The sequence below is a fragment of the Solanum tuberosum genome, unplaced genomic scaffold (assembly GCF_000226075.1).
Source record: "Solanum tuberosum cultivar DM 1-3 516 R44 unplaced genomic scaffold, SolTub_3.0 scf00008, whole genome shotgun sequence".
NCBI lineage: Eukaryota > Viridiplantae > Streptophyta > Magnoliopsida > Solanales > Solanaceae > Solanum > Solanum tuberosum.
The window spans coordinates 1,890,578-2,012,871 of NW_006238934.1; the positions used below are offsets into that span (position 1 = coordinate 1,890,578).

Consider the following 122,294-nt stretch of genomic DNA (forward strand, 5'->3'; position numbering starts at 1 on the left):
TATATATGTTTCACTCATTTTCAAAGGTACAATTATATAGAAATTACAACATGATTGACGAAATAGGACACGACAAAATTCTTAAATTAAATAATTTCAATAAATAAATAAAAATAAATTGGAGACTAGTCATGTGAAAATTGTCACGTCCAGAAAAAAAAAGGAATTAAAAGATTGAAAATGTGCATTAAAATTAGTGTTTGCTTGAAATTTTGGGACAAGCTACATATATATGGGCCAATCATGCGAGTATATAACAAATAATAAAAGGAATAATTACGAGTCTTTATCATCAGTCATCTAATTTACAAAATATAATATATATATATATATAGGTAATATATATTGGTAAACTAATTGAACGAAGCGTATATATTTGTAACTTTCCCAATATAAAACACACCAACTATTTGATGTCACAATTATTTATTTCAAATCTGGTATAATTCTGCAGTAAGAAAATAGAAAAAATTGCCAACTAGCAAGCAGAAAAAGTGAGTGATGACAAATTTAAAAGAAGAAGTTATTTTCAAAAGGGCTATCATATATAAAAATGAAAAAAAAATAGTATTTTGAAAATGATAGCTAACAAATTTGATTCTTTTTATTATTACTATTATTATTATTTTCTTGTAAAACATGTGTTATGTATATGAATTTAAGATTTCTTCACATGCACCTCGCTCTCGTGTGTTCCAACTTTATGTAGTACTCCAGCTATGTCTTTGAATGGTCGTAATCGTCGATGACCCAACCCATGTCCACTATAAGCTTGGCGAGTTGTCCTTTGAAAATATTATACAGAGTTATCGTATATAGACTTTTCTTTTTTTTCTCAAGATTGGAAAATAATCGAACTAAGAAAAGTATAAAATAGCTATTATTAGTTTATCCATCTAGTGTCGAAGTTCATGGTTAACTAATTTAAATTCATGTTATATATGATTTCATCATAAAGAATTAACACTCTCTATTAAAAATTTATTTCATAATTTACAAAGTTCATGCGTAAAAGCATATGATTCTTCAAACATGCACCTATGTATCAACAATTAAAATTTCCTCTTACGTTTTGTTTTATAGTTATATATATAGTTAAATACTATTGTATAATAATTGTTCGATTTGTTGAGTCCTTATATCGGTAGGTGATATTTTTGGCCTCTTATATTATGTTAAATAATTCTTATCTCATGTTATGCTAACTTTCAATGTTGAGTTAGGCTTACAAATATCTAATATTTCTTATCATTTCAATTTATGATTTTCTAGATATTGGATCCGAATTCCGATTATATTTTCTCAATAGACTTATAAATCATAAAAATTATATTCATCAAGTTATCCTCTCCTTTTCTAAAATTATCCTTATTATAGTTCAGACCTTTTAGATTATGGAGCAAGAGAAAACAAAAAAATATTTATTCTCTTGATTTCTAAAATCACATTTATATTTATTATTATAGTAACACACATTTTAAACAGCAGAGAATATATAAAACAAAGAACAAAATTACACAAGAACTACATATATCACCAATCAAGTCCTATAATATATCTTTAATTAAAAAAATTTAATTTAAATTTTATATATAATTTTTTTTTAACTTCATAATATTAATACGAAAAATTTAAATTAGTTAAAACTCAAAACAAATATCGAATAAAAGTGGGAGGAACCCCACACGCTGAGTGTACAGTGACACACGTGACGAGAAGAGGATCAGAGATTCACGGACTAGCCCTTGGGAATTACAAAACAACAGAACTGGTCCCCTAATTTTTTTGAATCAGACACATGTGGGTCCAAATTGAATTAATTATTTTGTAATCATTTTATTCTTCATGTCTCAAAATTATATTGGAACAAGTAACGAAAAGGTCTCAAACTTTTCTACTTTCACTTTCTCACTTTCAATTTCCAATTCCAAGAGTAATTTCTTCTTAGTTTGTAAAAAAAAGTTGTATTACTCTTTCGGTCCACCTTTAATTATTGTGGTTTCCTTTTTTAGAGTTAAATTATAAAAAATTTGACTAACATTTTATGAGCATTTTTTCATCATATTGATATGCAAAAAATTGCAATTTATAGTAGTTTTTGAATAGTTTTTGAATATTTATTTTTTTATTTAAAATATCGAATTAATGTAATTTCATTTAACTTTGAAAATTAGTCAAATTGACTTTCAAAAAGCGTAACATGACAAATAAAAGTGGATGGAGGGAGTAGTAAATTAAATCCCATCAATTTACATCTTTCCCTCCACTTTTTTGGTTATGGTTGAAAGATTTCATTTTTTATGTTCTTTTTCCTTATATGATGTCTGATATCCGACTTCATTATCAGGGAAATTTAAATTCAAGACTTCTAATTAAGAATGAAAGAGTACTCACCATACTCTCACAATCCTAGTTGGTTATTTTTTATGTTTTTCATATAAGTTGTTATTTAAATTTACCATGGTTTTATTTGCATCGTTATCTTCAAAGTTTAGTTTTTAAATAATCATTTTTTGATACATCAAGAACTATTTCAATTACGTAAGATATATGTAAAAGATTAAAATTATCATTTTTTCTATATACTAAAAAATATTTTAACTACATAATATGTATGAACTTAAACAATCATTTTTGCATACACAAATCATATCGATTACATATATATGAAGGAGTAAAATATTCCAAACATAATTTTCTCCACATTTCACATTAAACAACAATGAAATTAAATAAATTGTGGTTGGTCGTGACTTTGATAATAGGAATATTTTAGCTCGGAAGACTACAAAATGACACACAGCTCTACACATTCTAGTTACAAGCAGCATACAGCCAATATATATATATATATATATATATACACACAACATGGTAAGATATGTAGTTAGGTCAAAACATATATTATTTTTATGTGATTGATAAATACATAAATTTGAACTTAAAGCTTCTATGTTCAAATTCACACGATCAAAGTTAAGAAGTTTGAATTTCAAATTTTTTTCTATACAATATAAATTGAGATATAAGAAGTAATAAATTTATAATAATAAGTTAAACTACATCATCAATATAAATAATTTTACATTTTCGATGTATAAAATAAAATTTACATTCCCTCCGTTTTAATTTGTTTATTTTATTTTTCATTTTGGTCTGTTTACAAAATAATCTCTTTTTCTTCTTGACAATTCTTTAATTTGAATTTTTCCACCAGATATGTTTAAGGTCATAAAATGAAAGAGCATTTTAGTACATTCTTCCTATCTTTAACTTAAAATCACAAGATTTAAAAATTTCCTATTACTCGTGTAAACTTGGTGTAAAATAAAAACTGGACAAACAGATTGAAACGGAGTGCGTAATATAGGTGGCCCCAGCTGCTAAATCTATGGCTGACCGACTTTGAAAAAATAAAAGGTAGAGATAAAGTTGAAAGGAGAGTTGTATAGAAAAAGAGAGGAAAATATTCTCTTTAGCTTTCAAGTTGGTCATTCTTTTTTGGTGTTATCTTTTGAAATCAAACAAAAAAAAATCCCAAGAAAATATTGTATTTCTCTTCATGTGTTTTTAAGATTTACACAACTTTGTGTTTTTCTTTGTGTTGTTATTGTGTGCTACTACTACTACTACTACTTATGTTTGTGTTCTTTTGGCACAATCTAAACAAAAAAAAACTTGTGAGATTTGAATACTACCAAGGTTTTCTTAACTGTTTGTATTTGGAAAAAAACACACACTTTGTTTTGTAGCTTAGACACAAAACCAAAACATTAACAAAAATGATGTCTGGAGATGTGTTTTCATTTCCTTCTTCTGTTAAAGCAGTACTTCCTCATCATCATCAAGAACTTCAAACAACAAACCCTAACCCTAAACCTAATACTTCTTCAAAGAAAAGAAGAAATCTTCCAGGAACACCAGGTATATTTATAAAGTTTCAATCTTTTGTTTAGTTTATTGTTATAGTGTTATACATAACTTTGATTTGCATGTTGTGTATAGTAAGCAAAATCATACGAAAAGAAAAAAGGGATATGAGATAACCATAACAGATACGTCAGATGATGTCAAGGGGTTAATTTAGACCATGTTTTTTTTGAGTTTTAGGAATCTTGAACTCATGATAAAGGTTAAATCTTGCATTTATATAAAAGACTTGCTTTTTTAGATTTTGTTGTTTGGTTTTTTGAGTTTTATTTAAGTTAAATTTTTATGAGATAACCATAACAGATGCGTCTAATACTATGTTTTGAATCTTGAATACATAAAGATCAAATCTTGGATCTGTCTCTGAACTGTGCATGTTTATTTGTTGAATCACAGATCCAGATGCTGAAGTTATTGCACTTTCACCAAAGTCACTCATGGCAACAAACAGATTCATATGTGAGATTTGCAACAAAGGTTTTCAAAGGGACCAGAATTTGCAACTTCATAGAAGAGGACACAATCTTCCATGGAAGCTAAAGCAAAGAAACAAGCTAGAACAAGTGAAGAAGAAAGTGTATATTTGTCCAGAAAAGACATGTATTCACCACGATCCATCGCGTGCACTTGGAGACCTAACTGGAATTAAGAAACATTTTAGTAGAAAACATGGAGAAAAGAAGTGGAAATGTGAAAAATGTTCAAAGAAATATGCAGTTCAATCAGATTGGAAAGCTCATAGTAAAACTTGTGGAACTAGAGAGTACAAATGTGACTGTGGCACACTCTTTTCAAGGTATTTTTTTAGTTTCTATTTACATGTTTTTTTGTTGGAGAATATATGTTTCAAGTACAATAAATGCTCATCCATTCATTGAAGTAAAATAAATACTCATCAAATAATAGTTTGGCCATCGTATCAATTCTAGTTTTGAAAGATCTTTCCTTGAACTCCACTTCTCACTCAAGAAACTGGTGAAAGTCATTCATTATTTGAAATATCGATGAAATTCATGAACAAACACAACTTCAAATCGATCCAACTACTCTTTTTCGATTTCAACTTCAAATTGATATATGTTTTATTTTTTTTCAATTTCAACCATTTTACTATTGGGATTTAAATGTATTCTTCTATTGCAGAAAAGACAGTTTTATCACACACAGAGCTTTCTGTGATGCTTTAGCTGAGGAGAGTTCAAGAATCACATCAGTTGGGGCTACCAATTTGATCAACTTCCCAAATAATGTCACATTGTTGAACCAACAACAATCAAATTTACATGGCGGATTCGCAGGATTTAGATCAGATTTTGGTAGTTACACAACTGGTAATAATAATAATTCTCTTCATCAGCATCAGCATCAGCAGCAACAGCAAAAACCAAGATTATCACTTTGGTTAGATCAACAAGCAGCTCAAATATCGTCAAGTTCAAATCTTTTTGACAATTCAAGCACAGGGGGTTTTCAAGAAATGATCCAAATGCAATCCCAAAATGTATTTGGATCATCTAATTCAACATCTGCAAACTTTTCAATGGCTGAAGCATACAATTCTCTGTATTCCGATAGTCAAAACAGCCAATTAACCAAACAAAATTCGACCACGCCAATGTCTGCTACTGCACTTCTACAGAAAGCAGCACAAATGGGTTCTACAAAAAGCAATCAGTCAACTTTCTTTAGCAACAATTTCAGCAAACTGAACTCTTCTTCTTCATCCTCCCCAAATACACCAACTTTTACCAGTTTACAGAGTTGTGAAACAACAGATCAAATTTTCGCCAAGAAATCTGAAGATTACACAACGTCGTTGTTACACAGCAACAACGGGCTAATTGGGTGTCCGAATTTTACTTCTTCAGGGATTAATAAAGCGATTAATTTGGATGAGGCAATTATGCAAACAGTTGGTATGCATAGTACTCAAGCAGTTTCAATGAACGGTATGGATAATTGTTTGACGAGAGATTTTTTGGGAATTAAACACGAAGGGAATTGTCAGTTTTTGCCACAAGAGATTATTAAGTTTGCATCGATGAATAGTTCAGCTATGGGGTTAAGCCATTTACAGTAAACAGTTAGTCACTTAGCAATGGCGTCTGTCTTTTCATATATATTTTTGTATTTCGCAGTACAATAATGTAAAATGCTAAATTATCTTACAACTGTTGTAGCCCCAGCTAAGCCTATTGTTAACTAACTTTATCGATCTAACAGTATAACTCTTGAGTTGTTCCCTTTAAAATATAATAATCGGACAACGTTATACAAAGTTTCCACCGAGCGAACAAGTTCCTTCTATGTAAGAAAAAAAAAATTTAATCTCTCTTTAACTACCATCTACTACTACAATATACTCAGTAAAATTTGGAAAAGATATGTATATGCAAACCTCATCACATATCATGAAGATAGAGAGATCATTTTTTAAAAACTCTTTGATTAAGAATTTAGTGGTTATTTCCTTGAATTTTAATATGTTGACTAAGAATAAAACAAGAAAAAATGCAATATTGGTATTAAGTTATTCATAATTCTAATTTCAGATCTTGTAATATTCCGATACGGTGTTGGTCTCTCCAATATTTATATTATATCATGAATCTTAACATATTTTAACTAATCACATCATTTATTTAATCCTTATTATTTTTTTAAGTTAAGATCTGTTAAATTAAATTTGCCAGCTAAGGAGGGTCACAAGTACATAATTACGTACAATAATTTATAGTTAAACGTGGTTAATCACACATCAGAAGGATCAAATGTAAATGTCCCACTAATAATTAAGGGACCATAAACTTTATAATAATCCTCTAAAATAAACATAATTTTTTGGCTAATTTCAAGATTTGTAGGGTCTTAAAAATTCTAGTACGACCATTTGTGTTGGGAAGATACAAATACTAAAACGATGCCATGCATATTTGTGTTTATTTCTGGTGGAGAGTCAGAAATTTTATTAACAATTTTAAAATATGAAGAATTAAACATATTAATAGAATTTAAATGAATCCTTATTTCCACATGGCTCCGCCACGGTAATTTTGGAATTAATTTTTTTAATTATATGATAAAGACTATTGAGCTTCTATTTTTTATATATATATTTAATTTATCTTTTCTACCGTTTGTATTAATCCAAATTTGTTTTACTCCAACTATGTAACATCACACTCCTTTTTGTAACATTCTATTTGGCATTTTGTGTAGGATAAAAGTTGGCACGGAAAATTACGAGAAAGTGTATAGACTATTGTCAAACCAATCAGCCTATTTTAGTCAATCTTGGTTGGCTTTGAAGAATCTTTTGAGATTTTGGTTTGGTTTAACTTTTTGTTTTTAATTCACTTTTTATATATTGACAAGATTTTTTTTAATTGTTATTTTTCATTCAGTGTCTAATATATATCTATATTAAAATTTAATTAATTTAAATTTGCGTCACATAAACTATTTTCAGGAGTAATTCATGTTAAGTAAGTTATATTTAAGAGCAATGATCCAGGGCTCGAACACAAACCTGAAGCCAACTTCATCTATTATGCCTGATTAATGAGAAGATTTAGAAGGTGAGGGATGTACTGTGTACATTAAGGGGAAGTTTGGTGTGACGATGAACAAGAGGATTTAATCCAGGGACAATTTTTAAGTGGTCTTTAATCTGTTGTTTGGTTGTCAAGGGTGGGATAACTTATCCCATGATTAACAATTAGTTCTGGGATAAGTTATCCCTCCCTGTGGGTGGAATAATAATCACAGGTTAACTTATCTTGGGATTAGGTAGGTAAAATAACAAAATACCCTCCTTAAACCCCACTTTTATACATCACTTTACGTTCATGTATATTAACATAATTTTTAACAACATTTATAATAGCATTCAACACCTTAATTATTCATTGTTCTTATGATAATATATTTTTCTATTAAAAAAATACATTTTATAAATACAATTTTTATTTATGAATATAATATAAGTTGAATTTATCTGTATAATTCTTATGCTTATTTATATTTTGATTTCTCTCAAAACGTTCACTCCACTATTAAAATGCATATTTTTAATTAAATAGTTTATTACTCACTTAAAAATTATATTTTATATATCAATTAAAATGTAGATAACTTTAATAATAAAATTTCTTTAACTTTTAATAAACTTAAATGGAAGCTTTATTTTTAAGCTAAATAAGATGAAGGTTTTATTTTTAAACTAAATAATATGAATGTTTTATTTTTAAGTTAAATAAGATGAAAGTTTAATTTTAAAAGCACACGGCACAATCACGGAAATGCACACCAAAAATATTTAAGCTAAATAAGATGGAAAGTTTTATTTTTAAGGATGAATAATTAAAACTTGAAAAAAATAAAAACTAAATAAGGTGGAGGATATTATTGTAAACAAACAACTTATTCTTAAAAATTATGCAATGAATATAAGTTGAATAAGATAAACCAAACAAACAACAAAAATTAATCCCAGCATAACTTATTCAAATATAACTAATTCTATCATAACTTATCACAGTATAATTTATTCTAACATAACTAATCCCAACAACCCTTAAAAGGAGAGTATTGATAATGGTGAGATTATTTTGGTATGTGAAACTAGACTAGTAGTACTATTTTAGACCCACTTTTCTCTATGGAACAGTTTTTTACTTTTCAGAAGTAGGCCTTGCCGCTATAGGCTTGGGAAGCTCTGCTGATGAATATTGTAATTATTGAACAATAATTAGCCACTAATTATTAATTTATTTAATAATATGCAAAAGGGGTTACATCAAGCTGGTCATCATCGTCTTGTTTGCCTCTTGAGAGGTTAATTTAATAATATGGATATTCATGTAGTGGTTAAGCCTAACCACTCCTCTACTAGCCAAGTATTACATCATCTTCACTTAATTCAATCTATTTCCACTCTCCAAGGTCTAACGACATTAAAAGCATGTATAATACGCCCATATATCTACTACTACACACTGCTTTTCTTTATATTCCATCTTTGATCCTTTATATTTATTTCATGTATATTACACATTATTATTGATCCCGCACGAACACCGCCTATCTAGTTTTTATATAGAGTTTGTATAAAAATTTGTATTTGGAGAACTTTGGGGGTCAAACAATATTTATAACATGTCACGTAGAATTTTATTTATTCAACTTTAAATAAGTTTAAATTTAAGTATTTTAGTTATGTACACTCAAAATTAGTGATTGTTCAATCTCTCAATCTCCTCCAAGATAGTTTCAAAGTGATTACAACCTACAAAGTGTCAATTGTTGTTTGGTTCTTCTAGAGCATCCATTCTCTATTTCCCTTGGAGGTTTGAATTGAATTTTGTATTTAAAATTTGAATAGAAAAGTAAGATTAACTACTCCCTCTCCCTCCATTTCAAATTGTTTATTTTACTTTTATTTTTTAGTCCATTTAAAAAATATATTTCTTTCGATAACTCGTTAATTCTAACTTCTAGATATATTTAGTTCAAAATCACAAAATTTTCTTTTTCTATTTAAAGTCTTTGCCAAACCAAAACCAAAACCAAAGAGTACATTATTAACAAGTTATAACTACAAACTGCAGTCAAAATACTGTTTATTCTCATTTTTCTCCAACAACTCTGCTTTTTCAAAGCTCCTCTACACGGATAAAAGAAGTAAACATACTAAGAAACCGCAGAAAGTTACATATAGTATATACATATAAAATAATTTTAAACAAATTTAAACAAGATTATTTTCCACGAAAGGGGGTTATGGCTCCGCCCAATGGAGCTACATGTTGTTCGCCCTCTAATCGGTGTTTCTCATCATTTTTCGTATTCTGCACCCACTCTTGCTCTACGAGATAAGAGTAAGATCTACGCACACTCTATTCGCAATTTAATTAGCTGCGGGGAACAATGGAGTCAACTTTTTCTTGCAAGGATATTGCCTTCTTAATCACACCCTTTCTGCACTCCCTAACACCAGAATCAATTCCACTAATGGAGTCCAACTTGAAAAGCAGAGACATCAGCGTTTCATTCACCCGCAACCTTTCCCTTTCGTCTCTCCGAATCAACTCCGCCGTTTCGCCGCATAAAAGCTTCCGCTCAATTTCATCCACCTCTTTTCGTATTGACATAATTCTCTTCACGTTTTTCCTCACCATATAACCTCGAAATACCTTCTGGATCCTTAACGCTGAAGCGGATCTTCTATCAGGCGCCTGCGCCACCTCATCAGATTTCTGTGTCGGGGAGGACCGATCTGGATCCGAACTGACGGAGTGGACCGGAATCTGAACAACCTTCGTCGCCGGCTTGATTCCGGCAGATTTCTGATGGACCGATTGTACTGGTTTTCCTCTCGAGGAATAGCGAGGGCGATCTTGCTGAGACCAATTGAAAAGATTTTCCATTGTTAACTTTGATCGGTTTGTTGAGATATTATTTGAATATTTGATAGCTAACGATTTTGTATTGTAAAATTCAATGAGACAAGCGGTTAGATTTTCTGCTATTTGAGGTAGAAGCTGAATTTTCCAGAATGAGATTTGAATATTCCAGAAGTTTCGAAACATCTTCTGGAAGGCATCTTAGCTTTTGCTAGAATGTTCTTAAAATTCGCGGCAATAATTAAATATTGAAAAGAGTATTATAGGATGTTTAATTATAGTCAAATTCTTTGATCGAAAAATATCTCCAACCAAATGCAGGATACAAGAAAATGACTACATCTATAATAAAACACAAGCTAATACAAGTCGATAAAAGAAGTATTTCTTTTATAGTGACATCATTTGACTGAATTTCATGGTGATATATGTGTATAGAGAGCACAAAATAAATAAGGTAAAGAGATGCACACAAACAAATCAAATAATACAGAGAAAATTGTAAAAAGTTCATAAGCTTAAAGAGATGGAAGAAATCCAGTTGAAAACACTGATACAATTTGATCTTGCCTGCAATTCAGGAGGTAAAAATCAAATAAGTAAAACAAAAAAAAAAACTATCAGCCCTTCTAGTAAGACTCTTGGCTGCAGTTGCTGTTATGATATTCGACGTCGTACTAAGAGCCCCGGAGATAGCCTTCATTAACAATAAGGGAGATTCTTCTTTCTCCATACCCCTTCTCTCTTTGTCGCAGTCCTAAACGAAACAGCATAACCAAAAGCTATTAAACAATAGCTGCTCTTTTGACCTTCATGAAGCATAGGTCTCTGGTGTCGAAATAGTATTTGTATCTGTTTTCCAGTAGGGGGTGTTGCCCATAAATCTATCGAAGAGTTAAAAACCTTGTTTCCTCACAAGGTTGACGATGATTTTGTTCAAGGTGGAGATTTCTTCGTCTCTGTGGCTTAAATCTTTCTTTAGTTTCTCAATCTCCATCGAATGAGTTTCACACTGATTACAACCTGCACCAGCAGCCTCCTTGAGTTCTGTACATTGGTCTTCTGTCTTTGGTTTCTTTGACTCTACAACGGCCTCTTCATCTTGAAGTGACCTCTTCTTTGGCGTGACCTCTTTATCTTTAGAATAATTATTGGCATCCATCTTACGAACATAACAAGACCCTGATACACCAGAATCAAGATGAAATGAAACGAGCTTCTGTGGCCGTCCACCAATATCCTAACAAAGACGGATAAACAAAAGTTATGACAATGTCAGTTAAATTAGGACATATGCCTCTTTTGTGTGCACATTTGGCTTCTCTGATAGGACAATGAAAACACTTTTGTACAAACAAGTCCTGAAAGTATACCAACCTTCTCTAGGTCACCTTCAAGTTTATTGAATGCCTCATTTGCCTCATGCTGATTTTTGAAGTTGACAAAGGCAGAATACTTGTCTGCTTGCCCTTTTTTATTAGCCTGCCAGCAGATCATAGATGGACAAACTAAGTATTATCGATCGAAGTTTGAACTAGAAAGTGATGAACCGTACAGATTCATACTCAAACATCATTCGCGTGCAAAAATCTTGATTACTGTTACTGTTTCTAAAGAAAACAATAGTGACTCGTAATTCTTAAATTGTTGGTCCCTGCAGTATTCTAAGTATAAGAGAACTAAAATGTATAATTCTCTGTCACTAAGAGCATGATATATGAAAACAAGTCATCAATCTAACTTAAAACTTGAACACCTTAGCCTCTAAACAAGATCTGTAAACTAGTTCTTTTGGGATTAATTGACATAGTTTTCATAATATTCAATTTCATTGCAATTTTCATAATTATTTGATCCATATAATTTAATTTTGTGTGTGCATGCACATTTTTCTCCATTTGCCTCTTTTTACATTAAATCCCATGCTTTCATTGCGCTTAGCATTTCCAGTCTCAACTGACAGAATAAGTGTTGTCACGTTTTAGCCTTTAACAATATTGCCTTTCACTTGCATCAAGTAGCTGCTATGGCTTTTTAATAATGTTGGCAATGATTCATGTCAATGGACTTGTTTACAAGCACGTATCACGTGTGGGTAACTGTTAACATTTGACATGTACATGCGTAGCGTCTTGCAAATAATGATGTATTTTGAAGAATTAGCACAAAGCAAGAATACCCATGTCATACCAGCATGTGATTCTTCACTGATTGAATGTTGACATATGCTTTTATAAACTAGTTCAGACTACATAAAGATATCATTCATCATTGATATGAGATGAGAGAAAAAAGCATAAGATTCTCCTAACCTTAACTTCCACAGTAAAGTCTCCAGGAATAACTTTGTGCAACTCTTGGCTATGAACAGCTGCAGGTATTCTGTGGACAAGTAGCTTTGACGTCTCGGGCTCTTGCGCCTAAATTTAGGAGTAGATGACTGATGACCATCTTATCAATCAGGAAACAAGGAACTGAAATTTAAAATAAAAGGATCTAGCGTTACCTCATCACAAACCAATGGTATGATATTATCACCTCCACATTCAAGCTTGGCAAGAACAAGTTTCATTGCAGTAATCGCATCATCTAGACAATTATGTGGAGAGCCTATCTTTCGAAGGTCAAACCCTAACACAGACTATTTGGAAACAATAGTAAGTAACAATAGCATTGATCAAACAGAGCTTGTGATAAATAGTTTAATACTTGTTAAAAACTTAAAATCTTCCGCTTGTAAACTAATGATAGTTGGAAAAAGGATAACAGCGACAGGAACAAACAAAAGAATTTGTTGATAAAATGCAGCACGCTTGTTTTTACCAACATATAAAAGAATAGAGTTCTCTAGAGTGTTCAGATACAAGCATTTGAAGAAATGCCTGCACTTTGAAATTCCAAAATAGAATTGGAAATTTGGAATCTTAAGGAGGGTTGGTATGGACAACCATTCAACAGAGTGGACAGATTGCAGCATGGAAAGATGTACCTATTTTTTTTAAAAAATGCCTTACCTTACACAAGTTACTTAAGGAAGGTCTTCTATTAGAAGTTTGACCCTGATATTTGAATACATATGATGTGTCAATCACTCTTGCATGATCCATCTTCAAAGCTGTTAAAAATGGCATAACAGAGAAAAAAGCATGTCGTAATTCTCTAAAGAACAGGGAGAGAAAAGGGAAAAGGGAATAGAAATAAAATAAAAACCTGGGGTACTAAAAAGAGACATGATCATACAATCATGTTATTTCCAGTTACCAGAAGATATGCACCAAAGATTTAAATGTTAATAATTAAAAGAAGCGACACTTGTGATAGAAGATGTAGCTTACCACGAAGATCATTGTGTAAACTATGGCCAACCAATATGGTTCCATGTGATAATAGCTTCTTCAGGGATGTCTGGATCATAACACCCAAAAGTTCAGACAAATAAATTGTTAACAGCTACTGGACAACCTAAAGTGGACAACTTTATACCTGTACATCAGCCAATGAACAAGAAACTCCTTCTAAATCTCCAGCAGTTATGCCAGTAATGTCAGTTCTGTAATCTGCAACTGGTTTGTTGGGATTCACAAATTCATTGAGTTTAACCTGCAATTTCAGAACCTCAAAATAACTTATGGTGACATTAAAAAGAGAGTTGTACCTCAAAATAACTTATGGTGACATTACAAACAGAGTTGTACTACATCATAGATAAAGAGGCCTCATTTTGCCATTTGTTATATATCATAAGGTATAAATCGTAAAAATACCTCTAAATTACGGTCCACAGCACAGATTCTGACTAAAGCTTCAGTACCATCTTGGCAAAGGACCATTTCACAATCAATTGCAACCATGTCCTTTGATTGAATGAAATTAGATTTTTTACTCCTTTTGGTGACTAACCAGTCCTGTTCCCATGGATGTTAGTTGGGTAAGAGAAGTTTCGTTTTACAATAGAACAGACAATTATACAAGGCACAGATTCCAGTGCCACAGAATTAATTCAAGAAACGACTATCACCAGTTGAATAAGCAATCTAAACTAAAATGCACCTATCATTACCTGCAGAGGATCAACATGAGCAAGTATACAAGGAAATCATGAAAAAAATTCTCAAAAACAATATGCTCTATTTCAACACAAATAAGCTGAAGCATGGGACACTATACCTCCTATAAACTGTCACAGAAAACATTTTTCATTTAGGACTTTTTCTAGAAATTGAACTTCTTAAGTAGACAATAAGAAAAGAAAACAAAAGGAAGTAACGAACCTCCTCGTGTGATGGAAATGAGTAGTCTATCGGATATTGAGGGTGCTCAAAAGTTAAGCGAACGAGTCTCTGCACTGCCACAATGTCAATTTATTAAGTACCAAAGTGGTTAGATGCAGTGATCATAAAGCTTCATAAGAATATACCAACTAGTCACTTCATGGAAAACGAGTAGTTGGGGATCCAAAAGAAAAGATTGCAACTTTCTTTTTTGACAAGGAAAGATCGCCACTTTTTTGCCATACAATTTATCTGAATATCACTTTCATTTGTTTTATATATTTTATACGGATATCAATGATGTTTGGGCTAGTTTGCGCATCTTGACTATAACCCCCTGAGCCAGTTGCTACACCCACCAAGGTGTTGTAGCTGGTATTCACACCTGAAATCTGTAGGTTGTTGCTTACTCCCACATCTCAACTACTAGACCAACCCGTTGGAGATCTCTATTTGAAAATTAATTTTGAAACTCAAGAGAAAGTAAGATTAACTATATTATTAACAAGTTAACGACAGTCTCCAGTTAAATACTAACAGAAAAAGTTATACCTAACAGTTAACTGGAGGTCAATTAACTATCTTCGATCCACTTAAGTAGATTTCCCAACTATCTAAAAGAAAAACTGCCCTAACGTTGCAGTTATGATTAATAACACCCAAAAGCCAAAATATATTGTTCACCTGTTCAGCGGATTCACTGTCCGGGGAACTTTTCTGGAGCTTCTCAACAGCGTCTCGGTTTGAATGACATTGAAACACCTTATCAAAAAACTGCACAAGAAAGGAACATTTTAGTATTCACATTAACAGAATGCTTTTACGCTAATTAAACAAACGAAATCTGGAAGTCCATCTATAACCACCTTTAAGTCATCTTCGCTAAACGTCTTTAAAAATGTCAGCAGCACATCAATGGACCTCTTGGATGGGTCACTCAAGCTAACCCCAAGCTTCTTGTCGTAGGATCTCAAAAAATCTTTCCACCCTCCTTTACTTCCCTTCATCTCCCGCTTTTGAGCCAACTTTACAATTTCCGCAAGAACCTTTTATAACATTCAAAATAAAAAGGCACAACATCATTTCTTCTGAACCAAAGTGTTACAATCCAATCTATTACACACACCTATTTGCACACTTAGAAAGCCCTAATTACTATCTAATTTTAGAAAAACTAAACGCAAAACCAGCTCCAAAATATAGATGGCATAAGGCCTATAATAATTGTCAATTCTACAGATTTGCGCTCCTTTCATATAAGTAAACAAACCATTTAAAACGATTTTGGCTTCTTGACCATCTACCATCCAACAACAACTACATATACAGTGTAATTTCGATAGACCCTCGGCTCGAAAGAGCTGAAAATGTACTATACTACCAATTTACCATTCAACTAAAAGAAAAAAATTGACACTATATTACCAAACAACAACATACCCACTTGTAGAGTATACACAGACCTTTCCCCTACCTTGGAGGTAGAGAGGCTGTTTCCAATAGACCTTCGGCTCAAGGAAACTGTATAACCAATTAAAAAAAAAAATTGCTACTGTATTCTGCCGAAGAGCTTACCTCTTTCTTGGCTGATTCAAGTTTCGATTCCATTAGAAATTGAATAAAGTTGAGATCTTGCAGGGAAAAATTGATAAACTTCTGAGTAACAAGGAAGGAGCAGGTGGAATGGAAGTAATTCTAGGGTTTATGGATTGAGGGTTTTAGGATTACCATGGTGGAGACCTAAAAAGGTTGATTTAGTACCCCTAACTTTTGTTTTTTATACATTTGGTGTTATAAGTTTCCTTTATTGCAAAATCTTCACAAAATTCTTTTCTTTTATGGTTTTCCACTCGCATTGGAGCTACGACTAAATTCGAATTGCACACTACAAAACTTGTTTGGGGTGGGCGCTCCCAAAAGCATTATCAGCCAAAATATAATCTCATTTATTTTCTACTTCGCAACAATTTGCGATTTAATCCCATGAAGAAGATAAATCTTTAACTTGTAAATTTAATGAATGATATTGAATTATCAAATCAATTTGTTGAGAATTAACAATGAAAGACTATGGTTCATGAGTTATTTTTGTAAGGACAAAAGATGGAATACATGTGTTTTTGTGCTTACAATATTTTTATGCTTTCGATGCATCACACACTATTTAGATGAAAAATATACATTACTACTAAATCACCTTATAAATTTCGCATTTTTTTTCAACACGTACTTAAGTTGTTTGTAGTCCTAAGCAGTTGGTTATGTGATAATCTTTATCACAAGATGATGACATGAAAAATACATGAATACATCCCTTTTTAAACGCATGAAAGTGAAGAAAATAGAAAAAAATAATTTTTCGAATCGTTAATTGTCGCATTGTCATATATTTCATCGATTACATTATTTCAATTGTGCATTTCTTCTTAATGGGCAAATTACAGAAATCACATACTTTTAAAACAAAATTACAATTTATCCCTTAAAAGTTTATAATTACAGAAATCTATCAAACGGATACAATAATATAAGCGCTGATACATTAATCTGATGCGCAAGATATATTAATCGTTAAGTAAGATACATTCCATTTTATACATGATACACTAATCTGATGTACATTTTATACATGATGCACTAATTTGATGTTTTCCATATAAAAGAATGCTAGTTCAATTAGAATGGGCCTTCGTTCGGCCCAAATCTAATTTTACCACAGTTGACAGTAAACCCAACTATGTTATCAAGATATTAGGACAACTCTAACACCACTTAACGGAAAATATGGTGTAAAATTTGGTATCATTAAGTTTTAGTACACTTGTATGTGATTTCTTATACTTCATATGCGTACTTGATAAATATGCAATGGAAATAGAAGGGTAAATGTTTATTTCACATCTGATATTTACATCTAATCGTGTAGATTTACTATAATTAAGTGAATTAATAAGTTGATGATGCATATTAAGCGTTGCAGGCCTATGTCAGAACACATATATCATGTTTCTATTTAACTTGATGTAAAAATCGGGTCTAAATAAGATTTTGTCAAGAAAAAAATATATCATGTACATATTGGTTTGATGTAAACATTGGGTGTAAATACGTTTTTGTCCAAAAAAAATTGTCTTTTTTGTCGCAATTCATATGAAAAGATTCTAAATACGAGGATTAAAACGCATATTTTTTTACAATGAACAATGAGCATGTGCTACTAGCTAGAACATATGCTCAATTAACTTAATTGGGAGCTAGGCCATGACAATCCCAAGGAGTAGTTCATATACTTCTTATATTTCCTTAATAACTACATGTCTAAAATATGTTACTTCCGTGTTATTTTTATTTGTTCATTATATTAGAAATATATATTCATAATTTATTTGTTTCGTTGGAAATCAAGAGATAATTTACCATTTTATACCTATTTTATCCTTATTATTAAGTATTATATAATATTCATTTCCCAACAGTTCGATAACTTAATAACTAGGAGTGATTCAATAGGTGTGTCAAATTCAACATTAATGGAGGAAGTATATTTTGGATAGCCAGAAGTGTGTAATGACTCAAGTCCAAATATCTAGGTATTTTCTAATTAGATTCATGATCTCACAATTTTATTCTTTTAAACTTTAATATAAAAGGTACCTCGAACATAGAATTCATAGGTTGCCTTTATTTAATCTCTAGTTTTTCTCCATCTCATTCATACGTGAGATTCTATCAAACAAGCATCATGATAGACTATGACTACGAGTCCATGACCGGGATCATAGTCTCCGGCCTATTATCCAAGCCTCATATAAGCAGAATGTTGGTGTTATCTAACCGTTACCAAAATAATAATTATTAGGAGTAGAATATGGACTAGATAGGGAAAACTCTGTGTTGAAGTAAAGAGATCAACATGTTTTTCAAGAAAATTGGTGAAGTGTCAAAATAGTAGTACCTTTTTCTTCCTTTGTCTCGAAGAAATTAAAAGTGTATACATACATACAAAACATTAATGTAAAACACTTAATTCTGTCTTGTTATTAACTTTAATAATACATTTCTCTTTAGGGGCGCAGCCAATACAGGGTTAGAGGTTCATTCAAATCTCTTTCGATGAAAATTTATAAAGTATTTTATACTTGGTACAAATTATTTTGAAAAAATTACATAATTTCACAAATATCTCTATCATATTTATTAATTTTTCCTATAATTTGAAATAATTACATATTGTCTCACTAATTAATAACTTCATATTAGATACACCAGTTACATGTATTTTTGCTATTAGATACACTCAAATAGGGAGAAAGGCGAGTGACAGAAAGAGAGAGGCGAGTGAGATAGTTTATGAATCTCAGATACATGCAAATCAAACTAGATACAAGGAGAGATGCGAGAGAAAGGAGAGTAGCGAACAAGATAGGAGAGAGGCGAGCAAGATACTCAGATACATGTGAATCTACTTAGATACAATATATATAGAGAGAGAATAAATTACACTTAATTTTGACCTCATTTATCCAAGAAATATGTATCTAGACGTGCCAAAGGTATATATCTAAATCCAAAAATCTAAGAAGTTTTGTAAAAATGGAAAGTAAAGAAAAGGGAGGTTATTAGGCACTAAACTAGTGGGATTTCTATAAGTTATCAATTATTTTTTATGTATATAAAGTAGGTGTTGACCTCCCTTTGACTAAATCGTATATTTACTTCTTCGTATTTAGAACCTCTGAGTAAAAATTCTAACTCCGATACTATTCTCTTACTTATATAATCATTGAATCTACTGATTAGATTGTTGATATTTATGCTTTATCCAATTTCATAATTAAGATTAGTAAAAAATTTGAATCCTATTAGCGGTGAAGAGAAAAGTTGACTGGACTATAAATTAACTTGTCCCCATAACTTCTGGAGAAAACTATTTAAGTAAAAAAAACAAAAAAGTATTCAGATTTGACCCTAGAAGATTCTAATTAAAGAAAAAAAAGCCTATAATTTAGAGTGATTCATTACCTAATAATTATTATGTTAATTTGTTATGGAGTCTTTGGCTTCTCAAGTGTTTGAATCATTTTTAACAAAGTCTTTTAAGTTGTGACATTAATCATTTCTAAAATAGAATAGACAACTAATTAATGATGGTCTTTAATTTCACGTAGGATAAAAATGGAAGATCCTCAAAGTTTGGTTTTAGACCTTTAACTTAAGTATGTTCTCTAATATCAAACAAGTAGGATCAATAGTTTAATATTTACGCTATATTCAGTAATAAAAAAAAAATTTAACCCAACAAGCTAAGTATCGTAATTCGAGCTAACCAATGCCCAACCTATAGTCTCATTAGCATCAAGTGAATTTACACAAGCAAACATAAAGACTTTATGATAAATTATATGGCTCGATAGATAGAGATACGACTAATTAAATTAGTACCTAAAGAAGTGGAGAGTACTATCAGATTGTTGCCCATAATAAATATGTTGTTATTCGTGTAGTCACTTTCATGTCTTTGACTAACTTGATTTGATTTTTTTGTTCAAGAAATGGGCGGTTACTTGGTTCAGTTAATATGTTACCGACAGACAAATTATAAAGATGGATTTGAGTGATTTGTTTTTTTTTTAACAATGACCATTTTAATTTCATCACACACATTTTTAGGCTTTATGGTTTACATAAATCACGGCTTCAATGTTTCTTCTGAAAATGGCTAATATAAAACACTAAATAACATCATTTGTCACTTTCATGATTTCATTTTACTAGAATATATTCAGAAAGTCTTGTAGGTCAAAATATATAACAAGAACTTTGGAACATGGAGCATGAAATTGTTTGTCTTTGATAGAGATTGATGAATGAACTTTGTTATGGAGGTTGTACACATTGTCTTTGACTCACTTATATAACATACTAATAAAGTAGATAATAATGAGTTTAAATTGTATATTCGGAGAATCTTAGTTGGTCGACTACATGATGGTTTGATTTTCCGTCTTATAATCAGTTCCTTTTTATATATTGCAGGTCTTATTTTCAGAATCACAAATCTCACATATTGTAAGAAGGTCTATTGTAGATATCCTTTAAATGACTTTAACATATAAAAAATCATTACAATTACCGGTATATATAACATAGACGTGCTTTATACACACTCATTGTTACGAGAGGATAATCATATAAATAATACTCCCTCTATTTCATTAATATGACATTATTTTTTTAAATTTTTTTAAAAAAGAACAGCTATTTAAATTTAAATATAATTTTAAAATATAAAATTTAAGATCATAAGTTTCAAAAAAAATCTTATTTTTCTTTTAAATTTTAACTCGACTAAAACACCCTTACCTAAATTAAAGTAATAAAAAGAGTAATATGCATGCACCTACTGATTTAATATCTAAATATGGCTCTCACAAGTGGTGGGAGATGATTAGTAGCTTAGCTTTCAACTTTATGCATGCTTTAATTGGTCCAAATTAAATGGGATGTGAATTGCCAACTTACCATATTCATCATGATGAATAAAAAAAAGGAATGGGCCTAGAAAATCGCGGAGTTAAAATTAAAATTGTGTAAAAATTTAAAACTATCAATACGTAGTATATATACATACAAAAAAATATTACTATTTAGTCATACTACATAATTTTCAACGAAAAGATATCCACCAACACCTCTCAAGTATATGTGGCTCCACTAATGGGTGGGGTGGGGGTTGCAAAAAGTACCATGAAAAAGAAGGTGGACTTTGTAGAAAGAGCCAATTAGGGTAAAGGAAAGAAGTGGATAGGGTCAAATAGAGATGCTAAGTGGACACTAGACAATCTCATGAGCTTCAAACATAACATAGCTTCATAAAGAGAAACATACTAATATCACTAAAGTAGGAAACTACTATATACTATACTACTTCTTCATCATTTTCGTCAGAATTTGTGGCCAAAATTTTACTCCCTCCGTTTCACAAATAATGACCTAGTTTGACTTGACACAAAATTTAAAAAAATAAAGAAGACTTTTGAATCTTGTGGTCCTAAATTAAAATTATGTCAAAAGTACAAAATTGTCATTTAATCTTGTGGCCTTAAATATGACACGTGGAAAGCTGAAATTAAAATGTTACCAAAAAAAGAAAAGACCATTCTTTTTTAAACAGACTAAAAAGGAAAAGAGGTCATTATTTTTAAAACGGAGTGAGTAATAATTATCGTAAATAGATGTTTATCGTAATTTTTATGATTAAAATCTTGATAATTCATCAAAATTTACTATCAAAATCGTTATAATTACCATAACTTAATATCAAGGCAAATCTTGATCAATAAAATATTAATTCTATCAACCCCTCAAGATTCTGATGCAAATATATGGTTATTTTAGCACCATTTGCAAATTATCCTTTGATAACGAGGATTATCCCAATATAAAATTTTGAAATTGAATTTGACCGGCATTTGATTAAGAATATTAGCTAAAATCGAGATAAAATTTATACAAAAATTCTAAAATTATGTATCATATTATATAAAGTCTGAATATTTATTTCATATAAAAGATGAAATTACTCATTCTAATTATAATTTTGAAAAAACCTTATATTAAACTCATCAAATTTTTTATTTTATTTTTTTGTCTTTTAAGTGATGAGTTTCTTGTCATATATTTACTCAGAAACTCCTTTCGGTGGTTAAGCTTTTCCATATCAGTCAGCTGAAAAAGCCCCACTTTGACTAATATGCTTTTTGTTTTGAATTTTTGTAAAAAAATTATAAATTAAAATAAACAAAATAATGTTATTTAATTATTTATAGCAATAAAATTTATCGATATTAGAGAATTTTCCCCTTATTGTACCACTTAACATATATATGTGCACAGTCAGGGACGGACCCACAACATACTGTTTTCGGGTGCTCGAGCACTCATTAACCTCGTCTCGGAATATATATGTGTAGAAATAAGAAATTAAGAGGAATTTGTATAAAATTAACGTATAGCACCCAATGAACAAATGACTTGACTGGTTCAATGGCTCTTGGATGGGTGCTTAAGGCTCTTTTGGTGTTGCTAAACCCGAGTTTGAATCTAACTTTTAACATGTCTTTTCACTGTGCACAATGACCAATGCAAATGTACAAAATTCGAAAGAAACAATTCAAAATTTAAAATTGATAGATTTTAAATATAAGCATTTTTTATACGTCAACTTATAAATTATAAGAATAACTTGTTATAAGTATTAACTATCGGTACATTATTAGTTAAATCCTTTCCAAATTTAATTACAGAATTTTGATTTATACCGACTTCTACTTTTAACAACGATAAGATTAAAAAAGCACCTTTCATTTGATATTAAAATAATTAAGAAGAAAAAGCAATTAGGTGTACCTTTATTTTATAGAAGACTCTAGTTCAGTAGTCACATGTGAGAATGTTTTTGTTTGACTTGTTCGCCAACTATATTAACTGTCAAAATATATTCCATTCAAAAATTCAAATTTTAAGTCGAGAATTTGTCGAAAATAGTTTTTCAGTTATCTTCACAAAGTAAGAATAAGACTAATAAACACTATCCTTTCAAATTGTATTTATAAATTACACTAAATAAATAATCGTCGTTGTTTTTCGCTTGCTTTTAGTCTTCCTTAAACCAAACATATTTTCTCAATAAAGGTTAAAAAAGGAGATGATTTAATATACTTGAAATATTTATATTATGCCTCATTATTATTGGAACCAAAAAATATTTGTTGTTTCAAAATGTGTGCCTCATCATGAGATATTCCTTCTAAGTTGGGCCTTTACAAAAGTATTGTGAAGACTGAAGTAGAGAGTCAAAAGCATTGGATGTTTTTTCCCCAACCAATGCAATTCAATCACTTGGAATTAGGCTTTTACAACTTTTTAATGCTTATTGACAATTTTTTTTAACATTACGAGGTAGGATTCATGACAAATCAATAAATTTATTAAGGCAACTTAATATATACATATATAACGAATTTAATGGATGTTAAATTTATATACTATGAAATTTTTTGGTGCACTACCTAGCGCCGCTTTGCATGTCTGAATAGAAAATGTAGTTCTAAGTACGTGTTTTTTACCATAGATTTTAAATATTTTACATTTTTTTAAAATTTATGGAGTTGGAGTTGAAGTTGATTATACTTTTTGCAAAGAATATTTGTAATAATGTTTATGCTTAAATTGAATGCAATTAAATACAACTTCAAACATGAAAAGTGAGTTGAAAATCATATTATAATAAGTTGTTATCCAAATTTGAAAAACTACTTAATGTTGGATTTGAAATACAACTTCAACTTGATTTTGAAATACAACTTCAAGTTGAATTTGAAATTTTTCAGGTCGCCAAACACTGAATTTTCAAATAATTAAGTGAAAATTATTCAGACAAAAATTAAATAATTTTTATGACCAAACGGATCCTTTGTGAAGAAGAAAAGATTTGAAAAGTGAAAAACAAATCACATAAAATTTGGTTATTGCTTGTAACTTGCTTCATTTTATTAGTTTTTTTTTTTTTCACCAAGAAAACAAATTTTGCAAATTAGTTACTCCACATACCAAAAGGATTCTTCAAATTCAAAAGTGGACAAAAGTGTCACTCAATTTTAGTTAGGAAAAAGGGAAGAAAATTGAAGAGTCGTAATCAAGGACTTTAGTAAAATAACAACACAATCTTCTTGAATAGTTGTGGAAACATTGTAACGTTATTGATTCTTGATGTTGTCTAATTATTCATGCATTAGACAAAATAAATTAATGGCTGGAAAGTGAAAATTAAATATGATTAGATTTTATACAATTTGATATGTTGTCAAGGTTCAGTTAATAGTCATATAATGTTATAATATAGTATATGTCTTTGTTTTTAATTCTAAAATTTAAAACAAACTAGCTAAGCTAGGTGTTTGGTTCGTGAGAAAAAGTGGGATATAATAATTTATTTGTGATAATTTTATATCACTAATTTAGTGTTATTTTATTCGACTTGAGAAATGAAATAAGATTGGCTAGGATAACTTTATCCGTGAATCGAACAACCACGATTGAGCAAACATTTCACAATGTCAATAGTCCCTTGCTTTTTGCACCTCTAATTTATGCTCTATTTGAGCCAAAAATCTTTCGAAACAACCTCACTATCTTCACGGGGTAGTTGTAAGATATGCATACATTCTACCCTCCTCAGACCCTACTTTGTGTGATTTCACTAAATATATTATTGTTATTGTTAATCCCCCCACCCCCACCATCACCACGAGGAAATGATCTCTTTTGTCTATAATATACCTAGAATTTCAGTGGAAAAAAATATTATATTTTGTTTATAGATATATCGTGTTATTTTTCACGTATCGATGAAAGAGTCATTATATAATTAAATAACATTTGTAATGAATTATACAAAACAAAATCTTTCAAAAGCCTGTGATTTTTCTTTTTGTTCTGTAAGTGAGATTATCGGTTAAATGTTTAAGCAAGAATAATCATGCTTATATTTTTCTTGATCCGCGACATTATTGTTAAACCTCCGATGATTATAAGTGGCTATCGATCTATGAGAGATAACTTGTTCTGTTGATGATAATGATAGCTAATTATTTTCGTTTGTGTGAATTGAATCTCTCGATCACTTCACATACTTGAATTTTAGGATCCATTTGGCCATCGATTTTCCAAGTAAAATTTGTGGGGGGGAGGAGGGGGGTTTGGCAAATAGTGTTCGTCCATACAATTTGTCATTATTTGGTAAATATTTAGGCAAATAACCCAAATTCTCAAATAGTAGAAAAAGCTAGCATTTGGGTCAAATCTCATTATTTGGTAGCTTTTAAAAAACATTATCTATAGTAGTTGTTTGCATTGTATTACATAATTTTTTATGTGAACGGTTGTTGATGAAAATGATGAACAATCGGTTCAGGATAACAAAGTATGTGCTTTGTCTACGTCATGATATATGGAATGATGTTTGTTGCATTTACTCTGAACTATTACATTGCCTCATTGTCATGGACACTACTTGTTATTTGTTGCAATGAAGATCCAATATATTTGTTGTGGAAGTAATGATAGTTTTTAAAACTTATAGGTATAAATCATATTTCTTTAAAAAGTGAAATATGTTTCCCAAATAGTATGATCAAACGCATTGTGAAATTTTCAATCAAATAATATTTGTCAAAAATATTTGAAAATATATGGCCAAACGTTAGCTTAATATCAACTTGAAGTGGCTATCAATATATGAGAGATAACTTGCTCTTGTTATTTGAATTTTGTTAATTAGAAGCTTTACTTACCATTTTCCTCTTCCTCTATAGACATTCATTTTTTATTCGAGATGATAAGCTCTAATAGATTGAAGTTTTTCTACCTCTCTAAGTCTCAATAATAATGGACCGTTCACTCATTCACGCAAATCTAGATATTTTCTCTTTAAAATATTTTGAAGTTTAATTTTTGTATATTAATGACATGTTTAGATAGTATGATGAAAGAAGACAGAAAGGGACCAATAAATAAAGTCACCTCAATATTGGGGACAAGACAAGATAGCATGCAATTGAAATGGGATTGGTGCAGAAAGTAATGAGTGTCTGTCTTTCAACCACACTCCACAAAGATAAGCCAATGGGTCCAAGTGTCTCAACAGGGAAGTACCTCTCCTTTTTCCACTCACCATCCATTCCACAAACTCACTCTTTTTGTTTCATCTTTAATTCGGTATTCAGTATTTGTATTAAGCTAGCGTTTGACTATAAATTTTCAAATATTCTTAACAATATTATTTGGGTGAAATTTCACCATGTGTTTGGCCATAGTATTTGGAAAACATATTTCACTTTTTTAGAAAAATATGATTTATACCCATAAGTTTTAAGATTATCAAAACTAACCATAAGTTTGTATGACAAGTCAATTGGATCTTCGTTGCAATAAATAACAAATAGTGTCCATGACACTGGATCAATGTGGTAGTTTGGAGTGAGTGCAACAAGATACATCGTGAAGTAGACAAAATACGCTAAGTCGATTGTTCATCATTTTCATCAATAATCATATCATCACTTTCATATTCACCAAATATTTCATCACTATTTTGGTTTTCACGTAAAAAATTATGTAATACAACGCAAACAACTACTATAAATGATGTTTTTGTAAAAGATAAAAATATGATGTAAAATTTCAATTTTTAAAAGAACCCAAATAATGAGATTTGGCCCAAATACTAGAAAAAAAACTAATATTTGGGAAATTTGCCAAAAATATTTGCCATATAATGACAAATTGTATGGACAAGCACTATTTGTCAAATTTTTCCCCAAATATTACTTGGGAAATCTATGGCCAAACGGGTCCTAAGATTCGATTTCACGACAAATAATCTTGTATGGATGAAGTGTTCTTTAACAAAGATGAGTGCATACTCATTATTTTAAAATTGAGATATTTGATTAAAAATAAATGAATACTTACTGCTCATGACTATACTACAATACTTAGGGGTCATTCAGTAGCTGGTTAAAATTATACAAATATTAGTATGGTAGGAATTAGTTACGAGGGAATTTACGTACATATATTAGTTATGCAGATATTAATTATTCATGTATTAGTTATTGTATGTATTAGTTATTCCACTTTTTATGATGCATAAACTATTTATATAGATTCTCTCGTAATGTATACATGTATTAGTTATGTGGATTTCTAAATTGCAAATCAAATTTCGTATTTATTTTATATATTAATAATTTACCTCATAACTAATTATCAAATATGATTCAACTTATGAAGGATATCTTATCCCCCAAACCAACTACCAAACAACCCCTACAAGTATTAGTAATGAAGATATTATGCGAGTATTAGTTAGGCGGGTATTAACTATTTCATCTTAACTAAATATATAAATAACATACTTCTTAACTAACAACCAAACGTTGGAACTATTACGAAGTCCTAAAAAAAATTCTAAGCCTTTCACTATTTGACGGAAAAAATTCTTTTGATTTTAAATTTTATAAATTCAATAAATTTGATTTCACGTTAAGTATGCTACGAGAGTTTAAAAAAACATTTTGTCTAACTCTTTATTTAATGTTCGATATCTATATTAAAGTGCGACTAATTTCAGATTTACGCATTTTAGCTATGGTTCATTTCTAGGATCCTACGATCTCAACAATTTTTCTTTTCATTTCTAGGATCCTACGAATAAATTACGATCCCAACAATTTTTCTTTTCATTTATAGTAACTCAATGCGAGACCTTTTTATTCTAAAAATTGGCGAATTTCAACTATTCTATCACAATCCACACGTTAGTAGAGTAGTAAAAGTTTTCTACTAAAAGATTTTAATTCTCAAAATTCAAACATTAATCTCTCATTAATCATTATATCCTTGTAGAAATCCATTCATCTATTTATACTAGATACATGATCCGTGCCAGCACGGGGCTCAATATATATTAATTTTTTATCTCAATTTATGCGATATGATATAACTTGAGAAGTTATCAAAAAATTTATATGATTTTAAAAATACTTTAAGTTGCTAATTATGATAATTTATACTTTTTACTTAATTTTAAAAATAATATATATTACTCTCTTTGTTTCAATTTAAGTGGCATATATAGGATTTCAAAATTTGACCATTTTTTTATGTCTTTTAAATATATTAAAATGTTAATTATTGTAATTTATATAATACATGTCACTTTCCATGTCCCAAATTATGTGGCATTTGATAAATTTTTTGGAGTCAAGTGATTTTTTTTATATGTATTTTAATTTGTTTAAAATTATTAATTATTGTGATTTGTAGTACTTTTTACGTCAATTTCAAATAATATATGTTTATCATCTAACCCATTTTATGTGGTGCCAATAGAATGTCAAGAGTTAATCGATTTTTTTTATATAACTTTTAAATATTCAGGTCAATTTCAAATAATATATGTTTATCATCTAATCCATTTTATGTTGTACCAATAGAATGTCAAGAGTCAATCAAATTTTTTATATAACTTTTAAATATTTATATTGTTAAGTATTGTGATTTATATAATTTTTAAATTTATAACCAACAAAAAGAATAAGAGAAATAAATTTAATACAAAAAAATACTAAATAGTAAGGAAAAATATTATTATTACAACTCTACTACATCTACAAATGTTTAAATTAAAAAAAGGAATGAGGCAACCGACATAGAAAAGTGAGCCCATGAGTTGGGCCCACACAGTTCAACAAAACAGTAGTAATTTTTTATGGGACATATGAGTCATTATGTAAATGTCAATTGGTTTTTTGGTCTAATAAAGAAAAGGTACACCTTTAAAGCAAGAGATTACAAAGGCTTAATGAAGAAAAAAGTAGAAAATTCCAAAAATACCCTTGTCATACAAGTAGACATATTGACGAAGACATGCCTTTGCTGGTAGACTCTTCTATTATGTAGTAATCATAATAACACAATAGTAAAGTTTATATTTTTCTTGGGTACGTGTACCAATCATTAGCTGCCACATATACACAAAAATGGAGACTATATGGCCATTGCCTACTCTCAATTTGGAATTTCTGTAAGATATTTTTCGAAAGGTTACTGTTGTTTAAATCGTGGGAAAGTTTACTCCTGGTATATGTTTTCTTTTACGCCAATACATATTCAGTATAATTTACATGTGAATTTTGGATAGAATATGTATGCAGATTTTATTTTTATCTTTATGATGTAAAGATGAAGGTTTTTTCGATATATCTTTAGCTCAAAAATGTATAACCAATGCAATATAAAAAGGAAATTAATAACGACGACAAAATTATAACATGAACAAACCAAATTAAGTAACAAGTTATAGTAAGAATAAAAAAAATAAGATACTACGCACTCACATAAAAGTGAGATGAGGAGATTAACCCTTCACCAGCGGCGGACCCATCCTTGGGCCAAGGAATGTCAAGCGACATCTCTTTGTTGAAAAAATTATATTGTATATAAAGTTAAATTTTGATTTAATAAATATATATGTAAGTATTGACATTTATTGAAACAAATTGCATGTATAGAGATTGTTTGATATTGCTGCTAAAGATAACTTATTTTTTGGAAGTACTTTTTTAAAATGATTTTTCTGAAAAGTGTTTTTGATTAAAAAAAACAGTTTATGTTTGACTATTCATTTGAGAAGTACTTTTCATAAGCAAATTGTGTTTGACTAATTTTTTTTTTTAAAAAAATGTTTTTGAGAGTCAAATTACAAAAAAACGACATCTATTAATGTACCTTTTTTTTTTTACTTTTATTAAATTAAATTGAAAATATTTAAATTCAATCAACATTATACCTTTTTGGGAGGATCAAATCTTTAATTGTTATTTTTTCTTTTTCTAATCTTGCAAAAATATTGTTGTTACCTTTTTTTCTAATTCGGTAAAGTAATACGTAAAATAATATATAATATATAAAATAATAATATATAAACGTAAAATAAATTATAAAATTTATTATATAAAAATAAAAAATAAAATTCTTAAATAAAATTTAACTAAATTTATGACATATGCTAATTTATTAATAAGAGATATATTGGTAATATATATATATTTGAAAAGGATATATTAGTCTACATAAAAATAATTTTACGCCTTATTTTTCAACAAAAATGTTTTTTCCTCAAAATAAGTGATTATAGCCTCCAAACAGTAATGCCAAAAAGGCTCTTTTACAACCATTGACACATCTTAATGAAAATCCTAGTTCCAACACTATCTACTAGCTTCGTTATAATTACAACTATTAACACCCCTTAATGAAAATTCTGGTTCTGCCACTATCCCATCACATTAAAGTATGATAATACTCGGCTACTTACTATTCTTCTACCCTAATTTTCAACTTACATACTTTCTATCTAGTGTTATCTTGTGAAAAATGGATTTAGCTGGATTCAAACTCTAGTCTCAAGGATGAGTCCTCTAACTTATACCAAATTCATTAGTTTCTATTAATTTTTCAAGATAAATATTTATATATATACGTGACTTATTTTCGAAGTTGAGCATCTCATTTATAGGTTTGGGTCCGCCTTGATTAGTAGAACATAGTAATATAAAAAGATGTGTACGTGCCTCCATCTATCTTTCTATATTTAGCTAAAGAAATAAAGTTCAAAATTAAAGAGATATTAGAATGTTTGGACAATTGTAGTTTTCCTATAATTGTGAGAATAATGAAGCTATTCCTGCATTTGTCTCTCTTCTAAGTTCACTATTTTGTCCTTTTTTGATCATATTTTTAAAAATTCATCATACATGCATGTACCTAATTATTTAATTTGAGTATGTGACTTGAACAGAACATATACGGGTCACATTATTTTATTTTTCTCTCTTTTTGGCACTTAATATGTGATGGAAAATAGAAAGTCACACCAAAATTTGAAATAAGTGAGACTTTTAAATATATAAAAAGGGAGAAAAAGTATTAAATATACTCTTGTACGGTCCAAAATTGAGTAACTTTGCCATTTGTTAAAATTTTGGTCTTATATTGTCCCCATTGTTAATTACGTCGGAATAAATCTTTCTTTTACGAAGAATTTGGACATACGTGGAGTCCATTCATTTCATACTAGAGATTTATTAGTAAAAGAACAAATACGAAATGATTTGCTAACAACAAAAGTATAAACGAGTCAAGAAAATAATGGAGAGCAAAATTAAATAATTTCGAATAATACAAGAATAAATCTAAACCTTTTTTCGTGATGGAATAAAGTCGTTTCTACAACCTACATTGTTATTTCTCTGCTCTAAGTTTGAGTTGTAGTCATTACTCCGAAACAAATATGATCCCTCCAATCCTTCCGTCATAATCAAATGTTTTAGATTTGAGTTCTATGAATGTAAAACCCCTTCTGCAACTTGTGACAGTGCCAATTTTTATAAATTTACGCCCATCCGTTAGAATTTGACATGTATAATTTCAATGAGCATGATCTGTTTCGTATTTTCTTTTCTCGTTTTCCTCTCTTTCCACCTTGAGCTACTATTTATTTTAGAGGTCTAATAATTATTGGTTCTCTTTAAAAAAGTAATCATGTTTATTTTTGAGTGTCAATTTAATTAGTTTTTTAAATTAATTAATTTGATATTTTTAAAGTTAAAATTTAGATACTTAAAAACTATTAGCAAAGTACTAAAAATTAAACTTTTTTTCATATCAATATGATAAAAAATTATATCTAAAAGTGCTGGTCAATATGATCATATCATTTGACCCTCGCCTATGTTATGGGAGAAAAATCTTTGATTTACAAATTGTTTTATGCTAATTCAAATCTTATCAAACACACCGTACTTAAGCCATCAAAATTCGATCCTCAAAACTTAATACACGATTTGATTATCTTCTTGCTTTTATATTACATCTTGTTATTATTGTAATTTATTTCATTCATAAAATTTATTAAACTCACGTACCTTTAAACTATTTTGAGAAATTCAATTACACTATTTTTGCGAGGTACAAACAAATTGTTACATCATTACAATCATCATCATCATCATCATATATATATATATATATATATATATATATATATAAAAAACAACTATATATATATATATATATATATATATATATATATGTTAAAGGGGAGAATGGAGCTAGTATATGGATCTTGATGAGAAACTAAAGAAAAAGGAGACTAAGGGCCTGTTTGTATTGGCTTCCATAAAGTTAAGATTTCTAACTTTATGACTTTTGGCTTTAAAATAAGTGCTTATAAGCACTTTTTAACTTTTACCCCAAATACTTCAAAAACTGCTTAAAAATTATTTTGGCTTAAAAATGCCTAAAATAAGTCAATCCAAACGGGCACTAACCAGGATTATATTCGATGATGCCACAAACGAGGAATCTAATTCCAAACGTCAGAGCTTTCCCCAAGATTTCCCAAGGATGATGCCCTTCTTCCTCAATTTAATTTGAGAAAAAAGGACTGAAATTTGAAGAAAAAAAAATGAAAAGTTGGGGATGAATAAAAAGTCACTAAAATAATGAGATAATCCCATTAAAAGAAACTTAACAATATGATATGAACAAGTACACATTTGTAATTTAAAAGTTCATTGGATCTTAAAATTTATTTTTTTTAGCAATAAAATTTGTGGAGCTGCATTTATTTGAAAAAATTTAAGTTACACAAGTTCACTAAAGCTATACCATAGAAGGATTGAACAATATTTAAGTAAAAGAGATAGGAGAAAATTTCGGGTATATGGTAGAAGATTAAGGGGTGTGTGCTACTGTGCTTGTTTCTCCAACGTCGGAGAAGACGATGGGGTGGGGTGGGGTAGGGAGGGAGATGCTTCTCCTAAAGATTTTTAAAGGTGGTTTAATCCTTTTTTTGTTATTATTTAGGGAAAATGCCACGTGTCATCTATCCATTGGCCATCTTTCTTTTATTTATAATTGATAGTTTATTATTTAAGAATTATTTTGAACAAAATGACAAGTGTCCTCATTTAATTTGATACTTTACACATCATCCGCGAGTGGAACACATTCACCATCATATTTTTGTTGAATGTAAAAAAAGTGTCAAAATGACATATCAGGGTCTTACATGAGGTGTCTAAAATGAACAGAATCTAGTTAAAATATCTAAGTGAAAATTGATGCCAACTTTAGGATGTCACCGATGAGTTAGCCCAATTATTTAATTTGAGTATGTGACTTGAACATATACTGGTCACTTTATTTTATTTTTCTCTCTTTTTGGCACTTAATATGTGATGGAAATTAGAAAGTCACACCAAAAATTGAAATAAGTGAGACTTTTAAATATATAAAAAAAAAGAGAAAAAGTATTAAATATACTCTTGTACGGTCCAAAATTGAGTAACTTTGCCATTATTTAAAATTTTGGTCTTATATTGTCCCCTTTGTTAATTACATCAGAATAGATCTTTCTTTTACGAAGAATTTGGACATACGTGGAGTCCATTCATTTCATACTAGAGATCTGTTAGTAAAAGAATAAATACGAAACGATTTGCCAACAATAAAAATATAAACGAGTCAAAAATATAATGGAGAGCAAAATTAAATAATTTCAAATAATACAAGAACAAATCTAAACCTTTTTTCGTGATGGAATAAAGTCGTTTCTACAACCTACATTGTTATTTCTGCGCTCTAAGTTTGAGTTGTAGTCATTACTCCGGAACAAATATGATCCCTCCAATCCTTCCCTCATAATCAAATGTTTTAGATTCAAGTTCTATGAATGTAAAGATCTTTGTATAGAGTGTTTTCCTCTTAAATAATAAATCTTACGCGGAGCGAATAATTAACACCAAATGAAAAACTAAAAAAAACTATGAATCCCCCCTCCCCCACCCCCCTTCTGCAACTTGTGACAGTGCCAACTTTTATAAATTTCCACCTTGAGATACTATTTATTTTAGAGGTCTAATAATTATTTGGTTCTCTTTAAAAAGTAGTCATGTTTATTTTCGAGTGTCAATTTAATTAGTTTTTAAAATTAATTAATTCAATATTTTTAAAGTTAAAATTTAGATACTTAAAATTAGCAAAGTACTAAAAAATAAACTTTTTCTCATATCAATATGATAAAAAAATATATCTAAAAGTACTGATCAATATGATCATATCATTTGACCTTCACCTATGTTATGGGAGAAAAATCTTTGATTTACAAATTGTTTTATGCTAATTTAAATCTCATCAAACACACCGTACTTAAGCCATCAAAATTCGATCCTCAAGATTTAATACACGATTTGATTATCTTCTTGCTTTTATATTACATCTTGTTATTATTGTAATTTATTTCATTCATAAAATTTATTAAACTCAAGTACCTTTAAATTATTTTGAGAAATTCAATTACACTATTTTTGCGAGGTATAAACAAATTGTTACATCATTACAATCATCCTTATATATATATATATATTCTATATATAATATGCCACAATGCAACTATAATTGTAACTATCTTGTTAGCTTTTGGTTGAAAGCTGTTACAATTAACTAAAAATCTTGTTAGCTTTTGGTTGAAAGCTAACAAGATAGTTACAATGATAGTTTCATTGACAATGACATATTTATTATTTAACTAAATAATAAATATGTAACTATATCTAGTTAAATAATAAATATGTCATTGTATGAGCTATTTATTACTCATTCATTTTCAATTTGTTAATCTGATTTTGATCTGACACATAGTTTGCGAAAGTAAATTAGATTTTGAGAAAAAACATTAAGTGATACTTGAAGTTGTCCCAGATTTTCAAAAAAACACCTTAACTTTGTGTGCGTCCTAAACATTCAAAATCACAATAAATACACATTTTGTACACAATATTTCTACTTTGGACAAAAATATCCTTCGAATGTACAATTTCTTAAAAACAAAAAAGTCGCACCCATTATTGATGTATTGAAGGATGCTTTGGTAATTTCCTATGATGAATTTGTTTTGTTTGTTTCTTTTAAATTTATTTTACTATACTACATAATTGTATAAAATATTATGAATCACGATAATTAATTACTTAAATATTTAAAAGATATAAAAATATATAAAAGATCTGATTGACTCTTCAAAATTTTACCGGTGACACATAAAATTGGGACAAATGAAATACTATATATTATTTGAAAATTTCTTAGAAAGTACTATAAATTACAGTAATTAACAGCTAGAAACATTTCAAAGACAATACAAAATTAATTGAATCTCAAATTTTTTTTAGTACTACATAAATTGAGAAAGAAGAAATGACCTCTATTATTTGAAAATGGCGTAAAAGTATTACAAATCATACGATAAGAATTAACAATTTAAAATTTTAAAAGACTTTAATGCTTTATACTTATTCTATTTCCACTTTGGACATAAATATCCTCCCAATATGCATTTTTTAAAAATAAAAAGTGGGACCCATTATTGATGTATTCAAGGATGCTTTGGTAATTTTCCTATGATGAATTCGTTTTGTTTGTTGTTAATTCTTTTATATGATGAATTCGTTTTGTTTGTTGTTTAATTTTTTTTAAATAATTGTATAAAATATTATAAATCACAATAATTATTTACTTAAATATTCAAAAGATATAAAAATATGTAAAAGATTTGATTAACTCTTCAAATTTTACCAGTGATGCATAAATTGGACAAATGAAATAATATATATTATTTGAAAATTACTTAGAAAGTACAATAATTTACAGTAATTAACAATAGAATATTTTAAAGACAAAAAAAATTGATTGAATCTCTAAATTTTATTAGTACCACATAAATTGAGAAAGAAGAAATAACCTTTATTATTTCAAAATTGCGTAAAAGATATTACAAATCATACAACAATAATTAGCAATTTAGAATGTTAAAAGACATAAAAATTTTTTTACCATAGTTAACAATAATTAAAAATTTAAACTATTTTAAGTTAATATTAAAGTTTGATGAACTCTTTAATTTTGTCTTTGTCACATAAATTGAAACAAAAAATAATACATATTGGGCCCGTGCTAGCACGGGCTCCGATGTCTAGTATATATATATATATGAAATTCTGTAATCTTTTTTGAGATATGAGTTTGGAGTTCAATTCCATTTTTTGAAATAATCATTCCTAAGAATTCTATTTCATTTTTATTTATTTCTGCCTTTTTCTGGCTTAGAATAATTTCATTTTTTAAATATATTTCTGAAAATTCTTTCAGATGTGTTAGGTGTTCTTAATATGTCTTAGAACATATTAGTATGTCATCTATATAGACTATTAAAAATTCCTTTTCGGAAAATATTTTATCCATTTTTCTTTGAAAAATCTATGGGGCATTTTTTAATTCAAATGGCATGACTATGTTAAAGGGGAGAATGGAGCTAGTGTATGGATCTTGATGAGAAACTAAAGAAAAAGGAGACTAAGGGCTGTTTGTATTGTCTTTTGGCTTATGACTTATAAGCCAAAAGTCATAAGTTAAGATTTTTAACTTATGGGTTTTGATTTATTTTTCTAATTTTGGCTTTAAAATAAGTGTTTATAAGCACTTTTTAACTTTGCTCAAACACTTTAAAACTGCTTAAAAACTATTTTGACTTAAAAACACCAAAATAAGTCAATCCAAATGGGCACTAACCAGGATTAAGACTATAGATCCTACCCATTAAAATTATAATAGGACACGTGTTAAAATCTGAAAGCCCTATTGATATATACCGGAGGTAAATTTACTGGACTGAATCCCAATCCCGTTAAAGTCATTTTATAACAATAAATTGATAGCTGGGTTTATTAGAAATTTTTTTATCTTTTTATTTATGTTGCCATTATCTTGCCATCCTTTTCTGGTCACCCCCTACTATCCAACATGTAGTCTGTAACCTATATATACCTGTATTCAAGGTCAATTTGTCCTGCTACACACAGTCCACTAAACATATTAATCATATTTCAATTTAAATTATATATACTATGATATATATTATTAATTTTATTTAAATTTATAATCAGTACTAAAGTATATGTGCAACCTTCTAAAACAAAAAACTTAAGTTGTTAGAGAGAGTTTTCATTTTTATATGCTTAATTATGTTTTTTATATGTTTTCTCATGTGTGAGTCTGATTCTTTTCATATTGGCGTTGCATGCCTACTTGTCCATTAATAGGATGTTCCATGCTCACATAAAACATGTGGAAATTGAAATTATTTTTGTGGGTTACAAAGTAGCTCGCAAAGACCTCTCAGTACAATTCTTTATCTACCACAGAAAAACTTGTGGATGTGTTCACCAAGCCTTTTGTCTCATCTAGATTTGAATTTCTCTGCTCCAAATAGAATGTCGTATCGTCACCTTCAGCTTGCAAGGGGGTGTTATTATAAGACCATGTCTTATCAATGCTAAGACTCAAAACATGATTGATTCATTGGGTATTATATATGTGTATCAACATAACAATATCAATAACATATTCGATAAAATTTCATGAATAAAGTTTGAATAGAAAGCATATATAGGCCAACCTAGGGATTTGTGAATGCTCTTTATATAACACATTAGTTTAAATGGCATGGGCTAACTTACTCTCAGTATTAAAGCGTGCAACTTTCTAAATCAAAAGTTTAAGTCGTTAGAAAGAGTTTACTTTTATATACTTAATTATGTTTCAACATGTCCTATATATCACGTGTGAATCTGATTCTTATAGGATGATTCTTTTCATATTGGCATTGCATATCTACTTGTCCATTAATAGGATGTTCCATGTCCATTGATTTTAATTTTGTGGGTTACAAAGTAGCTCGCAAAGACCTCTCAGTGCAATTCTTATATACCACATAACAACTTGTGGATGTGTTCATCAAGCCTCTCGCCTCATCTAGATTTGAATTTCTCTGCTTCAAAATGAATGTCGCATCGCCAACTTCAACTTGCAAGGGATTTTATAAGATCATGTCCTACTCAAAATAACAACAACAATAACATATTTCGTAAAATTTCATAAATAAAGTCTAAAGATGATAATGTATACGTAATCTTAATTGAAAGACAGATATATATAGGCCAACCTAGCGATTTGTTAATGCTTTTTATATAACACATTAGTTTAAACGGCATGGGCTAACTTACTCTCAATTCCAATTTTTTTTGGTAACAGCAGGAATAACAAAATTAATTTTTCATTAGTATATAGAGTATATGATAAAAATAATACAGGCCCATAACACAGTCACTAGAATTATTAGATAATGCACCATAATTTGATATGCCCCAAAAAGTTGTACCAGTGGTACTGTACAACAATAACTTACTTTAAAATAAAAATACATACTCTGTTATCCAAAATTTAACTCGACTAATCGAGATTTGTGATATATAAGGTCCATTAAAATGGGAAAGAAACTCTATTGAATTTTTTTATTACTACTATGGTTTAAACTCGAAATTTTTAATGATCAAGGAATTCCATTAATCGTACTACATTCCATGGTAAAGTTCAAGTACAGATATTTTTAGACTTTATCTATACATGTTTAATTCATGCTGAAAGTAATGGTGCAGTATTGACCCACCACTTGAATGTGTATATACCACAATACGATTTAAAAAATACAACACTAAAAATATCTTTTTTGTTTTATTTTTATGTGTGTTGTTTGCTTTCACGATATGAGATTTTAAAAAGTACAAGATTTTTTTAAATCCTGTATTAGTTTATAATTAAAAGGAATGAATTTGTCAGATTAAAAGGGGTTGAGACTCGAGTAATATAAAACGGATGGGGTAGTAATATACATAGGGAATGGGGAATAGGGACAACATGGTAAGTGAGGTGGTATGGGGATTTATGAAATACGTATAAAATGTTTCCTAAAAATACAACAAGTTTGTCTAGTGTATAAGGGTACAAGCCTGATACAGAAATACCCACATGTTTTTTCTTATTCAATCATCTTTGCACAGACCTCCATGGCTATTCCCACATGCCTCCATTGCATTTTCCCATCAACTTATTGCCCATATATACAATTTGATATTTATACGTTTAAAAAAAAGTTCGATGTACTAAGTTTTTACCATGTGAAAGGTTCAAAGATACGTTAGATCGGATCATAAGGATGTCTATTGTAACAGTTTTAATTTATATTTTTGTGAGTGATTTTTTTCACAGTTTAAATTCGTGACCTCTATTTTGATTACAAATTACTAAGTAGGAGTATATATATAACTCAAGACCTGATATCCAACCCTGACTTGGGACTAAAGATTAACCTGGTCTGATATTCGAGACTCAAATTTGACCTAGAACTTCAAACTTGACCCCAACTTTGATCTAATTGATCTTTTTTTTTAGTAAATATATTGTATGAATCGACCACAATCAACCTTATATTTTATTACTTATATTTTATTACTACTATTAATAATTGGCTAGAAGGAGATAGATGTTTGTCGACATACTTCTAGCCAAGGATATTATTTAGTTGACTCTTCAAATTCTGCATATATCACATTGTTTGCAGATTTTATAGTGACAGAAAATAAATTACAATTACAAATAAAATATGAAGAAATATAACTTTATTGACAAATATTGTGGGTACAATTTTGTTCCTCTCGCATAAGATATTTATCCATAATTTGAGGATCGTTTGTGGCGTATTTCTCGAACTAGAAAGATTTGGACTTGATCTCCATAATCTGAGGGTCATTAGTGGCGTATTTCCTGAACTTAGATGATTTGGACTTAGTTTCTATAATTCGAGGGCCATTAATGACTTATTTCTCGAACTAAGATGATTTGGAATTAATTTCTATAATTCGAGGGGCGTTAGTGACATATTTTATCAAACTAGGAATATTCATGAATTTGCGGAATATTTGAGATCTTGATTTTTTATGAATATTCCATAAATTTGTTTTGGAAATTTCGAGATTTTGATTTGATCTTTTTATGAAATTTTTGAGAATGTCTTTTCAAGGAATATAGTACCCTTTATATAGGTATGAATTAGAGTTTAGGGTTGAGTACCCTCCAAAAATCCTAGTTGGAATTTAGCATATTTTATAGAGTTTCAACTCAAATTGAACACGTCTGGTAGAGTCTCACAAAATTTTAATGTCTACCTATACATACAAATTGAAATAAATAAAGTACTCCTAATTTATTGAATTGTACCCGGTCTGTTGTAATAGGACATTAGTATTTTATTTTGCGTTTTACTATATATATCACACATTTGTACATGTACCCTACGAGAATATTCAAGATTGACATAACATTTGTTTCTTAAAAAAGCTTCATGTTCATTGTATATAATAAAATAAAGGAAAAGTTAAAAATATATTCTATACTGTATTATCAACCGTTCAATACACCATTTATGCATGTCTTAAATATCGTTTTATAAATTAGTTGATCGAAGTGTTTAGAACCGTAAAATTGGTCCAGTAGTGGTAGGGTTGAGTATAAAACAAATGTAATTATGTTTTGGTGACGTGGACTGTAGCTCGTACATAGAACCATTTGGGAGTGGCCAATGGTGTGGTCAAGCTAAAAAGGTAGACGCAATTTTCTTCTATATATGGTACGTATAACTCTACATATGTGTAAGGCCCTATATATATTGCTCTCTTTCAGAATAATAACATACCAAGTTTCTTATTTTATCATCTAATTTGCAGAAAAAGTTGGGAAGAAAAAATGGAGAGGGAGAGTGATGTTGTAGTAAAGGGTTCAAAATTCAAGAGGATTTGTGTGTTTTGTGGAAGTAGTCAAGGCAAGAAGAGTAGCTATCAAGATGCTGCTATTGAGCTTGGCAAAGAATTGGTAAACAACAATGGCTTTTTTTTAACCCTTTTCTTGATTTTCACTCATATTGTTTAAAGATTGTACCTTTTTGGGATTTTCATGTAAATAGGGTGTTTATTTTGAAGTAAATGACAAGTCTTGATGATGATATTCAGTTTTTTTGGTTTTCAAATTTTAGGTTTATTAACCCCTTTTGTTCAAAGTTTCTTGATAATATGTTGTGTTACATGCACTTCTATTTTTGCTCTCTGTTTCTTGTGTGTGTGTGTGAGTGTGTGTTTGTAACCATTCATGAAAGTTTCAATCTTTTTTTGCAAGTTGCTTTGATTATTGTTCACACATGGGAAATACAACAAAGTTTTCAGCTTCTAGTGCTAGTTTTGTTTTTACATTGTTGTGTATTCTATACTTACAGTTACTTTCATCTACAGGATTTTTATTCTTCTGGGACCCTTTTTCTCTGTTGTTATCTTTCTCTGTACAATCTTTGTATTTATGCTCTTTTATCATCTTCATATGTATAGGACTGCACTAGAAAGTGGAGTACATTTGTTTTATAATCCATTTATACCCTTTTGGCCTTTTTCTCTTTTTATAATATTATTAAACAGTCTAAATGTGCTTTTAGACTTAAAAGTGATTACTTTATGGTGTTGATCTGGTGTTTTGTCTTATGGAAGGTGTCAAGGAATATTGATTTGGTCTATGGAGGAGGTAGCATAGGCCTTATGGGTTTGGTTTCACAAGCTGTTCATGATGGTGGGCGCCATGTTATTGGGTGAGGAGAAAGATCAATCTATGCTAATTAAGCTCCTGTTTGCTCATAGATTTTGACGTTGAAACTTGAGTGTTTTAGTATCTACAGTTGTGATTTTTGGAATTTGAAGTTGTGTTTGGACGCAATTTTAGTTGGAAAAAAGTTTGAAAATATTTAAAGATCAAATTTTCAAATGCTAACCAAACTATCCCTAACATGATGAATGAAAGTGCGTCTCTCTTGTGTTAATTAGTGCAAATGTTCTTTTTTTATCAATAAAAATTGAATTTTTGTCATGTTATTGTCTGTCTGCAGGGTCATTCCCAAGACACTCATGCCTCGAGAGGTATGTCTGCTATGATCAAGAAAACTATTATACTACTCTTTAATCTTTTATAATCCATGTTTAAAGAGTTGATACTTTGAGTTTATTTCTAAATCTCTTTAAACTATTGGTTCTAATCTAATAGTGAATGTACCAAAGAGGCTATTTACAAAGTCCTATGCTGTGTTCTTTTCTCAAGTTCCTGGGCACTGTGAAGGAGTAAAGACACATTTTTTTTTCTTTCTTGTCCTTTGATTGCTTTATCCATATACCATGGTGTAACTTTGACATCTGCCTTTTTACTAGTATAATGTATTTTTAGGTATCAAATGTTTTCCTGACTTTTTTCCTTCTGTATGTAAAGCTTTATTCACTCTGTGTTTCAGAGACCAGTATTAGCTCTTGTGTTTCTGCAACTCATATATCACGAGTAAGACTGCGTATAATAGACCCTCGTTGTTTAGTCTTTTCTTGAACCTTGTGCGTAGCGGAAGTTTAGTGTACCTGATTACATTATATATGTCTTGAGCTGGTGGTTGAGTATGGTAATGATAAGGCTACTTTCTACTGCAATTGCTGACCCTATAGACTATTTTCAGGATTAAGTCTTCTTTTTCTGAAATAATACTCATCATTGCTTCACTGCAGCAACATTTACTACACTACAAGAAATTCTTTGTCTTTCCCTCATATTTTATCTTCTTTTTTTTCTACTGATGTATGGTACTATTTTTTCATAGTTAACTGGTGAAACAGTAGGAGAAGTGAAGGCTGTTGCAGGTATGCATCAAAGAAAAGCAGAGATGGCTAGGCATTCTGATGCTTTTATTGCCTTGCCAGGTTAGTATTATGCCTTACAGTCAAAGTTTAACTTTTACACACAAATTCCTATGTAAAAAACAATTGGGATAAATGAAAAGAAAGAAGACAATCAGTGGTTTAATATTTGCTATTTAAGGCAATAGATTCATTATATGTTTCCTGTCTTTTTGTTTTTCTGATAGTTCAAGTTGTCATTTTCTTGGCCTAGTATGTATTTCCTTTTAAACGACACAAATAATAGAAATTTGGAGTTTTTTCATGATTTGTAATAGCCTTGATATTCTTACTCTTGGATACAAGTGATAACCATAAAGAATAGTTATGCTCAAATTATGTATATCTCTAGTTGAAGGCTAGGGGTATGTGGATTTTGAATAAATGCCAAATAAATTGGTTGTCAGGTTCTCCAAAAATTCTTTACTTTTGAGGATCCGAGCAATGTTGGTCAGAGATTGCTTTTGTTGTGTTTATTAGACTTGTTAAAGAAAATGTAGATTTAAGGAGCAACAGTTCAAACCTTAGTTGTCGACCTATCAACATCTAGCACTGAAATTGGGATTATTCACTGTGAGAGAAACTACTACTGTGATTTGTTCTTTTCCTTTAATGTACTTAAAAGCCATTGGGGGGTGAAAACTGTCACACTTTCACTAATTTGGTAATGCCAACTGGCTGCTGGACCTAACAAGTTATCATGCTCACTCCACTTTAGGATTCCAGTTGGTTCAGAAATTCAAACTAGTCAATATTATTCCTTTTGGTTGCATCTTAATTAGTCACAAAACTTCAGAATAGATTAAAATTCTGTTATTGATTAAACAGTAAACACCTTGTCAACTGTACTACTGATTAGTACTTGTTTAGTATATTCTACTTGGTCCATTCTTTTGAGCCGAGGGTCTATTGGAAACAACCTCTCTACCCCACAAAGGTAGCGGTAAGGTTTGCGCCCTCTCTAGACCCCACTCGTTGAGTTATACCTGGTGTGTTTGTAATATAGCCTGAGAACCATGCAGAGGATCATTGTACTTGTGAGATTCATATCCTGTATCATTCTTCTGTTGTTCTTGTTTTATGTTTTCATGGACTTCATGATACATTATCATTAAATCCTCATTCATAGTTAAGCATGACATTTGACAGTTTCGGAAGAATTAAGCACTAACGCTATCGTCTCCATTCATATCTAGGTGGTTATGGAACTCTTGAGGAGCTGCTTGAAGTGATAACCTGGGCGCAACTAGGCATCCATGATAAGCCGGTATATCATTTATTGTCAATGTACTTTTGGATCATCAACGTTATGTAGTTCTTGTACTTGAGTTTTTAGCTTAACATTCACAATTTTGAGAACCACAAGTAACATGCATTTTGCAGGTAGGATTGCTGAATGTGGATGGATACTACAATTCATTATTGTCATTTATCGACAAAGCTGTTGAGGAAGGTTTCATCAGCCCAAATGCACGCCACATCATTATATCAGCACCATCGCCAAAGGAGCTAGTGAAGAAACTGGAGGTAAGAGAAAAAGGCGTCAATTCTTGTTCTTCGTTAGAGTACTTCTTGAAATCGTACTGTGTTGAAAAAAGAGCACATTTTGTTTGCGACTGCAGGAATATGTTCCTTGCCATGAAGGAGTTGCTTCTAAGTTGATCTGGGAGACGGAACAACTTGGTTACCCTCAAGCACATGAAATTTCAAGATGAAGGCTGGATTTGCAGCATACTATTACGCGTTAGGACATGATAATATCGTATTACTGGAACAAGCTAACCTGAAATTCTTAATTTTTGTCATGGGGAATTAAGGGTGCTCTTTTTTTTGTTTTTCACCCTGTAAATTACTCCAAACATATCTCAACTCCCCTCCTTGTTCCCTTCAAGTAGAAATTTCCTTATTTACTGTAAGATGTAACTATTTAAGTTATGCATATGGTCTTCTTCTCTAATGTTTACAAAGTCTGCAGTGTAGTTCTGTATTTCTTGTCCTTTTGTATTACCTCCTTTGTTTCAATTTGTTAGTCTGGTTTTGACTTGACAGGGTGTTTAAGAAAATAAAAAAGACCTTTGAATCTTGTGGTGTTACACTTGAGATACATGGAATGTACAAAAATGTTATTTACTCTTAAACATGTCATGTGAAAAGTTAGAATTAAATGATGCATCTTTAAGTTAATTTGCAGCAGCAACAACTGATGCCAATGAAGCCATTTCAATTTTTCTTTCATCTTGTAAATGTACAGTGCATTGAAAAAACAGTCACATTTTCCACAATGATGCTAGATCAGGACCATCTAGTATTAGACAATTGAATCATTACGAAGGATTTAAGTTATGTACACCGACTATACCAAGTGAGTAATTATTATTATCAAATTACTAATAAAATGTTTATCGTAGAATCTTCTCACCAATAATTACTTGATAAATAACATGATTCCATAAACATGTTTTACAACGTTAGTGCATAAAACTTAAAACTTCTCCAAAAAGCAAAGCATCAACCGTTTTCATGAATGAGGAGTGGGAAATAGGGACTCTATTATGTAAGTGATCAAGGTAGATCTAGAGCAAGTTCTATGAATTCACTTAAACACTCATAGTTTTCGACTCATACTATACATATACAAAAGAATTTTTTTTTTAAAAAATTGTACACATAATATTTTGAACCTAGTGACTTCAGATATTGAATTAGTCTCCGGTAACATATTATTCCTTCATTTCAATTTGTTTTTTTTACTTTTCTTTTTAGTCCATTTTAGAAAGAATTATTCATTCCTTTATAGACAAATTTTTAATTCTAACTTTTCACATGACATTTTTAATAGGAGAGTTGGTTTGTTACCTAAACTTTCACTTTATTAGTGAGAGTTCAATTCCTACCTTGTAATTCCCTCCCTATTTCCCCTACCCTTAATTTAAGAAGAAGGGAAAAAAATAGAAGATATGTTTAAGACCATAAAATTCTAAAGTTTTTTAAACTTCGTGTTAAGTGAAACCAGACAGACAAATTGAAACCAGAGAGGGAGTAGCACATGTTTCCACTGATTTTTTTTAGCTATGTGTTTGGTGTTAAGGTTTTAGTTAAGGGACAACTATACAGTGGTATGGTCCTTGAACAAGACATATAACAGAATGGGGCAAATAAAAATAGGGCCCCTCTGCTGGGGAATTGTAGAATTGGTGCCTCTAGTCAAACAAAATGAAATATTGATACTGATATATCATGGATAGGGGTGATAATTAAGGTTAGTTGCAATAGCAAGTAACAAAATACATGTGCAATATTTTCATTGTTTTGGATACAATCATAGTCCCCATATTGTTGGTCCCCATTTTCATGCATAATGAGGGAATGCCTTGACTTATTTTTGGTTTGGAGAATATATATGGAGAAGCTTAACATACAATAAAAAAAATAAGGCATATGGTGGTTGAAGAGTCTATTTTCTGTTTTGGCTATGGGTTTAATTGTGAAAATTCATCAAGGAATTAATTACTCTGCATTGATGTTGAAAAGTTCAAATAATTTCCTAAAAAATAAATGAATTTTTTACTTATTTTCTTGTTTCTTGTAAGTACAAAAAAACAGTTTGTATAAACTTGACAAACACCGTATAACCAAAGAGGCATTTAGTGACAATAAATTTTCCTTTTAGCGACAATATTTGTTGTAACAAAATTATTTCGCAGCAAAGGAGTTAATATTATTACATCCAGAGACGACATTTAATGGACTATTGATTATAAACATACAAATTTATTATTGTCATTATATATAATATAGCGACAATTATATACAGAGGTGACTCAAAGTAATTAGAGGTCTAAAATCTAAATAAAATTCATATATATTTCTTTAAAAATTATTTTTCTAACTTTTAGATTTCAATTAGAAGCCTAAAATCTAAATAAACTTCATATGTATTTATATAAAAATTATTTTTCTAACATTTTAGATGTAAATTTTTGCTTAAAATTTCTTTATATATGATTTCTTCAAATATCTTTATTATTATTAGTTTTAGGTAAGATTTTATCAATTCAACATTAGAAAACATTCTTTTACTGGGCCATTACTATATGAATTGTTAACATAATTCTTAGTAATAAGTTGACAAACTTTTAAATAAAAACAAGAGTTAAAATCATAGAATTTGATTTCAAGAAGTTGATAACTTGGCATATCCTACTTACTATGTTTGTTGTATTTGCTTGAAAATTTAAGAAGAAATAAAAAAAATTGTAATTTACTTTGTTCAACACTTTTCGACTATTGATTCATATTTTTGACAGTCTATTACTCTATCTTATCAAAGATTTGAAAAAAAAGAGTTCAAACAGATAAATAATATGAGAGTTAGCGAAAAATAATTGATTTTTTTCTATTTGAATGGGGTTAAGGAGAACAAAATAATATAATTTTATGTAAAAAAATTAACAAAAAATGTATTCTTGATAATAATTTGAGGCCCCCCAAAATTGGGGACTAAGGCATATGCCTTTGTATACAAGAGCCGGCCCTAATTATATAGAGTACTGATTATAAATACTTATTTTTGTTAGTGCCACTAAATTCTTTATTTGTTATGATGAGTGTGGGGACGGAAACTATGGAGGTGGGGGTGGAAGGTAGGGATGAGGGCTATAGAAGTGTGGGTGGGGTTGGCGGGGGTGCTATGAGGGTGGAGTGGCTAGAGGATGGAGAAAAAAATCGATGGACGTTCGTTGATTTTATTTAAAAATAATTTAAAAAGTTTTTTTGGAAAGTATAAATTGATTTTCTCTGAATCTTTGTACTGAAGTCAAATTTCTTTAATCGATTTTTGTATTATTTTTTATAGAGTAACTTAGATTTTATCTAGATAAATTTACTAAAGGGATAAATGCTTCTTATCAAAATATTATCTATTTCAAAAGTAACATCATTTTCACCATCAGTATGAGTGTTTTTGCAGCAAACAAATGGTCCATACGAAAGAATACCACTACACATAGAAAATTAAACTTCAAGGATGCATTAACATATACAAACCCTATATCTATCAAGCCTATAGATATAAATGTACACAAAAGTTATTAGTCACATGTTTTTTCCCCTTCCTTCTCTTCTGATTTTTTTCGTCTTTGCTTGTTTATAATTGACTTGATATATTTTTATAGAATAATATAATATAATAATAATATTACTATCTCATTTCTATTAATTATAAGTCATCTAAATATTAAAAAATAAAATAATAATAAGAGTAAAGTAGGTATAAAAATATAATTATATCTTGGTTTTGAACAGAATAATTTTCTATTTTTAATATAGTAGATAAGTAAAAGTGGAGAAAGACAGTGACAAGAGCCAAAATTTTTATTAAGAAGGGCCAAAATATAAAAAAGTAAATCTATGAAAAAATCAAGAATATACTAATATGTAATATATATACATAAAAAAAATATTTCTAACTAATTACATATTATAATTTTCTGACAAAGAGATGATAACTACACCCCTCAAGTACATGCATGTGTATAGTGGCTTTATGCTACCCTCTCCTCCCCATTTATGTGATAGTAATATAATTAATCAATTACGAAATTTGAAAATAAAGATAGACTTGTAAAAATTAGAACTTCAATTAAAACAATCGTAGTATTTATTTATTTAATTATAAATTATTTTATCAATGATAAAATAAAATTATTTTTAAATAAAAAGTAACATTATTTTTGAGATAAAATTAAAAGAAAAGTATATCATATAAATTCAGACGGCGGATGTATAAGATTATGTTGGCAAAGGACTTGGTAAAGAAAAAGTTCTTATTTTGTGCCAAGAATGTCAAATTTTATGATGTAAAAGGGTGGATGGGAATATTAGATGCAATTCATTTAAGTTCAATTATTATAAGTGAAAACACCACTGTTATTTTCTTTTAAAAAATAAATAAATTAAGGCAGCAAAAGTGAGTATAAGATGAGAATCACACTAAATTTCAGATACTCAACGAACTGAGCTACTAAGATTTTCAAGATACCACTATTTACAAATTGACTAAGATTGATTAAAACATCATTTACTTTTTAAATTTGACATACGATGTCCGCGCGATACTTTCTTTGATGATCTCGAATTCATATTGCAACAAGATGCAATAAAGGAAAAAACAGTCTTATCGAATTTTTTATTCTCAAAAATCGAATTCAAAATTCTAAATTAAAAATCAAAAAATTATATTCTATATATCCATCCCATCACAAAACGTTGATGGATAAGCATAATTTAATTTACTTAGCTAGTGAAATAGACAACTTAAATGTCTTTCCATTCGTCTTGATGAGAAACATAATAAGTAGAGATTTAATAATGAAAATGACATGATCATTTATAATTAATAAATATAATTATATTGCATTAAGATGGTAGGTTGAAAGAAATTAATAATCTAGTCTTGGACAACTCTTTACTCTTATCATGCAAAATGCTGACTCAATGCCAACGATTAAAGGCTTAATTATGTAGCCCTTTGGTAGTAATTAGTGGCAACTCATTGATGGGAAGAGGAAGAAAAAAAATAATTAAAATTGCATATACTATCGTCAGAATTCTCAATAACAATATCTTTATTAATCGCAACTTTATAATAGTTAAATTTTCTTTTTTGAAATCACACTTTTATAGTATAATTTCTACTTATCTATAGAATAACATTTTATGGCAATAATAATCATTTTTATAACAATACATTTTTAATAAAATTGTCTCTTATAATAGTTAATATCTTCCTTCGATTAAATTTGTTAAAGATATGATGTATATTGAAATCAATTTTTTTTAAAAGACATTTCATTTTTACAATAATTATTTTTAAAAAAAGTTAAATTCATATTCAAACGATATAATTTTAAAATTTAAAATTTTAACTTCAAAATCTGTAATTTAAGAGATTTTTTTTCCCCAAACTAACAACAAAGTCGAAAAGGAGGGTGGATGGGGCCCACATCCAGCTATCTTGCTGTGATTGGTGCCAATGTACTTGTCCAAATAGCAACCACGCACAATCTAAGCATTATTAGACAAAGAAATAAATGGATAATTACGACTCTCAACACTTTGATGAACTAATTTAAAATATATATTTGAAATTTGTAGAGAGAGGGAGAGGTAGATAGATACTATAAATTTAGAACCTATAATTGGCATGCTCAAATTCATTAATGACTAATTGCCTAATCATCACTTACATATATATGGCCATTTTGGGGAAGATGCAACGTATCTATTTTTTTTCTCTTTATTTTTAGGGCTTCCTTATTTTTATCATATCATCATGTCATTAATACTATTCTTATAGTATGAAAACCCATTAATACTCTACGATTCCCTATTTAATATCTAATATTTATAGACAAGTTCTCCGCTCGTATCAAGTTATTTATCGTGTTTTCTTTTGTACGCTTTTTAAAAAAATAATTTGACTATTTTATTCTTATTTATATTTAAGATAATACTATCTCTTCATTAAATAAATTACTAACTTTATCTAAAAAACAATTTAACAAATAATTAATAATTTGAAATAATATTTTAGAAGTCACGATAGATAATTTGAAATGGAGGAGTTATTAACTTGCTCAATTTATAGGCGTCAAAGAACTTAATGTGCATCCACAAGAGCAGAAATTAGTATATCTAATAGCACTCTAAGAGAAAGAGGTTTAAGAGGTGATTTGACAGGTTATGATGGAACTTCATATAATCAAGGACATGAGTTTAGATATGAAGATGTGAAGGTCGCGTATTAGAATCAAAAGTCCGTTGGTTTGAAGTGTTGTCTTGCTTTTTGAGTGGCTTAGTGACCTTAATTATTCTTATGTCTTGCTTTTCATTTCTATCATCATATGTTGTTTATTGTATTTACGTTCCGTTATTATTTGCTTTGTTTTTCTTTTCACTGTCATTTTCTTCTTTTTTTCATAATTACTTTGATATTTGATACTCAAATCGACAATTCTTCAAAAACAGTCTATCTATCTTTTTTTTTAACGTATACTTTATTCTTTCAGATTTTACTTACGTAATTTCTCTCAATATATTGTTATTATTGTGTTGCCGTTGAAGTGGAGAAAAAGAAAGGATAGGGTGGTCTCATGATTCACATTGCTAAATGTAGATATTGTTATTGAATGATACAATAAATGTAAGAAAGGGACTACCTTCTTAAAGATCATTTAAGTGCTTTTATCTTCTTCCATTTTTGTTGTTATATTTTTATTCAAATTCTATTTCTATTAATACTGTGAAACTAGTGTTGCATTAGCTATATAAAGATCATTTAAACATCAAGGAAGGTAATATTCATCTAGAAGACCAGATCTGAAAATATATTGAATGAAGTACAAATCTATGATCATATTGTATCAAATATAGTTAAATTATATTCAATTTTTTTTGAGTGTATCATAATGTATAGTTAATATATAACTCATATATAAGTGAGTATTTTATATTATTTTTGACAAACTATATTATATAATCAGTGTATACTTTCTATGATTCTTGATATAAAGACTTATTAATGCCTTAGATATATTTTATTTTTACTGAAATTATGACCTCGAAATGCCTAACTTCAGACATTTTTTTACAGAGATTATGGCTTTGAAAAGGCCAAATTTCAGACATTATTAATGTTGCAGACATTTTGGCATGAGTCAGACACATATTTGTCTACACTAAAAGACATTTTAACATGGAATTAAGGTGAATAAATTTTTGACAAAAATTAACCACTTAGTTTTAACTTTTAACAATCTAACACACGATTCAAATTTTCAAATCTACCTCAAATGAAATTAAATTTGTAGCATACATTTCTTGTATCATAATAAAATATCCAGTGAAATTTTGACTTAATATTCTTGATCAAACTTTTAAGAGTTCCATGGCCCAATCCCCAAAAAGTGGTGAGTTGCTATATTGAGCCCATGATTTAGAAGGCCGGGAATTACCTGGGCCCAAGACTACTTGGAGCATGAGCACATCTTAGTAAGCCCATAACTCTTCTACTTGGATTACTTCATAGATCAATAAAACAAAAATTTTAAAAGAAAAATGGGCAATTGAGGGTAGGGAATGGAAAAACAGGGAGGAGATTATAAGGTAGGAAATAGAATTTTCACCAACAAAGTGGAAGTATAGATAACCAATTAACTGAGCTATTAAAGATTCCCATTATATAACCGTTTTTGCTAATATGTTTGGTTAAGTTCTTTTGCAAAATATGTCTCAACTCTCCACCTCTCTCAAACGAGATTTTAGTCGCTCGTGCCTGATATTTATATCAATAGTCAATCTATATTGATAAATGTTTTTAAATTTATATGTATTTCTATATTGAATTATATTTGATCAACCATCTATTCATATAGTTATTAAGTAATAATTACCCTTTGGTGTTTTTCAGTTACTCTTGCTTTATAGGATAAGTAGTACAAAAATATATTCAATGTGATATTATAAGTGAGCTTTAGAGTGAATGTGGTGTACGCCAATGTACGTTTGCGTGTTTTTGATAGATTCATGACTTAAATAGTATTGTGTAATCTTATTACTTTTTTAAAAAAAAGAAGATATGTTCTTGAAAAATGTCTGTCACATAAACTCTTTTATACTATGTTTTAATGGTTGTTATCTATTATTTCATAATATATTGTATTTTGTGTAGTATTGTATTATATTGTTTTACTAAATATAACGTTTGAATAGATTGCATCATTTTCGTCGTTATATAATGTCACACAGTAATAATTTGAAGAATAACCTATAAGAAAAGTAGGATACGGGGTAGAGCAACTACAAAGAAAGATAAGGTAAAATTCGAATAAGATTACTAATTAAATAACAAGACAAAATGAAAAAAAAGGAGAGATAATGACGTGATTGCACTAAATAAATCGTTGCACAAATGAGACTTTTCGTAGTTACCTAACAATGAATTCAACATGCAATACAATACAAGCTGTGAATTCCAACAATGTGGAAGTTCATCAAAGTAGACAACTTTTAGACTTATATTTTAAGATGAAGAAGAAGGAACACAGTCGCTTTGGCCGAGTGGTTAAGGCGTGTGCCTGCTAAGTACATGGGGTTTCCCCGCGAGAGTTCGAATCTCTCAGGCGACGAATTCTTTTTATCTTTTTTTTTTTTTTACATTACAAATTATTTGAATATGTTTTTTTTTAAGCCGATGATATATAGGAAACAACCTTTCTATCTTTACCGTTAGAGATAAATTTCAGGTTCACTATACTTCTTCAGATCACATTTGTGAGTTTACACTATATTATTGTTGTGCATGCGTTGTAATCTTTACGGTTAGGGATAATTTCTGTCCGACTGTAAATACTATACCTCTTCAGACCACATTTGTGATATTACATGAACTATATTGTTATTGTTATGTGTTGTGTATCTTTTTCACCATTGTTTATTTGCGTCAGACCTTCACAATAGAATGATTCGGTCACCTCTCAATAAACACAAGTCCAAGAACTGAAAAATCTAGTAAAACAGAACAATAATCTAGTCTGCATAAAGATTATATATATGTTATTACAAGCTACTAAGTGGAACTTACATTAGTTTGAGCTTGTTTATAGTTCTGTTTGATTAGATTCCCCAATTCTTGCACATGTTAATTGAGAGGTGACTGACTCTATTGTTGCTAACTAATTGAATTATTTTAGGGAAAAAGATAAATATAGCCCCGAACTATTGTAAATGGTATGCAGATATCCTTCATCATACTTTTGGGACATTGGTGCCCCTGCCGTCTAAAAACTAGAACATATATGCCCTTTACTCTATCGGAAGACTAAATAGGGACAATCTTATCCGTCCATTCAATATTTAATAAATGTCGGATCAGTAGATAAGATTATGACACGTGTATGTCCGTTAGTATAAAGGGTATATATGCTCTAGTTTTTGAACGCCAGGGGCACCAATGTCCCAAAAGTATGACGGAGGATATCTACATACCATTTACGATAGTTCGGAGTTATATATGTCCTTTTTCCCATTATTTTATGCCCAACTAGTGAATTTAATAAGAAACTTCTACTTTGTGTTGATCGAGCTCCATTAATCGATGAGTAAAATAATTTAACTTATTGTTCTATTTTTGTGTTTGTTCTATGTAATGCGAAGACACTATGCAAACATAATGGAAATGTTATTTATGGTATTAGAGTGAAACCCCATTCCAATTCCAATCATTCGATCATTGACACTGAACTCCATATTATATTATTCACACTTTAATTAATATGATGTGTAGGTGTGTCAGAAGTATAAAAGGTCCCTTTGAGATATTGTACTAATCACTATGGTAAGGGATTATACTATCAATTTATCATCATGATTAAGAGATTCAATAAGCTGGGAAATATTAGTATTAGTCAATCACGACTAAGTGATACAACTTTGTGTTCAAATATATATCATACATTTATAAATTTTATTTTACTTGGCACCCCTTTAGGGAAATATTTATTAGTGATTTATTATACTAAACTAATCTTATTAATTATATAGCGACAAAAGTATTTATAGAAAAAATAATTGCAATGCAAGAAACACATTAGTGAAAAATGTCAATTAAGACTTCGAATTTTGGTCTCATTAGTCAGCATCCAGTAAGTTTTATAAAATTGTCACTATATAGAGGGAACATTCTGGAAGTTTCTAGAATCTCACAACATGTTGAGCACACTTTTGTACTTTCTGGAATGTTCTCTTTATACATATATATGTATACGTAAATATTTATAGTTACCCTGACCAAAAAATAAATAAAAATATTTATAGTTATTATGTTAATTAATTCGACTAATTATGCTAATTTCATTAAAACTCATATTATAAAAGAGGAAAAAAGTTTTATAGAAATACAAAAAACACAAGACTAATCAAAAGACAATGTGTTAGATTACAAGTCTAAGGCTATGTCTATTGGCTCTAGAAGAGTCGAAAGAGGCCATTTGGTAGACGATACTTATTAAAGTAATTTTTTTTTTATATTATACTATTTTTGAAACTTTTTTACTTTTTCTTTGATAATGTTTTTCTTTTACTATTATAGTGTCCAAATCAATTTTTGCGACTCAACTAATTACTTACAATACATGTCATCTTCCTCCAACAACAAATATTAGATAATTCTATCCCAAAATTATGACAGATGAGAAGAATTATCTAGTATCTTTTATTTCCATGGAGTTTTTTCAGTGTTTTTATATTAGTAAACTAAACTTATACCTTATATATACATTTTATTATAACAAATACAGAGTAATACAAGTTGATAAAAAACAATTATTACTGTTATTTACTTTATTATAAAATTACGAATTTGGCTCCCCTCCATTACCCCTTCACTCTATTTCGTCAAGTGTACATCTAGATGAGAGACATGTGTCTTATTTAAATTTATAAGGTCAAGATTATACGACATAATCAAATATTATAACCATAATAAGTCAACCAATTTTGAAAAACTACTCTCTAAATGTGGTAAGAACAAGATATGTTTTATAAATTTTGATATTCATTAATTTTATCTTATATTTTTATATTCAAATATTAAAAATTTCTTTTATTCCCTACAAACAAATTTTAAAACATACTTCTTTTTTTCCCCTTCAAACACAGTACGTAGCCACACTTTCTCTTCTTACTAAAGTGTGGTAATTTTGATATTTCACATTTGTAATTCTAATAATTTCTAGTCTTTTTTATTTTTTATTCCCGTTCTTTACTTTTAGGTTTTTGTCTACATTGATGATTATTCACCTCCTTTTTTTTTTCCTTTTCTCAACATATAAAGTATTTCAAGAATAAATTTTATTATCACATAAATTTATTTAGTTGATTCTCATCTTAAATATAGTACAATTTAATATTTAAATACAAAAATATAAAATGAAATTAATGAATATCAAAATTTATAGAAAATATCTTATTCTTACCACATTTAGAGAGTAATTTTTCAAAATTGGTTGACTTAATTATGATTATAATATTTGTTAATGTAGTATAATCTCAACCTTACAAATCCTAAAATTACAGGTCAAATATTATATTTTAATGAGTATTAATTAAATTAATATTAGTTGGCAGGTGCATTATTATAAAAAGGTTAATGGTTTATCTAGAAAGTATCAATCCGAAGTTTCATACGAAAAGGCAGCCTTTCATTTACTATATAAAGGACCCTTCTGTATACATTTTTCTCAATTCTCATTTTTCTCAATCTACTTCTCCTGCTTTCGATCGATCGCTTTCTCTCTCGCTCGGTCATTTGATTACCAGCACCGTTTCAAGGTAAGATTTCTCTCTTATGATTTCCTTAATCTCGAGTTTTCACTTTAATCTTCCTTGATGTTTTCCGTAACTTGTAATCGTTGATATTCTGCTTTAGATCTGTTAATTTCGATCTGAGTGGACCATAGATCTGATGTAATCGCAGTTTTTTGTGTGTAATCTGTTTTTGTTTGATAAATTGAGTCAGTGGAGGTTGGAAATCACGGAATTTGCTTTAGATCTGTTAATTTTGATCTGATCAGATCATAGATCTGATGAAATCACAATTATTTCCTGTGTATGTTATATGTTTTTGTTTAATTAATCTACTCGGTGTGTAGGAAATCACGGAATTTGCTGTAGATATGTGAATTTCGATTTGATCCGACTACAGATCTGATCAAATCACAATTTTTTCATGTGTATGTTATCTGTTTCTGGATCAGGGAATCTGTTTCTGTATATCTATTTAAGTAGATCTACATAAATTTGATGGAGGATGTTATGTTTCCATGTCTTTTATTAGATTTAGATCTAGGTGATGCTATTTTAGGAATCCTTGAACTATACAAAGTTGTTGAGTTAGAAGAAGATAGAAACATAATGATAAGGTTATCTGTGTGTTGGCTTGTGATAATTAAGAATTTAACAGTATGATAATTTTCAAGGCTGTGTATTGATTGTCATCTGTACAGAAACTTAGTTAGAGGGCTGCCTTCTTGAGAAGGCATGTTATGCGTATTTTTTACCCACAAAGGAAAATAAATTACTCTCATGTTGAGTCAATTAGTGCTTGTGTATTGTGAAAAAAGACATCTTTTTTTAATTAAAAGAACTCTTTTACCTCGAGAGAACTTACTGAATTGAATTGGTTTTATAGACATATATCGAATGATGTCCTGTGAAATTTACCTCAATCCAATGGTTCCTGCTGTATTAATTGTGTCATTGCATCATGCTGTCATGAGGATTTAATGTATATCAAACTATTTTCATTCAGTCTTTTGCAATCAACTTTTGTATGTTTGGCGAATTAATGTAAAACATCTGCATCCATGTAATATGGAATTAGTTCATATTATGGATTCTTATTTGTTTTCTTTTGATTTCCTTCACCTATGTTTTGGATTATTAGTTTTTCCGTTTTGTCTAATGACTTCTCTTTTTGATTAATTATAGATGCAAATCTTTGTTAAGACCCTTACTGGCAAGACCATAACTCTCGAGGTTGAGAGTTCTGACACAATCGATAATGTTAAGGCAAAGATTCAAGACAAGGAAGGAATTCCTCCTGATCAGCAAAGGCTGATCTTTGCTGGAAAGCAATTAGAGGACGGTAGAACTCTTGCAGACTATAACATCCAGAAGGAGTCCACCCTCCACCTTGTCCTTCGTTTGCGTGGTGGTATGCAGATCTTTGTGAAAACCTTGACTGGGAAGACAATTACTCTTGAGGTTGAGAGCTCTGACACTATTGACAATGTCAAGGCAAAAATCCAAGATAAGGAAGGGATTCCTCCAGATCAGCAGAGGCTGATCTTTGCCGGGAAACAGTTAGAGGATGGAAGAACTCTAGCTGACTACAACATCCAAAAAGGAGTCCACACTCCACCTTGTCCTTCGTCTGCGTGGTGGCATGCAGATCTTTGTGAAAACCTTGACTGGGAAGACAATTACTCTTGAGGTTGAGAGCTCTGACACTATTGACAATGTCAAGGCAAAAATCCAAGATAAGGAAGGAATTCCTCCAGATCAGCAGAGATTGATCTTTGCCGGTAAACAGTTGGAGGATGGAAGAACTCTAGCTGACTACAACATCCAAAAGGAGTCCACACTCCACCTTGTCCTTCGTCTGCGTGGTGGCATGCAGATCTTTGTGAAAACCTTGACTGGAAAGACTATTACCCTCGAGGTTGAAAGCTCAGACACTATTGACAATGTTAAGGCAAAAATTCAGGACAAGGAGGGCATTCCTCCAGACCAGCAAAGGTTGATTTTTGCTGGAAAGCAACTTGAGGATGGTCGTACTCTTGCTGACTACAATATTCAGAAGGAGTCCACCCTCCACCTTGTCCTTCGTCTGCGAGGTGGTATGCAGATTTTTGTGAAGACATTGACAGGGAAGACCATCACCCTTGAGGTTGAGAGTTCTGACACCATCGACAATGTCAAGGCTAAAATTCAAGATAAGGAAGGCATCCCACCTGACCAGCAGAGGTTGATTTTTGCTGGGAAACAGCTTGAGGATGGAAGGACTCTAGCAGATTACAACATTCAAAAGGAATCAACTCTCCATTTGGTGCTGCGCCTAAGGGGTGGTATGCAGATTTTTGTGAAGACATTGACTGGGAAGACAATCACCCTGGAGGTAGAAAGTTCAGACACCATTGATAATGTGAAGGCAAAGATCCAAGACAAAGAAGGGATTCCACCAGACCAGCAGCGTTTAATTTTTGCTGGCAAGCAGCTTGAGGATGGTAGGACTCTTGCTGATTACAATATCCAGAAAGAGTCCACACTCCATTTGGTGCTCCGTTTGAGAGGAGGAATGCAGATCTTTGTCAAGACACTTACTGGAAAGACGATTACCTTGGAGGTGGAGAGCTCAGATACCATTGATAATGTGAAGGCGAAGATTCAGGATAAGGAGGGTATCCCACCAGACCAGCAGAGGTTGATTTTTGCTGGTAAGCAGCTGGAGGATGGTCGCACCCTTGCTGACTATAACATTCAGAAAGAGTCAACTCTTCACCTTGTTCTTCGTCTCCGTGGTGGCTTTTGAGAATTTATTGCTTTTGTAACTGTGTTTTCTTCTCCTTTGGTCGAAAGATGTTTTCCAGACTTTTCTGGTTTTAGTTTTGTGATGTTGCCTTTCTTATGTGTGGTTGAACTGTCGTTTATGTGAATAAATAAAAATTTAGCTCTGTTACTATGTAATATGGTTGCATTCTTGGTTTTCGAATTTGTGCTTTTTAGCTTTACTATTTTAATTTAGAGCTGGTCTTCTGACGTTGTGCAATGTGCACAAATGTGGGACAAAATTGGTTTGTTTGATGGAGGCTGTGACCTGAGCGCGAAAGAAGGAATTTGCCCGCATTGTGTACAATTTCTTGAAAAACATACTATTTTTTGGCATGTTGAATCAGGAGAAATATCACATTGAACACTGATGAACATATATTTCAATCTAATCGTTTTTCCTGGGCCATATGTATATGGTTAAAAAATGCGTTCACGTTCAGCATTTTCACCAGTTAATTGAGGGATCCTTTGCTGGTATGCATCACTCTTCCCCCCATTGTCATATGCATTTGCATATGCTGCAGCGCCAATATACAAAAAATGTGAGGGGAAAGCAGGCAGGTAATTCAAAACCTGAAAACTTGAAAGAAGATAGTTTGAGATTGCAATAGGTTAGTAATGAGCTGCTAGTTAAAAAGAGTTAAGAGTTAGAACACTCTATTTGGACCTTTTTATTTTTATAATGCCGATTAATCAATTAGTGATTCTTGTACTCAAGAGGCGGATCCAGTTTTTGGAGCTTGTATATATGGGTTCTCTTGGAACTACTATCTTTAACCGAGTGCGTTTGGTATAGTAGTAGTCTGATAGTTAATACTTTTTCCCTTCTTTAGTAAAGCCGAGCATAACCATTATATTGATTATGCCAAATTTAAAAACAAGGTTTCACTCGTTATGGATCAATACCATCCCGTTAAGGACTACGCTGGTAAGGTTTTGGGCTTTGTATTGAATTAAAACACACGCTCCAGTAACATAGAAGTCTCGACTTCAAGCTGCTGTCTTTTTATAGAAGGTGAGAGCTATACCTTCAGGAATCGGAGCAACAACTACCATAAAGCAAGGAGATGGGGAAATACATCTTTTTAAGCCGATGCCTTATTTGTAACAGAAAAACATAAAAGTGAATATAAAAAATTTCTACAATATTAATTTTTGAGTCTATAATTTCATTATGACGAGTTCAATGTAGAAACATTAAGGTCAAATTTATCGAGTTGAAATCTTGGATTCACCTTTAGGTGATTTGCACAAAGATATTTGAATCTACTTTTCATATTTTATCTCTGTTTAAGGAAGTTCTGCAAAAATAACTTGGACGCTACATATTCGAGAGAATGAAAAATTTATTAATATTGTTCTATTATTCAAGTTACGCCGGGGCATAACTTTGATATTAAATATTTTCGTTATGCCTATTTATTAAATTGTATAAGCCAGGAGTGCCAAATCAATAGAAGATTAGTAGGTACTTATTGAATTTAACTAAATTTACATATATTGTCATGTTATTAAATTATGCTTCGTATCGAAAGTATTGGATTTAATTGAAGCCATTCAAAATTTATAACAATCTCACCATTGAATAATTCAAGAACCAAAATAAAACTTTGTCCTACTTTTAAGGACAAGCCTATTACTCATTGTCCAATATCCACTATATAATGCCCAAATAATTACCTTTTCAATTCATCAAAAGATTAAAAAAAAATACAAAGAAAATATACATAACTCAAATTGTGGTCTCTCTTTCTTCCATAAAAGCTATAGGAGGAAAGGGACCATATCCTAATAACCAAATAATTAAATTAAATCACAATTTTTAAGTTGTTATTTGATCAATTAATTTCCTTTCAAATATGGCAAAGGAATCAAGAAATGTACATTCTTGTAGGATGGAGGTTGCTCCAGCCCTTATAACGTATCGACGAAAGCCTTCACATAAGTCCGGATTGGAGACTATTAGGGAAGAGATCAACGAGGGATCTGATGATGATACATAGTTTGATTTTTTTTTATACTGTCAGCGTATAGAATATGAAATTAAACTCTTCTCGAAATTTGTTTCTATGAGATATTGAAGTTTTAATTAGGTCCCAATTGGATGAGTTTAGGTGTTGAAGGTTGCATGGGTTAAACATGCAAATTCATATTGTAGTACATTTTGCTTTTGAATTAATAATTAATTAAATGCTTTAGATTATTAATAGAAAAAAAATTTGTTGTGTGTTTGAATTATTGTTCTTAAATTATTTGTAGGTTGACGATGGAAATTAATTAGGATAAAATTAATTTTGAAGTTTTTGCTACTTAAACACTGCAATACAAAAATATTAATGTAGATCTATTTGACTTAAATAAAAATCCAAAAATAATATAAAGTGGGTAGGAATGAAAGAAGGGATTATACAGTGAGAATCGGACTCTCACCAATAAAGTAAAAGTTCGGATAGCTAGCCGAACAATTGAGATACTAACATCCTCTAAAATAGCATTTTTTTTTTCATTCCATATCATATTACTTTTTAAGTATTTAATCTCCATGTCTCAAATTATCTGTCGTGTTTATCTTTCACGTATCTTTAGAAAAAAAACCCATCAATCATGAGGGATTTTGACTATTTTATCTTTATTTTATGTGTTAAAATATAATCTCTCTTGATTAAATCTTTACTATATTTAAGTGTCATCATCTTATAATTGAAGTATATGTAGTATTCAAAAATAATTACTAAGGATAAAATGAGAAAAGAGTAATTAATTCTATCTTGAATTTCTAAATTGACAAATAATTTGAAATAACTATTTTTAAAAATCACGTTAGATAATTTAACACAGAGAGACTGAGAGAGTACCACTTTTACAACTTTCCAAGACTCAATCTTTGATCATGTGATGTTAATATTTTTCTATCAAACTAATTGTTTAACTTCTAATGCTCTTATATTTTTTCCCACTATTTCACTAATGGAATGACAGTGTATGGATTAGTGTCAAAATTTTGAAAGCCTAAATAGAATGTAATGGTAATTGGGAGATCCATATAGTAATTGACGCATATTGTAATTATTGACTAAAATAATATAATTCCACCACAAATATTGAGTGGCCTTATAAATACAACTGTTGTGCAGGTAATTTTTAACCTCTTACATAATCAAGCAATATCATATAAAATAATTAGACGAAGTAGTACCAAATCCACTCATAATCTTAAAAAAAGTAAAAAAAAAAGTGAGGGTTTAAATTAAATTATTAGAAATACAATGGATAACCGACCAATTAATAGAGTCCACAAAACCAGTAGCACCTTACTATGATCCTTTTTACTATTTTTATTTACAACTCACCTGTGTTCGATATCTATTTTGAAATCTGACTAAATTCATATTAACGTAATCCTAAGATACTACAATCTTACTTGCTCTACACATGGAGACTCTATAACCACTTTGAAATTATGATGTATTTGGTACGGAGGAGAATATTTTCTAAAAAATGTTTGCTTATTTTCTCATATTTGAAAAACATTTTTTCCAGAAAAAACAAGTTCTTAAAAAATGAGGAAAGTGATTTTCTTAATGAAAATAGGAAAAACAAGTTCTATAAGTGACATTTTATATTTGATGTATCATCTTATTCATCCAACGTTCCAAACCCCCTATCCCTTAGCTTGATCATCCCACCTCCGATCCCCAATTCATATAATTTTTTTGCTATTAAAAATATTTTTCTTCGTATCGAACACACTAATACCATCCTTTTTATCTTTCTAAACTCGTGGAGATAACGTTATTTAATATGCCTTTTTAACACATACAGTATTAATTCCTTAATAAAATCAAATGATTGGAAAATGGCAGTTGTACTTGACATGGCTATATATTAGTTGTTGTAATTAAGAAAAAATTGTGGGCTGAGTTGGAATGGACGGTGGTGTGAGCCATTATATATATGAAGGAAAATTAATTTGTGGTTAATGTAGATGGTCGGTTTTATTTAACATTTTCATATTATGTTTTGTTTTTTTGTTTTAAAAAAAAAACTTTTATTGTAACATTCGTATTGCCTTTGACATAAGATGAGTTCCACACATAGAGTATTGATGGGGTGTTTTTTTTTATTTTTATATATGTCGGGCAATTTTGATCTTTTGAATTAGCTTTTAAAGTTGAGTTAATTTATCGTAAATAACCTCTTGATCATTTTCCTCAAAGCATAAATAAAATCTACCTATATCTCATCATATTCAGATCTCATCTACGAAATTATACTGAATATGTTATTTTATCGTTAGATATCCGACCCTTCAAGACCCTCAAGTTAAGAGGTGAGCTATCAAAAAAGAAATTAAAATGGGGCGGCTAAAAAGTGAGTTTAATTAATACTCCACTAATTAATTAGTTCAAGATTATCCATATATAAATACCACCTTCCACTCTCTATCAACTCCACCACAATCAATTATTTTCACACATTTCTCTCTAACTCAAAAACAAATATTTTTAGTAGTTTACAAATGGCCAAGGATATGGAGTATGGAAATGACCAATATGCCCCTAGTAAAGACTACCAAGACCCACCTCCAGCACCACTTATTGACCCTGAGGAACTTGGAAAATGGTCATTTTACAGAGCTATTATTGCTGAATTTATTGCCACACTTTTGTTTCTATACATCACTGTACTCACTGTGATTGGCTACAAGAGCCAAAGTGATGGTGACCAATGTGGTGGTGTTGGCATTCTTGGCATTGCTTGGGCTTTTGGTGGAATGATTTTTGTTCTCGTCTATTGCACTGCTGGCATTTCTGGTACGTTGAATTGTGTGACCATCATCTCGTATGAGTATTTAAACTATTACCGTTCAATTCATGTGACGAACCAAACTTCATTTTTTATATAGTAACATCTTCTCATATGCGAGTCTGATATCAACCACACCTATGAAAATTCCTTTTGATAACAAGTAGCAATAAAAATTGAATTATGTAACCATCTAATTAGAAAAGTTAAGCTATCAGATCGAGCATATTTTTATTTACTTAATTATGTTACGGACAATATATTTAATGGGGTTTCCAATTTTGTATATGCAGGAGGACATATTAACCCTGCTGTGACATTTGGGCTCTTTTTGGCTAGAAAAGTGTCATTAGTGAGAGCAATTTTTTACATAGTAGCACAATGCTTAGGAGCCATTTGTGGTTGTGGTTTAGTGAAGTTATTTCAGAAGGCTTATTATGTTAAGTATGGTGGTGGTGCTAATGAACTTGCTGTTGGTTACAACACAGCCACTGGATTAGGTGCTGAAATTATTGGCACTTTTGTTCTTGTTTACACTGTTTTTTCTGCTACTGATCCCAAGAGAAATGCCAGAGACTCTCATGTTCCTGTAAGTATACAATTTTGCAACACTACATAACAATTTTTTTGAGTGGCAAAGTGATCTTGCTGTCACGAATCATTGAGATTCAATTTTTTGTCGCTCTGATTCATCCTTAGGAAACATTTTGTCAATATTTTGATCTTATATATACGGTATTGTCAATATTTTGATCTTATATATACGGTATAGTTTTCTGACAGAGGAAGTTCAGATGAACCTTTTGCATTCCCCTAGCTTTGCCCTTTCACATTGGTACTGTAAAAGATTTTTATAGGTCACTTATAGAATGGCCTTGAAGTGCATGATTCGAATTTAGTCGAGTTTCATTACGGACTTCGGATACAGAGTGGAAAACCAAAAATAAAAGGGAACAGAACACTTGTACCCAAAAAGGAAAACTATTTACAAGCAGCTACCCCTTACTTTCATACCCATATTTGTAAGTTTTAACTTTTAACTACTAATACACGTTTATTATTTGATATATATATATATATAATTTGATAGTATCAAAGAAGAAGAAGCGGTGGTTTAGTGAAAACACTACTCAATTACTCCTTGATACTACTAAAGTAAATATATACTTGGATGACATCAAGGAAGAATATGCAATGTTTCAGTGAAAATCTGCTCAATTACTGTTTGATAACATCAGAGTATATAGATATCACCCGTGTATATATATACTCTGATGGTATCAAGGATATAGAAGCAGTGGTTCAGTGAATAGAATAAAAGGGTAGTCGGGTAAATAGTTTGGGTCATGGGTCCAATCAGAATAAATATATTGGGCTGAATCCAATTTGTATAGCTTTCCCAAAATAAAATTAGTGTAACTATTTACCTAAAGAATACAATAATTAATTATCACTAGGACTTATTTACACCTTTGATGTATATTAGTTAAAATTATGTCTATTGATGCTTCTTTTAAGTAATTAACTCGAGTTAATCAATAAGAAATTAATATTTTTCTAATTGATTAAAGGTATTGGCACCACTTCCAATTGGATTTGCGGTATTTATGGTTCATTTGGCCACAATTCCAATTACTGGAACTGGTATTAACCCAGCTAGAAGTTTTGGAGCTGCTGTAATTTATGGCAAAAATAAATCCTGGGATGACCAAGTAAGCAATTTTTATTTTTTAAGTTCTAATTTTTTCATATCAAAAAATATATTTTTTAAAATTATAATATTCATTTTTTTTGTATGATGATACAGTGGATTTTTTGGGTTGGACCTTTTATTGGTGCTGCAATTGCTGCATTATATCACCAATATATTTTGAGAGCTGGAGCATCCAAATCAATTAACTCATTCAGAAGCAATGCCTAATAATAAGAATTAATATAAACTATATTGGCAATTATTAATTTTAAAATGTGCCAAAATATTGTACAATTATTCCTTCTTGTTTGGTTGCTTTTTCTTGTTTTGGTTTCTTAATTTTCCTTGTAAATTTTCTCCTACTTGTTTCAACATCAAAATAATGGACTAAGCAAAGTGTGTTCTACTCTTTTTCTTGTCACTAGAAATACTTATTTACACCGTGTACTTATATCAAATCAATTTTAATACAACAACAACATACTCAGTGAAATCCCACAAAGTGGAATTCGGAAAGGGTAGAGTGTACGCAGACTTTACCACTACACAAATGAATTTTATAGTAGTTGAAATTAAAGGGAAACAATATTTATTTATTTTCTTGTATACCTAGCTAATTATTCTTGTATATTCACTTGAAATATTTATAAAAACCTATAAAATTCAAATCCTAAATCTGTCTCTACTTCGAACCCTATATCTTCTCAAAGAGAGTATTAGGCCAACTTTGTGTGTGTGAAATATACACTTTGTACCAACATTTTCTAACTATAGTTACAACATTGGACAAAAACTATTAGATGATTGTTTTTGACCTATTTTAACATCTCCCAAATCAGCAAGAATTCCAGGTTGAGTAATATTTATGTCATCTAATTCCATATAATTTGCACTGTTCAACATGTTGAAAATTGCTGACATTTTTGGACGTAGACTGGCTATTTCTTGCACACAAAGTAACCCAATTTTCAAGAATCGGACAGCTTCGTCGCCACAAAATTCTCCATTTAACATAGGGTCCACTAGCTCTAATAATTTGCCAGAATTGTACATTTCCCATGCCTGAAATAAAATAACCCCTTCAGATCACTTAAATGATAACTACAGGTAAACTGATTGTAGTAAAAAGTGTAACTAGTTACCTATAGTATATATATATGACAAGTTATGTGTTACATACTGATAAATCAAAATTCTTTATACTGTCAGTATCTAATACTGTAGATCTTGTTATGTCTCATCAAGCCAAAAACATAGTAATTGAGCATTATTTGTAGCAATTGATGGTGTGTAATGTATATACACTGATTATACACTTATTATACAGTGATATAAGAGCTAAATTTCGTTAAAAAAAATGAAGATTATGATTATCAGATTGGAAAAAAAGTAGGATTAAGATTAATTAACTAAATGTGATTGATAATTACCTTTTTAACTAGGAAATGTTCTCCTCTCTCAATGTCAAAGGCAATAACAGGGCAACCACTGATTATTTCAAGCAATAATACTCCGAAGCTATAAACATCTGATTTTCGAGTTAAATGTCCACTGATCGCATATTCTGGAGAAAGATAGCCTCTTGAGGCATAAAATTAATCAAGAAATTAATAACATGATTAGCTTAAACACTCGTAAAGTTGATGTGTGTAATCAAAAAGAACAATTTTGTAATTTGTTACTTACAATGTACCAGCAACTCGAGTTGTAATATGTGAAATGTTCTTCGAAAATAGTCTAGATAAACCAAAATCCGCGATTTTTGGTGTGAATTTGTGATCAAGAACTATGTTGCTGGCTTTAATATCTCTATGTACAACATGAGGATTCACTTCTTCATGAAGATATGAAAGTCCCTTTGCTATTCCTTTCGAAATTTCTCTTCTAAGTTCCCATGTAAATTTACTTCTGTTCTGTTCTTCCCCTGCTTGTCAAACAACCATGTTATTATGAGTTGTAATTTGTAGTTAACAATAATTAACGTGGTTCGGATTGATGTGATTAACACTTTATTGGGTAGCCCGGTGCACTTAACTCCCACACATCACTATGTGTGGGGTCAGGTGTAGGGCCAGACCACAAGGGTCTATTATATGCAGTCTTATCCTACATTTCTGCAAGAGGCTGTTTCCACAGCTCAAATCAGTGACCTTCTGGTCACATGACAATAACTTTGCCAGTATATAAAAGTAAAATTCAAAATTTAAAACGCGCAAGAGATGAAAGAATTACCTAGTAATGTTTGTGAAAGGCAATTATTTTCCATGTAATCATAGACTAAGAGTCTTTTAGTCCCATCAACACAATATCCTCTGAGGGTGACAAGATTTTCATGTCTAATATTAGACAATGCAGCTATTTCTGATATAAATTCCCTTTCACCTCTCATTGATTCTAATTCTATTAATAAAACTTTTACTGCCACAAAGCTTCCATCTTCAAGCCGACCCTTTTCAAAAAAATGCACAAAATTAACTTGAATAGTCGTCCACGTAACAAAATAGCAAATAAATATATACAACAACAATAACATATTCATAAATGAGGTCTGAGGAGGGACGAGTGAAAAATTGTCTAAACTTTTCAACAATATGTTATAGAATTCAGAACTCGTAAAGTTAAAAGTCGGATAAAAAAATGTACCTTGTAAACAGAACCAAATCCTCCTTCTCCAATTCTATTTGATGCTCTAAATCCATGAGTTGCTACCTTCAATTCTTTGTAAGAAAAAATAGAGAATTTTTGAACTCTTTTTCCACCTGTTTCTACAATAATTAAGATATGTACAATTTAATTAATTAAGCAGTTGTAATTACAATTAAGAATGTACAAATGGGATTAGAGAAGTTAGTTACCATATGGAATAATTTGGTTAATTTCCATAGTATCAGATGATGGATTAAAACAATTGGAAAATGCAAAAGAAAACTTCATAACTCTTTAATGGCTAATTAATTTCTGAAATTAACATGAAAAGCTAGAAAGAAGAGGATGGAAGGAAATTAAAATAGAAAAGAGCTTCATTTAATGGACAAATATAATATCGTGCCCACATATTTTGACCATATCTAATCTTTGAAGTATACGACTTTCTCATATTTTATAAAAATAATATTTTAAGTATCTTACTAGTTCCACTTAAAAAATAATAATAGAAGGAACTACAAATTTATCCCTAATAACGATAAATTTTATAGCAATAAAATTTACTATCTAGCTATAAAATTTATCGATTCTTTGTATTTTTGTTTTTATCTTTCAAATAAAGCTAGACTTGTCAATCATATTAATCATGATGTATATGTATCAATTGATTGAAATTTTTGTTTAGTGGACAGTGGTCAATGGTCATCATTTATCAATCATCATATTAATTATTGTATGGTAGCTAACTGAGAGATACTTATATAATTCTTCAAACTTCAAAGTTATCCACTCTGGTCATAAGCTAATTAAAGTAGAGTATTCACATTTTAGTTTTAGTAAACTAGACAACTTTGAGAATTAATTACAGTTTGTATAGTTTGTTAGTTTCACCTGATCTTGCAATATGAGTAGAATGCACCCCTAAATTCTCGTCAAGTTTAGAGATTTTTCCTAAGCTTTTCTCAAATTTTTATTAAGATCCCATGCCTTTACAAGAGTTTTGAGACTATTAATGTGGCGGATCAGAAGTGATTAGGAGTGTATCTAAGTTTAGCTACTCAAGTAGAAAAGTGTTTTTACAGCTGTCAATAGTTTAAAGACGTAGCCAAATGTAGTGTAGGATGGTTGTCTTCACACTTTGCGTCAAAAAACTATACTACATATAATATGGAAAATTATACGAATATATAAGTCAATTTTTTTTCCGAATACTCTAAAACAAAATTTATATTCTTAACAAATTTTCTGCCTTCACCAATAGTTATGATATGTTTAAAATCACAAAATATCAAAAATCTTATAGTCACTCAAATATTATGACATGTTTAAAATCACGACCATAAATTTCAATATTTATTTCTAAATACTGAGCAAAATTACATTGCATCAATTGAAAAGAGAATACAAGTACATAGAGTTAATCATACTACAACGGTACAACCTAATTATTTGATCACTTCACCTAACTATTCTACTCTTCCTATCATACGTATATACTTGTGTAAGATTCAATTGATCAGATGTGACATTAGTCTTTGTCAATGACGAATTTAAAATTTTCATTACAACTGTTCAAATATATATATATATATATATATATATTACATGAGTACACTTTCATCTTTAACATGTATATATTATATTACATAATTTTCAGTAATATTTCAATAAACGATGTTCAATCGATCCTTCTTTATTCTTTAATTTATGTGGCTACACCCCTATTCATTGGTGCAAGTGCTAGAAATACTTTCTAAACTAGGCTAGGCAGCACATTTCCCTCTTGCTTGACAATGTTTTACCTACTTTTAAGCCCACAAATAATTTATGCTTTGTGTTGGAACAACAATTGTTGCGCATGATAATGAGTTGGTGACATTGCACCAAGGGTGAGGTTGGTGGAGGACTCGGAGTGATCTGATAGGATTGAGGAGTTCATTCAAAAAAAAAATTAACGTAAAATTAAACGGCTTATAAATTATTAAATCATTTTTATGAATATATAGTACATGATGAACCCTCTTTGACTTTTTCGTTTGTTTGCTTTTTCATATTTTGAATCTGTTAATAAAAGTGTGACTCTCTAGCAGAGACATATATCCAAAATTTAAGTTAATGAGTTTCTACAATAACTTAAAGTTAATACACGATAATAACTAGATTTCTAATAAAATATTTGTATAGACATTTAATTAATGAAAATATAAAACATAAAATTCAATTTTTTTATTGGATCCTTGATAAATATTTTAAACGTAATTCAAGAGTCCAAATATTTCTTATTTTATTAACAATTTCCAAACTGACATGCTGGTCGTTATAAGAGAAGGATGCTAACGTGTAGATTTAATTTTCAAAAGTAAAATTGTTGACTACTTACTTAAAAAGAAAAATTATTCCCCTCTATATTTCTTAGAAAACTTGAAATTGTTTCCATTACAAAACATATTTTGAGACTTCGTCTTTCTTTCCCTTTATAATCGGGGATGAAGCCAGTACGTTGATTACATATTTAATCGAATTTAATAATTTTAGTTTAAACTCTGATTCATTGTATTATGTACAATTATTATCTTAGTACCTAATAATTTACAAAAATTAAAATCTCAATTTTCATTTATAATAATTAAAAATATTGACAAGGTCCTCTATTTGAAGGGGAGATGAATATGTTGACTCAATATTATTGGTTTTGATGTATTCACTTTTTAGTGTGGACGGTGATGTATGTAATTGTAGCCTCCCCCACTCCCCAACAATATCATCGCCGGCGCAAATTTGTCCAACTTTTTATTGAAATTACGCAAGTGTTTGATCATAGAAATTAAATATTTTTCACTTTATTTGAAATTTCTGATATTGCAATCGAAGATAAAGTTATGTTTTGATAATATTTTTTGCAAAGAATATTTGATTGTTCGAATGTATTTTTTCTAAAAACATAAAATATGACTTATACTCCCAAATTCTAAACTGATAGTCAAGTAAATAACATATGGTCACAATTGCATTTTTTTTTTTTTATAAAAATCACTTTACTATAATCTTTTCTAATACACAAAAAAAACTAAACCTTGAAGTATTTTGATAGGTAAAGTTCACCCATTTCAAAAACAAAAGGAAACTTCATTAGTATACAAGGCAAATATAAGACAATTCACAAGGTTTTTTTTTTTGTAAAGTTTGTTGAAGTATGATCATAGAGATTTTCTGATAGCTTGAGGCGTGTCGTTAATATTATTTTACTTGATATAAATATATTGATCGAAATTCAACAATCTTTTTAAATGTCCACTAGGAGCCTCAAATAACACATGCGATTAGAAATAGAGAAGGGGAATATTCTCTGGAATAATATTCATCTCATGATAGAGTAAAATAATTGTTTTTCACACGTAAAATATTTATTTTTTAAAATTTTACAATTTACAGGCCAAACGTACTTTACAAATATTATTTTAAATAAAAATTATTGATTTAAATGAAACTGCAGGGACAGATTTACTCTTTTTTTTTTCATTAATGACAAAATCAATCTTACAACAAATTAAACAGAGAAATAAATCATTTTCAAGAAGAAAGAGAATTCAAAAAATAGAATAAAAGTTAGGTGCATGGGTGACTTTCATAACGACTAGTCTTCATTTTAGTAGTGAGGACTGTCCACAGGTGAAAAATTTAATCCACACGATATTTATGTCAAATCATTTTTCGATTAATTAATTTTATTTATAATTAAAATTATATATTAATTAATCATGATTAAATGAAATAAATGTACATACAAACATGATTATATATTCATTTATTGATTTGAAGTAAACATCGAATACTAGTAAAAACTTATCAGCATTCAATGTTTATATATATTAATTTATCATGACTAAGTCATGTACTATTAATATAAAGTGTGTGTTAAATTTTAATTAACTATAATTTAATGACAAGAATAATGTGAATTTGTCAACGTTTGGGTTGGCATTTTAAGGTTAATCTTCTAGATGAATTCAATTATAGAATTAAGAAGAATAGTACTCCCATCCTCCGTTTATATTACTTGGTCCATGTTAACTTGACACAATATATATTTTTATATTTTTTTTAATTAAATAAGTATTTTACGACTAGTCTTCATTTTAGTAGTGAGGACTGTCCACAGGTGAAAAATTTAATCCATATGATATTTACGTCAAATCATTTTTCGATTAATTAATTTAATTAATAATTAAAATTATATATTAATTTATCATGATTACAAGAAATAAATGTACATACAAAGCAAAAGGGGTGGGAGCTCCTAGGGAAGGGTAAAAAAAAAACAATTTAAAAAAAAGAAAAAAGAAAAAGAAATAAATGTACATACAAACATAGTTATATATTCATGTAGGGGTGTTCACGATTCGTATAAAAACCGATCCAAATAGAAAAATCTAACCAAACCGATAAAATAAAATCAATTTTATTTGGGTTTGGTTTTAGATTTTTGAAAACTGATAGTATTTGGTTTGGTTATGGTTTTATTAAAAAAAACCCGAAGAAATAACCGAACCAAATCGATGAATTATATACAAATATTTTATTAATATACATACTTAATACATTATTTTTATAAACAATTTTAAAGATCTCATATATATTTTCATTATAATTTCTTTATAATTTACTTATTGAAAGCAAAAATGTCCAAGGTGAAAACATTTATTTTATCAATTTCATGTATAAGAGTGTCAATAACAATTCTCTGTGGGACTGAAAATGTTAATGTCTCTTCCTTCTAAGCCAATATAGTGAATTTTAAAGCTTTAATCATAATAAATTCAGTGATAGAAAGTTCAATAATTTCAGTCATTCTAACTGTTTTTTTGTTTTGAATGGATTGTTGTCACTTTTTTCACATTCTGAAAGAATTTTTTCTTTTATTTTTGTGTATAGTTAATAACCGAATAACCAAACCAAACCAAACCAAAATCGATAACCACCAAACCGATAAATGTAGATTTTATTTGGTTTGATTTGGTTTTGATAATTTTAAAACCGATTAAGTTGGTTTGGTTTTGATTTTGACCAATAACCGATCCAAACCGACCCGTGAACACCCCTATATTCATGTATTGATTTGAAGTAAACATCTAATACAAGTAAAAATTTATCTGCATTTAATGTTTATATTAATTTATCATGACTAAGTAATGTGCTATTAATATAAATGTCCACTAGGAGCCTCAGATAACACATGCGATTAGAAATAGAGAAGGGGAATATTCTCTGGAATAATATTCATCTCATGATAGAGTAAAATAATTATTTCATCACACTTATTACAATTTTCTGGCCAAACGTACCTTAAAATATTATTTAAATAAATTTTTTAGATTTGAATGAAACTGCAGGGACAAATTTAGACTTTTTTTTTTCATTAATGACAGTCAATCTTACAACAAATTAAACAGAGAAATAAATCATTTTCAAGAAGAAAGAGAATTCAAAAAATAGAATAAAAGTTAGGTGCATGGGTTGCCATGGGTGACTTTCATAACGACTAGTCCTCATTTTAGTAGTGAGGACTGTCCACAGGTGAAAAATTTAATCCACACGATATTTATGTCAAATCATTTTTCGATTAATTAATTTTATTTATAATTAAAATTATATATTAATTAATCATGATTAAATGAAATAAATGTACATACAAACATTATTATATATTCATTTATTGATTTGAAGTAAACATCTAATATAAGTAAAAACTTATCTGCATTCAATGTTTATATATATCAATTTATATTTAATTAATTTATCATGACTAAGTCATGTACTATTAATATAAAGTGTGTGTTAAATTTTAATTAACTATAATTTAATGACAAGAATAATGTGAATTTGTCAACGTTTGGGTTGGCATTTTAAGGTTAATCTTCTAGATGAATTCAATTATAGAATTAAGAAGAATAGTACTTCCATCCTTCGGTTTTATATTACTTGGTCCCTATTGACTTGACACAATATTTAAGAAAATTTTAATTAAATAAGTATTTTACTAAATATAACTAACCTTATTAGTGATATTTTGGAATTTTAAATTCGATTATTACTATTTTGTATAGTTATTTAATATTAATAATAATATAAAAAAATAATAAACTCTTTTGATTCATTAAATAAACAAGTAAAACGAAATATTTATTTTTATACAACGCGCGGTCAAATAAAATAAAATGGAGGAGTATGAACCAACTTGAGTTTTGTGTCATGCATGCGTGCACTTATCGTAGTTGGGTGTGGGTGCATGAAGCTAGATTTATGACATGTTTTTGTTGATGACAGTTAATATATTTCCTTATAGTTTGACGTGCTGTATACTGTATAACAATTTAGAGATAAATGTAAAATTATTTTATCTTATATTTGATTAGAGTTGGAGATATTAAATAGTGCTTGGACCCATAATTTTTATCATAGTAATTAAATAAGTTATCTATATATATATAATGAAATACTCCCTCTGTCCCTAATTACTTGTTCACTTTTTATTTTTTTAGTTGTCCCTAATTTCTTGTCCATTTTGACAAATCAAGAAAGGATAATTTTTTTTACATATTATAGCCTCAATTAATTATTTTAAAGATGGTAGAACTTTTTTAAAATCTTAAGTTTTTAATCCATTCACTTTATAATTAATAGAGGTAAAATGATAAACACACTATGTCACAATTGAGATGTTGCATGGTAATTGGTGGGATAAGGAGTGTTGTATAGTCTTTAGGGTTGCTTGTATAAGAATTATAACTTATCTCAATATATCAAATTTCCCAATAGAGCGTGGTGTGGAGGCATGAGTCTTCAAATGCGTTCTTCAAATTGTGACTGATTACGTACTTGCTTCGGTGTTGTTGTCACTTATCCATGTTGTTTGTTGCTTGCCACCTGCTAAGTGATATAGTTGATTTTATACTAAGTATTACTTGTTGCATTTTAGTTTCTATTTTAGGTTGGCCGATTATATCTACTCAGTACATGTTGCCCTGTATTGGCCCCTATTTGTATTTTTCTTCGTTTTTCTTTTGTGGAGTGTAGTGAGTGTACCGGCGACTTCGACTAGTCCTAAGCTCTAGCTAGTCTCCAACACATCAAGTTCCAGGGTGAACCATTCATTCTAGCTCGTGTTGAATTCTCTTGGTCATGGCATGAAATCCTTAGTTTTCGGACACAAACTACTTTATTTATTTTGGTGTCTTTGATACTCTTACACTTGGTATTTAGAAATTAGATGTCTTTGATGTGATGACTTTCAGATTTTGGGAAGTGATATTTAATAGACTTTAGTGGATTTGTGTTTCTTACATTAATAAGATTTGAGCTTTCGCATTATGATTAGTATTTTGTAAGTTGAAGAATAAATATAAGTTGGGGTTGAATTCAATGGTTCGCCCACCTAAAAGGTTAATTGTGGGTGTCACTCATGACTCATTTTGAATCCTGACAATAAAATGGTAAATTCACATATCAATAATTATTTTCTTAATAAATGTGCTAATTCAAACATGGACAAATAATTACTCCCTCCGTCCACAATTGTTTGTCAGGGTAAGGTCATGCACACCCCCTCAAGGAAAATTTAATACAAGGTGTAATTTGACTAATATAACCCTACTATACCAAGAATATCAAAAGTCCACATAACTTTTCAATTGAACTACACTATCATTAAGGGCAGAATTGGAAAAAAGTGACTAATTATTTCTTGATTGTTTAAATTGACAATTAATCTTGGACATTTATTTTTAGTATACCTGTCAAACAATTGTGGACGGAGGGAGTAAATTGTTTCCAAACTCGTCGGATATACTTAACTTTTATAGAAAAAAAATTTACTCAAACCTTTTAACTTACCTTTTTCGACTCCGTATTGTAACTATTTCTGTAGCTGTACAATCAACATTCATTCATCCTCAATTTCATCTTCCTTGTTGTCTTCTCAAAAAAATACCATGTCCTTTTTACCCATAATTTTCACTAATTCAGTAAATTCTCTTTGAGTTTCTGTTGATGAAGCAAAGGGTGTCTAATACTGTAAAAATCTGTCTCTTTCATGGTGTGATCAGAGGTAAAATTAAGCTTCTGTAATCCAAATTAGAGTTTTTACTTTCAAAATTTGAGATGGGAAATGGTGGAAGCAGGGGTGTGAATGGCCGGCGACGAAGCAACAGCCGGAGGAGCCACCCACCACCGCCGCCGCCACCTCAACCGGAGATACGTGCGAACGGGTATGTGTTTGCGGCAACACCGTATCTTTCTCGATTCCCACATGGGCCATCGTATTATCAGCACCCGGGGTACTATACGACGCCACCGCCGCCGCGGCCACCCGCAATGGCAGTACCATATGTGGAGCATGAAAAAGCAGTGACAATACGTAATGATGTTAATCTGAAGAAGGAAACTTTGAGGATTGAGCCTGATGAGAAGAATCCGGGGAAGTACCTTGTTGCTTTCACTTTCGACGCCACCGTTTCTGGAAGGTACTTTTTTTTGTGGGGTTGGGGTAAGAATTTGTGCTTTTTAAGGGTCATTTGTACTGTGTTTTGTGAAAATATGAACTATCAACTTAGCTCAAGCTGTTCATCAATGGAGATCTATATTCTAGAGAGAAATACAGAAGAGGACATTTGGAAATGTAAATTGTATTAATCTGGAAAAGAAACGTTATGTGTACAATGTATATAAAGGAAAAAATGTGAACTAATTTCCTAACTAACTACTTTTACAGCTGGACAATTAACCACAATTCTAACTAACTGTAACAATATTAACAACCCAAAATAGCCATGTGCCAATAGTCCCCCTCAAGCTGGAGGTGTAAAATGTTGAACACTCCTAGCTTGTTCATCAAATAGAAATGTTGCACCTTACTTAGCCCTTTAGTCAATAAATCTGCTTCTTGTTCTTCAGTTCTCACAAACATTGTTTTGATCATTCCATTCTTAATTTTGTCCCGGATAAAATGACAATCAATCTCTATGTGTTTCGTTCTTTCATGAAATATTGAATTAGATGCAATCTGTAGAGCAGCTTTGCTATCACTCATAACTGTCACAGATTGTGTTACTTTTACTCCCAACTCTTGAAACAATCCCAGCAACCATGTAACTTCAGCCACTGCTGAAGCCATACTTCTATACTCTGCTTCTGCAGAGCTCCTTGACACTGTCTGCTGTTTCTTGGACTTCCATGACACCAATGAACTCCCAAATTTAACTAAATAACCTGTTATAGATCTTCTAGAATTTGGGCAAGCTGCCCAGTCTGAGTCACACCAACATGTAAGCTCATGACTAGACAATGAACTCATGAGAATACCTTGCCCTGGTGCAAGCTTCAAGTATCTAACTACTCTGATCGCAGCTTCCCAATGAGACTGCTTAGGCTGCTGCATGAATTGACTCAGTGTTTGCACAGTGTAGCTGATGTCTGGTCTTGTTATGGTTAAGTACAACAACTTACCTATTAGTCTTTGATAAACACCAACATCTGCTAGTAATGGATCACCTTTTCTCCCTGTTGACTCATCAAATTCTGTAGTTGTTAGCTTGACATTAGTTTCCAAAGGTGTTGCCGATGGTTTTGCTCCTCCTAGTCCCATTTCTGAGATTAATTCCAACACATACTTCCTTTGATTTAGTAATATTCCGGATTTAGATCTTAACACCTCTATCCCCAAGCAATACTTAAGATCTCCTAGATCTTTGACTTTGAATTGCTTGTGAAGTACATCCTTTGCATCATTAATCATTTTACTACAGCTTCCAGTAATTAGTAGATCATCTACATAGACAAGGATGATGATAATGTCTGCATCCTTCTTCTTTGTGAATAATGAGTAATCATGATTGCTTTGAACAAAACCATTGCCAACTAGTGCTTCTGTTAGCTTTATATTCCACTGCCTTGAGGCTTGTTTAAGCCCATACAGTGATTTTTGTAACTTGCACACTTTAGTCTCCCCCTGACTTCTGAAACCCTCAGGCATCTCCATGTACACTTCTTCACATAAATCACCTTGGAGAAATGCATTAAAAACATCCATTTGAAATAGATTCCATCGTTTGGAGGCTGCAAGAGCAATAACTGATCTCACTGTGACCATCTTGGCCACAGGAGAAAAGGTCTCATGATAGTCAATACCTTCTCTCTGACTATACCCTTTGGCAACTAGCCTTGCTTTGAATCTCTCCACTTCTCCATTTTCCTAAAACTTGATCTTATAGACCCACTTAGAACCCACTGTGTTCTTGCCTGCTGGAAGTTCAACAATTGTCCAAGTGTTGTTGTCTTCTAGAGCTTTGATTTCCAACTCCATGGCTTCAATCCATCTAGCATCCTTAGCTGCTTCTTTAAATGTATGTGGCTCCACAAGGGAAGAGAATTTAGTGAGATAACTTTGATACTTGGCACTAGTATTCTCATAGGACAAATGATTAGATATTGGATATAAGGATCCTTCATCCATATAGGTTGCTTAGATATCCTTCCTGAAGTTCTTCTATTAATAACAGCATCAGAATTACTCCCAAGTTCTGTAGTAGAATTTTGCTCAACATTACGACCATCATCATTCCTTACTTGTGTTGCATGATCTAAAGCAGAACCTACTAACTCTTCTGAGGACACCTCAAGTCTGGACTCTGAGGGTGAAGAAGCCACTGTGCAGTCATCGTGATCTGCAGTGATAGGCATTTCTGTACCAAAGCTAGGAGGCAATGTAGATAGTGAAGAAGGAGAATGAAAAGGAAATATTGTTTCCTTAAATATGACATCCCTACTAACAAATATGGACCCTGAAACTCTGTCAAGAAGAACATAACCTTTCTGAACTTCTGAAAAACCAAGAAGTATAGCAGCCTTTGCTCTTGGTTCAAACTTGTCTTCTTTCTGCAAGTTAGTGGCATAACATAAGCAACCTATCACTCTCAAATGAGTGAGTGAGGGCTTCTTGTGATTGAGTAATTCATATGGTGTGCTTGCTCCTATGGCAACAGAAGGTAACCTATTCATCAAGTAAACAGCAGCTTTAATGCACATTCCCCAATATCTGAGAGGGATCATGGCCTGAAATCTTAAAGCTCTGGCTATATTTAAGATTTGTCTGTGTTTTCTTTCCACAGTACCATTCTGCTGTGGAGTATATGGACAACTACTTTGATGTTGGATTCCCAAGGATGTCAAGGTCATTGCACTTGGAATTAAAAAACTCACTCCCATTATCAGACCTCAATACTTTGACCATCATTCCAAACTGATTTTGGATCATATACAGGAACTGTTTAAGCACAACAATTACCTTAGATTTTAATTGCAACAAATAAACCCAAGTAAATCTGGAATAATCATCCACAATAGTGAGAAAGTAATATTTCTTATCATAAGTTGGCACCTTATAAGGGCCCCAAAGATCCATGTGTACAAGTTTGAAAGGGAAATCAGCTCTAGAGGTACTAATTGGAAACTGTAATCTAACTTGTTTAGCTAATGGACATATGTGACAAGTATTGCCAGTTATTGTGCTAGTACACTTATGTAATTCTGGAATCTCTGCATAACTGTGGATGAAGGATGACCTAACCTCTTGTGCCAAAGATCATAGTCTTCATCCTTACTAGACAAGTGTGCAGTCTTTAGTTCATTATTTATCAAGCTCTTATTAGTGTCTGCAACAATCAAATATAAGCCACCTTGTTCTCTACCAATCCCCTTCACCTTGCCACTGTAGAGATCCTGAAATACACAAAAATCAGGAAAGAAAGTGACAAGGCAAGATAGCTCTTTAGTCACTTTGGATACTGATAAAAGGTTGTATCTAAATTCAGGGACATATAACACACCCTGCACTGAGTTCTGTCCAAACAGGCTAGCACTCCCTGTGTGAGTGATATCAGCCTTCTCACCTGTAGGCAAATGCACTTGTTCTTTCTTAGAAACATCTATGTCAATGCTATCTTGTAAGAACTTCTTATTAGCAGTAAAGTGGTGTGTAGCTCCAGAATCAACAATCCACTCATCTTTTGAACAATGAGACATAGACATCAAACAAGTAATAATACCTGCCATATTAGCATGATGTCCACCTGTTTCCTTGTTCAGCAGCCCTAGAATTTGCCTGCATTGTTCATCAGAGAAAGGACTATAGAAATGTCCTTGTCTTTCAGGATAACCTTTTCCAGTATCTTTGGACGAAGATGCACCATCAGCACAATTCACAGCTGGTCTCGATGACTGTTCCCTTCTCCAGCTATCAGAGTTGCCTGTATTCCTTCTCCAGCCCTCTGAGTTTTCATTTCCTCCTCCGTATTGTTTCCTAGGTGGATAGCCAATTAGCTTGTAGCAATTGTCCCTCGTGTGACCTTTCATCTTGCAGTAGTCACATTGTCTACCCTTGAAACCTTTACCTCTTCCTGCTTGTAGATTCAGATTACTTGCTTGTAGTGCTAAGGATTCCATTTTTTCAGCTGTTTTAGCAGCTATTTTAGCTGCAGTTACTTGTTGACTCTCATCTTGGACTATCATGGCATATGCCTGCCCTAAAGATGGAGTAATTGACTTCATGAGGATTTGTCTCCTGGCTTGATCATAGGATTCATTCAAGCCACTAAGGAAATGGAGCAATCTCTGTTGACTCAAATGTTCAATGTAATCCTTTGATTTCTCACAGCCACAACTTGGTGATGGAACTAACACATCATATTCACTCCATAGTTCCTTTAATTTCAAGAAATAAGCTGATACAGAACTGGTACCTTGCATCAGTGTAGTGATTTCCCTGTGTAATTGCCAGATCCTCACCCTATTCACCTTGTCAAAACTTTCCTTCAAATCTTCCCATACTACATGTGCATCTGAAGCATAGACGATTCCATTTAGAAGATCTGCAGATACTGTGTTCATGAGCCACGATAAAACAATCGCATTGCACGTTTCCTATTGATCATACAATTGAGCACCAACTGAAGCTTTTGTGCAAGTGCCAAGCACAAATCCCAGCTTCCTCTTACCTAAAAGTGCAATTCTCATCGATCTACTCCATAAACCATAGTTTTCAGATCCAGTAAGCTTTACCGGAATGAGGACAGACCCTGGAGTATCTGATTGACCTAAAAACAGAGGATGAGAAGCATCAATCTTCACTCCCGTCATTGAAACTGCAAAAGATCAATTGAAACGTAATGTGTATGAATGAAGTACACAATGAATCAGATCTACTGCTCTGATACCATGTGAAAATATGAACTATCAACTTAGCTCAAGCTGTTCATCAATGGAGATCTATATTCTAGAGAGAAATACAGAAGAGGACATTTGGAAATGTAAATTGTATTAATCTGGAAAAGAAACGTTATGTGTACAATGTATATAAAGGAAAAAATGTGAACTAATTTCCTAACTAACTACTTTTACAGCTGGACAATTAACCACAATTCTAACTAACTGTAACAATATTAACAACCCAAAATGCCATGTGCCAATATGTTTGGTTGACGGTATAAAACGCGACCCCATATTGTTTTCTTTCACTATGTGGATCAGGGTATGTTATTTCATAAGTTGTCTTTAATGTCAACTTTGTTGAGTATTAGAATGAAACTGGATTTAGAACTGCAGAATGAAAATAGTAGGTTCATATTCATATAATATACTCCATGTTTCGTATAAGTTTAACGATTCATACATGATTTTGTTGTATACTCTCTATGTGGGAATGTAGTGTAATCCGGTAGTTTGTCTTGTATGTGTCATTTTAATCAGTATATGTATGTTAAAGTTTTGAACTTTTTTGACATATAAGTATATGATTTGGTTAACACAATTCATTTGCTGATTTTCCCTTTAGATTGTATGACTTACGAACTTTAGTTTTCTTGACATAGATATGATTTGGTCATAGTTCATTTTCTGGGATTCCCTTACACATTGCGTCGTGTTGCTACTTGATAGTTCTTGCAAGTTATCATTCTAACAAATTTATCTGTGAGTTGTTGATATTCCTGCATTTCATCATTCAAAATCTTTAATCAGCAGCCCTATATGCTCTTGAAATAATGAGATGTTTTTTTTGCTGCAAGTCATATAATCTCAAATCCCTGGACAAGTGGGTAATTTAGTCTATTTGGAGAGCAGTGTGATTTTTCTGCATGAGTTTTCTTTGTAAAGTTACTTACCTTGTAGAAAATACAACCCAAGACCATTAAGGATCCTGGTATCTAAACTTTGCAATTATAGTATGTCCTCATGGCATTCTGCATGTGAATAAGTTTTTTCCTTTTTGGCATGTGAATAATCTTGTGGCTTAAGTGAGAGTTCAGAATTACTCAGGTTGATTTTTTGAGGTGATATCCTATTTAACATAGTTGGTCAGAGGTTGAGCTGGAAACCAGTTTACGATGGTGCTCTATATCTTGTAAGAAGCTTTGCTTTCCTTCATGATGCTAAACGTGTAATTGATAATAAGTCTTTATAAGAGTATCCTGCTTCTTGTGTAGAAGCATAGACCCTCTTATAGCTATGCCCACTGTGGTAAGGAAGAGAGGAAAAAGGTGCACTTCATTTCCTTGAGATACGAACTATTAAGAGGTTTATGTATTCGGTAGACTTTCTATCTTTCAAAAAACCTTAGTTTACTAGTACTTATTACTTCTCAAGGGTACTTCATTGCTTATTTGTCTTCTGCCTAGGAACTGTTTCAGATATGCTCGCAAAAACTTGCTTAGAAATTTAATCAGTGCTTTGTCTTTTTTCATTGTTTGGAAATTTTACTCATTAATGAGTTTTAGTCATTCGTATGGATCTTCAAGTATCACTTGCAATTCTTTTTATTTGTAAAATGTTAAATTAGTTTTTTCTTTAATCTATTGCAGCTTGACTGCCATTTTCTTTGGAAAAGAAGGTGAAGATTGTTTGTTGACACCTATGAAAGAAAGCTTACTTCCACCAATAACTGTAGAATTTCAACAAGGTTTATCTCAGAAGTTTAGGCAACCCTCAGGAACTGGCATTGATCTTTCAATGTTTGATGAAGCAGAATCCTCCAAAGATGCTGATGCAGATGTATATCCATTAGCGGTGAAAGTAGAGGCAATCCCAGTTAGGGAAAGTGTATCAGAGGATGAGAATGCAGCATCTGGGTCCACAAATTCCCAGCTTACTCTAGCAGTTTTTGAAAAGGATAAAGGTGAATACCATGTTAAGGTGGTGAAGCAAATACTTTGGGTCAATGGCATGAGATATGAATTACAAGAGATTTATGGGATTGGTGATTCAATTGATAATGACTATGATGGAAATGATCCTGGGAAAGAATGTGTGATATGCCTTTCTGAACCTCGGGACACAACTGTACTTCCATGTCGACACATGGTATGGCTTTAACCTTTCGTAACCCTTGCAACTGAGGTGCTGGTCTGAATACATGCACAACTATCTTGAATGCTTTGTTTTAACGATCTATCTTACAGTTTATTCAGCTTCTGTTGCAACAGTTTTTACTAATACAACTTGAGTAATTCTTCCCCGACCTTAAACCCCACCTTATTTCCTTTCTTTGGCTAGTAGACTAGCCATGTTTCAAAATGTCAACACAATATCGTGTATCTAGCATTAAATATAATATGCATCAGTTTCATTGCGCTTGATAAACCAATGCATCAGCTTCTGTGTTGAGTTATATACATTTATTGATTGAAGAAGCCATACATGGCACAACTGTTTTTTGTTTGTCTTATTTATTGGTGCAATACTATTATATGCCACAAATATTGAGTATTTTCCTTGATGCAGTGCATGTGCAGTGGTTGCGCAAAAATCTTGAGGATCCAGACAAATAGGTGTCCTATATGTCGGCAGCCAGTTGAGCGACTTCTGGAGATCTAAGTCAGCGAAGGTGCTGAACAGTAAATATAGGAACAGTTGCGGCTACACTCTTGTATATAGATCTTTCTATTTTCACTGTGATCCTCTCATTTTTCGATTTAGTTTTTAAGTTGTTTTTTTCCTTTTGCCTTTCACTTCCTAGATTAGATAATCCAACAGTTAAGCTCTTCAATTTTCCAGTGGTTGGACAAAGTGCATATTCTGACCATTAGATCACAAAATGCTGTAAGTTTGATCCACTTTGTTTAACCCTTCTTAAAACTATGCAATGCTTTGGTTGAATACTTTGAGTTCCTTTTTTTATTACCTACTATATGGTGTGTTTGGCTTGTCTGGGATCTCCGATATAAAGTTCTCTTTTCTTTTCAAATTTCATGACTGAATTTTAATACGAAATCTACTGTCGGCCAATTGCCAACAGCCCAACACCATCCAAAAGCTATCCTCTTAGCAGTGGAAAATGGGTCTATTGACTGCACATGTGGACAGCTGTTCTTGAGGAGTTACCTGAAGTTAGAAGATGTTAGCTTTCTCCAGTTCTGCAATAAATATTTTGGTATGTTAACCATTTCTCCAGTTTTCCTTCGTAAATTAGTATTTTGATGTTCACTTGTGAAGAATGAGTCAATTGCTTGGAAAGGTCATATTTTTAAAGGAGTATTTGAGGAAATGGTGCAAGATATATTACTTTGTGCCTGAAGCAAGCAGTTCGCCTAAACATCTCTCTTTTAACTATGTCAATGTTCCCATCTATGTCATATGGGAAAAGGCTGAGAAGTCTTCATACAGTGGTGCTTGTCTCTGTTCCAAAGATATCCAAGTTCAGTTTAAACATCCCAACAGAGGCCTTATCACCTTTTCCCTCGTGTTTGTGAAAGATCCATTTTGCGCCCGTGAGGAGAGGGAAGGAGAAGGAAGAAGAGGATAAAGCCAATGGTGAGATTTGAATCAAGAATCAGTTGGCTGCAGGATAGAGTCACAACTATTAAACAACAAATGTGCTCTTGTTGGCTTCTTGCATAGTAGCTATGTTTTGAGTGACTTCCTCCTGCCGTGATGAGCACCTTCGGTGTGCTGGTATTGGGTGAAACAAATAGGTTCCTGGCATTTTATAGTTTAATTAAGGATCACCAAGGTGAGTGGTAAAAATGGATAGGATCACTCCACCCTTAGCCAGAGTCTCGAGTCCAGTCTTCTAGGAATGGAGAAAGTAGTTCCTTTATTGGGCCCTATACAGCCGCAAATCCAGATTGTTCAGGCCAATAGATTTCAGATATTAGATGGATAAACTAAAAAAAAGGGACTGTAGTCAGGCCTTGCTTCTTGTGTCTTTCTTTTCCATATTTTAAGTTTTGTCCTTGCCGGCATTTTGAAAATAGAGCAATGCTTGTATTGGGAAGTTGGCTAACTTAGGATGTGATGCTATATATGCTTGAGAACACACTGAAAATTAACATCTTATTAAATAACACTTAAATGTACATAACATTACACCCCAATCATGCACACATGCATACGACTTCTTAACTCATATACACAAAGCAAACAGAGAAGAAAAAAAAGCAGCCGGGACAGACCATTCCCTGAAGCATGTGGGGAAGAAGAGAAGTGGCACCAGATGGAACACCATTAACAGAGGAAGAGTCCGAGGAAGGATCGTCCTTTTTTGGCTTTGATGGTGCTAGAGCAGGTGCTGGTGGTAACGGTGGGGCAAAGAATTGCAAAGGAAGCAGTACCTTATCCACTTGGTAAATAGCTAATTGATTGTCAGTGTAAATTGTACTGGACACACTTGCATTCACAATCCCAGTTGTTATGTTCACTGCTGTCCCATTTGTGGTTATATTGATGGGGAATTCACGATCAGTGGTTCCACCGGCTTGTGTGTTTAAAGGGTTGCTAGCTGTTTGGAACTGTGACAGGGAGAAATATGAAGGGAGGATATGGAATTTAACCAATTCAGCTTTCCGCTGATCACTGAAAGAGTTGAGGGTTCCAGTTTTCAGGTTCAAGAAAGCACCATCCGATGGAATAAACATGGTTATGCTGTTAGAGTTGTTTAGTAATGATGTGATTTCGCCAACTTCTTGAGTGATTTGTAACAACTTGATGAACGTTGAATATGATCCAGCTTTCCCAAGGATTTTTACCACGTTTGGCGGACCAGGTGGTCCTGGAGCCGGAGCAGAGGCTATAATTGGGGGCAATATTGGAGCCGGAGGAGAAGAAATAGCTGGTGGCTTTGGTGCTTGAGCCAAATTGCAAGTGAATTGTAGCAAGAAGAAGAACGAGAAAAGTAAAGAGGACACTAAGTTGTAAGTCATTTTTTTCTTTCTTGATTTAGCTTAATTTGAAGTTGTCTGATCATGGAGGGAAAAGGAGAACCTGCACCAGTTATATAGCATGCTGGGGATGGATTTCTTGCTCTAAAACAATTAAGAAAACATAAAAGATGTATGAAGGGACAAAAAACAGCTGGGGAAATGAAGCAAATTCCTTTCTATACACCATTCATAGGGCTTGAACCCGAGGTATCTAGTTAAAGGTTTTCAAGTTGCTTGTATACAATGGCTGCATAGGTTCAGGACAGTCATAAGTGATTACTCATGGAATTGTGGGACAAGAGGCTAATTTAGTTGCAACTGCACTGGTCACAATCGAGAATATCTTGGTACAGCTGACAATAATGTAATGTAAGATAATGAATGATAATCCACCAAAATATTGGTAGTGCTATCTGCTATTTTTTTGCAATGTCAACCGTTATCAGCAGATGAGCTAAAATTTTCAGTAGGATGTGATAATTATACTGTGTTTTATCAATCTGGATTATCAAAAGCATCGATGTCACATTTTTCTGATTATACATAATAATTACGTTTCAATTCCAAACAAGTCAATATTGATTATACAAATTTGTATTGTCCATGTTGCTTCGTTTAAGTCAATCTCTTTTCACCTCTGGGATTCTAAATTTCTATTCAATAAAGTAATAACCTGTTATCTGCTACACAGCTACAAATGAAGCTGTTATAGGTCCAAACAAGGGAACGTTGGCCATATGAGTATATGAGTTTCTTAGTTGACCAACAAAAAAAAAAAAAACTATGCTCAATCCCAAGCAAGTTGGAGTTTTTTAGTTAGGTATGAAGACAAAATCCATGGGAAGTCCAGTGCACAAAGCATCCACATTAGCAAGGCCAAAAAGGGAATCCACTACCAGAAAACTCACCAAATCATTACCAGGAAATACTCCTTCAAAGTGGAATAAATAAGCTTCCCTGCTCCAATGGATTTAATCCTCCTTCTCCTTCTCATTACTGAACCTGTGCCGTCTTGTCCCTCCCCCTGTTCATATTGTCTACTTTCATCTCATGGATAAAAATCTGCAAAGAGAGCTAAAAGATACTCAGACAAACAGCAGTAAGTCCAAAAGGCAACATTCTTTTCTCACCTCACTATGAAAGCAAAATAGTAACAAGGTACAAATGGGAAAGGGAAGTAACAGAGTGAAAAGAGTTAGAAGTATATTCAAGAAAAGAACATCTCATATTGCAAAATATATTAGAATATTGGCATACAGATTGACGCAAACTGTAAAGTGACACAAGCATATCATGAGTTCTTTATCAAACTACACAACCTGAAGAGCTTAGGAGGGGCAAATAGACATAGATTTAATAGGTATAAAATAGTCATTTCAAATGGTAATGGAGATATCTCATAGCTAATATAATTATAAGATTACTCCCATGATGATGCAAAAAGTTGGAGCTACTAGGCATTTGGACTATTCTTGAAGAAAAATTTTGTGCAAAAAGAATAAGTGCATAGAGAGTTGCAGTTTTCTTAAGGGTTGCAAATGTTCTGTGAGATGAACTCCACTTAAATGTTTTTTCCAAAAGATTATAAGATCTTAACCAAACAAGTCTCTGGCAAACAGAACCTCATGCTTCGTTTCTTTTGAAAGTTACAGACAGCTTCAGAAGGCAGACTATCGAAAACAAGTACAAGAAAGTCACATATATGGCCAGTTTATTGCTTGCCTGATAAATTACTTGGAACCCAATTCTATGAATCAGCAGAGAGTGTTGGCAACTTTGACAAGTGTGCTTGGGTCTCGAAGTCAAGGAACAAAGGCCATGGCCATACTAACTTATTAACAATTGGACTGGGCGCTGCATAGATATTGTGCCTCAGAAGCCAATCAGCCACAATGATGAGACTTGCCACAAGCCATCTATTCTTTCACCTCAGTATTAAAGCACACTGCATATCTGAAAAGTCTTTTCCATCATCTAGTACAAGAAACACATCTGTGGTTCTTTTTCTTCTTCCTTGTGAGAATAACTGACACTAATATCACATGACTGTTGCACAAGAATGATCCAACTTCTAAAGCACATCATGCTTTTTGCTAAAAGCTTACACGCGGTATAGATTAAGATTAGAACTAGGCCACTCAGTCAAAAAAATGTGATGTTACCTACAAAGTTGCCATCATCCACCACTTCTTTCTTCTGGTTCTTCCATTCTCAAGAGAATATTGTACTGGACAACCAAGAAAGCAACATAGCTTAAAGAAAAAATGTGTGAGGTAGCAAAATATATTTTGAACCAAGAGCCTCCAAAGTTTGAGATAATACACTAAGCAGTGGTTTTCTCATCATGACTGTGTCAAAACAAAACTTATCTTTTAAGACCATAAAGTCCTCCAAATACTTACAGATATCATAGCCCTATCATCCTCCTGTAGATAAATGTGCTAAAATCATAAGAGGAATTCAAGCAGCTTAGATCTGACTATCTGAGCAGTGCCTTTGCTCTTTCTTGAATCTTTTGTAAATGTATAACAGATAATGTCGGACCATGTCCAAGGACAACATAAGATCTGCAATGACAAGCAACAAGCCAGGCACATTGAATCTCTGAGAGTGTCCTGCAATATATTCCTTTTATATAAAACATCTGGAGGATATATTGAACAATCTGTTATATCTCCAATTAGCTAAATTTGATTTACTTTTGATGTTTACGATTACAAATTCCTAGAACAACTTCACACACTAAATAAACGTCAACCATGAAGACTGCCCACGAGAGCAGAATATGCGCTAGCATCAGGTGTAAGTCCTGCCTCTATCATCTCATCATATAATCTGAAGGCTTCATCTGATCTGCCCTCTTTCGATAAGCCAGAAATCATTGCTGTGTAAGTCACCACATTTGGAACTAAACCTTCTCGAGGCATCTCGTTGAAAAGTTTCAGAGCATCATCTACCTTTCCTGATATGCATTCCCCGTGTACAAGTGAGGTGTATGTATAGAGATCAGGTTTCAGGCCTTTACATTCCATAACATTCTTTAGCTTATATGCTTCCTTCATCATACCCTTCTTGCAATAACCATCTATCAGGGTATTGTACGTTGCCGTATTAGGCTTAACTCCCTTTGCTTCCATCTCACGAAGTGTCCTTTTTGCTTCAACAAAATTTCCTTCCTTGGAATAAATACTGATCAAAGTTGTATGAGCAACTTCGTTTGGAGCTACGCCTCGATCCACCATTGAGAACAACCACGTCTTTGCTTCCTCACACCGATCTAACTTACACAATCCAGTAGCAATTATGTTATAAACATATACATCAGATTCATACCCTTTGCCCTCCATAATTTTTTGCAGCCTCCATGCTTCATCTATATTACCTTGCTTACAGTAACCATCCATCATTGTATTAAATATAACTGGACCTATATCAATCCCCTTACTTTGCATCTCATTAAGTAAAACTTCAGCAGCTTGCATCTGACCAGCCTTGCACAAGCAATTTATCAAAGCTCCATATGTGTGAGCATTCGGGATGAGACCCCTCTCCACCATTTCATCAAACACTGAAAATGCTTTTTTGACATTACCTAACTTACTACAACCACTAATCATAGAGGTGTATAAATGAACATCTGGCTCTATGCCTTTCCCTTCTATTTCCCTAAACAACCTCTCAACCTCTTTAAGATTGCCAATATTACAATACCCGTCAATCAGAAGAGTATAACCTGTCACATCAAGATCCAACCCCTCTTTCTCCATTGCCAACAAAATCTCCTTCAGAGCCACAAAATCTGGCATTTTCATACAAGCATCTAATAATGTATTGTAAGTGTACACATTTGGTTTCACCCCTTTACTAACCATCTCATCCATGAGTTTTCTTGCCTTGCTAACCTCTCCTACTTTACACAACCCGTCTATAACCATCGTCATAGAATACACTGTAATTCTCACATCAGATTCAACCATCATCTCGAAAAACTCAACCAGCGAGTCATACTGTTTTCGCCTTTTCATAGCAAGTAAGTAAACCATACAAGATCTATCATCTATCTCAAACCCACCATTCTTCATATACTCAAAAACCTCAAGAGCTTCCTTAAACCTCATACTATCAACATAAACCCTAAACAACATGTCAAACATCTTCCCCATAACTTTATGGTCTACATGATTCTCCCCCAAAAAAGAAGCTATTTCTAAAATTGGTTTCCTTAAACTATCATCAGAAGCAACAGTATGCAATATACTTTTGGCTTCAGCAAATTTCCTGGCTTTAAACAAGCGCAAAAACAAGGCTATGTGTGATTCAAGATTGGGCCTTTCGAAAGATTGATTTTTTTGGAGAAATTTGAAGAAACTTAAACAAGATTGTGTAGGAACAGATGGGTTTAAAAAAACAAGATGGGTTACTTGGGGATTAAGGTAGGAAGTTAGAGATGGGGGGATTTTCTTTGTAGAACTGAAATTTATCAGAGTATTGGAGATCAATTTAGCAATTTCTTCATTTGGTTTTTTGGAAAACAGTTGTTTTGCAGTTTGGTAAAACTTTCGAGTCGACATTTGAGAATAAAGTTGAGATTTTTACAATGGAAATTTTATGGGTTTAAAGAGATTACCGGAAGGTTGACACTGCTGACATGTTTTTCCGGTGACGGAGTCCAGTTCCCGGCGAGGTTTTGTTTCTTCAGTAACTGGGGAAGACGGCGTCAGCTGAATTTTAGCCCTTTTATAGTTCTGAAAGAGTTGAAATTTGGCCCAAATGCTTCTTGAAACATCCATTAAGTCCCTATTTTAAAGTTATGCTGTTTTTTTTTGTTTCCACCCGATGTCTGGTATCCACGTTGAATTCCAACTAAATTAAAATTCACGTCGGAAAGTTCCATATTGAAGAGCTGGTATCCACGTTGAATCTCAACTAAATTCGAATTCATGTCGAAAAGTTCCAGCGCTCTGATATCCACGTTGAATCCTAACTAAATTCGAATTCACATCGGAAAGTTCTAGCGCTCCCTAAGTTCCAAGGAAACAAGAACTTGAAACTCTGATCAAGGATGAAAGTGTGTGTGATTAGTGATAACTCCTCTTCATTGACTCATTGATTCAAAGATGTCTTTTTACTACAAGCCTTTCTCAGGGTGAAAAAAACAATTATCAAGTTTGGTTTTGTATATTTTTAATTTTTATCATCTATTTTTCTTTTTATTTTGTTGATTTCAAAGCGAGAAAAAACGAATGTCATTATTTCACATCACATAATATTCCTAAAAAAAAGCATAAGAATTTCCAAAATATACAACAATGTTTAATACATTCCCAAACAAAATAGTGAGGCTGCACCCCAGTTATACATTCCTTTCGTTTTACAAACCCTTGTTAATTCTAAACTTCGTTCACGAAGGAACTGAGCATAAATGCAGTATTGTCATGCTCTACTTCCTCTTCAGTTCTTTCAACATTGTCTTCACCTTGTCAACGTTTTCATAGCTCAGCATCTTCATCAACACTTCTCTTTCAACAATCTCTTACAACTCGCCGTTCCACTCAACTGTAATTGAATCTTCTCTCTATACTCAATCTGAAAAAGTTAAGTGTATCATCAGGCTGATACCAATTGTCTTCACAAATTCAGAAAAAGAGGAAAGTTGGTGACCAGAGTCTCTGTAAGGAAAATGAGGAATGCAGAAGGAGAACTTCATAGTACTCCACTGATGATCGAGCACATCCAGCTAAAATGGTCCTTATATGAGTGCCAAAAAATGTCTTTGAAGGTACTGTAGATTGCTTCAGAGGACATAATATATTCAGAATTTAATACGTCACAACTGTAACGTACTAGAAAGGTGTAAAAGAGAACATACCTATCAAAATCATAAACATTCATGATCACTCAGTTTATCTGTAATACAAATTTTTGAGAGGAGATATAGATTTAGATTTGCTCAATGTACATCAATCAAACAATATGAAAAAAGATACAAATAGTATAGTTATCTGGTGCTTCAATATTTGACAGATGAAACAGAGTTCTAAACTCTGCAAACATGTAATAATTCCTTGGAGTGATGTATCAATAGATAGAGGGATCATCCTAGAGCAATGTAGCCAACACAATCTAGTATATGCACTATATCCTGATTAGTCAAGAACTTCAAAAAGATGGCCTGAACTTTGGACTTACTGGAGCAATTTAAACTATGTAATAATCTCGAAAAGCTTCAAAGTAGCATCTACTTTTCCTGATATGCATTCCCGATGTAATATAAAAGGTGTATGTATAGACATTTGGGACATCATGACAATCCTTAAACCTTCTCTCATCGTACCTTTCTTACAATAACCATCTGCAGGGCATTGTAAGTAATTGTGTTACTTTAACTCCCTTAGTATCCATCTCAAACCTTCTTTCATCGTACCATTCTTACAATAACTATCTTCAGGGCATTGTAAGTAATTGTGTTAGACTTAACTCCCTTATTTTCCATCTCAAGGGTCTGACTTATGTGAAGTTAATGACTTACAAGTTAGTATATCCACAAGTGTAGGGTATGTAACAACACCGAGTGTTAGGCCTGCCTCTATTATCTGATTGTATAATCTGAAGGTTTCATTTGATCTGCCCTCTTTTGATAGGCCAGAAATCATCGTTCTGAAAGTCACCACATCCAGAACTAAACCCTTTGTAGGAATCTCGATGAAAAGCTTCACAGCAACATCTACTTTTCCTGATATGCATTCCCGATGTAATATAAGATGTGTATGTATAGACATCTGGGACATCATGACAATCCTTAAACCTTCTCTCATCGTACCTTTCTTACAATAACCATCTTCAGGGCATTGCAAGTAATTGCATTAGGCTTAAATCCTTTATTTTCCATCTCAATAAGTATTTTTATTGCTTTAGCAATATTTCCCACCTTGCAACAACCATCTATCAGGGCAGGATACGTTACCATGTTAAGCTTAACTCCTTTAGGTTCCATCTCAATAAGTACCTTTTCAGCTTTAGCAAGATTTCGCACCATGCAATAACCATGTATCAGGGCAGTGTACGTTACTGTGTTAGGCTTAACTCCCTTAGTTCCAATCTCACTAAATACCGTTTTTGCTTCAATGAAATTTCCCTACTTGCAATAACCGTCTATCATGGCACAAACACTGTTTGTTGTTGTGTTAGGCTTAACTCCTTCAGTTTCCATCACCCTAAGTATCCTTTTTGCGTCAACAATTTTTCCCAGCTTGCAATAACCATCTACCAGTGTAGTGTATGTTGTTGTGTTAGGCTTAATTTCCTTAGTTTCCATCTCAATAAGTGCCCTTTTTGCTTCCACAAAATTTCCCTGCTTGCAATAAATATCAATCAAAGTTGTATAACTAATTGTATCTGGAGCTACACCTCGATCCACCATAGAGAGCAACAAACGTTTTGCTTCATCATACAATTCTAGCTTACGCATGCCCATAACAATTATATTGTAAGCATTTGCATTAGGCTGATGTCTTTCACCCTCCATAATTGTCTGTAGCCTCAGTGCTTCATCCACATTACCCTGCTTACAGTAACCATCCATCATTGTATTAAATATGACCCGGTCTATGCTAATGCCCTTGCCTTGCATCTCATTTAGCAAAACTTCAGCTCCTTGCATTAGTCCAGCCTTGCAGAAGCTATTTATCAAAGCTCCATATGTGTGACCATCAGGAGTGAGACCTCTCTCCACCATTTTAACAAACGTTGAAAATGCCTTCATAACATTACCTAACTTACTGTAACCACTAATCATGGAGGTGCATAAATGAACATTTGGCTCTATACCCTTCTTTTCTATTTCCTTAAACAACCTCTCAACCTCTACAAGATCGCCAAAAGTTGAATATCCTTTAATCAGAAGTGTATAACTAGTCAGATTGAGATCAAAACCATCCTTCTCCATTTCCCTCAAAATCTCCTTTACAGCCACAAAATCGTGTATCTTTATATATTCTTGTAACAGTATGTTATAAGTGTAATCACTTGGTTTCACCCTTTTACTAGCCATTTCATCCATAAGCTTTCTAGCCTCACAAACCTCCCCCATTTTACACAATCCATCAACTACCACCGTCATCGAATAAACTGTAATTTTCACATTAAACTCAACCATCTTATGGAAAAACTCGAACAACGAATCATATTGCCTTTGCCTTTTCATAGCAAGCAAGTAAACCATACAAGCTCTATCATCAATTCTAAAGCACCCTTTTTTCATATAATCAAAAACTTGTAGAGCTTCATTAAACCTCATGTTATTAACATAAACACTAAATAACATACTCCCTCCGTCCCTATTTACTTGTCCGTATTTTCTTTTTTGGTTGTCCCTATTTAGTTGTCCATTTTGACAAATCAAGAAAGGACAACAAATTTTTTCCTATTATACCCTTATTTACACTTCTTGAAAATTGTAAAAGTGTATGTTGTTTCCCTCCAATTTATTTTACTTGAATTCAAATAAGTGGTTGTAATTTTTGAAGTGAAAAATTGTCATAAGGGTAAAATTGTAACTTCACTGTGCTAATCATTGCTGTCTTAATCTGTGTGCCATTTCTAAAGTGGACAACTAAAAAGGGACGGAGGGAGTATTAAACATCTTCCCTATAACCTTACACTTTACATGATTCTCACTCAACAAAGAAGCTATTTTTGAAACTGGTTTCCTCATACCATCAGTAACAACAACAGCATTCAATATATTCTCGGCTTCAGCAAACTCCTTGGATTTTAACAAGTCTAGAACTACGGCTAAATGGGTTTCAAGATTGGGACTTTGCTTGAAATTGAAGAAATTTGAGCAAGAAGAAAGGGAAGGGGGGAAGAGGGCGATTAATTTGGCAATTTCTTTAATGGGTCTCTTGGGAAAACGTTGTTTTACCGGTTGGTAAATTTTTTGAGTCGACATGTGAAGAACAACTCAATACCTATAAAACTTGAGCAGTGCAATTTGAAATTTTCATTTCTGAACTTTAGAAATAAAGGTTACCTCTTAACACAAGTGCAGATGCCATGTTTTCCGGCGAGTTCAGCAAATTTATAAAACTGTAGTGTGACGGCGTGAAGAACTTTAATTGAAGTACAAATGATTCCTCATAAAATGTGTACAAATTGACCCTCTATAATTTTAAGAAGTTACATTTAGTCCTCATATTTGACGTTTTGCTACTAATTTGGTGCAATTATTCCTCTCCAATCTCCATCAACTCAATTTCAAATTTTACACCTCGTGGAACTTAAATTTCTCATTGAATTTTATTTAGACATTTAAATTATAATTTCTTTTAATTGAAAATTTGAACACATAATAAACAGATAAAGTATTCTTTATAAGCACTTTCTATTCATAATTGAGTTGATTTCTCATATTGTTACTCAATTAATAGTTATTATCTCGTAAAGTCATTGAGTTGATTTCTCATATTGTTACTCAATTAGTAGTTATTATCTCGTAAAGTCACTTTTTTTTTGTTGAAGATAAATGGAATTAAAAAAATAATTGAGATAAGTATTAGTTAAATGACCATGTGGAACAAACACTTCATATTTTGGAAAAGTTTATGTATATGTGAGAGTTTATCACATAAATAAATTAATTACATTAAATATATCACCTCTTTTTATCATACACATAAGCATCAATTGGAACATATACAAGGTGTGATAGCTTATTAAGGCTAATGTATGTAACTAAAGGAGGTGATATATTTTAAATAGTAAACTTATTTATTATAATGAACGCTTGAGAATACGCACAAAAACTTCTTAATTTTTATTTAATTAAAGTGTAGTAAAAACAATTTATCTTTAACAAGAAGACATTTAATTGAATTTTACATGAAATATTTTTCTTTAACCATTATAGTATCTTAACAATATTATCTCTTTCTAACATTGAAATCTTTGAAATTGTGTTGGAGTGGTAAGTACTCTTTCATCATTAACCAAGAGGTCTCGGGTTCGAGTCGCCTTTGTTAGGAAGCAGTTTACCCCTAATGTGGGACTTCCCAGCGCGAATATGGATTTAGTTGACCATTCCAATGTTTCAAAATCCATTCAAGTTTAAGTGATACAATCAAAAAGGCCAAAACTAAAACTACAAGAAATTATATTTAATTAAGTTACTAATCCATGATTTCCTCATACCACAGCTTGGCCTTACCTCACAATACAACACAAGGATAAAACACTTTACCCTTTGCAAAAGGAGGGTTAGGAGACTAATATCAACAAGTTAACCCCCACAATAAGACACTAATCTATATTAAGCTAGCAAAAAAGTTTGTCTCATAATATTTCAATCTAATTGATGGCATTTGACCTTTATCCAAATAGAAAGGCCCTTTTGCCCTTGCTGGAAGATGTTGAAAGGAGTCGAAAGAAATTTTTTTTTGACTGTTCATAGCCTGTTTTACCAGGTGATCCGCTACATCGTTAGCCTCTCTAAAGTAGTGAGTTGCTTTAACATTAGCTTGTTTCATTCTTTGTTGTATCTCCTCAATGATGAAATTCAGCATGTAGTTGGATTACTGGTTGTTCAAAATCATAGGAAATAGGTTCAAAGAGTCTCTCTTTGGTGAAATTCTTCAGATTTTTCAAAATGCAGAGGCTCTTAGTCCAAAACTGGCAGCCTTAGCTTCTGCTTCTGTGATGCTGCTACCACTCGAAGGTGAGGAGAAAGCGAAGATGAGATTGCCTCTATCATCCCTCAAAACTCCCCTCATACCAAATTTTCCACTAGCTGAGCAGTAGCTTCCGTCAGTTTTCAATTTAATGACGCCATTTTCAGGGAACTTCCAGCATACAATAGAAAGGTTTGAGGCAGGTTTCAGCTTCACAAATTTTTCACAAAGAGTGATCCAAAGTTATGTCGAACCAACTTTTGGATAGCTTTAGCAATTGTACTCTGAATGCTGCACCCAATGAGTTGGATCATCATATATCTGTTGAGATTCCTTAAGCCTCCATAATTACTACGCTCGGACCTTTGATTCTAAATCTCCAAGCAGATAAGGCCTGGTATAGTTTGAAGAACTAGCGTGTCGGTGGAGTTATTTGATTTTTGATTCCACCAGTTGTAAGTTCTGATTGCCAGTGGCCCTCCAAAGTGCTTCCACACATATTGAGCTGCCTCTCCATGAAGAAAAACATGTTGCATTTGATTTTCAATTTAGGAAGAGAGCAGCAGTTGCATAGAGTATCCTTCAGAATACCAAATATGCTAATGACTTAGTCAAAGGAAAATTTTCACTGCCAGAATTTCCAAACGAAAAATGAAATCTTAAAAGGAATGTTGGAGTTCCATACCTGATCAATATTGTGGTCTGTTAGAATATTTCCCATCTTCTGTGAGGTCCCAAAAGACCTTATCTTGAGTGTCATACTTGCCAATTCCAATGGTCTTGATATATTGAATTGTGCTATCTCATAGGATGTTCTGCATCTTTGCATTATCCCAAGTTCCATTGGTAATGAAATGTCTTACTAGAGTCTCGGTATTTTTCTCTGTTTCATGGTAATCATTGGCTAGAGGACCTTTGCTACTCCAGTTGTCCCACCAAAAACTACAATTTCCAGAAGGGTAGTAATCAGAAAAGAAAATTGTGGAGATAGTATAAACCAAGTATTGGTGTTGTCAAAGACTCAGAAGCGAGGTGCAAAACAGTTCGAGTGCTTCACCCTCACTTAGTTGGCGCTTCAGTGCAGCCACAAAGGTACTAAAGCATACACCTTATCACCAATGGGCTTTATCCTTGCACGTAAATTTCTAAATTCTTTTATCCTTACTATAATTTTCATTTGTACAATAAATTTCTAAGTGCAATAATTTGGTTTCACAAGAATGGTTTTGATCTCAATCTGATTAGTTATACACTTCTGATTAAAGGATATTCAACTTTTGGCGATCTTGTAGAGGTTGTTTAAGGAGATAGAGCCAAATTTTCATTTATACACCTCCATAATTAGTGGTTAGAGTAAGTTAGGTAATGTTATGAAGGAATTTTCAACGTTTGTTGAAATGGTGGAGAGAGGCCTCATTCCTGATGGTCACACATATGGAGCTTTGATAAATGGCTTCTGCAAGGAGCTGAAGTTTTACAAAATGAGATGCAAGGCAAGGACATTAGCATAGACCGGGTCATATTTAATACGATGATGGATGGTTATTGTAAGCAAGATAATGTGGATGAAGCACTGAGGCTACATACAATTATGGAGGGTGAAGGACATCAGCCTGATGCAAATGCTTACAATATAATTGCTACGAGCCTGCTTAAGCTAGAATTGTATGATGAAGCAAAAATGTTGTTGCTCTCAATGGTGGATCGAGGTGTAGCTCTAGATACAATTAGTTATACAACTTTGATCGATATTTATTGCAAGGAGGGAAATTTTGTGGAAGCAAAAAGGGCACTTATTGAGATGGAAACTAAGGCAATTAAGCCTAACACGGCAACATACACTCCACTGGTAGATGGTTATTGCAAGCTGGGAAAAATTGTTGACGCAAAAAGGATACTTAGGGTGATGGAAACTGAAGGAGTTAAACCTAACACAACAACAAACAGTGTCTGTGCCCTGATAGACACTTATTGTAAGCAAGGAAATTTCATCGAAGCAAAAACGACATTTAGTGAGATTGGAACTAAGCCTAACACAATAATATACACTGCCCTGATAGATGGTTATTGCAAGGTGCGAAATCCTGCTAAAGCTGAAAAGGAACTTATTGAGATGGAAACTAAGGGAGTTAGCCTAACACGGTAACGTATACTGCCATGATAGATAGTTGTTGCAAGGTGGGAAATATTGCTAAAGCAATAAAGGTACTTATTGAGATGGAAACTAAGGGAGTTAAGCCTAACACAGTAACGTACACTGCCCTGATAGATGGTTGTTGCAAGTGGGAAATATTGCTAAAGCAATAAAAATACTTATTGAGATGGAAAATAAGCCTAACGCAATTACTTACAATGCTCTGAAGATGGTTATTGTAAGAAAGGTACGATGAAAGAAGGTTTGAGATGGATACTAAGGGAGTTAAACCTAACACAATTACTTACAATGCCCTGAAGATGGTTATTGTAAGAAAGGTACGATGAGAGAAGATTTAAGGATTGTCATGATGTCCATACATACACCTCTTATATTACATTGAGAATACATATCAGGAAAAGTAGATGTTGCTTTGAAGCTTTTCATCGAGATTCCTACAAAGGGTTTAGTTCTGGATGTGGTGATTTTCAGAACGATGATTTCTGGCCTATCAAAAAATGGCAAATCAAATGAAGCCTTCAGATTATACAATCTGATGATAGAGGCAAGCCTAACACTCGGTGTTGTTACATACCATGCACTTGTGGATATACTAACTTGTAAGTCATTAATTTCACATAAGTCAGACCTAGCTAATTGGAGGCATAACAAATTGTTTAGCACTTCTTCATGGTGTTTTACTTGAGCAAACTGAATTATATGGTGCAGGACATCCTGCAGAAATTTGGTGTTCCTAGCTTGTTACTGCAAATCTTAGGTGTTGTCCATGGACATTGTCTGCCATAAACTCAAGGTTGATAGCGATTTGAGACCCAAGAAAGAGCAAAACTGCAGCTCAGAATTTAGCAGCTTGATTTACTTCATTTAGACAATGATCTAAGAAAACTGGAGATATATAGCCTTATGACTCTGTAAGTATGCAAATGACATTACGATATAAAACTTGCTATTATTTGAATCAACATACTGTTGCCTTAATAAAAAATATTTGAATCAACCATGAGATTAAATAACTGTGGGCTTTAAAGATAAATATTGTTCATTATGATGGGAATTTACTTGCTTAGTGTGTAATTTCAACTTTTGAGGCATTTGGTTCAAAATGTTCCGCTACATGTTCATTCTTAAAGCAACAGTATTGCTTCTTAGGTCGTCTAGTACATTATTCTCTTGAAAATGGAAGAACCAGAATAAAAGAAGTGCGTTACTCTGGAGATGTATTACAAATTTTAGGTTTTGTTACCTTTTTGGTTGAGTGGCCTAGCTTCTAATCATTTTTATACGGTTATATGACCTAAATTTTAACATGTAATATAGAAGCTGGATCCTTTTTATGGCGGTCATGTGATTTAATAGTCAGTTACCTTCATTAGGAAGAAGAAGAAAAACAAAGTGACTACCTTGTTCCTTTTATCATTTTCTTGGAGTTCCAATACATATAACTTCTTGCAGGGTGGGTCAATTTACACCAGAACAATCATTTTTTGAAAGTCTTAACAAAATTTTGCAAAGAAAGACTCTACTAGTCTTATCTTGCCTACAATACGAGATTGACAACTATCCCACAGGCCTGCCATAGATTTCTCAGTTAGTTGTTGCCTTGTAAAATACTTTGGATCAAGTTATAGAAAACTTCCTTCCACTGCAGTAAGCCAGTACCTAACGTGTTTGATCAATTTCTGGACCAATTCTTAATAGTCCAAAATCAAAAACTTTAGCCCTGAGATTTTTATCAAGCAATAGGTTTGGAGATTTGATGTCAAATCGGATAATTGTCTGGTGAAAAGTATGAAGATAATGAAGTCCTCTGAGAGTTTCAGGCCTTTGCGTTCAAATTTGGAAGGTCTGAGACATACAAATAATCCTTAAAGAGTTCCATTCACCATTGTCATAAGTAATAATCTTCTCATTCTTTTCATCGCAGTACCCAATGATATACCTTTGCCATTTTCCAACCTTAGTGATACATGTATATCCTACCTATATGTAGCATCTAGAATAGGTAACCACTCTACTTTAGTGTTACATAAGACTCCTATAAGAACAGAAGATTACCTAAATGAGTGTCTGGTTTCATTTCAATATTCTAAATCTGATATAGGGCAAATTCATTTTTTGCCGCCTCCGTAGCAAAATTACATAATTAAAACACTCCTTCAATCTGTGGCTATATACTGAGGTTAAGTCCTTAATTTTCTCTCGATACTTTATTTGCATTGAACTTCATCCTTTAATGTGGTTTCAATATTTGCTCGGCCTTTATACGGGCTACACAGTTTAAATTGCTCCTATAACTCGAAAGTTCAGGCCATCTCTTTGAAGTTCTTGACAAATCAGGATATAGCGTATATACTAGATTATGTTGGCTACATTGCACTAGGATGATCCCTCTATCTATTCATACATTAATCCACAAAATTATTACATGTCTACATAAACTAGGTATTTCTGTAGAGTTTAGCACTCTGTTTCATCTGTCAAAAATTGAAGCACCAGATAACTATACTTATTTGTATTGTTTGATTGATGTACAGTGAGTAAATCTATATCTCCACTCAAAAGTTTATATTATGTCCTCTGATGCAGTAACTTCAAAGACATTTCTGCATTCATATGAGGACCATTTTAGCTGCATGTGCTCGATCATCAGTGGAGTACTATGAAGTTCTCCTTCTGCATTCCTCATTTTCCTTACAAAGACTCAAGTCACCAACTTTCCTCTTTTTCTGAATTTGTGAAGACAATTCGTATCAGTCTGTTGATACACTTAGCTTTTTCAGATAGAGAGAAGATTCAATTACAGTTGAGTGGAATGGGGAGTTGTAAACCTTGAAGAGATTGTTGAAAGAGAAGTGTTGACGAAGATACTGAGCTATGAAAACGGCGAAAATTTTCTCTCTATCTGAAAAAGTTAAGTGTATCAACACACTGATACGAATTATCTTCACAAATTCAGAAAAAAAGAGAAAAGTTGGAGACTTTGAGTCTTTGTAAGGAAAGTGAGGAATGCAGAAGGAGAACTTCACAGTACTCCACTGATGATCGAGCACATGCAGCTAAAATGGTCCTCATATGAATGCCAGAAATGTCTTTGAAGGTACTGCAAATTGCATTAAAGGATATAATCTAAACTTTTGAGAGGAGATATAGATTTGCTCACTGTACATCAATCAAACAATACGAATAAGTATGGTTATCTGCTGCTTCAATTTTTGACAAATGAAACAGAGTGCTAAACTCTATAGAAATACCTAGTTTATGCAGACATGTAATAATTCCGTGGAGCAATGTATGAATAGATAGAGGGATCATCCTAGTGCAATGTAGCCAAAATAATCTAGTATATACATTATATCCTGATTTGTCAAGAACTTCAAAGAGATGGCCTGAATTTTCGAGTTACAGGTGCAATTTAAACTGTGTAGCCAGTATAAAGGCCGAGCAAATATTGAAACCACATTAAAGGATGAAGTTCAATGCAAATGGAGTATCGAGAGAAAATTAAGGACTTAAGCTCAGTATATAGACACAGATTGAAGGAGTGTTTTAATTATGGCCGAAGGAAGATTTCTGAATATTTACCTAAATAATCACACTAAAGTCTAGGCAAAGTCGTGTGGACAACAATGGATTGAAAAAAAGAATATTATCGCAAAAGTCAAACTAAAAACTGATTCCAAGGGCTAGGGGGAATGGGTTGTTCCCTTGGAAGATCTCGTCTTTAGTGAGAGACATTATTCTATTAGGAAATGAGATGCAATTAGTTTCGTTTATAAATTCTAATAAGGCAATGTACTAGATGATGTTCTAGCTAACGATGTCGTTGATGCTCAATAATATCTTTTATTTATGTAATTTTGCTACGTAGGCGGCAAAAAATGAATTTGTCATATATCAGATTTAGAATATTGAAATGAAACCAGACACTCATTTAGGTAATCTTCTGTTCTTATAGGAGTCTTATGTAACACTAAAGTAGAGTGGTTACCTATTCTACATGCTAGATGCTACATATAGGTAGGATATACATGTATCACCAAGGTTGGAAAATAGCAAAGGTATATCATTGTGTACTCCGACGAAAAGAATGAGAAGATTATTACTTATGACAATGGTGAATGGAACTCTTTAAGGATCATCGGTATGTCTCAAACTTTCCAAATTTAAATTTGAACGCAAAGGCTTGAAACTCGCATAGGATCAGAGGACTTCATTATCTTCATACTTTGCAGCAAGCAATCATCCGCTTTGACATCAAATCTCCAAACCTATTGCTTGATAAAAATCTCAGGGCTAAAGTTTTTGATTTTGGACTATCAAGAATTGGTCCAGAAATCAATCAAACACGCTAGGTACTGGCTTACTGCAGTGGAAGGAAGTTTTCTATAACTTGATCCAGAGTATTTTACAAGGCAACAACTAACTAAGAAATCCATGGCAGGCCTGTGGGGATAGTTGTCAATCTCGTATTATAGGCAAGATAAGACTAGAGTCTTTGCAAAATTTTGTTAAGACTTTCAAAAAATGATTGTTCTAGTGTAAATTGACCCACCCTGCAAGAAGTTATATGTATTGGAACTCCAAGAAAATGATAAAAGAACAAGCTAGTCACTTTGTTTTTCTTCTTCTTCCTAATGAATGAAACTGACTGTTAAATCACATGATAGCCATAAAAAGGTGATCCAGCTTCTATATTACATGCTAAAATTTAGGTCATATAACCGTATAAAAATGATTAGAAGCTAGGCCACTCAACCAAAAAAGTAACAAAACCTAAAATTTGTAATACATCTCCACCAGCATCTCCAGAGTAACAAACTTCTTTTATTCTGGTTCTTCCATTTTCAAGAGAATAATGTACTGGACGACCTAGGAAGCAATACTGCTTTAAGAACGAACATGTAGCGGAACATTTTGAACCAAATGCCTCAAAAGTTGAAATTACACACTAAGCAAGTGAATTCCCATCATGACTTCGTAATGAACAATATTTATCTTTAAAGCCCACAGTTATTTAATCTCATGGTTGATATTTCATGTTGATTCAAATATTTTTTATTAAGGTAACAGTATGTTGATTCAAATAATAGCAAGTTTTATATTGTCATCTGCATACTTACAGAGTCATAGGGCTATATATCTCCAGTTTTCTTAGATCATTGTCTAAATGAAGTAAATCAAGCAGCTAAATTCTGAGATGCAGTTTTGCTCTTTCTTGGGTCTCAAATCGCTATCAACCTTGAGTTTATGGCAGACAATGTCCATGGACAACACTAAGATTTGCAGTAACAAGCTAGGAACTCCAAATTTCTGCAGGATGTCCTGCACCATATAATTCAATTTGCTCAAGTAAAACACCATGAAGAAGTGCTAAACAATCTGTTATGCCTCCAATTAGTTAGGTCTGACTTATGTGAAGTTAATGACTTACAAGTTAGTATATCCACAAGTGTAGGGTATGTAACAACACCGAGTGTTAGGCCTGCCTCTATTATCTGATTGTATAATCTGAAGGTTTCATTTGATCTGCCCTCTTTTGATAGGCCAGAAATCATCGTTCTGAAAGTCACCACATCCAGAACTAAACCCTTTGTAGGAATCTCGATGAAAAGCTTCACAGCAACATCTACTTTTCCTGATATGCATTCCCGATGTAATATAAGATGTGTATGTATAGACATCTGGGACATCATGACAATCCTTAAACCTTCTCTCATCGTACCTTTCTTACAATAACCATCTACAGTGCATTGTAAGTAATTGTGTTAGGTTTAACTCCCTTAGTATCCATCTCAAATCTTCTTTCATCGTACCTTTCTTACAATAACCATCTTCAGGGCATTGCAAGTAATTGCATTAGGCTTAAATCCTTTATTTTCCATCTCAATAAGTATTTTTATTGCTTTAGCAATATTTCCCACCTTGCAACAACCATCTATCAGGGCAGTGTACGTTACTATGTTAGGCTTCACTCCCTTAGTTTCCATCTCAATTAGTATCTTTATTGCTTTAGCAATATTTCCCACCTTGCAACAACCATCTATCAGGGCAGGATACGTTACCGTGTTAGGCTTAACTCCCTTAGGTTCCATCTCAATAAGTACCTTTTCAGCTTTAGCAAGATTTCGCACCTTGCAATAACCATGTATCAGGGCAGTGTACGTTACTGTGCTAGGCGTAACTCCCTTAGTTCCAATCTCACTAAATACCGTTTTTGCTTCAATGAAATTTCCCTACTTGCAATAACCGTCTATCAGGGAACTGGCACTGTTTGTTGTTGTGTTGGGCTTAACTCCTTCAATTTCCATCACCCTAAGTATCCTTTTTGCGTCAACAATTTTTCCCAGCTTGCAATAACCATCTACTAGTGTAGTGTATGTTGTCGTGTTAGGCTTAGTTTCCATCTCAATAAGTGTCCTTCTTGCTTCCACAAAATTTCCCTACTTGCAATAAATATCGATCAAAGTTGTATAACTAATTGTATCTAGAGCTACACCTCGATCCACCATTGAGAGCAACAACATTTTTGCTTCATCATACAATTCTAGCTTAAGCAGGCCCGTAGCAATTATATTGTAAGCATTTGCATCAGGCTGATGTCCTTCACCCTCCATAATTGTCTGTAGCCTCAGTGCTTCATCCACATTACCTTTCTTACAGTAACCATCCATCATCGTATTAAATATGACCCGGTCTATGCTAATGCCCTTGCCTTGCATCTCATTTTAGCAAAACTTCAGCTCCTTGCATTAGTCCAGCCTTGCAGAAGACATTTATCAATGCTCCATACGTGTGAACATCAGGAATGAGGCCTCTCTCCACCATTTCAACAAACGTTGAAAATGCCTTCATAACATTACCTAACTTACTATAACCACTAATCATGGAGGTGCATAAATGAACATTTGGCTCTATACCCTCTTTTCTATTCCTTAAACAACCTCTCAACCTCTACAAGATCGCCAAAAGTTGAATATCCTTTAATCAGAAGCGTATAACTAGTCAGATTGAGATCAAACCATCTTTCTCGATTTTCCTCAAAATCTCCTTTACAACCACAAAATCTTGTATCTTCATATATGCTTGTAACAATATGTTAGAAGTGTAATCACTTGGTTTCACCCTTTTACTAGCCATTTCATCCATGAGTTTTCTAGCCTCACAAACCTCCCCCATTTTACACAATCCATCAACTACCACCGTCATCGAATAAACTGTAATTTTCACATTAAATTCAACCATCTTATGGAAAAACTCGAACAACGAGTCATATTGCCTTTGCCTTTTCATAGAAAGCAAGTAAACCATACAAGCTCTATCATCAATTCTAAAGCGCCTTTTTTCATATAATCAAAAACTTATAGAGCTTCAGTAAACCTCATGTAATTAACATAAACACTAAATAACATATTAAACATCTTCCCTATAACCTTACACTTTACATGATTCTCATTCAACAAAGAAGCTATTTTTGAATCTGGTTTCCTCAGACCATCAGTAACAACAACAGCATTCAATATATTCTCAGCTTCAGCAAACTCCTTGGATTTTAACAAGTCTAGAAACACGGCTAAATGGGTTTCAAGATTGGGACTTTGCTTGAAATTGAAGAAATTTGAGCAAGAAGAAGAGGAAGGGGGAAATAGGGAGATTAATTTGGCAATTTCTTTAATTGGTCTATTGGGAAATCGTTGTTTTACCGGTTGATAAACCTTTTGAGTCGACATGTGAATAACAACTCAATACCTATAAACTTGAGCAGTGCAATTTGAAATTTTCATTTCTGAACTTTAGAAATATAGGTTACCTCTATTTTGCCCTTGCTGGAAGATGTTGAAAGGAGTCAAAAGAAGAATTGTTTTCGACTGTTCATTGCCAGTGCTACTTCGTTAGCCTCGTAGTGAGTTGCTTTAACATTAGCTAGTTTCATTCTTTGTTGTATCTCCTCAATAATGAAATTCAGCTTGTAGTTGGATTGCTGGTTGTTCACAATCATCGGAAATAGGATCAAAGAGTCTGTATCTTTGGTGAAGTTCTTCAGATTTTTCAGAAGGCAGAGGCTTAGTCCATAACTGGCAGCCTTAGCTTCTGCTTATGTGCTGCTGCAACAACTCGAAGGTGAGCAGAAAACCAAGATGAGATTGCCTCTATCATCCCTCGAAACTCCCCTCATAACAGATTTTCCACTAGCTGAGCAGTAGCTTCCGTAAGTTTTCAATTTAAGGATGCCATTTTCAGGGAACTTCCAGCATACAATAGAAAGGTATGAGAAAGGTTCCAGCTGCACAAATTTTTCACAAAGAGTGATCCAAAGTAATGTCAAACCAACTTTTGGATAAGCTTTAGCAATTGTACTCTGAATGCTGCAGCCAATGTGTTGGATCATCATATATCTGTTGAAATTCCTTAAGCCTCCATAATTACTACACTCGGACCTTTGTTTCAAAATCTCCAAACAGATAAGGCCTGGTATAGTTTGAAGAACTAGCTTGTCGATGGAGTTATTTGATTTTTGATTCCACCAGTTGTAAGTTCTGATTGCCAGTGGCCCTCCAAAGTGCTTCCACACATATTGAGCTGCCTCTCCATGAAGAAAAACATGTTGCATTTGATTTTCATTTTAGGAAGAGAGCAGCAGTTGCATAGAGTATCCTTCAGAATACCAAATCTGCTAATGACTTCGTCAAAAGAAAGTTCACTGCCAGAATTTCCAAACGAAAAATGAAATCTAAAAAGGAATGTTGGAGTTCCATACCTGATCAATATTGTGGTCTGTTGGAATATTTCCCATCTTCTGTGAGGTCCCAAAAGACCTTGTCTTGAGTGTCATACTTGCCAATTCCAATGGTCTTGATCTGTTGAATTGTGCTATCTCATAGGATGTTCTGCATCTTTGCATTGCCCCAAGTTCCATTATTAATGAAATGTCTTACTAGAGTCTCGGTATTCTTCTCTGTTTCATGGTAATCATTGGCTAGAGGACCTTTGCTACTCCAGTTGTCCCGCCAAAAAACTACAATTTCCAGAAGGGTAGTAATCAGAAAAGAAAATTGTGGAGATAGTATAAATCAAGTATTGGTGTTGTCAAAGACTCAGAAGCGAGGTGCATAACAGTTCGAGTGCTTCACCCTCACTTAGTTGGCGCTTCAGTGCAGCCACAAAGGTACTAAAGCATACACCTTATCACCAATGGGCTTTATCCTTGCACGTAAATTTCTAAATTCTTTTATCCTTACTATAATTTTCATTTGTACTTGCAATTATTATTCGTCAATTACATTTGTTTCATTTTACTTTATCCTTCATTTCCACATTTCCAACTAAGTCCATGCTTTAACTGTCCTTTGCGTTTAAAGGCTTAAGTCCCACCAAAGCTTAAGTTTTTTCCCTTCGATAACACTCTCAAATATATCCAAAATACTAACCATGCAGAATTTTCTCTTCTATATCCAACAAGCAATGACTCTTAACCTTCATATGTTCAACATGGAACTGATATCAAGTTACAAGTTACAAGTATGGGGTCTACACCTATATACTGCACATGAAGACTAAACTTTTCAACAAGCACAAGATATGGTCCTTAATTTTAATCCTTTTGACATGCACATGTACATATTAGAATACAAACTTCAGACATAATAGAAGCATTCTACATCAATAAACTATACAAAAGCACACGTACAATAGCTAATGGTTTAACTCAGTGAATTCCAGTTTAATTAAAAAACAATCTGCTATATATACTTCTGACTGGCTAAATCTAATCCAAATAAAGTTCACGATGTACAAGTTTATAGAGAAGAATTTCTCACACTAAGTGCAGAGTATGCAGCAGCATCATGTATTACGCCTGCCTCTATCATCTGATTGTATAATCGGAGGGCTTCACCTGATCTGCCTTCTTTTGATAAGCCAGAAATCACTGCTGTATAAGTCACAACATTCGGAACTAAACCCTTTGTAGGCATCTCATTGAAAAGCTTCAGAGCATCATCTACCTTTCCTGATTTGCATTCCCCATGTACAAGTGAGGTGTATGTATAGACGTTAGCTATCAAGTCCTTAGATTCCATGACAATTCTTAGCTTATAAGCTTCATTCATTATACCTTTCTGGCAATAACCATCTATCAGTGCAGTGTATGTCTTGGTGTTAGGCTTAACTCCGTTACTCTCCATCTCAAGAAGTATCCTTTTAGCTTTAACAAAATCTCCTTGCTTACACTTAGTTTCCATCTCAATAAGTGCCCTTTTTGCTTCCACAAAATTTCCCTGCTTGCAATAAATATCGATCAAAGTTGTATAACTAATTGTATCTGGAGCTACACCTCGATCCACCATTGAGAGCAACAACATTTTTGCTTCATCATACAATTCTAGCTTAAGCAGGCCCGTAGCAATTATATTGTAAGCATTTGCATCAGGCTGATGTCCTTCACCCTCCATAATTGTCTGTAGCCTCAGTGCTTCATCCACATTACCTTTCTTACAGTAACCATCCATCATCGTATTAAATATGACCCGGTCTATGCTAATGCCCTTGCCTTGCATCTCATTTAGCAAAACTTCAGCTCCTTGCATTAGTCCAGCCTTGCAGAAGACATTTATCAATGCTCCATACGTGTGAACATCAGGAATGAGGCCTCTCTCCACCATTTCAACAAACGTTGAAAATGCCTTCATAACATTACCTAACTTACTATAACCACTAATCATGGAGGTGCATAAATGAACATTTGGCTCTATACCCTTCTTTTCTATTTCCTTAAACAACCTCTCAACCTCTACAAGATCGCCAAAAGTTGAATATCCTTTAATCAGAAGTGTATAACTAGTCAGATTGAGATCAAAACCATCCTTCTCCATTTTCCTCAAAATCTCCTTTACAGCCACAAAATCGTGTATCTTTATATATTCTTGTAACAGTATGTTATAAGTGTAATCACTTGGTTTCACCCTTTTACTAGCCATTTCATCTACCAGCTTTCTAGCCTCACAAACCTCCCCCATTTTACACAATCCATCAACTACCACCGTCATCGAATAAACTGTAATTTTCACATTAAACTCAACCATCTTATGGAAGAACTCGAACAACGAATCATATTGCCTTTGCCTTTTCATAGCAAGCAAGTAAACCATACAAGCTCTATCATCAATTCTAAAGCGCCCTTTTTTCATATAATCAAAAACTTGTAGAGCTTCAGTAAACCTCATGTTATTAACATAAACACTAAATAACATATTAAACATCTTCCCTATAACCTTACACTTTACATGATTCTCACTCAACAAAGAAGCTATTTTTGAAACTGGTTTCCTCAAACCATCAGTAACAACAACAGCATTCAATATATTCTCGGCTTCAGCAAACTCCTTGGATTTTAACAAGTCCACAACCAAGGCTAAATGGGTTTCAAGATTGGGACTTTGCTTGAAATTGAAGAAATTTGAGCAAGAAGAAGGAGAAGGGGGAAAGAAGGAGATTAATTTGGCAAGTTCTTTAATGGGTCTCTTGGGAAAACGTTGTTTTACCGGTTGGTAAAATTTTTGAGTCGACATGTGAAGAACAACTCAATACCTGTAAACTTGAGCAGTGCAATTTGAAATTTTCATTTCTGAACTTCAGAAATAAAGGTTACCTCTTAACACAAGTGCAGATGCCATGTTTTCCGGCGAGTTTCGGCGAGTTCCCGGCGAGTTCAGCAAATTTATAAAACTGTAGTGTGAAGCTTTTTAAGAGAATTTAGAGAAGACGGCGTGAAGAACTTTGATTGAAGTACAAATGAATCCTCATAAAATGTGTACAAATTGACCCTCTATAATTTTAAGAAGTTAAATTTAGTCCTCATATTTGACGTTTTGCTACTAATTTGGTGCAATTATTCCTCTCCAATCTCCATCAACTCAATTTCAAATTTTACACCTCGTGGAACTTAAATTTCTCATTGAATTTTATTTAGACATTTAAATTATAATTTCTTCTAATTGAAAATTTGAACACATAATAAACGGATAAAGTATTCTTAATAAGCACTTTCTATTCATAATTGAGTTGATTTCTCATATTGTTACTCAATTAGTAGTTATTATCTCGTAAAGTCACTTTTTTTTTGTTGAAGATAAATGGAATTAAAAAAATAATTGAGATAAGTATTAGTTAAATGACCATGTGGAACAAACACTTCATATTTTGGAAAAGTTTATGTATGTGAGAGTTTATCACATAAATAAATTAATTACATTAAATATATCACCTCTTTTTATCATACACATAAGCATCAATTGGAACATATACAAGGTGTGATAGCTTATTAAGGCTAATGTATGTAACTAAAGGAGGTGATATATTTTAAATAGTAAACTTATTTATTATAATGAACGCTTGAGAATACGCACAAAAACTTCTTAATTTTTATTTAATTAAAGTGTAGTAAAAACAATTTATCTTTAACAAGAAGACATTTAATTGAATTTTACATGAAATATTTTTCTTTAACCATTATAGTATCTTAACAATATTATCTCTTTCTAACATTGAAATCTTTGAAATTGTGTTGGAGTAGTAAGTACTCTTTCATCATTAACCAAGAGGTCTCGGGTTCGAGTCGCCTTTGTTAGGAAGCAGTTTACCCCTAATGTGGAACTTCCCAGCGCGAATACGGATTTAGTTGACCATATCAATGTTTCAAAATCCATTCAAGTTTAGGTGATACAATAAAAAAGGCCAAAACTAAAAATACAAGAAATACAATTCATTATATTTAATTTAGTTACTAATCCATGATTTCCTCATACCACAGCTTGGCCTTGCCTCACAATACAACACAAGGATAAAACACTTTACCCTTTGCAAAAGGAGGGTTAGGAGACTAATATCTACAAGTACTGGTTGTTCACAATCATAGGAAATAGGTAGTTGGATTACTGGTTGTTCACAATCATAGGAAATAGGTTCAAAGAGTTTGTCTCTTTGGTGAAATTCTTCAGATTTTTCAAAATGCAGAGGCTCTTAGTCCAAAACTGGCAGCCTTAGCTTCTGCTTCTGTGATGCTGCTACCACTCGAAGGTGAGGAGAAAGCGAAGATGAGATTGCCTCTATCATCCCTCAAAACTCCCTTCATACCAGATTTTCCACTAGCTGAGCAGTAGCTTCCGTCAGTTTTCAATTTAATGACGCCATTTTCAGGGAACTTCCAGCATACAATAGAAAGGTTTGAGGCAGGTTTCAGCTTCACAAATTTTTCACAAAGAATGATCCAAAGTTATGTCGAACCAACTTTTGGATAAGCTTTAGCAATTGTACTCTGAATGCTGCACCCAATGTGTTGGATCATCATATATCTGTTGAGATTCCTTAAGCCTCCATAATTACTACACTCGGACCTTTGATTCTAAATCTCCAAGCAGATAAGGCCTGGTATAGTTTGAAGAACTAGCTTGTCGATGGAGTTATTTGATTTTTGATTCCACTAGTTGTAAGTTCTGATTGCCAGTGGCCCTCCAAAGTGCTTCCACACATATTGAGCTGCCTCTCCATGAAGAAAAACATGTTGCATTTGATTTTCATTTTAGGAAGAGAGCAGCAGTTGCATAGAGTATCCTTCAGAATACCAAATCTGCTAATGACTTCGTCAAAGGAAAGTTTTCACTGCCAGAATTTCCAAACGAAAAATGAAATCTTAAAAGGAATGTTGGAGTTCCATACCTGATCAATATTGTGGTCTGTTGGAATATTTTCCATCTTCTGTGAGGTCCTAAAAGACCTTGTCTTGAGTGTCTTACTTGCCAATTCCAATGGTCTTGATATGCTGAATTGTGCTATCTCATAGGATGTTCTGCATCTTTGCATTGTCCCAAGTTCCATTGGTAATGAAATGTCTTACTAGAGTCTCGGTATTCTTCTCTGTTTCATGGTAATCATTGGCTAGAGGACCTTTGCTACTCCAGTTGTCCCGTCAAAAACTACAATTTCCAGAAGGGTAGTAATCAGAAAAGAAAATTGTGGAGATAGTATAAACCAAGTATTGGTGTTGTCAAAGACTCAGAAGAGAGGTGCAAAACAGTTCGAGTGCTTCACCCTCACTTAGTTGGCGCTTCAGTGCAGCCACAAAGGTACTAAAGCACACACCTTATCACCAATGGGCTTTATCCTAAAGAGACGACACTAAACAATGACTTACACATAAATTTCTAAATTCTTTTATCCTTACTATAATTTTCATTTGTACTTACAATTATTATTCGTAAATTACATTCGTTTCATTTTACTTTATCCTTCATTTCCACATTTTCAACTAAAGTCCATGCTTTAACTGTCCTTTGCGTTTAAAGGCTTAAGTCCCACCCAAAGCTTAACTTTTTTCCCTTCGATAACACTCTCAAATATATCCAAAATACTAACCATGCAGAATTTTCTCTTCTATATCCAACAAGCAATGGCTCTTAACCTTCATATTTTCAACTTGCAACTGATATCAAGTTACAACTTACAAGTATGGGGTCTACTACACCTATATACATGTGCTTTTGTATATTTTACTGTTGTAGAATGCTTCTATTATGTCTAGAGTTTGTATTCTAATATGTACATGTGCATGTCAAAAGGATTAAAATTAAGAACCATATCTTGTGCTTGTTGAAAAGAGAAGATATTTTCAACATGCAAGTGATATCAAGTTACAACTTACAAGTATGGGGTCTACTACTATATACTGCACATGAAGACTTCTCTTTTCAACAACCACAAGATATGGTCCTTAATTTTAATCCTTTGGACATGCACATGTACATATTAGAATAAAACTCTAGACATAATAGAAGCATTCTACAACAATAAAATATACAAAAGCACATGTATATAGGTGTAGTAGACCCCATACTTGTAAGTTGTAACTTGATATCACTTGCATGTTGAAAATATCTTCTCTTTTCAACAAGCACAAGATATGGTTCTTAATTTTAATCCTTTTGACATGCACATGTACATATTAGAATACAAACTCTAGACATAATAGAAGCATTCTACAACAGTAAAATATACAAAAGCACATGTATATAGGTGTAGTAGACCCCATACTTGTAAGTTGTAACTTGATATCACTTGCATGTTGAAAATATCTTCTCTTTTCAACAAGCACAAGATATGGTTCTTAATTTTAATCCTTTTGACATGCACATGTACATATTAGAATACAAACTCTAGACATAATAGAAGCATTCTACAACAGTAAAATATACAAAAGCACATGTATATAGGTGTAGTAGACCCCATACTTGTAAGTTGTAACTTGATATCACTTGCATGTTGAAAATATCTTCTCTTTTCAACAAGCACAAGATATGGTTCTTAATTTTAATCCTTTTGACATGCACATGTACATATTAGAATACAAACTCTAGACATAATAGAAGCATTCTACAACAGTAAAATATACAAAAGCACATGTATATAGGTGTAGTAGACCCCATACTTGTAAGTTGTAACTTGATATCACTTGCATGTTGAAAATATCTTCTCTTTCTTGCAATAAATATCGATCAAAGTTGTATAACTAATTGTATCTGGAGCTACACCTCGATCCACCATTGAGAGCAACAACATTTTTGCTTCATCATACAATTCTAGCTTACGCAGGCCCGTAGCAATTATATTGTAAGCATTTGCATCAGGCTGATGTCCTTCACCCTCCATAATTGTCTGTAGCCTCAGTGCTTCATCCACATTACCTTTCTTACAGTAACCATCCATCATCGTATTAAATATGACCCGGTCTATGCTAATGCCCTTGCCTTGCATCTCATTTAGCAAAACTTCAGCTCCTTGCATTAGTCCAGCCTTGCAGAAGACATTTATCAAAGCTCCATATGTGTGACCATCAGGAATGAGGCCTCTCTCCACCATTTCAACAAACGTTGAAAATGCCTTCATAACATTACCTAACTTACTATAACCACTAATCATGGAGGTGCATAAATGAACATTTGGCTCTATACCCTTCTTTTCTATTTCCTTAAACAACCTCTCAACCTCTACAAGATCGCCAAAAGTTGAATATCCTTTAATCAGAAGTGTATAACTAGTCAGATTGAGATCAAAACCATCCTTCTCCATTTTCCTCAAAATCTCCTTTACAGCCACAAAATCTAGTATCTTCATATATGCTTGTAACAATATGTTATAAGTGTAATCACTTGGTTTCACCCTTTTACTAGCCATTTCATCCATGAGCTTTCTAGCCTCACAAACCTTCCCCATTTTACACAATCCATCAACTACCACCGTCATCGAATAAACTGTAATTTTCACATTAAACTCAACCATCTTATGGAAAAACTCGAACAACGAATCATATTGCCTTTGCCTTTTCATAGCAAGCAAGTAAACCATACAAGCTCTATCATCAATTCTAAAGCGCCCTTTTTTCATATAATCAAAAACTTGTAGAGCTTCATTAAACCTCGTGTTATTAACATAAACACTAAATAGCATATTAAACATCTTCCCTCTAACATTACACTTTACATGATTCTCACTCAACAAAGAAGCTATTTTTGAAACTGGTTTCCTCATACCATCAGTAACAACAACAGCATTCAATATATTCTCTGCTTCAGCAAACTCCTTGGATTTTAACAAGTCTACAACCACGGCTAAATGGGTTTCAAGATTGGGACTTTTCTTGAATTTGAAGAAATTTGAGCAAGAAGAAGGAGAAGGGGGAAAGAGGGAGATTAATTTGGCAATTTCTTTAATGGGTCTATTGGGAAAACGTTGTTTTATCGGTTGGTAAAACTTTTGAGTCGACATGTGAAGAATAACTCAATACCTATAAACTTGAACAGTGCAATTTGAAATTTTCATTTCTGAACTTCAGAAATATAGGTTACCTCTATTAACGCAACTGGACATACCCTGTTTTACGTCGAGCTGGAAATATCCTGTTTTCCGGCGAGCTGGAGATGCCCTGTTTTCCGGCGAGCTTCGGCGAGTTTCCGGCGAGCTGGGCGAGTTAACAAAATTGTAATTTGAAGCTTTTAAGAGAACTTGGAGAAGACTGCTGTGAAGAATTTTGATTGAATTACAAATGAGGTCTCATAAAAGGTATACAAATTGACCCTCTATACTTTTAAAAAGTTATATTTAGTCCTCATATTTGACGTTTTGCTACTAATTTGGTCCAATTATTCCTCTCCGTCAACTCAATTTCAAATTTAGCACCTCATGCAACTTAATTTTGTCATTGTTTTATTTAGACATTTAAATTATAATTTATTCTAATTAAAAATTTGAACACATGATAAACGGATAAAATATTCTTAATAAGCACTTTCTATTCATAATAGAGTTGATTTCTCAAATTGTTACTCAATTAATAGTTATTCTCTCATAAAATAACTTTTTTCTTTGTTGAAGATGAATGAATTTTTTTTAAAAATAATTTTTAAGATAATAACTATTAATTAAATGACCTTGTGGAATAAACCCTTTCATATTTTGGAAAAGTGTATGTATGTGTTCATAAGAGTCTATCACATAAATAAATAAATTACATTAAATGTATCTCCTCTTTTTATTATACACATAAGCATCAAATGGAACTTATACAAGGTGTTGTAGCTTCTTATAATGATCGAGAATACGCACAAAAACTTGTTAATTTTATTTAATTAAAAGTGTCTAGTAAAAACACTTTATCTTTAACATGAAGACATTTCATTGAATTTTACATTATATTATCTCTTTCTTACATTGAAATCTTTGGAATATGCATATTTATCACAATATAAAATTAACATTTATCCAAATAGAAAGGCCCTTTTGCCCTTAGCTTGTTTCATTCTTTGTTATATCTCCTCAATAATGAAATTCAGCTTGTAGTTGGATTGCTGGTTGTTCACAACCATCGGAAATAGGATCAAAGAGTCTGTCTATTTGGTGAAGTACTTCAGATTTTTCAGAAGGCAGAGGCTTAAGTCCATAACTGGCAGCCTTAGCTTCTGCTTATGTGCTGCTGCAACAACTCGAAGGTGAGGAGAAAGCCAAGATGAGATTGCCTCTATCACCCCTCAAAACTCCCCTCATACCAGATTTTCCACTAGCTGAGCAGTAGCTTCCGTCAGTTTTCAATTTAAGGACGCCATTTTCAGGGAACTTCCAGCATACAATAGAAAGGTTTGAGACAGGTTTCAGATTCACAAGTTTTTCACAAAGAGTGATCCAAGGTAATGTTGAACCAACTTTTGGATAAGCTTTAGCAATTGTACTCTGAATGTTCCAGCCAACCTGTTGGATCATCATACATCTGTTGAAATTCATTTTGCCTCCATATTACTACACTCGGACCTTTGTTTCCGAATCTCCAAACAGATAAGGCCTGGTATAGTTTGAAGAACTAGCTAGTGGATGGAGTTATTTGATTTTTGATTCCACCAGTTGTAAATTCTGATTCCCAGTGGCCGTCCAAAGTGCTTCCACACATATTGAGGCCTTTCCATGAAGAGGAACATGTTGCATTGATTATCTTCTTAGGGAAAATGCAAAAGTTGCATAGAGTATCCTTCAGAATATTAAATCTGCTTATGACTTTGTCAAAGGAAAGTTTGCCCTGCCAGAATTTCCAAACGAAAAATGAGATCTTAAAAGGAATGTTGGAGTTCCGATGTTCCATACCTGAGCAATAGTGATCTGTTGGTTTCCTTTGTCAAATCTAACTCCAAGTTGAATTGTTGGAATATTTCCCATCTTCTGTGAGGTCCCAAAAGACCTTGTCTTGAGTGTCATACTTGCCAATTCCAATGGTCTTGATATGCTGAATTGTGCTATCTCATAGGATGCTCTGCATCTTTGCATTGTCCCAAGTTCCATTGGTAATGAAATGTCTTACTAGAGTCTCAGTACTCTTCTCTGTTTCATGGTAATCATTGGCTAGAGGACCTTTGCAACTACAGTTGTCCCGCCAAAAACTACAATTTCCAAAAGGGTAGTAATCAGAAAAGAAGATTGTGGAGATAGTATAAACGAAGTATTAGTGTTGTCAAAAACTCAGAAGCGAGGTGCAAAACAGGTTGAGTGCTTCACCCTCACTTAGTTGACAGTTTAGTGCAGCCACAAAGGTACTAAAGCATACACCTTATCACCAATGGACTTTATCCTAAGGCTAAACAATAACTTAATTGTAAAACTCTAATTCTTTTATCCTTACTAAAATTTTCATTTGTACTCATAATTATTATTCTTAAATCACATTCAGCTTATTTTACTTTATCCTTCATTGCACCCTTTCCACTAAAGTTCATGCTTTAATTGTCCTTTGCGTTTAAAGGCTTAATTCCTACAGCTTAAGCATTTTGTCTTCGATAACACTCCCGAGTATATCCGAAGTACTAACCATGCATAATTTTTTCTTCTATATGCAACAAGCAACGGCTCTTGACCTTCATATTTTCAACATGCAACTGATATCAAGTAACTTACAAGTATGGGGTCTACACCTATATACTGCACATGAAGACTTCTCTTTTCAACAAGCACAAGATATGGTTCCTTACTTTTAAGTTTTAATTCTTTTGACATGCACATGTACATACTAGAAACAAACTCTAGACATGGCAGAAGATATTACAGCAAGAGCATATACACAAGGACATGTACAATATCTAATGGTTCAATTTAGAGAATTCCAGTTTAATAAAAAACAATCTGCTATATATACTTCTGACTGGCTAAATCTAATCCAAATGAAGTTCACGATGTAAAAGTTTATAGAGAAGAATTTCTCACACTAAGTGCAGAGTATGCAGCAGCATCGGGTATTACGCCTGCCTCTATCATCTGATTGTATAATCGGAGGGTTTCACCTGATCTGCCTTCTTTTGATAAGCCAGAAATCACTGCTGTGTAAGTCACAACATTCGGAACTAAACCCTTTGTAGGCATCTCGTTGAAAAGCTTCAGAGCATCATCAACATTTCCTGATTTGCATTCCCCGTGTACAAGTGAGGTGTATGTATAGACGTTAGGTATCAAGTCCTTAGATTCCATGACAATTCTTAGCTTATAAGCTTCATTCATCATACCTTTCTGGCAATAACCATCTATTAGCGCAGTGTATGTATTGGTGTTAGGCATAACTCCATTACTTTCCATCTCAATAAGTGTCCTTTTAGCTTTAACAAAATCTCCTTGCTTACAATAACCATCTATCAGTGCAGTGTATGTTGTCGTGTTAGGCTTAACTCCTTTAGTTTCCATCTCAATAAGTGCCCTTTTTGCTTCAATAAAATTTCCGTGCTTGAAATAACCATCTATCAGGGCGTTGTACGTTCCCGTGCTAGGCTTAATTCCCTTAGTTTCCATCTCACTAAGTATCCTTTTTGCTTCAAAAAAATCACCCTGCTTGCAGTAAATATCAATCAAAGACGTATAAGCCAATACATTTGGAGCTACACCTCGATCCACCATTGAGAGCAACAACCTCTTTGCCTCGTCATGCAAATCTAGCTTACGCAGGCCAGTAGCAATTATATTGTAAGCATTTGCATCAGGCTCATGTCCTTCATCCTCCATAATTCTCTGTAACCTCAACGCTTCATCAACATTACCCTGCTTACAATAACCATCCATCATAGTATTAAATATAGCTCGATTAATCCAAATTCCCTTGCTTTGCATCTCATTAACCAGAACTTCAGCTTCTTGCATTAGTCCAGCCTTGCACAAACCATTTATCAAAGCCCCATATGTGTGACCATCAGGAACAAGACCTCTCTCAGTCATTTCGTCGAACACTTGATATGCCTTTCTAACATTACCTAACTTACAATAACCACTAATCATAGATGTGTATAAATGAACATCTGGCTTTACACCCTTCTCTTCAATTTCCATAAATAATCTCTTCATTTCTCCAAATTCTCCAAAAGTTGAATAACGTTTAATCAGAAGTGTATAACTTTTCGGGTCGAAATCCCATCCTTCCTTCTCCATTGTCCTCAAAATTACCTTCACAATCAAAAAATCTGGTTTCTTTATACATGTATTTAATAGTTTTTTATAAGTGCAATTATTTGGTTTCACAAATTTTCCATCCATGAACTTTCTTGCCTTATGAAACTCCCCCATTTTACACAATTCATCAATTACCACTGTCATCGAATAAACTGTAAATTTCACTTCAAACTTAACCATCTGCCGGAAAAAACTCGAACAAGGAAGCATATCGTTTTTGCCTTTTCATAGCAAATACACCATATGAGCTCCATTAATCATTTATTTCAATGGTTATCGGAGTAAATAAGTCACCGGCAAAAAGAAGCCAAATACATGTTTTCCGGCGACAGTGACTGATTTCCGCGGGGAGAAAAGTGTAATTTGGAGTTCCTCAGGACTTGGGGAAATATGGGTGAAATGAATTTTTAGCCCTTGTATGGTTTTGAAGGAGTTAAAATTGGCCCCATATACTTTTAAAAGATTCAATTAAGTCCTCATATTTGACACTTATGTTGCAAAAGGAAGTCCTTTTAAGTACTCTACTCACTTTTAGTCCATCATTTGTGTAATTATCCCATTTCATCAACTCAATTTTAATCTCATATATGCAGTTGAAAACAATTTCAAATAATATGGTAGTATTTATTTAGTCCTCTAATTCAGTTTCAATTTGTCTGTCCTACTTTCATTTTTAATTCATAGAAAACAATTTAACTTTTTCTTAATCTTTTATTCCATTAGATGATTCTTTTTAGACATGGTAAGGACAAACAAGAAAGAGTATACATAATTCAATGGAATATTTACTCATACAACAAGTGAAGTAACCTTCATTCTTGGAATCATTATATTGTTAGCATCAATTTTGTAACAATCAAGTAAATTTCATAAAACTATTACAACAACAATAATAACATATTCAGTGTACGTAATATCACAAGTGAGATCTAGGAAGTTGATGTATATGGAAACATTATCTCTATCTTGTAAAGACATAGAAACTGTTTCTGAAAGACCCTCGACTTAATATATGTACACACCTCAAGAAACAGAATGAATTAAGCCAAGAATTGAAAACCTATTTAACTTTTTGTTGTTCTCCATGAACTTGAAGTTGTTTGTGCAAACATCATTTAGTGGCTGATGATGATGATGATCAGGAGGCTCTGCAAGAACTTGAACTTTGACAATAGATCCATCTTTGATATTATAAACAGATAAAAATTGATCACTTTTCATTTCTTTAGACTTGTGATAAAGTCTCATGTATTCATCTCCCCATACCTTTTTGATTATTTTCATCAATTCTCTTACACTACTTTTTTCTCTAACTTGAGCATAGAATTCTGATGTTGGAGACTCAAATTTGATCTTCATGATTCTTGGTTCTCTAGCCATTGTTTGTACAAAATAGGAGAAGGAAGAAATTGAAGATTTAAAATAATATAAAGTTGTCTTGGAATGTTGAGAGGATATATCAATGTTATTGAGTATACTATAAATAAGCTTTTGGGATGGGATATTGGTACTTTGCTTAATGGGATAAAGATAATAATCTCTTTTTATTTAAGATTAATTTTATTTCATTTTTAATATGAGGTGTTAATTAATCACGGAATTGTTTTATCTAATATAGAAGATAAGTTAAAGTAATATCTTATGAAATATCTCAACTCAAGAGATATCCTTGATTACTTCATCTCACATACCAAACAATCCGTCAAAGGTTTAATTTTGTAACCATTAATGTTTCTTAATAGGCAAAAAATGTATAGTGTTCACATGAATATATATCTATCCAAATATATATTTTATATCCCAGTTTTTGACGATATATTTGAGAGAGATGGTCAGGATTTTAAGTCTAATATTTTTTAGATTTTTGATAGACAATTTATACATATCAAGTGATTTTTGTAATATAAATATGAAATTCTTAAAGTTAAAGCTATTGAGTTCTGTCAAATTTATATATATATATATATATA

General features: G+C 32.2%; 12 protein-coding genes, 2 long non-coding RNA genes, 1 other non-coding gene and 1 pseudogene across 24 annotated transcripts; 6 read left to right on the plus strand and 10 right to left on the minus strand.

Annotated features, from left to right (window-relative positions):
- Positions 1-3,447: 3,447 nt before the first annotated feature.
- Positions 3,448-6,150, plus strand: LOC102580793 (zinc finger protein JACKDAW-like). Its single transcript, XM_006339006.2, has 3 exons — positions 3,448-3,924; positions 4,327-4,726; positions 5,074-6,150. Exons 1-3 carry the CDS (start codon positions 3,783-3,785, stop codon positions 6,008-6,010), a joined length of 1,479 nt encoding a protein of 492 aa, XP_006339068.1. The 5' UTR covers positions 3,448-3,782; the 3' UTR covers positions 6,011-6,150.
- A 3,692-nt stretch (positions 6,151-9,842) lies between these two features.
- LOC107061352 (BAG family molecular chaperone regulator 5, mitochondrial-like) lies at positions 9,843-10,358 on the minus strand. Its single transcript, XM_015310483.1, has one exon. The coding sequence runs from the start codon at positions 10,356-10,358 to the stop codon at positions 9,843-9,845; it is 516 nt and encodes a 171-aa protein (XP_015165969.1).
- A 464-nt stretch (positions 10,359-10,822) lies between these two features.
- Positions 10,823-16,342, minus strand: LOC102581137 (small RNA degrading nuclease 1-like). Its single transcript, XM_006339007.2, has 12 exons — positions 16,181-16,342; positions 15,472-15,651; positions 15,290-15,379; positions 14,606-14,674; positions 14,099-14,239; positions 13,818-13,934; positions 13,670-13,739; positions 13,349-13,449; positions 12,841-12,975; positions 12,647-12,754; positions 11,712-11,816; positions 10,823-11,574 (listed from the first exon to the last, which is right to left on the minus strand). The coding sequence occupies exons 1-12, from the start codon at positions 16,211-16,213 to the stop codon at positions 11,230-11,232; spliced, it is 1,494 nt and encodes a 497-aa protein (XP_006339069.1). The 5' UTR covers positions 16,214-16,342; the 3' UTR covers positions 10,823-11,229.
- A 24,377-nt stretch (positions 16,343-40,719) lies between these two features.
- LOC102581470 (cytokinin riboside 5'-monophosphate phosphoribohydrolase LOG3-like) lies at positions 40,720-44,940 on the plus strand. Its single transcript, XM_006339008.2, has 8 exons — positions 40,720-40,814; positions 40,912-41,056; positions 41,719-41,816; positions 42,111-42,141; positions 42,861-42,960; positions 44,133-44,203; positions 44,320-44,463; positions 44,559-44,940. The coding sequence occupies exons 2-8, from the start codon at positions 40,931-40,933 to the stop codon at positions 44,649-44,651; spliced, it is 663 nt and encodes a 220-aa protein (XP_006339070.1). The 5' UTR covers positions 40,720-40,814; positions 40,912-40,930; the 3' UTR covers positions 44,652-44,940.
- An 8,101-nt stretch (positions 44,941-53,041) lies between these two features.
- On the plus strand, positions 53,042-53,123 carry TRNAS-GCU (transfer RNA serine (anticodon GCU)). The gene has a single exon. It is a non-coding gene; the product is annotated as a tRNA-Ser (tRNA).
- A 3,054-nt stretch (positions 53,124-56,177) lies between these two features.
- On the plus strand, positions 56,178-59,241 carry LOC102581798 (polyubiquitin-like; annotated as a pseudogene). The gene is made up of 2 exons (XR_366613.2): positions 56,178-56,325; positions 57,484-59,241. The product of XR_366613.2 is annotated as a polyubiquitin-like (transcript).
- Positions 59,242-63,570: 4,329 nt separating this feature from the next.
- LOC102582125 (aquaporin PIP2-1-like) lies at positions 63,571-66,013 on the plus strand. Its single transcript, XM_006339009.2, has 4 exons — positions 63,571-63,920; positions 64,206-64,501; positions 65,484-65,624; positions 65,720-66,013. The coding sequence occupies exons 1-4, from the start codon at positions 63,626-63,628 to the stop codon at positions 65,831-65,833; spliced, it is 846 nt and encodes a 281-aa protein (XP_006339071.1). The 5' UTR covers positions 63,571-63,625; the 3' UTR covers positions 65,834-66,013.
- A 198-nt stretch (positions 66,014-66,211) lies between these two features.
- LOC102582446 (putative serine/threonine-protein kinase) lies at positions 66,212-68,588 on the minus strand. The gene is made up of 6 exons (XM_006339010.2): positions 68,461-68,588; positions 68,249-68,370; positions 67,838-68,054; positions 67,292-67,529; positions 67,036-67,186; positions 66,212-66,667 (listed from the first exon to the last, which is right to left on the minus strand). The coding sequence occupies exons 1-6, from the start codon at positions 68,537-68,539 to the stop codon at positions 66,380-66,382; spliced, it is 1,095 nt and encodes a 364-aa protein (XP_006339072.1). The 5' UTR covers positions 68,540-68,588; the 3' UTR covers positions 66,212-66,379.
- A 7,561-nt stretch (positions 68,589-76,149) lies between these two features.
- LOC102583568 (probable E3 ubiquitin-protein ligase LOG2) lies at positions 76,150-84,453 on the plus strand. The gene is made up of 3 exons (XM_015309611.1): positions 76,150-76,770; positions 83,158-83,656; positions 84,077-84,453. Exons 1-3 carry the CDS (start codon positions 76,409-76,411, stop codon positions 84,167-84,169), a joined length of 954 nt encoding a protein of 317 aa, XP_015165097.1. The 5' UTR covers positions 76,150-76,408; the 3' UTR covers positions 84,170-84,453.
- On the minus strand, positions 79,478-81,912 carry LOC102582788 (uncharacterized). 4 transcript variants are annotated; one of them, XM_015309605.1, is made up of 3 exons: positions 80,350-81,912; positions 80,131-80,193; positions 79,921-80,023 (listed from the first exon to the last, which is right to left on the minus strand). In XM_015309605.1, exons 1-3 carry the CDS (start codon positions 81,188-81,190, stop codon positions 79,989-79,991), a joined length of 939 nt encoding a protein of 312 aa, XP_015165091.1. In that variant the 5' UTR covers positions 81,191-81,912; the 3' UTR covers positions 79,921-79,988. The 4 variants fall into 4 exon arrangements, with proteins under 4 accessions (XP_006339073.1, XP_015165091.1, XP_006339075.1 ...); XM_006339011.2 differs by having other exon boundaries at positions 79,478-80,193; positions 80,350-81,491; XM_006339013.2 differs by lacking the exon at positions 80,131-80,193.
- A 664-nt stretch (positions 84,454-85,117) lies between the features above and the next one.
- On the minus strand, positions 85,118-86,493 carry LOC102583894 (fasciclin-like arabinogalactan protein 12). The gene is made up of 2 exons (XM_006339014.2): positions 85,747-86,493; positions 85,118-85,132 (listed from the first exon to the last, which is right to left on the minus strand). Exons 1-2 carry the CDS (start codon positions 86,491-86,493, stop codon positions 85,118-85,120), a joined length of 762 nt encoding a protein of 253 aa, XP_006339076.2.
- A 517-nt stretch (positions 86,494-87,010) lies between these two features.
- On the minus strand, positions 87,011-91,244 carry LOC102578360 (pentatricopeptide repeat-containing protein At2g32630). Of its 2 annotated transcripts, XM_015309616.1 has the most exons (3): positions 88,896-91,244; positions 88,656-88,720; positions 87,011-87,555 (listed from the first exon to the last, which is right to left on the minus strand). In XM_015309616.1, exon 1 carries the CDS (start codon positions 91,062-91,064, stop codon positions 89,247-89,249), a length of 1,818 nt encoding a protein of 605 aa, XP_015165102.1. In that variant the 5' UTR covers positions 91,065-91,244; the 3' UTR covers positions 87,011-87,555; positions 88,656-88,720; positions 88,896-89,246. The 2 variants fall into 2 exon arrangements, with proteins under 2 accessions (XP_015165102.1, XP_015165101.1); XM_015309615.1 differs by having other exon boundaries at positions 88,656-91,244.
- Positions 91,245-91,742: 498 nt separating this feature from the next.
- Positions 91,743-92,979, minus strand: LOC107060985 (uncharacterized). The gene is made up of 2 exons (XR_001473697.1): positions 92,363-92,979; positions 91,743-92,275 (listed from the first exon to the last, which is right to left on the minus strand). It is a non-coding gene; the product is annotated as an uncharacterized lncRNA (long non-coding RNA).
- A 350-nt stretch (positions 92,980-93,329) lies between these two features.
- LOC102588403 (pentatricopeptide repeat-containing protein At2g32630-like) lies at positions 93,330-116,359 on the minus strand. Its single transcript, XM_006339199.2, has 2 exons — positions 114,848-116,359; positions 93,330-93,857 (listed from the first exon to the last, which is right to left on the minus strand). Exons 1-2 carry the CDS (start codon positions 116,122-116,124, stop codon positions 93,629-93,631), a joined length of 1,506 nt encoding a protein of 501 aa, XP_006339261.2. The 5' UTR covers positions 116,125-116,359; the 3' UTR covers positions 93,330-93,628.
- LOC102579028 (uncharacterized) lies at positions 97,046-109,528 on the minus strand. Its single transcript, XR_001473692.1, has 5 exons — positions 109,128-109,528; positions 108,068-108,325; positions 107,120-107,980; positions 97,843-98,099; positions 97,046-97,737 (listed from the first exon to the last, which is right to left on the minus strand). It is a non-coding gene; the product is annotated as an uncharacterized lncRNA (long non-coding RNA).
- On the minus strand, positions 112,049-120,729 carry LOC102584211 (pentatricopeptide repeat-containing protein At2g32630-like). 5 transcript variants are annotated; one of them, XR_001473688.1, is made up of 3 exons: positions 119,098-120,729; positions 113,023-113,279; positions 112,049-112,917 (listed from the first exon to the last, which is right to left on the minus strand). XR_001473688.1 is itself a non-coding variant. In XM_006339015.2 (2 exons), exons 1-2 carry the CDS (start codon positions 120,532-120,534, stop codon positions 113,256-113,258), a joined length of 1,461 nt encoding a protein of 486 aa, XP_006339077.1. In that variant the 5' UTR covers positions 120,535-120,729; the 3' UTR covers positions 112,049-113,255. The 5 variants fall into 5 exon arrangements, 2 of the variants coding, with proteins under 2 accessions (XP_006339077.1, XP_006339078.1); XR_001473686.1 differs by having other exon boundaries at positions 112,049-112,933; XR_001473687.1 differs by having other exon boundaries at positions 112,049-112,943.
- Positions 120,730-122,294: the final 1,565 nt, after the last annotated feature.

What these genes read in the sequence shown, in the direction of transcription:
- LOC102580793 (XM_006339006.2), top strand. Translation starts at nt 3,783, where the DNA reads ATGATGTCTGGAGATGTGTTTTCATTTCCTTCTTCTGTTAAAGCAGTA. An exon ending in AAATCTTCCAGGAACACCAG is followed by an intron (nt 3,925 to 4,326) that starts GTATATTTATAA and finishes GTTGAATCACAG; the next exon opens with ATCCAGATGCTGAAGTTATT. An exon ending in TGTGGCACACTCTTTTCAAG is followed by an intron (nt 4,727 to 5,073) that starts GTATTTTTTTAG and finishes CTTCTATTGCAG; the next exon opens with AAAAGACAGTTTTATCACAC.
- LOC107061352 (XM_015310483.1), bottom strand. Translation starts at nt 10,358, where the DNA reads ATGGAAAATCTTTTCAATTGGTCTCAGCAAGATCGCCCTCGCTATTCC.
- LOC102581137 (XM_006339007.2), bottom strand. Translation starts at nt 16,213, where the DNA reads ATGGAATCGAAACTTGAATCAGCCAAGAAAGAG. An exon ending in ACTTTACTGTGGAAGTTAAG is followed by an intron (nt 11,817 to 12,646) that starts GTTAGGAGAATC and finishes ATCTGCTGGCAG; the next exon opens with GCTAATAAAAAAGGGCAAGC. An exon ending in TTGAAGGTGACCTAGAGAAG is followed by an intron (nt 11,575 to 11,711) that starts GTTGGTATACTT and finishes CGTCTTTGTTAG; the next exon opens with GATATTGGTGGACGGCCACA.
- LOC102581470 (XM_006339008.2), top strand. Translation starts at nt 40,931, where the DNA reads ATGGAGAGGGAGAGTGATGTTGTAGTAAAGGGTTCAAAATTCAAGAGG. An exon ending in AGACACTCATGCCTCGAGAG is followed by an intron (nt 42,142 to 42,860) that starts GTATGTCTGCTA and finishes ATTTTTTCATAG; the next exon opens with TTAACTGGTGAAACAGTAGG. An exon ending in TGCTTTTATTGCCTTGCCAG is followed by an intron (nt 42,961 to 44,132) that starts GTTAGTATTATG and finishes ATTCATATCTAG; the next exon opens with GTGGTTATGGAACTCTTGAG.
- LOC102582125 (XM_006339009.2), top strand. Translation starts at nt 63,626, where the DNA reads ATGGCCAAGGATATGGAGTATGGAAATGACCAATATGCCCCTAGTAAA. An exon ending in TTGCACTGCTGGCATTTCTG is followed by an intron (nt 63,921 to 64,205) that starts GTACGTTGAATT and finishes TTGTATATGCAG; the next exon opens with GAGGACATATTAACCCTGCT. An exon ending in CCAGAGACTCTCATGTTCCT is followed by an intron (nt 64,502 to 65,483) that starts GTAAGTATACAA and finishes AATTGATTAAAG; the next exon opens with GTATTGGCACCACTTCCAAT.
- LOC102582446 (XM_006339010.2), bottom strand. Translation starts at nt 68,539, where the DNA reads ATGAAGTTTTCTTTTGCATTTTCCAATTGTTTTAATCCATCATCTGAT. An exon ending in ACTCGAGTTGCTGGTACATT is followed by an intron (nt 67,187 to 67,291) that starts GTAAGTAACAAA and finishes TTATGCCTCAAG; the next exon opens with AGGCTATCTTTCTCCAGAAT. An exon ending in AACATTTCCTAGTTAAAAAG is followed by an intron (nt 66,668 to 67,035) that starts GTAATTATCAAT and finishes ATTTTATTTCAG; the next exon opens with GCATGGGAAATGTACAATTC.
- LOC102583568 (XM_015309611.1), top strand. Translation starts at nt 76,409, where the DNA reads ATGGGAAATGGTGGAAGCAGGGGTGTGAATGGCCGGCGACGAAGCAAC. An exon ending in GACGCCACCGTTTCTGGAAG is followed by an intron (nt 76,771 to 83,157) that starts GTACTTTTTTTT and finishes AATCTATTGCAG; the next exon opens with CTTGACTGCCATTTTCTTTG. An exon ending in TACTTCCATGTCGACACATG is followed by an intron (nt 83,657 to 84,076) that starts GTATGGCTTTAA and finishes TCCTTGATGCAG; the next exon opens with TGCATGTGCAGTGGTTGCGC.
- LOC102582788 (XM_006339011.2), bottom strand. Translation starts at nt 81,190, where the DNA reads ATGAACACAGTATCTGCAGATCTTCTAAATGGAATCGTCTATGCTTCA. An exon ending in ACATCATGCTAATATGGCAG is followed by an intron (nt 80,194 to 80,349) that starts GTATTATTACTT and finishes ATTTGCCTACAG; the next exon opens with GTGAGAAGGCTGATATCACT.
- LOC102583894 (XM_006339014.2), bottom strand. Translation starts at nt 86,493, where the DNA reads ATGACTTACAACTTAGTGTCCTCTTTACTTTTCTCGTTCTTCTTCTTG.
- LOC102578360 (XM_015309616.1), bottom strand. Translation starts at nt 91,064, where the DNA reads ATGTCGACTCGAAAGTTTTACCAAACTGCAAAACAACTGTTTTCCAAA.
- LOC102588403 (XM_006339199.2), bottom strand. Translation starts at nt 116,124, where the DNA reads ATGTCGACTCAAAAGTTTTACCAACCGATAAAACAACGTTTTCCCAAT. An exon ending in TATACAACTTTGATCGATAT is followed by an intron (nt 93,858 to 114,847) that starts TTATTGCAAGAA and finishes TTTGATTGATAT; the next exon opens with TTATTGCAAGCAGGGAAATT.
- LOC102584211 (XM_006339015.2), bottom strand. Translation starts at nt 120,534, where the DNA reads ATGCTTCCTTGTTCGAGTTTTTTCCGGCAGATGGTTAAGTTTGAAGTG. An exon ending in CTGCATACTCTGCACTTAGT is followed by an intron (nt 113,280 to 119,097) that starts GTGAGAAATTCT and finishes TGGAAATTGTAG; the next exon opens with TTTTTGACGGGACAACTGGA.